This window comes from Eubalaena glacialis, chromosome 4 (assembly GCF_028564815.1).
Source record: "Eubalaena glacialis isolate mEubGla1 chromosome 4, mEubGla1.1.hap2.+ XY, whole genome shotgun sequence".
In the NCBI taxonomy this organism is placed as follows: domain Eukaryota; kingdom Metazoa; phylum Chordata; class Mammalia; order Artiodactyla; family Balaenidae; genus Eubalaena; species Eubalaena glacialis.
Genome location: NC_083719.1, coordinates 66,630,620 through 66,774,798, shown reverse-complemented (window position 1 = coordinate 66,774,798; position 144,179 = coordinate 66,630,620). Strand labels below are relative to the sequence as shown.

General features: G+C 38.0%; 1 protein-coding gene across 1 annotated transcript; it reads left to right on the top strand.

The window, feature by feature from the left end:
* Positions 1-56,444: 56,444 nt before the first annotated feature.
* On the top strand, positions 56,445-124,702 carry HAPLN1 (hyaluronan and proteoglycan link protein 1). The gene is made up of 5 exons (XM_061187977.1): positions 56,445-56,654; positions 95,459-95,584; positions 114,303-114,674; positions 122,074-122,376; positions 124,413-124,702. Exons 2-5 carry the CDS (start codon positions 95,485-95,487, stop codon positions 124,700-124,702), a joined length of 1,065 nt encoding a protein of 354 aa, XP_061043960.1. The 5' UTR covers positions 56,445-56,654; positions 95,459-95,484.
* Positions 124,703-144,179: the final 19,477 nt, after the last annotated feature.

Here is a 144,179-nt window from a genome sequence, read left to right as displayed (position 1 = left end):
TGGAACAGGATAGAAAGCCCAGAGATAAACCAAGGCACCTATGGTCAACTAATCTATGACAAAGGAGGCAAGGATACACAGTGGAGAAAAAACAGCCTCTTCAATAAGTCGTGCTAGGAAAACTGGACAGCTACATGTAAAAGAATGAAATCAGAACACTCCCTAACACCATACACAAAAATAAACTGAAAATGGATTCAAGACCTAAATGTAAGACCAGACACTATAAAACTCTTAGAGGAAAACAGAGGAAGAACACTCTTTGACATAAATCACAGCAAGATCTTTTTTGATCCACCTCCTAGAGTAATGGAAATTAAAACAAAAATAAACAAATGGGACCTAATGAAACTTCAAAGCTTTTGCACAGCAAAGGAAACCATAAACAAGACGAAAAGACAACTCTCAGAACGGGAGACAATATTTGCAAACGAACCAACGGAGAAAGGATTCATCTCCAAAATATATAAACAGCTCATGCAGCTCAATATTAAAGAAACAAACAACCCAATCCAAAAATGGGCAGAAGACCTAAATAGACATTTCTCCAAAGACGACATACAGATGGCCAAGAAGCACATGAAAAGCTGCTCAACATCACTAATTATTAGAGAAATGCAAATCAAAACTACAATGAGGTATCACCTCACACCAGTTAGAATGGGCATCATCAGAAAATCTACAAACAACAAATGCTGGAGAGGGTGTGGAGAAAAGGGAATCCTCTTGCACTGTTGGTGGGAGTGTAAATTGATACAGCCACTATGGAGAACAGTATGGAGGTTCCTTAAAAAACTAAAAATAGAATCACCATATGATCCAGCAGTCCCACTACTGGGCATATACCCGGAGAAAACCATAATTCAAAGACACATGCACCCCAATGTTCACTGCAGCACTATTTACAATAGCCAGGTCATGGAAGCAACCTAAATGCCCATCGACAGACGAATGGATAAAGAAGATGTGGTACATATATACAATGGAATATTACTCAGCCATAAAAAGGAACGAAATTGAGTCATTTGTAGAGACGTGGATGGATCTAGAGACTGTCATACAGAGTGAAGTAAGTCAGAAAGAGAAAAACAAATACCGTATATTAACGCATGTATGTGGAACCTAGAAAAATGGTACAGATGAACCAGTTTGCAGGGCAGAAGTTGAGACACAGATGTAGAGAATAAACGTATGGACACCAAGCAGGGAAAACCGTGGTGGGGTGGGTATGGTGGTGTGCTGAATTGGGCGATTGGGATTGACATGTATACACTGATGTGTATAAAATTGATGACTAATAAGAACCTGCAGTACAAAAAAACAAACAAAGAAACAAAAAAAAGAACAACTAATACTAAACTTTCTTTGGGTTATTTGTATGGAAATACGTTAATATAAATGTTTCAGACATTACATGAAACTTCTAAAAATCTTATATGTTCTGGTATAATGTTATAAGTCATAATTCTAGTTATTACTTTAAAATGTATATCTCAGAAATAACTAAATTTCCTTGTCAATTGCATTATTATGAACTTTCATCAAATCTTTAACCATGGTCATTTTTAAGTCTTTTGCCATTTACAGAAAGTTCTGGGTGTACTCTGAGGCTTTTGCAAAAATGTTCCTATAAAAGGGTTTCATCTTCAAGGAATTCATGGAAAAGACTCTGACAAGTACAGGTTTCTGGTAACTGACTATACTGCTGAACTGAATGAATAAGCATTTTCAGAACTCTAATGGAAAACTGATGAATTCATCAAAGTGCTAACAAAAGATCAAGATGAAAAAAAAATTAATTACATGGGACTGAGTGAACTGATGAGGATGAGTACAATTTTTGTGACTTTCTGTTTAAATAAAAAAAAAAAAATCCCACAAGGACTCAGAGGCAAAAAATATACAAATCAATTTTCACTGCAAAGTAAAGGAGCTGTTACAGTGGAGGATTACTGGACTGAATGTCAATATTATGACATAGTATGAGTGTGTTTCGTGTTTGGTAATTGCAATCATTGTTGCTTTTGTTGTGGTCATCCATTTACAATGCTTGGTGTCAGTTTATTTATCTCTTGTAAAAATAAAATACAGTGTGTGTGTGTGAAAAAAAAAAGAAAAGAAAAGTAGGGTCAGGAATTTGAAGAAACATGCAAGTATTCATTCATTCACTCAATAAATATATTTTGAGTATATATATCACTTGCCAGAAACTCTCCTATGATACATTTCATTCAGAACTAGGGCTTTTCCCAGATGGAAGAAATTAATATTACGTTTTTGCCAATAACAGACAAAAATAAGCCAACTTTACTTTTAGAATAATCTACAACATCGTTTTCACCAACAAATCTGGCAGATATAATGTCTCATAATGTTAAAATACGCAAATGAAATTAAATCTCCCTATGTGTCAATTTAAGTATTATTTCTGCATAAAAACCATGGTATGTGGATGCAAGTTTTCACTTTCTAGGATATACTTAATGCAAAATAAACATATAGCTCACAGCTGACAGCTGACAGTTTTGTACGATTAGTGTTGGAAAAACTCAGTAAAATTAGATCTGTTAGCTCTGTAACTCTAGGTTATGGTAAATTTACACCAAAGTAACTGTAGGCATACAGACAGGAATAGATCTTCTTTGCAAAAATCATTTTACTGCACTCACTATTTTTTACTGGCATATGTGTCAATTACTTGAAATTAAGTTATCAAGCACCAAAAATTGGTATAGTTGTGCATATGTGCCCAAACATACATCTGACTACATGCAAATGTTTTAAACCAAAGTTTGTCGAGGATTGACTGCTGTGTGAAATACAGACTGGTTGTGAGTTCTAGGCCTAACTGTTCCTAGCTAGGCTTTATTTACTAGTAGTAAAACCTTAGTCAAATCAATTAACTTTCACAGATTTAATTTAATGAGGTGAAAAATCACAAAATCAAAATTAGTTTTGAGGGACTTCTGCCGTCTTAGAAGAGAGACTTTCAGAAGAGGGATTAGATTTACTCTCCTGACTAAAACAATCCCCAAAATCAGACAATGTATTTGAAGCAATGAATTTAAGGACCCTCGACATCAGGCAAAGAAAAATAGTGATCCCTGTGGATGGGAAATAAATGAAGTGATCCTTATAATTGCCCAGCTTATTGCCTCAAGAGAGTTTCCAGATGGTATTACGGGGAGGGGGAATCCAGGTGGAGCTTGGTGGACTCCCTGCGGTGAAGAGATAAGGCTGAGAGTCTAAAGAGACCAAGAAGATGTAGTTTCAAGACAGAGTACTGGAGAGAAGTGAGCTACACAGAAAAAGAACACTGGAGATCTGCAGAAGGTTGCTATTGAATATTCATTAGAGTTTAGATCATTGGGCGCATGTGAAGAAACTGCCCACAGACAGAGACAGAACCACCTGTAAGGATAAGACAGAACAGTTCCTGAAACTCAGACATGACAGGGAATAGCGCCTGTTCCCACCAGCCAGACTAGATACCAATGAAACAATAACTGGTTCTTTTATTTTTTTTAAATTTTATTTATTCATTTATTTTTGGCTGCGTTGGGTCTTCGTTGCTGCACGTGGGCTTTCTGGAGTTGTGGCGAGCGGAGGCTACTCTTCGTTGCGGTGCACGGGCTTCTCACTGCGGTGGCTTCTCTTGTTGGGGAGCACGGGCTCTAGGCACGCGGGCTCAGTAGTTGTGGCTTGCGGGCTCTAGAGCACTGGCTCAGTAGTTGTGGCGCAGGGGCTTAGCTGCTCTGCGGCATGAGGGATCTTCCCAGACCAGGGCTTGAACCCGTGTCCCCTGCATTGGCAGGCGGATTCTTAACCACTGCACTACCAGGGAAGTCCCAATAACTGGTTCTTTGAGAGGATCACTAAAAGCAATAAACCTCTAGTTAGACTGATCCCAAAAAAAAGAAGACAAAATTATCAATATCAGAAATTAGAGAGATAACGTCACCAAAGATTCTACATATATTTTAAAAATGACAGGATTATGAACAACTTCATGCAAATAAATATGACAACTTTGATGAACAAATTTCTTTTTTTTTTTTTTTTACATCTTTATTGGAGTATAATTGCTTTACTGAACAAATTTCTTTGAGAGATAAAAGCTACCTAGTTTCAGGGGCTTCCCTGGTGGCGGAATGGTTGAGAATCTGCCTGCCAATGCAAGGGACACGGGTTCGAGCCCTGGTCTGGGAAGATCCCACATGCCGCGGAGCAACTATGCCCATGAGCCACAACTACTGAGCCTGCGCGTCTGGAGCCTGTGCTCCGCAACAAGAGAGGCCGCGATAGTGAGAGGCCCGCGCACCACGATGAAGAGTAGCCCCCGCTTGCCGCAACTAGAGAAAGCCCTCGCACAGAAACAAAGACCCAACACAGCCAAAAATAAATAAATAAATAAATATTAAAAAAAAAAAAAAAGCTACCTAGTTTCACTCAAGAAGAAAAGAAACAGATAACAGGAATAACCCCATATCTAGTCAGGAAATTGAATCTGTAGGTAAAAACCTTCATACACAGAAAACTCCAAGCCCAGATGTCTCCCTGGTGAATTCTACCAAACATGTAGGGAAGAATTCATCCCAATTTCGCTTTAACTCTGAGAAAATTGAAGAGAATGGACTACTCCCTAAATCTTTCTATGAGGCTAGCATTACTCTTTAATCAAACCCAAAGGCATTACAAAAACTAAAACAAAAACAAACAAGCAAAATAGAGCTGACTATCCCTCATGAATAGAGATGCAAACATTTAAACAAAATCTTAGGAAATCAAATCCAGCAATACATTAAAAAATGAAAATACATCATGACAAAGTAGAGTTTATCCTATGAATATAAGGTTGATTAAACAGTCAAAAGTCAATCAAGGTAATTCACCCTAGTTGTTCATATACATATACATGTCAAAATCATGTGACATCCAAATTAATGCAGAAAAAGTATTTGATAAAATCAAACAGTCATTTCTGATAAAAACTCTTAGCAAAATAGGGATATAAGGGAATTCCCTCAACCTGAAAAAGGATATCTATGAAATAACTACAGCTAAATTATACTTAATGGTGAAAGACTAAATGTTTTCCTCTTAAGAACAGGACCAAGACAAGGATGTTCAGCCTCACCACTTCTGTTCAACATTATACTAGATATTCTAACCCTCCAGGTTCATCCATGTTGTTCCAAATGGCAAGATTTCCTTCTTTTTTAAGGTTGAATAATATTCCATTATGTATACATACCACATTTTCTTTATAGAGGGCAAGCCCCTTTGGACATTGGTCTTGGCAATGATTTTTTAAAAACTGACACCAAAAGCAAAGGTAACAAAAGCAAAAATAAACAACTGGGACTACATCAAACTAAAAAGCTTTTGCACATCAAAGGAAGCCATCACCAAAATGAAAAGGCAACCTAATAATGAATATGAGAAGATATTTGCAAACCACAAAACTGATAAAGGGTCAATATGCAAAATATACAAGGAACTCATACAACTCAATAGCAAAAACCACAAATAACTGAATTGAGAAATAGGCAAAGGACCTGAATAGCCAGTTTTCCAAGAAGACTTACAAAAGGCCAACAGTACATGAAAAGGTACTCAGCATCACTAATCATCACGGAAATGCAAATCAAAAGCACAGTGAGAGGCTGCCCCATACCTGCGAGGATTATTATCAAAAAGACAAGAGATAACAAATACTGGCAAGAATGTCCAGGAAAAGGAATCCTTTTGGTAGAAATATAAACTGATACAGCCACTATAGAAAACAGTATGGAGGTTGTTCAAGAAATTAAAAAAAAAAAAGAAAAGAACTACCATGTGATCCAGCAATCCCAGCTCTGAGTATCTGCCCAAAGGAAACAAAATCATTATCTTGAAGAGGTATCTGCACTCCCATGTTCATTGCAGCATTATTCACAATTGCCAAGGTATGGACAATCGATTTTTAACAAAGTTGCAAAGGTGGAGAAAGGATAGTCTTTTCAACAAATAGTGGCAGAAACAATGAAAATCCATATGCAATAACATGAACTTTGATCCCTAACTCACACTATAATAAAAATTAACTCAAGACAGATCACAGAACTAAATGTTAAACCTAAAACTATAGAACTTTTAGAAGAGAATTTAAGAGAAAATCTAAATGACCTTGAGTTAGGAACCAATTCTTTAGACACTAGAAGAATATCCATAAAAGAAAAAATTGATAAAGTAGACTTTATTAAAATTAAAAACTTCCGCTCTCTAAATGACGTTCGTAAGAGTATGAAAAGACAAGCCACAGATGGGGAAAATATCTGCAAGGCATATTTCTGATAAGAGACTTGTATTGAAAAGATATAAAGAACTCACAAACTGCAATTGTAAAAATCCAAATAACAAAATAAAAAATGGAAAAAATATTTTGAACAAACACTTCTCCAAAGAAAATATATAGGTAACAAATAAGCATATGGAAAGATGCTAAACATTGTGAGCTATTAGAGAAATGCAAATTAAAACCACAATGAGATGTATACCTCATGGAATGGCTATGCCTAAAAAGACTGGCCATACCAAGTGTTGACAAGGATGTAGAAAAACTGGCACTCACATACACTGCTAGTGGAATGCATAATGGTCAACCACTTTGGAAAACAGTTTGGCAGGTTCTTAAAAAGTCAAAATAAACTTATAATATGATCTAGCCATTCCATTCCTAGGTATTTACCTAAGATAAATAAAAACATATGCCTATACAAAGACATGTACATGAATGTTCAAAGAAGCTTTATTTGCTATAGCCCCAAACTGGGAAAAACCCAAATGTTCATCTCAAAATAATTATAGTGAGTGAAAGAAGCCCAACAAGGAGTACATACTGTATGATTCCATTTATATAAAGCTCAGAAAAAGCAAACTAATTTATATTACAGAAAGCAGGTCAGTGGCATCTAGGGATGGAAGGGCCAGTGAGGAGGAATGGGGGGGGAGGGTGAGATTACAAGGGACACAAGAAAACTTCTACTGGAATAGATTTATCTTGATTGTGTGATGGTTGTACTGGTATAAACATATATTACAACTTTTCAACTGTACTTTTTAAGTCTGTGCAATGTATCACATGTCCATTTTACTTCAATAAAGTTATTAAAAATTTTTCTTTAAAAACCCATTAACTTGCCCCTAAACTACAATAAACACACATATATTACACACAGACATTCTTATACAGAGCATACTGTGAGACCCACTAAAGTAGACTAAAAAAAGACAAAAGGAAAATATGCACACACTCAAACCATTCTGCTTCTAATCCCAGTGATGAAGAGAAGAGTAGGATGAAAAATTCTAAGGCATCCTTCTTATATGCAGTGCCTACTGCATTGTTACACCATAAACCCGATCATTGGAACGCATATTACTAAATGTGTTTGTCATTGTGCAAGATAATGGAATATCAAATTTTGTTATGTTTCTCAGCATAAATTAAAAGTTTCTATGATGAGGTTCCACTATAATTTCTACCTATTCCATTGCTTTTTGGATGTTTGAATATGAAAATCAGTTTCTACCTTAAAGGTCTGCACAGTCTCGTGGGAAATTCAGCATGTAAACATTTATAATACAATGTTGTTATGGCTATACAGAGGCAATTGATTTCGCGCAGGGACAGAGGGTTGGGCAAAGCTTTATTGAGGATGTGAAATTAGAACTGTGACTTGAATTATATGCTGACATTTTCCTAGAAAGGAGGAAAGAGATTATTTCAGAAAGAAGGGCCTTCCTTTGATTAGAAGCACCTTCAAAAATAATGCAGTAGGGGCTCCAGAAATTCCACCTTTCTAGCTCCTAAAACTTTTAAACTGCCATCTCCAAGCTGTTGATTGACTACCAGTTGCTGGGCTTTTATATAGTTATCCCACTCTGTCTTACATTAGCTTTGCAGAGTGGATATTATTATCCCCACCTTACAGATAAGGAAATGTATAAATCACTTTAGGCTAAGGGGCTGTGTGGTCTTAGTGGTTTACAGCAATAAGAGTTTGTTTTCTGCTCACATCATAGGCCTCCATTGTGGATCCACTGTGTCTGTGCTCCATGTCATCTGTTCTTCTGGACCAAAGCTGAAGGAACGGCCCCTATCTGGGACATACCCATCTTGTGACAGGAGAAAAGACCAATAGTGGAACCACAACATGGCTCCTAAGACTTCTGTTCACATTCTATTGGCTAAAGCAAGATACATGGGCAAGGGTGACATAACGGCTGGAAGTCTAATCCTCTCTTTGGGAGATTGTACCATGAGCCACGTACCGTGGGAAGGGATGTATCATTCTCTCCCTGCAAGAGGTAGCAACTATTTGGACCTTCAGAGAAGGAAGGTTTAGGAAAGTTAGTGTAACTTGCAGGCCATGTAGCTGAGGAGCAGAGCCAGGATTCAAAACTGGTTTTTTACTGTCAAAACCTCAGCTCTTTACACTATTCCACACTGCCTCTACCATGGATCTCAAAAGGGCCAGACAGGTCAAGACTAACTTTAAGTGTGGGGAATGTCCTCGGGATGGAAAAGAGAATCTACATATTGTGTGTGGTGTGTCTGTGTGTGTGTGTGTGTGTATATGTGTGTGTGTGTGTGTGTGTGTGTGTGTGTGAAATAGGGTAAACAGAGACACAGAGATGTGAACTGGAGAGAAGTGAACACACAGGCTGATTGCTTTGTCTTCCCTCAGTTCTAGAACTAGAGGAAAAGAGAAATTCTCTATTTCTCTGTGAATTTATCACACCCTTCCCCCGAATACAGAGAAAAATATTAAATAGCCGTTTGAGGCTATTTAATACAGCCTCGATGTATAGCAATACATCACTTGGCATTTATTAAGTACACCATGGATAAAGCACTAAACTAAGTCCTCTAGAGGAGACACCAATCAGATTGCAACCCATATGAACCAATATTAGAACTCAAATAACTCAAACAACAAATCCTTCAACCCCACAAGGCCTACTTCAGATGCACGGCTAGTTGGGAAGGTACCCCACACACAAGTTAATTTCACCTTATGTCAATTGCTAACAAGAGTCTGCAAACTCTGACACACTGTCCCTCTGTCAAGTCCTTCCACTTCCAATTCTGCCAGGGGCAACTCATCTTGCCCCTGGTTTTCCTTCCTTGGAGTCCTTTAGCACATGAGCATTTCCATATTAAAACTGAGGGAAATGCAACATAGAGGAGCTGGCCTGCTTGCCTGGAGCTTTAGCATAAATCAACAGAAGAGGGAGGACTTCAGTAATCATCTGAGCCCCAGTCATTCTCTTCTGTCCTTGGAACGGTTCTGACTGAACGCCATTTCTTCCCAAGTCAGCGTTAAGTAAATAAATGGAAGAGGCTGTATATAACAAGCCAGAGACAACAATTATGTGGCATTCTACGCATGATAGAACCGATTAATTTTCTGTCCTTTTAAAAGAAATGCTGTCACTTTAAGTCCGCACATTAGGCAAGTTTTAAGGAGCCAGTTGTTACGGGTATCTAGGGAAACCTGGCAAGAACTGTTTGTAAGTAAATCTACGTTGCATCATATAGAATAAGTCAAGTACCAGTTGGCAGAGTTCAGGAAAGAAAAAAGACATAAAAGATTAAATTTTATTTTAAGGTTGTCTGGTGTGATGCTCAGCTTGACCATGGCTGTGTCCACTGCTGAGAGTTCAAATATGTCATGGGCCGCAGCTTGTGAACAACTGGGAAATCTATTTGCATGGAAGCCTCATGGGACTCCTAGGAAATAACTGAACCTGTATGCATTTGTGGGGTTCGGACATCTCAGGTCTGCCTGGAAAACTGGAGGAGCTGACAGAGTGAATGGGGGAGGACAGGAGAGGGTGAGGAATGTGCTGACAGCAAGTGCGTTCCACAGAGGACAGCAGCATTCGCGGTGAACTTGGCTCAGAGAAAACACACCGGAACAGACATTTGCAGTGACGGCAGAAGGGAGTTTTACGTATAAAACGAAGGTGCAGTTTCTCAGTGGCAGGTGCGGTCCACGCCCACTCCGTTTACTGGCAGCCATGGTGGACATTCCCATACAGGCGGCCAGCTCTCTATTTCTCAGTCTTAGGGCTTTCTCCAAAGCCATGGGAGTTTTCCCAGTGCTACAGCATAGCTCAGAAATGCTGGAGATTTAACACCCTCAGGAGCACCCCCCAACGAATGAGAAATGGGAGTCGGCGGATAAATACCCAAGCTTCCTAGATACTCAGCGGACAAGTCTGTGGTGTATTCCGCCCAATATCTCAGACAGCCCCTAGTCAGATGCAGCTCCTGTTTCTCCACATAACCAGCTTATCATAACCTTGATCAGTGCTTCTTCCTTTTCTCTTTCTCTCTCCTCACTCCTTTACTCACGCTTACTGGAATATCTCACAAATTAACAACCTGCTCCCAAATCCTTGTCCTGGAGTTGGCTTTTGAGGAAGCCAAACAGTGATACTCACTGAACTCCATGTATCATTGGGTCCAAATAACTCAGCTCTTGAATTCCATTAAAAAGGTATAATACAAAACCAGGGGAAAGACCCTTTGCCCACTCTGCCAGACTTTCTCAAAGCTCCCAGCGCCATGAAGATTCAAGGTGGTGACAAGTAGAGAAAGACTGATAGAACAGTGAGAGAACAGAGCCCTTGCAAAGCAGTTCCAAAGAGTGGTGGGGTTCAATACGGGGTTCAGAGCAGAGGCAGCATCAACCGCCCCATTGGGGTGACAGATACCACTTAAAGACACCAGCTGAGGGCTGTGAATCAGTGAAGAGATGTGGCAGGGTGGATGTCCCACAGGAAGAGAGTCATCAAGGGCATGTTAATATGCTTGTATGCTTACTGATGTGTTGCTTAGATAATGAACATTTTGGAATTATAAATTGCAATAGGGAAAAATAAAATCTGGCACAGAAATAAAGATATTCTGTATCTCTCTATGGATCAAGGCAGTTTTAGTTATTTCTTCCCTGTTGACAGGTTTTAGGAAATGAACATCCAAGCAGAGCACAGACTGCATAACACAGACGGCTAAGAGAGAATGAAAATGAAGTGGACCAAGGAAGAGAAGAGTCACCAAGGTTATTCTCCAAACTGAGCCCTGGGTGAGGGGTTAACTCCAAAGTTACTGTAAGGAATAGATGCGGAAGGTTAAAGGAGGTCCATGTAATAATTAAAACACCTAAAAGAGCAGTAAGTTGAACTACCAGGATATAGTTTAGAAATTCCAATTTGGGAGAAAAATATTACCTGGCGGAGTTGTTAAATTTTGCTTAACAAAACAAGGACCCAGAAGCTATAAAGGAGATAATAAACACACTTCACTGTATCAAATATAAACATTTGTAGACAAAAAGTCTACACAAAAATAAACCGAAAAATGCACTGGAAATATGTCAATATGCTAGATATATTTGTATATAAAATAACAGTAACATTCAATATAATAGATAAAATTATTTGAATAGAAATATTAAAATATTTGGACATAATAGATATAATTTGAATATAAATAGTTACTATAAATAATATATAAAGAGCGTCTATAAACCAGTAAGTGAAAGAAAAATGGATATAAGATTGGGATTAGCCAGTTCGCAGAAGAAGAAATCTTGGTGCTCAATCAACATAAAAATGTGATCTTTCCCTCCGTGGTCCTTTACCCCTTCTGATCTCCCATCAGCATCTTTCTGCTTCTTTGGCATGGGCTCTGGCCTAGGTTGTCAGTCATTTGGTTACTGATGATTACATCAGGGCCTGCTTGTAGGAGAGGACGTGAAAGAAATTCTACTTTTCCTGGTCCAGCAACAGGGTGAAAGAGCTACAAGGCAAATATCCCTCTACCCCTAAGATTGACAGTATCTTACGGTGTGACTCCAGATACTTCATTAGAGACTTTCTTTTCTCAATCTTACTAAGAATGGTACTGTTGTCTGCATCTGAGCATAATTCCTACAGTATGCTCATGTTTTTTTCTACCTTTTAAAATAATCTATTCTATCATCAGGAAAGTGTATAGGGGAAGGAAGCATCAAAATCCCTAGACCACTAAAAATTTTAATAAATGCATATTCAAATTTTATGAGATAGATTTGTAAATCATTTTAAGGCAGTAAATATATATTAATTCCCTTTTTTCTTTTATTCCTCTATTATTATTGATATCATCATCATTATTCATCTATTTGATGTGACAGAGACAGAAGGGGCTGGGTGTCAAAATCTGCCATACTGACTGTGGTTTTGTCCATTTCCTCTTGAATTTTTAATATCGTTGGTTGTACATATTTAACAATTCAACATTCACGGCTGTGGATATTTTCACTGTGGAAATTTAATGTTCTGTCAATATTTTAAAAAATTTTCCTCCTGTATTATGACTTTTGCATGGTGTTTTCTGATATTAATATCGACAACCCACTGTCCTTCTCTTGGCATTTGCCTGGCATACCTTTCACTCATTCCTTTGTTTGTTTAGCCTTCCAGTTTCCAAGAAACTAGTCTTAATAGTGCCCACACAGTCTCTGCAAATATTTGTAAATCCAAATAATGAATCAAAACAGGTCTCCCTTTTTGAGAATGAGTTGACAAGAGAAAAATACCTTTTTTATTGGACCGGGGATCTAGTTGGTCATAAAAGGGCAGGAGAGTGCTGGGGGGAAGGCAGGGACCTTCTGCTCTGCTGAGTGCAGCACCTGTAGTCCTTGAAATTGTAGGCAGTCTCTTCTTAATTATGTGATTTGGGGCAGTTTCCGCAACCTCCCTGTCTCTCGGGTCTATCTCATCTATAAAATGAAAATGATGACTATACATACTTTCCGGGATAGATGTGAGGATTAAGTAGGTTAATGCATGGAAGACTGACCAGCACCCGGCATGCTGTAAGTGTTCAAAAAATGTGAGGTAACGTCACGGTTCCTAATGTTACTCATGTCACAATATATGCTCCATCCAACTGTTTTCCACTTTCCCTGCACCTCCAGAGCTTCCCTGTGGACATTTAGGGGTACCTGTGACAGGTGAGAGCTGCAGCTGTCAGTAGGAACTTGAGCCCGTGGAACTAGGTTTGCCATTTTGTTTTGAAGATTTAACTGAACAGAGAATGTTGTGTTGGCATCATTTTTTTTCACAAAACAAAAAGATATATGGAAACAGACCACCCCAGTCCTCCTCAAGCCCCCCTTCCCAATGCAAATTTTGTAAATAGTTTCTTATGTAGCTTTTCTGAAGCCTTCCATAAACCCGTAAAAATAAGAAAAAAAAATCAAGGAAGAAAAAAAACCCATGAATGGTAGTGTTTCACCTTTACACACTGTTCTGCACTTAATAATACCTCTTGCCTATGGCATAGACTTTCCCTATCATAAATTTACCAACAGTCTATTGATGGACATTTAAGGTATTCTCTGGTTTATTATTTTATTTGCAAAAAGAAAAGTCACAATGAATATCCTTGTACATGTGGATCTATTTTCTGAAGAAGAATTTTTAGAAGTAGAATTCTAGGCCAAGAGTATGAGAATTTTTAATTATGGTAAATACTGTCAAATCATCCTCAGTGGAGATCATTCCAATTTACATTCCCACCAGTGGTGTGTGAAGGTAGAAAGCTGTCTTCCCCACACTTTTACCCTCGAAGCATACAAGCAAACCTTTTTAACTTTGCCAGTGTGATAGCTGGAAACAGTGTTTCATTACCGTTGTAATTTACTTGTCTCTCATTAAGAATGAAAGTGGGTGTGTCTGCGTTTGCCACCATCATCTAGCAGTTGTGTTAGTGAGAGGATGTATGAGAACGTGTTAGTCCCAGCTTAGCTGTGGGTTTTGAAACACTATGGTTGGCAGCCTGAACCTTAGTTGTTTTTTTTTTTGCTCATCACAGAAATACTTTAAAAATCAAAACTGCAGGTTTCCTTAGCCTCATTTTTTGTTTCTTTTATTTCATACTTATTTATTTATTTATTTTTTACCAATTCAGTAACATTTCTAAATCGCAGTGGCCCAGAAGTTCTCAGGGAGTCTTTTACACTTCTATTAATTTTCTTTTCTGTGAAAATATACTAAGAAAATATAAAGAAGGAAATCCTCTCCTGCGTGCCTGCAGCAATTAAATGATGAATGGTTAGCTGGGAGAGCAAGGCTCTCAAAGCAGGGGAAATCAGATGATTAGGTTCTGTATTTTAAATTAGGAATATGTACACTGAATACACAAGCAATCAGATACCCATTTATGCAGAAGTAAGGAGAGCTCAACATTAATCCATTAATTACAAAGGAATCCAACATAAACATGCAACTTTTCCTCAAAGAACACAACTTTCTTCAAAGAAAATTATAATGTTTAAGTCATTCTGTTCAGGACTAAGTATAAATGAACAGACACATGTTTAGACAAAGAAAGGACAAGGTATTTTCAGTGTGAAAACCTGAACCATGAAATAACAATGAATCTGAATATGGTGTTCATGAGAATCATTTCTCAGTGAGGTGAGTGCCCCTCCAATGAGTATTTATAAGTCGATATTTCTATTTATAATCTAAACGTCACACAGATTTTTCTAAAAGCTCTCTTGCCATACTTTGTTGCTCAGTTACAGGATGTGCAATGATAATTCCTGAATCAATGGGTTGTGCTGGACAATTTTATTGCTACATTAAACTGGTAAACAGTACATTTCCCCCCAGTGTCTTCTGTTTCCTATAGTCATGTCCCTTTCTCTATTGAACAGATTCTGGTTTAATCTAATTTTTCCATAATGATTCATCCCAACCTTTCACTGGAATTTCTACAGAAATCAAAAAGATTTAAACACTTCAGAACATGCCTCTGAAGATGCTGTGTTGGATAAATTTTATTAGTAAAGACAATTAATAGTTCATCAAATTACTGCTTTGACTGCCAGATTTGTATATGGCAAAATGGAAATTGTTAAAAATAATGTTACGCAATATTAATTAAACCTAACAAAGGAACAGGTTAATGTAATGAATAGAGCAGCATTGAACCAGGCTACACGGCTCAGTTTCTTTACCAAATCTCTACATACATACATACATACATGCATGCATACATGCATACATACTCTACATCTCGTACTCTCAACGGTTTTGACCCAACGTGATCTTTTCAATAATCTCTTTCCCAAAGCAATAATAATAAATACCAGTGGAGAAAACACTTGAGGGAGCATCTGTCCAGTGCCTTCACCTTCTTATGGAAACAGCCTTTCTCCTTCACACACAGTTTAAGAGGAGCCGCTATGGTCAACGAAATCCTCCCTAAGCCCTGGCCATAGAGATGGGCACCTGACCCAAGCTGGTTTTGAACTTGGAACCAAAGAAATAATCAAGCAGTCTCACCAAGAGATTGAATTTGTGAGAATGTAAAACTAGGGAGCTATAAGTGGTAACAGAAGATTAGAAGGAAGAAACAGAAAGAAAATCACTTGTGACACCAAAAGGTAAGACCGAGAAGGGCGCAGACAGTACACTTCACTTTCAGATGGATAGGTCAGGGAAGGCTCATGAAAGAAGTGGCATTTGAATCATCAAAAAAGTCTACAAACAATAAATGTTGGAGAGGGTGTGGAGAAAAGGGAACCTTCCTACACTGTTGGTGGGAATGTAAATTGGTACAACCACTATGGAGAACAAACAGTATGGAGGCACCTTAAAAAACTAAAAATAGAATTACCATATGATCCAGCAATCCCACTCCTGGGCATAAATCCAGAGAAAACCATACTTTGAAAAGATACATGCACCCTTATGTTCACTGAAGCACTATTTACAATAGCCAAGACATGGAAGCAACCTAAATGTCCCTCGACAGAGGAATGGATAAAGATGCAGCACATACATACAATGGGATATTACTCAGCCATAAAAAAGAATGAAATAATGCCATTTGCAGCAACATGGATGGACCTAGAGATTATGATACTCAGTGAAGTAAGTCAGACAAAGAAAGACAAGTATCATATGATACCACCTATATGTGGAATCTAAAGGAAAAAAAAAGATACACACGAACTTATTTACAAAACAGAAACAGACTCACAGACTTAGAAAACACATTTATGGTTACCAAAGGGGAAAGGTGGGAGGTATGGATAAATTAGGAGGTTGGGATTAACATACACACTACTATATATAAAACAGATAATCAACAAGGATCTACTGTATAGCACAGGGAACTCTACTCAATATTCTGTAATAACCTATTGGGAAAGGAATCTGAAAAAGAATGGATATATGGATATGTATAATTGAATCACTTTGCTGTACACCTGAAACTAACACAACATTGTAAATCAACTATACTCCAATATAAAATTAAAAATTGAATTAAAAAAATAAATGAATAAAATTATGTTAATCACCAAAAAAAAAAAAAGAAGTGGCACTTCAGCTTGACCTAACACATGGGTAAGAATGAAAATTCATGCTTTATGTGTACCAGAGGGTGCTCTGGTGCGATTTTGGAACTTTCTCTGTTGTTTTCCCTTCTGGAGACCCTCATTTCTAAGTTACAAAATAGTTATTTGGATATATGTATAAGCATGTGTGTGCGCATGTGTATGTGTATATTTATGAATAAAGTTACATGATTAAGGATATTCACTGCAGATTCATTCTCAGTAAAAAGAAATGCGAAAATATATTTATGTGTGTACAATATGTATGTCTATATACACACAGAATCATGACTACATGTTATGACATAGAACAGGGAGGAGGTCCATGAAAATTGTATTCCAAATGCTTATGTATCCTTTGAAACATTTTTCCAGCATGTACCTTCCTTATTGTTATTCTTAATTTGTTTTTTCATTTTTGAAAAGTTATACACGAACACAGTTTAGAGTTAATAGCTTGTTCTAAAAAACAGCACGCCTCTGACCTCCCATGTACCACCACTTCCTGATTTTCAGAGGCAACCACTTTTAAATCATTTAAAAACTTTTAAATTAATTTTTATTCTAATTTACTTAAATTGCTTCTTCTTGATCTTTGAGTTTTAGACACTGTTGACTTCCCACTGTGCAGACAAGGCTCCCATCACATGCATTCATCCTGCCATCTCCCCTTCACTCAAGATAATCAAAACATAATTTTTATTAGATCAATGTTCATTTTTCAGCTGTAGTATACTATTTAGTATATACCATGATTACTTTGCCTTTTCTACACAACATTTTACTGTCTCTATTGTTAATAAGCATCTTATTTTTGTACGCTTTGTTTCTTTAATTTTTTTTTTTTTATTTGTTACATGTGTTTAACCTCCTCCTCCACCACTTTAAATTTATTTATTTATTTATTTATGGCTGTGTTGGGTCTTCGTTTCTGTGTGAGGGCTTTCTCTAGTTGTGGCAAGTGGGGGCCACTCTTCATCGCGGTGTGCAGGCCTCTCACTATCGCGGCCTCTCTTGTTGCGGAGCACAGGCTCCAAACGCGCAGGCTCAGTAATTGTGGCTCACGGGCCCAGCTGCTCCGCGGCATGTGGGATCTTCCCAGACCACAGCTCGAACCCGTGTCCCCTGCACTGGCAGGCAGATTCTCAACCACTGCGCCACCAGGGAAGCCCCTGCTTTGTTTCTTTATAACTTATTATTCATTGATTTCTATACTATTCCCCCACCCATTACTTAAATCTCCTCTAAATTAATTGAAACTTTTTAGGCACTCAAATTTATTTTCTAGAAAAAGTTTTTCCTAGAGCCTGATGATAAGCTTCAATAAAGGCCAATTATTCTTTTGAACTTTTTCCTAGAGATTCCTTTTTCTTCTGTCTTATGTTGGATGTCTTTCCTGGATCCTGTGTCTTCTGATTCTTGGTTTATTTCTTTATTTTAGGCATACACTTCACTAATACCCCTGGAGAAAAACATGGGTTCTAAAATTTTGGGGGCCTTGCATTTCTGAAAATGTCTTTAATCTTGTCCCAACCTTGAGAGTGATAGTTTGGCAGGACACAGATTTCTAGATTAGAAGCCATTTTCCCATCAGAATTTTAAAGTGGTTTTTAGTTTATTCTCTTTGTCTCTAATGTTGTGAAATTTCAAGATAATTTCAAAATAGTGTGTCTAGGTATGAGGCCTTTTTTTTTCATTCCTTCTATCAGATACAGTATACATTTTTAAATCTAGGAACTCATAACTTTCAATGCTCAGAATTTCACTGAATTATTTCTTCTATGATCTTCTCCCACTTCCCCCACCCCAAACTCCTCAGATGTCGAACTTTCTACATTGGTGCTCTAATTTTATCTTTTATTCTTCTTTTTTTTTTTTTTGCTATATTTTCTGGGGGAATTTTTCAACCATTCCAACTCTTCTACAAAGTATTTCAGTTCTGTTCTTTCATATATTTTTAATTTCCAAGAGCTCTGTTATATTCTATGAAAGTGTTTTGTTTTACTGGCGTTCTGTTTTTACTTTTTGGACACAACATATTTTCTTATCTCTGAGTCTTTTGAAGAGAACTGGGTTTGAGTCATTATTGTTTTTCTCCTTGTTTCATGTATCTCTTTCCTCCAAGTTATTGGGTTTTTTTAATTGTTTTGTTTCTTTATTCTGGTTTATGGCTTTCACCTTGGAGGCTTTCTCAAATACTTAGTGATCCTTGACTGTCTGCTCAAATTTATGACTGAGCCATCAACTGTTGATTAGAAGGTTTACATGGAGCTGCCTCCATAGGTATTGATAGGTATTGAATGTGAATTCTTTTCAGTGCTGTCTGCCTAAATTAGTCCACTGGGTGACCAATCAGATCCCTCAGAGACAGCTTCTTCAATTCTTGCTTGAGGATATAAGCCTAACAGCCAAGCTTAGCGGGTCAACGTAGAGTACATAAATCTTCACTTCATTCCCTGTTTACATGGGGCATTCTGTTCTCCATGTGCCTTAGAACGGAAACAGGACAGAGACCTTCTATAGAGAGCAAACCTGCCACATTGGGGAGGAGCAGCGATGAGCCTCACAGAGAGGAGGAAAGAACTGGAGGACTAACTTTCTTAAAAAACTTTCAACCCAAACCCTTGTTTTCAGCGCATTTGCATCTCCACTTCCAGCACTACCCAGCAACAGCAATTCTGGAGCCTTTTGGAGGTCCCATGGTATAAATCAGTTTGCTCTTTGCTTTCTCCACTGTGTGATTGGGACTTAGCTTTCTGGGATCTGCTAAGTCAGTTATAACTCTTCCATCTGTTCTTCAGCTTCCAACATTGCGTTACTGACATCTTCTCGTCTCTTCTCATTGTCCTTGTTTATTTACAACCTTAAAAAAATACCTTTACTGTCATTTTATTGCAGTTTCAGGAAGGAACAGAAGCTAATGCTTGTGCAACTCACTGTGTTTAACTTTCCAATTTGCATTTTATAGTATACTTTTATAGACTTTAATATTGAGGCTAAGCTAGCCATGTCTGCTTATTTATTGTAATCCCAAAACACCAGATTTTCTAACAAGAAAGTTGTAGGCTTTCTTTTTTTTTTTTAACTAAATATGAAGGGATAGCAGGCAATACAAATTCACTTTAGAGTAATTTTGATAAGGTATTTAACTCAGCCTCTGTCCTGGAACTTGGGTAAACTGAGTTTAAAATGTGCACTCTGATAAATATTGAATATTTTAACCCTAGCCTTTGGAATCAATGTATTGAAAGTTTTCTTCATGCTTTGGAGTAAACAAAAGAGTCCAAAAAATAAAACAAAAACCTGAACATCTATGACACCTGAACAATCTACCATTCATAAGTTCTCACTGTATGCACTAAGTCTGAGACACTTAAATTAATTGAATACCTGCAACCTTATCCCCATAAATTATTAAGAGATTTAAATTTCTTTAAATGAAGAAAGAAATGAAATGAAGAAAGAATGAAGGCAATTCTCCTTACAACTAACTACCATCTATCTTAACACTGTCACTTCTTTTCCAACATATTAATTTAAGGAAATTTTAGAATGGGTTTTGAAATCTTGTTTGAAAAGATTTCCTACAGCTGTTTTTATCTCAACCTGAGGGGATATACTTAGTGGTCCATGAATATTTACCAGAGTATGAGGCTTCACAGAATGTCCCAGACATCAGAGAAGCAGCTTCCCCACGTTATAGTTATCCATGCCATCCAAGCAGAGACCTCTTACCAACTGGGTCATCAAAACACAGTGGGGGCCAGAGAGGAGAAACAGCCCTGCTCCACCTATGAAAGTGGGAAGGTCCATCTCAGGAGAGGTTGGTGATCGAAATCCAGGGATTCTCTCAGCAACTCCCATCATTCGGTACCAGATTACATTGACTATTTGTACAACAGTAAACGTCAGGATTTTTAAACAGTGCAAGCCAACTGACAGAGGTAAAGAGGCAATTTCTACAAAACATTCTCACTTGCCAAGGTTAAGATAAGCAAACATCCTGTAAGATTGTCTTAACAAAAATAGATAAGATGTGCGAGAATCTGTGGGGCTACATCCACTCTTCAGAAACTAGTCCCCTTATCATTTGGGGACACACAAAAACCTCTTGGGAAGAAAATGGTTTGCATAATTTGGAATCAGAGTCCAAGGCCATCTTGATGTCTTAAGTAGCTGACTGGTCCCAAGATTCCCCAAGCTACTCTAAGTGTCATTATGTGACAATGGTTCTAGAATCGTAGAGACTTGTATTCAAATCCTGGGCCTGCCACCTACTAGCTGTGTATATATGGCAAAGTTAGGTGACCTTTTTCATGTAACAAAATTGGAAGGGAATATTAGAATTCTTTTGACTGTAAATGTCAGTAACCCTACTAAAATTGGCTTCAGCATTAAACAAACAAAAAAAAGTATTGGTTAACATAGTTTTTTGGCTCTGCTTTCCTCTGGGTTGGCTTCATTTGTAGGAATATTCTTCCCAGGGAGCAGCAAAGATGGTCCCTTGCCATTCCAAGTATACATACTCTCAATATTAGAAACTTCGGACAAAATGGCAAGGTATCTCTCCTCCAAGAACCACATGAATCTCCAACGTGGATTCTGGATGGCTTTTCTTGAGTTCTTTCTCTTGGGACAGTAACTTTGGCTACTGAGATTAGTACAGATTGGCAAATTTCATCTATGTCACACGGAAGTGAAGGCACAATTACCTTACTGCACCACTTGAATTACGTGGAGAGGTAGTTTCCAAAAGAAAAAGATTACAGCAATTCAAAAAGCAGCCGACGTCCACACATGGTCTACTCATCCCTATTTTACAGAGTCACCATGACAAATACATGAGATAACTTCAGCAAATTACCTGACACAGTGACTCTTAGCAATTATATTTTAAGAAGCTTCCTTACATAGATAAGCCAATTCAGTCCAGGCATTTCACCTACTGACTTGAAAGTTAGCTTTTTGTCTTTTGCTCAGCAGTCTCTCAAGCGTCTAATCAGATGTTGTTTCTTTAATTTCTAAGCACATGCTAAACATGATCAGTTAAAGCTAGAACTTTCAAAGAAATAATCAAAAGTCCTTACTTCCAAAACAAAGTCTGAAAACCTTAGCAATCAAAATACAGATTGCAAGCAATACACTGAAGTGCTAAAAAGTCACACACCGCCAAAGAACAGAAAATTGGTCCACTTCAAAATAGGGAGCACCATTGAAGCAGTCAACTTTAACCTCCACTTGAACTGGCTGAGACAGAGGACATAAACAGCCGTTGAAATGACTACAGACTTGGTGTGTTATAAAAATGCTCTATGGAGCCCTGAAAATGAAATCTAGATGTTAAAAACTCTACGTTCTTGCTCTTTCAGCAAGTATCTTAAGATCCAAAAATTAGAGACCGTGATATTTTTCCAAGATCACTGTTCAAACTGCAAGGGTGGTTTATACACCCACTATTTTAACTATTTAGAGATCCTCCCTTTGCTAGATATAAGATGATGTTTATTCAGTAGCTGGAATTGAGTATGTGCTAGATGACTTTGATATAATTTAAGGGTGAACTTGAATCCATATTTGTCTGCTGTTAGAAAGGGTGTGGCTAGTTGTGTCTTAAATGACTTAAGACTGGGTTGCCTATGGACTTCAATCCCCTGGGACTTCTGAGGGAAAGACAGTAAGAGTAGAAATTCAGAGATGGGGAATTATACCAAGTGAGCACTTACTAGTTTAGCTTGCCTGGAAAAGAGAATGCAAAAAAGAGGCTATGGGAAATATGCATGGAATATTTTAATGAATACTTGATGAATGCAGTTTATGGAAAATTGGATTCTAATATTTCTGCTTAGAGATGAAGCAGTAAAAATTATTTTAAAGAGAGGACTCCATAGATCTTTACAACTCCAGCATGGCTGTAACTCAATGCTGCTTTAATATATAAAAAAGTCCAAATTACTTCACATTTGAGAATAAAGGGCTTTCTCGGTCAGCAACTGCATCATTTTCTGGTCATGCTCTCCTACACTTTTTTTGCAAAAGAATAGTGTAAGTACTGCAAATTATGTGAACTGCTTTTTTAGAACATCAATTCCATTTATTTAAAATTTTTGATTTCATGCTGAAATTTAAGCAATGTGCCTTTTTATATTAGGAAATTGCTGTCATTATACTAGTTTTCTTACTTCCAGCTACCAACCCTTGCTTTCAAAAACTGAAAGGGAATCTACTCCTAGCTTAATTATCAACACACACCTTTTTGTGGGGGGGAGAAAAAGATCATGCCCCAGGACAGCGATAACTACAGTGTCTTTCTGGGAAAAGTCTTTTCCTTAGGTTTTTTGGACCCCTGACTTGACTATGTGTTACTTTTAGCCTTGGAAATGTCTTCAAAGCTTTATGGATTTTAACAAAGAAATCTTATGGGGCAGTTCCTGTTCTCAGATAGTTTAAATCTGGCAGTTTTGCATGTGGTTATACAATGAGGAAATTTGTTTTGCTGATTTCCTTTTTTGGATGATGATATTATTTACTATGGATAAATAGAGCCTTAGAGCTCTAAAGACCCTGAGAGTCCCCCAAGAGTTGAATAAAATTAATAATAGAGTAAAACCTACATCAGTATTTAAGTGGGAAAGAAAAACTAAGTACATATGTCATCAAGAAAAATTCAGTTCCTATTATGTAGGTAGCTATTTTGAATAATAACTTTCAGAATCACTCATCATTCATGGAAAGAAAGGAGGTAAGTCGTTTTTATAATAGATGACATAATCCCTAGGTAACAATCAGTAAACTGATATGTTGAACCTTCCTATTAACAGTGGAAAATACAAATAAACTCCTTGCCCTCAAGTAGCTTATAATCTAAAACTAGAGATAAAACGTATTAAAATATACAAAGCAACAAAGCATCATAAAACTGATAATAACAAGAAATGTTATAAAAACTCATCACTGAACTCAAAAGGCAGAATATGTAATTTTATGTTCAGAGAAGCTCATGAAAGGGGGTGAAGTTTAAGTTGGACCTTAAAGAAAGGGTGGGATTTTGCTACAGAAATGTACTGAATATGTCTGGGTAGGGAGAACAGAGTGAGCAAAGACATAGAGGAAAAACAATATTAAAGAAATAGCGATTAGTTAAGCTGGACTGGAATGGAAAGTTTGTGAGAGAAGTAGATTAGCTGCAAAGGTATATAAAAGGTAAATTGTGTGGACTCTCCAATGCAGTATAAAGGGATTTAATCCCAAAGGCAAAGGAGATTAATCTTAGAAAAGACAGATGTATGCAGGGTGAGCTGGACAAGGGAAAGACTGAAAACATAGCGAGCATAAACTAATCTTTGTGTGGTCCTTTCAGATTCGGTGCAATTGATCTCACAGCAAATGGAGCCAGCCTGGTATCAGTGGAAATAGAAAGGAAAGGATGGATGCTGGAGATATGGCAAAGGAATGTCTGATTAGAGGAAAGGATATCGGACTTTCTGCGTCTGGGGGACTGGAAAAGTGCTGATATAGTAGCAAAAATGTGACATCAAAGGAATGGTTTATAAAGGGGAAAGAGAAAGAGTTTGGTTTTAAAAACGAGTTTTAATACTGATGTCCAGTGAGGAGCCCAGAAGCCAGAACTGGAGAAATATATTTGGTGTCTGCCTTCATAGTAGGTGAAACCACAAGTATAAAAAGAGGCCCCAAAGGAAGTGGGTATATGGAAGAAGACTGAACCTCAGGACTATCTGAGCCTAAGGATAATATGGTAAAGGAAAAAGAGGCAGCAGGGAAGAAAGAAGCTTCATCCAAGAGCTAGAGAGAGGGCAGAGAAGAACGGGCTAGTGAGCTGGGACAGAAACTAAGGGTCGAGGGCATTTCCAAAAGGGCAGAGCTCGCCTCTGCAGCCACATGTCCTCAGGTCACACATGACAGGTACTCTGCCCTGCAGGTTCATCTACGTCAGTGGCGAAAATTCATTCGAGGGAGTATTTTAGGCCCATTTGGCTGCCCAAATGAAGCTACAATTTCCCATTGTCCTTATCTATAGTAGCACCAACATTTTGATCCCAATAACTGAGAAAGAAGAAAGAAGGAAAGGAGGGAGAGAGGGAGAAATGATAAAATAATAAATAATGTAAGGTGCTATAGAAGAGTTAAACAGCATAAGGGTTGTCACAAAAAAAAGAACAAAGTCTTCTGAGAGGGCATCTGTGGAAGAGACTCTGTATTCTTTAAGTAAAGTTGTTTTAATAGTTAAGAAGTCTGCATTTTTACTATAATAATTCAGGAAGAGAAGAAATCTGAGAATTTCCTACAGCCCATTATACTGAATTCAACTTTGCAGATTTCGCTGTTATGGTGGCCTTTAATTTACATCACAAAATATGCATCCGTAGCCAAAAGTGTTACAGTTTTTATAGCATTGACTTTAAGTGAAAATTAAGGGAGTTTTAATCAGTGCTTTAAAAAAGTTTTCTCCTTATTAATTTGGAAGTGCTGTAATGACTTGAGTGGCCAAATTTGTGCCCAGTGAAAGCAAAAAAAAAAAATACCAAGAGCTTTCTAATTGAATAGCCACACTGTTGTATTTTTAAATATTCACTGAAAAATTCTCAGGCTTAGAATTGAGCTGTTCAGTGTCTCTCTCCCCATATATCCTGTAATAATTAAAACCTCAATTCCACTTTGAGGAACATTTAACACCATCTTTCTCACTTTCTTCAAATAATAAATGTGGCTGCTAAATCAGCCATAGACTCATAAAGCTAAAAGAAATCTCAGGATCATCAAGTCCTAGAATCAGAATAAAGGATATTACCTAAGCCAGTTTAATCAGAGACATACATTTTGATAGTTTTAAAAATAACTTTAGGCTTTCAAAATCTATTAGCTTTGCAATGCGTAAAGTTATTACCTTGTAGGCTCATTCCTACAATTTCCTTAATAACACAGATTCTGTGCTTATAATAAAGAGATTGAGAGTTTTCCTAAGACACATTTTTATGTATTAAATAAATGCATTCATACATACATAAGCAAGCAAGTATACCTAGGCCAGTTAAAATTAGGTTGGGCTGTAACAAATGAGTCCCCAAAGAATAGTGCCCTACATAAGTATTTTATTTTTCTCATATTAAACTCTAGGGATGTCAGTGTAGATGATTAGGGCAGCTATGATCCCAACCTTCTTCCAACTTTGGTTTCACAGTATAGGGTCTACATTCCCAAGATCTCATGTTCCAAGATGACTGCCTCAAATTACATTTGCCCAGATAAATGTGGTTTCTAATATTCTATATTATAAAAAAACTCTGTAATGAATTCATTTACAGGTAAACCTTTGTTTATAGCTCCCATTTTTCCTCAGAATAAATTCCTAGTGCCAAAATGTCATTCAGGAAAGGCATAACAAATTACAACTTTCCCAGCAGCACCTAACTGTACCTGTTTTGCCAACACACACCCTTGAAAAAATTGAGTATATCATTCCCTCAATTATTTGATAGGTGAAAATATTTTTCGGTAATTTTAATTTTTACTTCTTTGATCTTAAGTAATCTTGAACAACTTTTGTGACTATTAACTACTCATATTTATTCTATTGCAAATTGTTCTGATACTCTGATAATTTGAAGCTGGAATGAGAAAATTACATGAAAACATTTTGCATATTATTTATATGCTCTATAAATATGAGATGCTGATAGTGTCTTATTAATAACAAGAACGTCTTTCCTTTCTACTTTTAGGACTGTTGTTCAGATCAAAAGAAATACTCCATGTGACAATGCTTCGAAAACTTAATATATCTTACATGGAGAATGCATTCGGATATACTCGAAAGTTGCTTAACTTGTTGACTTATTAACACAGATGGAAGATCTGTTCAGGAAGGTAAGAAATCAGTTTTCCCACTGTTATATCTCCACATTGATATGGGTCCAGATGTATGGCAAAAGTAAGTTTTTCTAAGGTCCCCCCCAAAATCACCATTAGCAGGAGGGAAAACAGATTTGGGGGAGAAAACTAAGGTTTGAAAAAGAAATGGGGCTACTTTCTAGACTTCTAAGTAATTATCACTATGGGTTTTTAAACTGACCTCACCTCTCATCTAAGAGAAAACAATATATGACACAGGAATTCTCTTAATAACCCTCTTCTTTCTTTTAAGTTGTCTAACTCTATACACATCATTATTTGCCTTCCTCTGCTCTTAGGATAGATGTTCCTCTATACATTCCCTGTAGAAGCTCCTTTCAGGCCAAGGCTGCAACTAATCTGCAGGATTTTGTCTCTCAAATAGATACCTCCAGCTAAATCTCACTACAGACCAGCTAACCCGCATTCACTTCAAACAAAAACTAAATTCGTCAATATTTTCCTGCATTTCAGTGTCCCTTAAGCAAATACATTGTATACTAACATTTTGCCAAAGGCAGAACATCTTTTTTGTGTGTGACAATAAACAGTTCAAATGCATATAATTCATGTTAACAGGATATGCAGATTTGGGACACGAAGAAAAGAGGTGATGGCAATATCATCTTATTCTATCATTTTTATAAATCTTAATATATTCTGATTATGCTGCTTATTTCAAAGTAGTATTAACTATGTTTAAATTATATGTGATTTTATCAGAATTTGAATTAGTCTATTGGACTTATACTATTATTATTTTTACGCATGGTTTATTTTTTTGTATTACTTGTCATGGTGGCTGGTTATTTCGTGGGCTTGGTAAGATATTAACACAAAAGAAATTAGAGGATAAAAGACACTAAACAATTCCAATATTAAATATGCTTTACAGGAAATGAAATGAATAAGTGTTTCCAAAAATGAATATTCTTCAATAAATCATAATTATTTTTCTGGAGAAAAATCCAGCATACTTTAGTCCTTGGCTACTGAAAGTTGTATGTTCCTGTCTGGGAGCGATGAAATGTTTCCTAAATGGCTTTGGAACTCAAGAATGCAGACCACAGTATCTGCATGAAGGGTGGTTCTTTATGCAGTTGGGAAAAATAAGCACAATGATTCAAGTGCCATCTATAGGCAATGTTAAAGTATGGTAAGAAATTTTACAGCGTTGATTGATAAGTAAACTTTCTTATGCAAAATACGTTAAGACTTTAGGCCTTAATTCTGAAATGATTAAAAACTTCTCATGCAAGGAAAGCTCTGGACTTTAATTCTGACCTCTCCTACTGTTAATGTTGGCTTAGTCTATAGATTTTCTCTACTCCGGGTCCATCACAGTGACTGAATGAGGCTGAACATCTGATGCATCAGTTGCAATCTTTTCATGCTGAGGATGTGTTATGAGTGCTGCCGTTAACAGCTGTGATTGTTGTTTGTAATTATCTCTATTTTCCTCATAGGTGGTCTCTTGCCGCTACAACTTCCAAGCAATCATCTGCAGTGTTGACTTCTCTTAAAGCTGTGATGCTCAGAACTGAACTGCCTTCCACTTTGTCTCCACTAGAAAAAAAAAAAAAAGCTTAATGACTGCAAATGTCAGATATGTATTGCTGAAGCTGCTGCCATACAATATGTGAAATGGGGAATGTTGGTTATTACTTTGATGTTTAAATAAGATAAATGCTTGATATTAAACTGAGGAAGGACTAAGGCTAGGATGACAAGTTATATCTTGACTGAAAATTCTGACTGGTAGTGGCTGCCTTTTGCCACTGAAGATTTGAATCTACATTTAATCCTAGAAGAAAAGCAGTTAATTATTCATTAGTAGTGTCTACCCTCAGTACATGGGTGGTGATTCAAATCTATTCGTTTGGGCTAAGAGATTCTAGACAAATCTGATTGTCATTGAGAGCGTTCTATTATCTGTGTAATAAATTACTTTTAAAATCCAGCTGTAAGCAGTGTCATGTATACAGGTATAGGTTAACTCTAATCCTCAAGGCGGGGCATTCAGTTACCATTTGAAATAGATTAAAGAGGAATCCATACTCTGAAAGTGCACTTAAGCCCTTCTAATATTTTATCAAAATCTTTACGAGAAATTTTACTAATCACAAAGAAATCTTAGCAGTAAGTTTTCATTGCTGACAAGGAACTCTACTCAATACTCTGTAATGACCTATACGGGAATAGAATCTAAAAGAAGAGTGGATATATGTATATGTATAACTGATTCACTTTGCTGTACAGCAGAAACTAACACACCATTGTAAATCAACTACACGCCAATAAAAATTAATTAAAAAAAAGAATGAACAGATGTGATTAATGTAGTAAATCATCTGCAAAAAGCTTGAGATATCTCTTAGGGGTGGGGGCTGTTTTCAGTTTTTATTTCTGGAAGTGTAGCAAACGTAATAACTGTTAAACTTGAAACTGAAGAAAGTAATCTGCTTCTGGTAGAAGGCCTATCCAAAATCCTTTCTGTAATTTCTAACCACATGATTGAAAAATATAGTAGTAAATGTGTATCATCTTAAAAAAAAAAATTTTCATTGCTGAAAAGGTTTCTGAAATATATGACTGGCTAGAAAGGGTATGTGAGACTAAATAAAGAAGGCATAAAAATTCAACAAATCTAAATTGGGAATCGCTGGAGATTTAGGGTTCCAACAGCCTTGGGCCACTCCATTTCAAGGACAGCCCTGTCATTTGACCCCAGTAAGTGTTGGTTGCACTGGCCTCTGGCTGAATGTTTCAGTAAGATGCATGTCAGAGGGGCTGAGGACAGAGAGACGGATGTTCCAGAAGTAACAAGAACGGATTATATGACTGTATTTGTTCCTGTTTGCTAACAGATGTTTGTACATTAGGCAGAACTGGGTTCGAGGTTCAGACTTGCTTTTCTAATAAAACATCACCTGGTAACATGAAGGTGGGAATGCGTAGCCCCTACATATTCCTATTCATCTGAGGTGACATTGTTGGCCAGCTAAATTGACTTAGATTAGTTCACAAAAGGGGTTAGTCTTTTGTTGGAGATGGTTTATCCTATCTCCCTACTTTTCTTTGTTCCTTTTTCTCAGATACATTTTCTGTGTAATGTTCTGTTGGAAATTATCTTCTCCTCCACTATCCTTCTCTGTACTTGTTCCTTGCTACTTTTTATCCATCGCATTTAATGAGGCATTTTAATAGCATGTACGTTTCAAATGGAGTAATGACAAATTCTCTTATGGGTTTAGACTCACAGAATTTACAGTTATTGAAGTCTGCATAAGTGTCTCAATATGCTAAAGACATATCCATTATTTTTTGCAGGCTAAAAGGCCAATAATCTGCCATTTGTCAGGTATCTGAGCCACTTGAAGAAGAACAAAATACAACTTTGGTTCTAGGGCACAGTTTTGAAAGACCAGCTGTGGGCCACTGCCAAGTGCAGAGCACTGCTGGTCACACTAATGAAAAGACAGCTTCTCTTTAGTCTTGCTAGTTAGTAGGCCAACAGTTTGCTGGCAGCAGAATAGACTTTCAGACATTTTTACTTCATTGGTATGACACAAGATATGTATCAATTCTGCATGTAATTTTCCAGCTTTGCCTATGAAAGAAGACATTATTTGTTGTTTGGTAACTATCTGCTGTAGCTTTATTTCCCCAGCCTTCACCTTATATTCAGTGACAGGTTAACAAATCAAGAGCCTCTGATACAAGAGGTCCAGTTCAGGTAATGATAAAGTAGTTGGTATCAGACTAACTCTCCCACAGAAAACAATTAAAATTTTGGACAAATTATGAAAAACAACTATTGGAAAGCAATGGAGAGGGATCAAAAACAGGCAGAAACTGAAGAAGGTACTGCACTGAGAGATATCCATATTTAGATGGCTTTCCTCTAAAGGAACTTCTCAGTAGCACATGACAGCTGGGTAGAACCAAGCAGAAAGCTTCAGTCTTAAGATGAAGTGTCCCAGGATAGAGTTCAATTACAGTTAAACTGCTGTATGTAAATATTAAGAGAATTGAAAGAATTTGTTTGTCACATTAACGGGAAATATTTACTATGCAGAAAGATGATCTTTTAATTTTGAACATGTCTTTTGGACAATTGAAATATTTAAGAAGAATATTGAATATATTTAATTTATAAATTCAGCTAAATATATTTCAAGGTGTTTATTAGTTAACTAAGTTTGAAATGGTACAAAAATGATGGTTAAAAGTTGCTGGACCTAAAAATTATAATCGTTAAGATTTGTAAGCTAAAAACAATAACTTACTCTTATTGAGCTCACAAGTTTTTGAACGTGTGAGTTCAATAAATTGAATTCTAGTTATTAGAACCCAAAACTAACCTCTGAGTAGTTTATCTATGATAAAAAAGAAAAGAAGAATCCTCAAAGATACTAAAGATCTCACACAGTCAGAGACAAGAGCATGACTAATACAGAGGGTGCCGGATGGGAGGTCAAAGTTCAAGCAAATGGGCAACACGGGATCTGAAGAAGCTGAGGAGCCAGAGGGAAGAATGCAGGAAGAGACCAAAGATAGCAAAAACAGGAAGGATCTTTGTCACCCTTTGTTTTAGCCAGGAAATATACACACATATTAGATACAGGTATTTTTAAAAAAAAGAAAATAGGGCAGTAGCAAGCACGGTCTTCCTTTTCATGAAGCCAGAATATGTGGGATACTGCAATCACCCAGCTGCAAGGGAAAGCTAAGGGCCACAAGGAAAAACTGCACCTAAGTGAACTGATGAAACCCTACAGATCCATCATGATTCATTCTTAGAAATCAGCTATTTTTGTTCTACAGCAGAAGGTTAAGCAGAGTTTGGACGATGAAATGTACTGCAAAGTGATACAGCAAGTAATACCAACAAGGAGATCTATGCAAGCTATTAGATTATTCCTTCCTTGAAATACCAAGACTCCCAGAGCCAATTTAATTGCACTTCTGCAGACCATGTTATCCCTGGTGAGCAGAACTACTTTTCCTTTACCATGTGATTCCCTTTTTGTCCTTATCGCGCCCACATACAGCAATATACAGAAGAACTTATCAGTTATGTACATAAGTGTTTTAAAATCCACCTTAAATTATTTTGGAAAGAGCTAAATTTATATTTAAAATAAAATAATACAGATAATTGGACAATAGAGTCCTACCTTAAATTATTTCCATCCAATCTTGAAATATATTTTCTTTATATTAAATTTTTTTCTCCAAGGTATATTAGAATTTGCTCGCCAGCTATGATGGGCACTCACTGAAGACAGATTTTGAATTACTTTTTCTGATTAACTCATACCACCTGGTAATGCTGGATGTTCAAAATAATGTTTTTGCATATGCAGCTGCATGTGTCATCAAGCAGGAAGACATACAGTCATAGGTTGGAGTTGGGGCTTCAGCCTATGAATTTTGGGGGGGACACAATTCAGTCCATAACATATAATCCAGATGTTTACCATTTTTAACCAATGTCCCCACGCAATTCCTCCCTGCTACTTAGCCCACATTGCTTTAGCTGCATTACTCAGTAAAACAATTTAATGGCACTCTGAAAAATTAAATTCCTAATTCCAAATTTCCTCTAAAAATAGCATTTTCAGGTAGAACCAAGTTACTATAATCATAGCTCTAATCCAATATTTGCTTATATCCTACCAAAGTGCTTCTGAAGAGAGAGTGAGTTGGTCAGAGGCGGGGAGCACAGCCTGTAGACAGTTACATAATAATTAAATCAGAATTATCATGGGAAGCTTTCTCAAAATATACCTGTCTTTCTCACTAAGCTCTCCAACTCTGAAAAGTTGTATGTGGATATCTGTAGGTACTGTTAAAAGATCTTCCCAAATTTCTCCTCATGCCTTTACTTTCCTTTCAGAAAATTATACAACGAATATTTCCGTGACAGATGCACTGGCTGCCAGAGTTTTCTAACAATTGAACCAGATACCTCTTTACTCTCCAAGTCTATAAACAAATTATTTTGCAAAGGAGAAAAATTTTTTTAAGACAAATCAGATTGGTATCTGATATATTGGTGCCATTTAGTTTTATAAATACTTCTAAAAAATAACTTTTACTTCATATAGTAGCTGTAGTTCGTTTTCCGCTACTGTTATAAAGTCTCTTTGTTCCTTTTCAAAGCACATTAAGAATATGTAATTCTAGAAAATCACATTGACTGAAAAGTGCACTGGCCACGTTAACATATCAAAGTCATAATGATGCAAAAAGAGCAGCAAAAGGGAAAAAATACGTTGACACACAAATGTTGGCTGGGACTTGGAGAGGAAACTATGTACTGTTCAATATAATAAATAAGTTACAAAGTTCACTTTGAAAAATAGATATAAATATACTAGCATCTGTATAAAATCAGTGGAGCTGGCTGGTAGGCTTGTATTGGTTCATAATAACTGATATTAAAATTTTAGGAAATTTGTTAGCTGGTTGTTAAATCACTGGTAGCTTGAAATGGATGAATCTGGAAGTATTTATACCACAAAAATCAGTAAATTCTACAAATCAGGACTTTTTCCCCAAAGAGCTAGTGCTTCAACATTTACCAGCATACCACCAGAGCACTCAGTGCAATTTACGTACCCACATTTATCACTTCAGTTACAAACATCAGACATTTCTTCCCTTCCTCCTCATCTATCCACTCCCAGTTCATCCATTAAAAAAAAACTCTCTATTTAATTTTTTTTTTAAAGGAGGAAAAACCTAATTGAGAAACATATTGGCTTGGTAGGAGTACTCTTATTTTTAAGTAGCAATATATCTCCGCAGACCTCCCATGAAGAGATACGCGCATACCATGGAATTTCTACATCTTCAAGTTTACTTCTGTAGCTTCTCTGTGTAAACAGACTCCCACAAGGTTGCCTGTTAGGATTGTATACAGCACATAGTATTCTATAAGTCAATGATTCTTAAATGATAGACCCAGGAATTACTCAGGGTCACAAAAAAAACAGCCAGATTCTAAAGTCTCACTCTCAGAGAGATTGATGCCATTAAGCCAGGGTAGGATCCAGGAATCAGACATTTTACAGTATCCCAGGACACTGTGCTCCCAGTGGTCTTCAGCCTACACCTATGAAGCATTGCCATAAGGCTGTGCATAGGGTGATGGCAGGGTGTGCAGACTTTTGGTCACCTTGCCGAAAATTACTTTGCACCTGCCTACTGTAAGGAGCAGTATCTGTTCAACCTCTCTAGGTCATGCTTACATCTCAATACCCACCTCTTCCCTGAGCCCTGATCAAATTAACCCATCGTCCAATTTGCCTAGATAATTCTAGATAATGTCTAGATAATATCCCAGTACTTTTCCTCTCCAAAATGTGTATTTTACTTGCCAATTGATTGCTGCTGAACAACTACTGCTGGTTTTCTTGGCTAGGGATCAGATTTTTGTGTCCAACTTCTAAGTAAAGCAGGACTTTGCTAGATTGGGACTTCCCCAAAGATCACACAACTTCTGTTCAAAGTCATGCTTCCCAGTTTGCAACCTTTCCTTGGAATGCCTCAGAGATACTAAATAAGAAATTCAAAGGCTTCTGAATACACTTAGGGGCCCTCCTTGTGTCTCCCCCAAGGAGTAGAAAAGGAATTTAAACTATTTATCATCATCCTTTATTATCTACAGGGTTAATATTTGCCAAACGACTTCAAAGATAGTCAGGAGCTGACCAAGCACATCTCTTTGCTTACTGGAGTTCTGAAATTGTACTGGGACACTGTTCAGTACCAGTACTAGACCTAGTTCTCAGAGACTGAGTGTACCTGAATGAAGGAGTCATAAAACAAGTGGCTATACGTACTGGCCACTACCCTAGGTAGTCCCTAAAAGTTCTTTTGTGAGTGATTTCCAGCATATACACATGCGGTAATAAATACATTTCTAAATTTTAACCTGCTTTTTCCTTCCATCCACGCCTTCCCTGAACTTAGTGAATTCTTCCATCCCCCACCCAGGGGACCTCTTCCATTTCCCAGGCTTGCACAGGAACAGGTAGATATGATCACCTACTGCAAAAAGATAAACAAAGCCTGAGAACAATGCAAGAGAAAGCGATTTGGAGGCTTATGGCAGAGGAAGTTTTCCACTGGCAGAGTCTATAGAAGCAACCAGTTGGGAGGAAAGAATAAAAAGATAGGGAAGCACCATGTAGAAATGAGAAGATAGCGGAGAAAATTCGAGCCGCTGGGAGCTCACTTTTCTGGAAGCTAACTCAGTGTGCAGTTGTTCCCTTTTGAGATACACTCCCTGAGTGGGCAGCCAGTTGTCCACATTTCTTTTGGTTTGTATTGACTTTGATCTAGACCACAGAGAGACAGCCTGGGGTGCAAACAAGCCTCTCCATCTGCTTCTCAATTCGCTAGCTGCTGGCAACCCACAGGTAGAAAACTTAGGACACATGGAAGCTTTCAGAAAAGAGGATGAGGGACTGTTAGAGGCTTAGAAAACTCGTGAGTTAAAGATGGTATGAAGAGCAAGCCTTGCTCTCTGACCAGCAGTACAAGGCTAAAAGTATAACACCTTTGTAAAACTGCAAGAAAACAGGCCCTTCTGAGTGAACAAATCTAAAAAGGCACCTCTGTGGATGGGGGAATTACAGAAGGGTGCCCCCTCTAGGCAGATGAATTACATACCGGCAAAAGAGTACAAGTGAGAGCAGTATGGGCTGAACTCCAATGCACAGCCTGAACAACCGCACTCGGCACACTGGCCAAGGCAGGACTAGATAAAACCAGGTGGAAACTGCTCCCATCCATTCAGCTGCGTGGACTGGCCTCTATGTGGCTAGCTTTTAAGTTTGAAGACTTGGTTCAGGCATTGCCTTCCTTACCTTACCAGACAGGGTCAATACTCTGTTTCCCAAAATACTTTGAATGCTTCTGCCTGAATACTAATCTAAAACTATTATATTGAGATGGCCTGTTTGTGTGTCTATTTCTCCCTCTAAACTGTAAACTCAAAGACAGAAACCACAGAGCGTTGATCTTAAGACCTCTACCAAGTAGCATAGCGCCCGCTACATAGTAGGATCTCAATAAATGTTCGTTTAACTGTCTATCCCTTGCAAAGCCATGGCATATTTACAATAGTATTTGCTTCTCTGTTAAACACTTCTAAATAGAAGAGGAAAGCCAATGATGTGGAGACGTTAGTAGCATACAGACACGCCACTCCACTCGACAGATTCAGTGAAGAGCCTTATTTAATTAGGCAAGTATGAAAGATAGCATTTTGAATTATTAATGCACACTGCCTCTCCTTTAACCTAAGCACATATTCAGGTAGATTCTTAAAAATAAACTCCTCCAAACTTCATCCATTTTGTGAAGTCATTTTTATTTGGAAATATTATGAAAAGTACTAACTAGCTAACAGTGATTCTTTTAGTCTCTATATTTACAATGCATATGTAGAGCCTCTGACAATGTTTCTCCTTAAGCACACAAAATGTCATCACTAAAATGGGTGGGATTATACTGCAATTGTGGGAACAATAATCTGCATATTAAAATTTTAGATTTAGGGGCTTCCATGACGGCACAGTGGTTAAGAATCTGCCTGCCAATGCAGGGGACACGGGTTCGAGCCCTGGTCCGGGAAGATCCCACATGTCGCGGAGCAACTAAGCCCATACACCACAAACACTGAGCCTGCGCTCTAGAGCCTGCGAGCCACAACTACTGAGCCCGCGCACCTAGAGCCCATGCTCCACAACAAGAGAAGCCACTGCAATGAGAAGCCTGTGCACCACAAGGAAGTGTAGCCCCCACTCACCGCAACTAGAGAAAGCGTGCACGCAGCAATGAAGATTCAACGCAGCCAATAATTAATTAATTTAAAACTAAATAAATAAAAATAGAATTTTAGATTTAGAATTTTTAATACAACAGTCAGTGAAGGAAATATTTGGAAAAGTCATTACCCTGTATTTTTCCAAAAAGATGTGTGTTAGGAATTCTTAATGACAGCACACTTGAAACCTCACAATGCGCTAGAGTCTATAAAGCCAGGGATGTGTAGAAACCAGGACTGTTCTGACATTTTCATTGTGTTTTCAGTTTTTGTAAGTAGTCATTTACATCAAAAGGTAATAAAGCATAAAAGCAGTGCTGTGGGGGCAGTGATTTCATAAAACTGCCTCAACAATGAAATTAGTAACACACTGCACTGTTTGATAGCATACCTTTTTCAGATGTTATCTAAATGCAACTTTCAAAACCCTGGGGAGAAAGACATTACATTTTAATTTTCGGGTGAATTACAGTAGGTTTAGTATACATTAATTGAAACTCCTGTGTGCTTGGTCAACATGATAGCCAATGACTACCCAGACTTATATTTTTAAACTTGCCTTTGTTTTATCTTGATAAACTTAGGAAAGAAAGAATGAAAAAAATTAAACATATGAGCAAAAATTTACCTATAAAAATGATCATCAGAATATTGCTTATATAAGAAAAATGGAAAACCATACATGTCTTATAATAGTACATAGGTTACATAAATTATGGTACAGCCATACAACAGAATATACTATACATCCACAGAACAAATGCTGAAAAATATATTTATCATCTCAAAGGGATGTAGACATTTTGTTGCTTAGTTTTAAAAAGCCAGTTCAAGAATGCGAATACTCTTATAAAAATTAAACAGAAACCTCTATTAAAATAAAATCAGGAGGCTAGAAGGAGAAGCTCTCATACCCTATCATGATAGCAGAGGCCAACAGGAAGAAGAAAGACTTCCTCTTCTTGGCTGGCAAGAGCTCAGCCAATGAGAGACTGTCACTATGCAGCAAATGAAAAGCCACTACATCTCGAAATCTCAATTCCGCCAATGAACACTTTGTCTACTACAAATTTCCCAACTTCCTTTTACCCTCTTTAAAACAGTTCTCTTGTTGCCTGGGGATTTGCATATGGCTCGCCATGGTTGCAGACCCGAATTTCAATTATTTTTTGATCTCGAACACACCCATTTTTGCTGAGGAATTAACTGGCAGTCTATTTATCTTTAGGTCAAGACTATAAACCTCAAAATGTAAAAAATAATAAGCCTGACAAAACAGGACAAAGTTGTTTGACAGGAAGTGGGAAAATGTGTGTGATTGATTTCCTAATCTTTTACAGCACGTATGCAGTAGATGCTGTCTGAAGTTACCGTTTTCTGAATGGCATTGTTTAAATGATACCTCATTTTTATTTTAGAAGCTGTGGGCAAAATTATGCAGGAACAAACTGCATAAAAACTCCTTTTATTAACCCCTGTCTGAAATATTGTTTACTTTTATACTCACACATTTTAAAATTTTGAGCTTTTTCTTTTGATATTTGTAATTCAATCCAAGGTAACATTGTAACGATACACTGGTATACACACCCTACTAAAGCTTTGGTCATGAAGCAATTAAACAAATCAAAAGATAAAATAATTGAGTAAGTTGATTGCAATCACATTCAGAAATGAGCTTCAAACTGGACATGAAAGAAAAGTTAAAGGGGGATGCAGGACTTGAGGGCCTAAATGGTATATAGTATGGGGACAGAGAAAAATTTGAAGGCTGTTTATATAAGAAGTAGGGGACCCAGAAACAGATCTGCTAGCAGAAGCCAAAAGCTTCTGCCTTTCACTCAAATAAGAAATGCCTTGACTCATTGATTCTGCTCTGCTCTGCTCTGCTCTGGTCTGGGCTGGAGGGGAAAAGAATAGTCTGCTGAGTACCAGTGAGAGAACAGAGATAAAGGGAAAGCCAGAGCCAGAAAATAAACAGATAAATACATGAAAACAAATCCCTACATCATCTACAATCCAAGGAGAAGTGAATGAAATAGTTTGGCTGAAGCTAAGCATCAATGCCAAAGTGTAGGGAGGACTATAAATGGAAAGGTAAATTGGGATTAGAATATGGAAGGCACTGAAGATAAGCAGTGAAGTAGATTTTAACAGGTATGGATAATCACTTCTGGTTTTTAAGCTAGACTTTGAAAAGAATTACAGTGTAAAATGAACTAGAAGTACAAAAGAGGAAGGGGGAAACAACCTCTCATAAACAGCCTATTATATTCCAGGCACAGTAGCCAGTAATTTCACATTTAATATCTATAACAACTTGATGAGGCATATATTATAATTTTCACTTTACAGATGAGGAAATTAGGGCTCAGATAGTGATGTTCTCTTTTTACCCTGATTTCACTAATTTGAGCCCTTTCTCTTTTTTTTTTTTTATTGGTCATTCTATAAATGAAAGTTTATAGATTCTGTAGATATTTTCAAAGAACCAACTTCTGGTTTTATTGATTTCCTTTAATGTTTTCTATTCTCTATTTAATTTATTTTCAATCACTGTTATTTCCTTCCTTCTGTTTAGTTTGAGTTTAGTCTAGTTCTTTTGTAGCTTCTTAAGGTTAAAAGGTTAGGTTATTGATCTGAGATTTCTTTTTTTCTTGTTTAATCTATGTGTTTACAGCATTGATTTCCCTCAAAGCACTGTTTTATCTGCCATCACATACATTTTAGCATGTTGTGTTTTTGTTTTCACTCATCTTTAATGAAATTTTGCTTGTGATTTCAACTTTGACCATTGGTTATTTATGACTATTTTAATTCCCACATATTTGTGAATTTTCTAAATTTCATTCTTTTATTGATTTATAATATAATTCTATTGTGGTTTATTCTATCATCGCACCAAAACCAGACAAAGACATGAAAAGGAAACTACAGACCAACGTTCTTTATGAATCACAAAAATCCTCAATGTAGTATTAGCAAACTGAATCCAACAACATATAAAAGGATTATACACTATGACCAAGTGAGATATATCCCAGGAATGAAATAAATAGCCTTTACATCACAAAATCAATTACTGTAATACAACATATCAATAGAGTAAACAACAAAAACACATGATCACCTCAATCAATGCAGAAAAATCATTTCACTAAATCCAACATCATTTCATTGAAAAAAAAAAAAAAAAAAAACCTCAATAAACTAGGAAGAGAAGGGAAATTCCTCAACTGAGAAAGGGCATCTACAAAAAACCCAAAGTTAACATCATACTTAATGGAGAAAGACTAAATAAAGTTTGTCCCCAGACTTCCCTGGTGGTGCAGTGGTTAAGAATCTGCCTGCCAATGCAGGGCACACAGGTTCGAGCCCTCGTCCGGGAAGATCCCACATACCACGGAGCAACTAAGCCCTTGCACCACAACTGCTGAGTCTGTGCTCTAGAGCCCGCGAGCCACAACTACTGAGCCCACATGCCACAACTACTGAAGACCATGAGCCTAGAGCCCATGCTCCGCAACAAGAGAAGCCACCGCAATGAGAAGCCCGCGCACCGCGACGAAGAGTAGCCCCCACTCACCACAGCTAGAGAAAGCCCGCGAGCAGCAACGAAGACCCAATGCAGACAAAAATAAATAAATTTTTTTTAAAAAAGTTTGTCCCACTAAGTTCAGGAACAAGACAAGGATTCCACTCTTGCCACTTCTATTCAATATTGTACTAGAAGTTGTACTTAAGGAAATCAGGCAGAAAAAGAAATAAAATTCATTCAGATTAGAAAGCAGAAAGTGAAACAGATTTTACTCACAGATGGTGTGATCTTGTATTTAAAAATAGATCCAAGCTCATTCTTGTTGGCACAAGGCAGTTCCTTGCCTTTGTAGGACTGAGGTTCCCGTCTCCATGCTGACTTTCAGCCAGGGGCTAGTTTCACCTCCCAGAGGCCTTCCTCAGCCCTTGCCATGGGGCCTCCTCCATCCAAGCCAGTGATAGCACATCCAATCTTTCTCATGCTTTGAATCTCTTGACTTCCTCCTGATGGAAAAAAAAAAACAAAACAACACTCTGCTTTTAAAGGGCTCATGTGATTAGGTCAAGCCCACTAAGACAATCTCCTTATTATAAAGTCAACTGATTTGGTACCCTAGTTACATCTACAAAATCCCTTCATAGCAATACCTAAATTAGTGTCTGTTTGAATAACTGGGAGAAGCTATACGTACACCAAGGGTCAGGAACTGGGGGAGACAGGGCCATCCTGGAATTCTGTCTGGCGCAATACCCTTTTAACAAACTGGCTGAACTATTACAGCATTCGTAACTGTGTGTTTAAGAAATATATCAGTATGAGAACAGAGAAAATGAATGCTGAGCTGCATGGTGGACAAGCAAAGGTTGAGAATACATCATTGCTGTAGGGATTATTGACAGAGTATGGCATCAGGTGAGTGTGGCTAGAACACAGTGTGAAGTGGGAGGTGACAACTGAAGCCATACAGACAGGTAGAGACGGAGCTTTTATGCCCCATTGAAGAGATTAAGCTCTGTTCTTCCGGGCTATGGGCACCAGGCACACAACATAGTTAAATGTCCTTGTGCATCGATTACTCTGATAACAGTGAGGAGGATGGACTCTGGAGCCTGACTGCCTGGGTTTACATCTTGCCTCCACCAGCTCTGTGATCAAGTTATTTAACCTCTATGTGCCTCAGTGATCTTATCTGTAAAAAGCAGATAATAAGAATACCTGCTTTGGGAGCTTATCTTGGGAATTTAATGAGTTAATATAAATAAAGCACTTAGAACAGAGATTGGCAAGTAGTAACTGCTATTTCAGGGTTTGTTATCATCATTATTTAAAAGGTAAGAATGGAGAGCATTTAGAAGGCTACTAAAATAATAAAGATACAGTGACTCACATCAGTAAAGACTCAGGCATTTAGACGGAAATGAGAAATACTGGGAAGTAAATCTGACTGGACTTGGAGACGGGTGAAGATGCAAGAGTAGCTGAGAATGATTCCTAGGCTTTCTGCTGCAGGTGAATGGGTAGATGGTGAGTCCATAAGCCAAGACAAGAAATAAAGAGGAGGGGGCTGGTTTAGGTGCAGATGTTCACTTGGGACAGATGGTCAGCCATACATCTGAAAATTAGAGTCTAAACTCTGGAGATTCAGATTTAGGAGTGATTGACATGTTGATAATACATAAACGAGATTATCGAAGAACAGGTAAAAAGAAAAGAGCAACAGACCAAGAATTAAACCTTGGAAACACTACAGGGATGGCAGAAGAGAAAAGACCTGCAAAACAAAGCAGTAGTTAGAGATTTGTGAGAACAAGGAGAGAATATCATCACCAAAGTGAAAGGAATAAATAATTTGAAAACCATGTAATGTGGGCAACAGTATAAAAGTAGCATATGAGGACTGAATAGTATCCACTGGTTTTAAAGCTGACACTATTGATGCTGTTAGAGCAGCAAAGCGGATGAGGCAGCGGCCAAACTTACAGTTCGTTGGGCATTAAAAGTGAGGGAAAGAAGATACTTTCAGAAGCTTCTCGAGGAAAATTTTGAAACAGTGACAGAGTTTAGACCAAAAAAGAAAAATAAAAGTAGGTCTGTTGTAACGTGCAAGAGGGAAGTTCAAAAGGTTGAGTATTTAAATTAGTCTGCCCAGCATGACTTGTTTGTCAAGTTAATTATCCAGCGTGTAGTATTTTAAATTCTCCGTGATTACAGTTTATTAACATTTCTCTGTTAACTTAGTTATGAGTTAGTATTAATTTCATGTGAAACAAACCACCCGTGATTCAAATCTTCTAGGGAGAAAACTGGCTCAATGAAATGTCACTTTTGTTAGAGATCAAAGGTTTCCTTTTCCCCATATTTGTGACAGTGAGGCAGTTACTTCCTGATGCCATTTGGAGCCCTCAGCGGTTTTTGTTTTTGGATAATTTCCCATATTTGGCTAGAAAGATGTCAAAATTGGAATCTCCAAATACATCAGGCATTTCTGGGTCATCTTTAACTTGGAGATCATTCCAGCCTGGCCAGGCTTGGGGGTTCTTGTCTCCTGAGGAGTAACAGCTGATATTTACCAAGCAGTTTGCGAACACGGCTCGGGTTACGCTCTCTTCATGGTCATTTAACCCTCACATATCCCGGCAATCAGCAGCCATTATGATCTTCATTTTGTAGCGGATAAATTTCAGTTTACAAAGGTTAGATGACCTGCCCGAGGACTCTGCTGGGGAGGGGCAGGGCCCAGATTTGAATATAAATAACCTGTACCGGGTAGTGGCTTCATCCTTTGCTTTTCCTCTACTTGTACACCATTCATTTATTCAGTGGAGGAAAAGCTGGGTTAAGAAAACAAGTAGCAAATGACTCATATTCTTAATGATTCAGGAGCCTGACTATTTATTATGGGAATAAGTCATGAATTACTTCCTTCCTTCTTTCCTGAGCTTGCCTTCTACCCACCACAGAACACAGTATCATCTTTACCAGAGAGAAAGCAGAAAATAGAAAAGGTAAATGTCAAACAAGAGAGTCAATAAATGGGAAAAACACAGTTCCATCTACCTGTGTAGGGGAAACCCAGTCCTTCCCCCTGTGTTTCTCTTTTACTCTCATGCTACTGACACAGCCACACAGAACACTTTACTTCCAGTCACTGAATGTGTGGAGGTTTCTCCCCACACCAACAAACAGCACCCAATTCAGTTGTGGTTTGTGGAGGGGGACGGTCTTCCCCCACATCACCAAGCAAAGCTCAGAACATTAGCAGGGGATCCTGCAATTTAACTCAATTCTGACACCATCTGCCCAGAGAGCGCATCAGATTCCACAAGTTAGGGGTTCAGGCCTATAAGACTGCTCCTCCCCTCCCACATCAGACAGGTGGTTATCTGTGCTTCTGACCCACTGGCTACAGATTGGAGGCTCCCGTGACTCCCTCCTTGTTCGTCATACTCCAAGCGGAAGTCCAGGTTGTTACCTGTATTTCTGACTGCTATAAATCAGAGGTTCCCACAGCCCCTGTCCTTGGGTTCAATTAATTTGCTAGAGCAGGTCACAGAACTCAGAGAAACATTTTGCTTACAGATTACCGGTTTATTCTAAAAGGATATAACTCAGGAACAGCCAGACTGAAGAGATAAATAGGGCAAGTTGTGGGGAAGGGCAGGGAGCTTCCACACCCTCTCAGAATGTGCCACTCTCCCCAAACTCTATGTGTTGGCCAACCTGGAAGCACTCCAAATTCTCTCCTTTGGGGATTTTATGGAGGCTTCATTACAAAGACGTGATTGACTAAATCATTGGCCATTGGCAACTGATTCAACCTTCAGCCCCTTCTCCCTTCCCAGGAGGTCAGGGGATGGGACTGAAAGTCCCAACCCTCTAATCACGTGGTTGGCTCCACTGACAACCGCCCCCATCCCTAGCTGTTGTCCAGAAGTCACCTCATTAACATAACAAAAGACACCTTTGTCTCTCTTATCACTTGGAGAATTCCAAGGGTTTTAGAAATGAGGACCAATATCAAAGATATATTGCTTATTATAAATCACGATATCACAGTCAGCCTTAAGTAAAACAAGTAAAATCTCCCACCTCTCCTTTGTTTCCTGGCTAAGGTAAGTGGGCAAATGGTGATTCCATAAGCCAGGGCATCTCTTCTGAAAAGGTCTCCTTGCCTTGATGGCCTTTGGGTTGCTAAGCAATGCCCCTTCCTCGCCCCTGTATGTGTCCTACCCATCACTGCTCTTCAAACTCTGGCCCTGTCATCCTACCCATTCCATAATCCAAATACATAAATAATACATTGAGTGTCCATATTCAACAGGTTCTTTCATGCTTCAGGAATATTTTTTTCTTTTTTTTCCTTAAATTTTCCACAAATAATCTTGTAGCTAATATTGTTTAATCTCTGCTTACCCTCCATAAAGGAATAGCTTCTAATCCTTACCTGACGCTTAAGAGAACTTCTCAGAGATGTTTTTTTCTCTTTCTCAAATTTTTTTCAGGTAGAAAATCTCTGCCTATCCAACAAAATGATAGCCCATCATATATCATTTTGCTGATCAAAAGTTTATGTTACCTTTCACATAATAACCCCTAATTACAAGTCCTGCCCCAGAAAGGAGGTAGTATGTCATCTTGTTTTCATAATGACCAGAAGATATAAGTTTAAAATGGTCCTCCTAGAGACCCTTTAACAACAACAACAAAACAACTCCAATGATGGGGATTCCAAATACTCTGGCTACCAGGTGGGAGCTATTTTTGAACAGGCCTACTTCTTGCTGTCCCTCAAATTATACCACTAACCACTAACATTATACCACTAACATTGCTTCCCACTCTGTTTATAAGTAAGATCATCCCAGCTCAAAGGAATTTAATACCATTTCTTATTAATAGATCTGGAAGAAGACTTATGAGGAGGAATATATAAATTACGGTAGGGAAACATTTTTCTCTCAAATGTCAATGTCATTCAAAGCTTCAATTAAAGACACCCTGGACATGAAACCTCATTTTAGTTAAGGAGTTTTTGCTCTTTTCTATTTTTATTACTTTTAAAATAAACTTTATTTTTAAAATACTTGTCAAATATTTGTCAATAACTTAACCACATGGTAGGCACTGAAGATAAAGCAGTGAATAAAATGGACTTAGTTTCTGCCCTAGGGTAGCCTAAACTCTACCAAGGAAGACAGATATCAAACAAGTCATAAAAATATGATGTTAAGGGGTTCAGGATGCTAAGGGAGTATATGACAGAGAAGCTAAAGCTGTAATTCTTTAAGACAAAAAATTTAGATAACATTCACTTCCAAATCTATTACATTTTCCATCGTTTATCGTCCCTCATATGAAGAATACCTTAATAATGGGAGCAAAAGAAAATTTAAGTTCTGGCCCTTTTCTGTTTCTTGTTCATATGTAACTGCACTCTTAATTCCTAAAAATGGTTAGACCTCCTCGGTAGGCAGCAATCTTATCTATTATAATGATAACAGCTTAATCCGGTTTAAAATATCACTTTATAGAGCTGAAATTCTAAGACCGCATAAGCAGAGGTCTCTCAGTATTTTGGCAGATTAAATGGATGACTTTTCCCAAAATCTATTCCTCAAGTACCAATAAAAACCAGAAATGATTACAGCCCCTTTTATCAATGTGCTGGTAAACACTTTTTAGGAAGAGAGAATCATGTCTTTGAGAAAAACCAACAAAAATTTACCTATCAAGACAATTAGGATTCCAAAATTACTGTGCAATTAGAATTTTTCCAAGCATCAAAGATTCATAATTATAAACCTTTCCCTGACAGAACATGTGTTCTGTTGGACAGGAGGACGCAAAGACTTTTATGGAGAATCATTTTACCAATATATAAAGTACAAGTTCAACTAAGCATGTGACCTCGAAACTATTCAGTTACTGTAATGCACACTTTTCCAGTTCCCGCCACAGAATAAAAGCATATATATACATGTATGCTTTTACTCTATTATTATTTCATTGTCTCATGATGACTGAACAAATGAAAATAGCCTGAACAATTGTTGATGAATATTTTGATACAAGAACACAAACTAAACGATTTAAAGCATTAAGAACAGATTATCTTATTGGTCAATTAACCTTAACTAAAATAGTCATCCCATCAAAACAACAAACATGCATTGCATCAAATTACTTCATTCCTAGAGGTCAAGTAAAGAACGGAAATTACAGTCATGGGTCTGTTATTTTTCTTACTCTTTGATAATATCAGCATACAGAAAGAATACAGGCATTAAAATTAAGTATTTTATTATTTGAGTGCTTTTTTCCTCTAAGGAAAAAGATACCTTTTGACAGCCAGAGCTTTGAAGAATCAGTGAGACAAAATATGGTTCAAGTTTAATTAATAAAAAAAAAAAAGGTGGTAGAAAGAAGTCATTTTCATAGTTAGCTTATAAAAGGGTAGTCACAAATGACATACATATTTTACATTGAAATGAAAATAATGCTGTGAACCTTAATTTCACTTTAAGTTATGTAGTTGATTAAAACAATCCATGATTTTTAATAGCAAAATTACAAAATAGAAAATAATACCATTAATAAAGATTGAAAGAAAGTTAGTTAGTGAATATCAGTAGTAGTAAAGCAGCCTGCATGACAGTCTACTAGGCAGAAATGAAGCTTTACTCTCATTTAAGAGCCAGGAATATACTCCTGATATACTGAATTATTTTACCTCAAAACTTTTATTTTTCCCCTTTTATATAGAACTAGACAATATTAGACATATTTTGAAATAAATAACATGTATTTAAAGCTCCCTAATTTGTGTTTTTTAAGTGGCTTCTAGGACTATAAATTTTCATTCAGTATGGGATCTCACAGAAGCTCACTGTTAGCTTCTTAAATTATCTAGAGGCATTAAAAATGGAAACTCCGTCAGCGGTTGCCAGGGGTTAGGTGGAAGGAAGGATGCATAAGTGGAACACGGAGGATTTTTAGGGTACTGAAAATATTCTATGATACTGAAATGGCAGGTACATGTCATTATATATTTGTCCAGATCCACAGACTATACAACACCTAGCGTGAACACTAATGTAAGCTATGGACTTTGGATGATAAGAATGTGTCCATATAGTTTCATCATTTGTAACAAATATACCACTCTGATGGGGGGTGTGGACAATGGGGGAGGCTCTGTGTGTGTCGGGGCAGTGGGTATTTGGGAAATCTCTATACCTTCCTCTCAATTTTGCTGTGAACGTAAAACTGCTCTAAAAAATTGTCTTTTTAAAAGAAATAGAATCTCAAGAAGGCCATGCGCACCGTTTGTTTGTTTGCTTGTTAGTTTTTTTACAAATATTCCAGTTGAGGGAGGGGGCTTCTGAACTCTCTGCACACAATTCTAATAGTAGTACTCAAATAATAAGTAATACTCAAATAACACAAAGCCTTTTATCCACAAGAAAATCCACAAAGTGATCAAACCATAATACAAAATTATCAAGCATATTTTTTGCTCTACAAATATTTGTCTATTATTTTATGAGCCTAGATATACAGAAATGGAGCATAGTGACTGTCTATGAAATTGGAGTACAAAATTCCATTCAGCAGAGACCTATTTGTTTAAGAAACATTCATGCACAGTAATTTAGTAATGAAAAATATATATTTTAGGAGTTGTCAGAGTCTGATGAACCACTATTGGTATATTCACTCAACTTGATCCAAAGGTAGTTTCTATAGCCTCCAAACAAAGCAGTTAATTCAAAGAGTAAAGAATGCCACTCTCAGGCCAACTACAGTAAAGCAGTGTAGATTTTAATGTATAGGTCACAAAACTAAATACACATCTTAAGTTTTTTTTTTTTTTTTAAAGATTTATCGATTGATTGATTGATTGCTATGTTGGGTCTTCATTTCTGTGCTAGGGCTTTCTCTAGTTGTGGCAAGCGGGGGCCACTCTTCATCGTGGTGCGCGGGCCTCTCACTATCGTGGCCTCTCTTGCTGCGGAGCACAGGCTCCAGACGCACAGGCTCAGTAGTTGTGGCTCACGGGCCCAGTTGCTCCGCGGCACGTGCGATCTTCCCAGACCAGGGCTCGAACCCGTGTCCCCTGCATTAGCAGGCAGATTCTCAACCACTGCGCCACCAGGGAAGCCCCCACATCTTAAGTTTTTAGAACTCAGCTATCCAGCAAGCCTTATCAAAAAGTTTTTGATGAAGGAAGTGCTATGTTCAGAGCTATGGCAGAGGAAAATAGTATTACAGGCATGTAGAAATGGACCCCTGCCAAGGAGAACTGAGTCGGGGAAGGCACCAGGATGCTACTACAGAAGAGTAGGGATCAAATAAGAAAGGCATATTCAAAATGCAAAAGAGGTGACAGGTGTGAGAAACATTTCAGACTTCCCTCCAGAGTCAACAGATTACTGACATGGTAATTTCCAACTAGCAGGAAAGATCAAGCATTTGTGTGGCGAGGCATTAAGATGCTGAAGAGAGAAACTAAGAGGGAAAAAATAAAGGGCATAAAAATCAGTCAAGCTGGGTTTTAAATCAAAACACATGCCTATTTTTTATGAAAGAGAAACCTGAAAAGTTCGACTAGAAATCACTTTCCGATTTCTCCCTGCTAACATGCTTTCTCTATGACGTGATTCAATTCATCAAGCTTTTCTCTACCCCTACGTGGGCAAGACACTGAGCTTGGGATGGGGTGGAGACAACACTGGAAGATTTAAGAATGAATTAGACATGAACAAGCAATGTGCTCACAGTATAATGAGAGATAGATATATACCCAACTGATGAGCTGAGCTGTGCGAAGTTCCATAACAGAGATATAAGGTAATAAATGGAGAGGAAGAAATAATTAATTCTTAGCTATGTTCTAAAAGAAGTACATTGGTCACAACTGCATCCTAAGTACTACTCCGATTCGCAGAAATGGGTGGCTCTGACAATTCACAGACTTAATCAGGATATGTGCATAACTTTGGGGACAATTCCTTAATCTGAGCAGACTCAGTTTACTTATCCAGAAAGTAAAGGATTGAATTAAATCGTTTCAGCTTACTTTTCATTCTAAACACTTTCTATTTCTATTTAAGTGTTACTGGAAGGGGGTCAACAGAGTTTAGAATAGAGAACATTAATAGGGAAAAAATTCCTAGAGATCACCAGATTCTAAAGTTACTGACATTTCTTTCCATGTACAAGATGAGATAATAGGCACCTCAACTTTGCAAATTTTTCATGTTCCCAAATTACCGGCCTTTAAGCTCAAAAGAGATCCAACACCAGGCATTTGCACCAGCAAGCGAATATTCTCTAGTTGACATTAGGGCAGGATTACTGAAGAATTGTGGTGCATTCAGCAACAAGGCCAGTAGCAATTAGACACAAAATGGAGAAATACTTCCTCTTTTTCCTTTCTTTGTTTATTCATAAGAGTCTTCCTTCCAATTTAACCTTTTGTGCCTTAATTTAGCCATATGTTGGAACAACTAGATTGTGGTTAAGGAAGAAGTGCAGATTTCCTATTTACAGTAGAATCAATTGGCTGAGCTAGTCTGTGAAAGGAAGTTTAAGATAAATGCATGTAAGACTATTTCCCCATGTACTGTTCAAAGGCTCCCTCCAAAATCCTTTTACTTCCTCAGTGCTTAAAATAGACCACAAGTGAGCTTCCTAATGAACTTAATGCAAAAAAAAAAAAAAAAAAGGGAGGGTATATATATATGATAGATACATGAATATAAAGATATTGATAGGTATATTAGCTATTTTAAATACTGCCTAGTGCCTGCCTAAAACCTGGATGCAAAGAAAGAATTAATTCTGTATTTCTGGTGATATTAAGAAAAAAAATAGATTTTACCTATCAAGTTTAGCATAGACCGATATAGACAATTTTAAAAACATCCAGATGTTTATTCCAAACCACTTAAGTCAAAATTTACTAAGAGGCGTGCTGTTCTAAGTATTTAGGTTAATATTCTCTTCTCGTCTCTAGTAGAACTGTCTCTAAGCTTGGCACTTAACCAGTCTCTTCCTTTTGAAATTCTTCTCCATAGGTTTCTGATACAATATACTCCTGTCTTTCTCTCCATTTTCCTGACAAGGCTGGACTATTTTCCTTCACTTCCCAATAATCAAAGCCCTACACTTTAGTCTCTCCTGAGTAGTCTTGCCCTATGCCAACCTTGATGCATTAGCTAATTCACCCGTTTTACCCTAAGAAGAACTGTATATAAATCACTTTAGCTCAATTAGACTTGACATCCTTTTCTCTGAAGGTTATAGGGAGCAAGAAAAAAATACAATAAGGACTACATTTATTGATAGTTATAATTGGCCTAAATTTAAAATAACTATAAATACAAGCAAAAAAAATCAATATTCAAGTGGCTGATATTGTAATTCTAAGACAATAACCTTATTTTATGACTAACATCAACCTAGTTTCTTAAGAGTAAAATATTTTACCTTTGTTGATTATCATTTATACAATCACTCATCAGCCAAGCATGGAAGAAAAATATGTATTATGTTTCCTTTAATTCTATGAGACCAATAACAATGATACAAATTATTAATCAACCTCTGATGATTTACTATTTATGCCACTGGCTATTAAATGCAAAATACCCTGAACTAGCTTGTTCAATAACTAGCTTTCCTCATTTGTTCTTATTGTCTCTCCTGAATATAAAAGATGACATTGTCATCTTCAACAACAGCAATAAATATTTTTTGATCAGCTTCTACCAGCAAGGCTGTGTGCTAGAAACTGAAGATGCAAAGATATTATATTGCCCCTCAGAGAGTTTACAGTACACCTGATTTTAAAAAAACTAAATACATGAAAATATAAATAAAATGCAAGGTAGTATAAAATTGGCCAATGAGTGCTCTTAAGAGTAATATGGGATTGTGAGTGGGGGAAGAAGTTTCTTAACAATGAACACAGCACAACAAAGGAGATGGGACTAAATCTGGGCCCTACTGCAAAATGAGTATAACCTAGTTGATAATCAAATAGACATCAATGTACCGAAAAATTAAAGAAAGAGTTTGGGCATTCTGGACAAAAGAAACGCACTGAGGGAACAATAGATTACAGGAAAGATGCTGTGAAACCAAAACCAATCCAACAGACAAGCCAGAGAACATGCAGGCACTTAACTTCTCAGGAGTTGAGGATATTTATCACTTGGTATGATATTCATGTGGCCTCACTAGCTTCTGGAACATCTCTGCTTTTAACATTTGAACAATTTATTGCCTAATTACTTCATTTGCCCTTTGAAGAGTTTCTCTGCAGGATACTTTTTGAGAGTGAGAGTACAAAAAGTGGGCCCTTGGAAAGTCATCCCACCCATTGCATTAAAAGCAAAATAACCTTTTATCAAATGCTTTGTGACCATTTAAAATATTGAATTTGTATCTTAATCATGGAGTTCAACAGGAATATAGCCAGTGGGAATGACTTAATTACAAATTATGTCTTTCTCATGGTTATGCCCATATGCCCAAGGGATGCTTTAATGAAGTTCTGAGCCCTCAGACAGGAAAGGTCAAATGGCTTTCCTCCCCACCCCCATCCCAGTACCTCAGAGTGCACATAGCTGCACCTTTTTCCTAGCAGATGTTCCACCAGGTATGATACTAGTCTGAGGCAAAAATTCCAGGAAACACAAATTCACTGGGAGGGAGTTCTCTGAAATTCAGTAGATAATAGAGCAGCCACTTTCAGAGTTTGAAAAGGAGATGAATTTAGATAATCTCCATTTGAATATAAATGTATATTTCATTAGAAGTGTAATATGCCAGGAGGAATACCACTCTGCTTGCAAATTTATCACACATTAAAGATTCATGATATTTTATACCGATATTTTTTAAATGTTGAAAATGTTCCTGCTATGTTTATACTATGCACATATTTAAGTCTGTGCTAGGTTAAGCCAGATGAATTGCGTTTTTTGGTAGGTCAAAAATGGTTGAATATTCCATTTTATCTGGTTCAACCCAATTACTCAAATTGTCTTACAATTAGCAAAAGAAGGCGAAGTTACATTTTATAACACCATTCTGACCTATTTTTCATTCTTAAAAAATACTTTTGCATTATGCTAAACAAGGTCTTTTCAATATCCATTAGCTCTAAATTGGTATTGGCTTTTCCAGAACCTTGATTTGCCATTTAATTTCTAGGCTCTGTATCTCTAGCACTTAGCCAGGTAATTTAAGGTAAAACATGAATTTGAAGCACATAAGTCATTTTGAAAATTAATTTTGAAGAAAATATTTGGTTTTTTTTTTCCTTGTAATTTAAGAAAGCTGCTCGCCCTGTCTTCTCCAAAACAAAAACAAAATACTTCATTAGGCCATGAAAGACATGTTTCTGAAATTCAGCAGGACCCTTTGGGGCCCTCCCAGGTACAAATCCTTTCCGTGTCCCCAGTTTCTTGTTTGTAGGAAATAGGTTTCATTCAGCCTCCTAGATCTTACCTGAGTTCCAAAGGGCAGATTCAAACAATAGCTAATCAGGGATGTGAGGGAATGCAGAAACAGGGGAGGAACAGTCAAGAAGCAATAGTGCAGCAATGGGTCAGGGTCCCGGTTCCCCGCCCCCCCCCGCTCCCCCCGCCCCCCCCCCCACCCCGCTGAAGGGATATACATAACAGTATCTTTGAGTTCTTCTGCAGGAACTAAGACCCCTACCCTGGTGGAGGATGGGAACTTCAGGCTGAGGACCAGGTTCCGGGAAGCAACACCCTGTCACCTCACCACCAACCAATCAGAAAAAAGTCATACACTTTGCAGCCCCTACTCCACATTTTGCCTATAAAACCTTCTCCGCGAAAACCACGGGGGAGTTTGGGGTTGTGAGCACGAGCCACCTGTTCTCCTGGCTTGGCCCTGCAATAAACCTTTCTCTGCTCCAAACTCCAATGTTTGTTTGGCCTCACCATGCATGGGGCACACAAACTTGCATTCGGGAACATTTCCACATGAATTATTAATGTTAATAATTAGAAGGAATCTTCATACCCAGAATAATCTTTTGATATGCTTTTCCTTGAAAAGATATTTGTCTTCTAATATTTTTCTACAACTTATACCTTTGTAAAATTATTTAGTCATGAAAATAGATTTGTACTAATTTACTTACTTGATTTGATTTTTTTAACCAAAGCTTATTATAATGACTTTGCCCTGATGCATAATTATAATGACTGATCAAAGTAATGTATACCTCTGTAAATAGGTACAAAACTGAACATTAACTAAACACAAAAATCTTTTTTAAAAGACTTAAAGCTAATTCCAGTGTAAATTTTAAATAATTAGTACACCATGTGAACCCCCAAGTGAATCGAAATGTATATAATATCAATACATGCATCCATATCAGTAAAATTAAATATACACTATTGACAGGTTTAAGTACTTGTGATTAAGAACACTGTACTGGGGATCTTTTAACAAAGGCTAGTGTTGGGCTGCACCCCACAGGCCTACAAGCCTGTACGTGCTGAGCCTCAACCTAAGCGAGAGCCTGGAGTCAGTGCCAGAGAAGTCAGGGGTTTAATGCAGCGGTCCCCAACCTTTCTGGCGCCAGGGACCAGTTTCGTGGAAGACAGTTTTTCCACAGACCGGGGCGGAGCGATGGGGAACAGCAGATGAAGCTTTGCTCGCTCGCCTGCCGCTCACCTCCGGCTGCACGGCCCAGTTCCTACCGGTCTGCGGCCCAGGGTTTGGGGGCCCCTGGTTTAATGGAGAGGGGAGGATCTTACATGTCGGAAGCAAGGTCCTGAAGCAGCACCCCATCGAGTGCAGCAGGCATCGAGCAGAACATGGCAACAGTCTTGGCTCCCGGGGGAAGGGGAGGTTACCAATTATAGGGGGAATTGAAGTCAGGTTGGCTCATTAGTTACCAGGGAAACCAGCAGAGGGGCATGCCCCTCCCCACCCCTTTAATAAGCTATCCCGGTGGAGATGTTCTGATCTAAAGATTAGAACAATCACTAGCTGGGGCTAGAGGCAAGTTTGTACGAGGATCTCTCAGGTGAGTAGGATTTAAGTAAAGCAGGGACTGGTCCACCAGGGGATGCACAGAGAGCAAGAGAATAGCCATCTCAGGTGGCCTGACTACACAGCTAGCAACTGGCCTATCTGGGAAGATAGGAAATAGGGGTGGGGAAGGATTGACGAGATGACTCTGGAAGCCTATCTCAATTGGTAGGGTTTTACCTGAAAGAAAAAAAAAAAAAAATTCTGGTACAACTCACTGTGATCTAAAATGCAGAAGAGATGGTTTTATGTGGCTAATAAACAATTTCTGAAGAGAACACATTACATTCTCTTAATGCTCTGCTGGAATAAGTATATGCATGGAGAAGGCCGCAGAATAAGAAACACGTGCCATGATGGATGGACCAGCTAATCTGATTTACTGCCCAGGCAACTCCCAGAGATTAGGTGTTTAAGCTGAGGGAACAAGATCAGTATTCTCACTATATTTATATCATTTCCTAGCCACGTACCACCAGCTTCACCACCTTTGTGGAGCTTTAATGTAAAAAATGTAGGATATTTATTCTTAAGTCCAATTCCTTTATGTTCCTTAAAATACATACCATCCTGAACATTTACAAGAAATAGCATAAAAACTCTTTTCACAGTTGAAAGGCAGAGATGTATCTTATTTTTATTGGCAGTTAATGTGAGGCCTACAGTATAACAGCTGTCTCAATAGCTACGAAATTAACGACATAAAATTGCAAAGCCTAGAGCGGCCTGTTCCCTGTGAGGACAAACAGAAAAAATGAAAAAGAGGCGCCTTGCCCAGGTTTTGAAATTACAAAAAAAGTGTAGAATTGCCTGCTGGAGGATTCGTTTTTAATTATTTCATTTCGAATATAACTGTCTTCATTCAGCCAGACTTTGTGGGTGTTCGGTTTGTCTTTGGAATAAAATCGTTTCAAGAGGCACTTGTAAATTTACCAAAGACTCGAATGGCAAGGGTGAGCCTGGGGGCAGGAACCGGTGAAATACATCAGGGAAAAGCGGGAAAGAAGACTTTTTTTTTTTTTTTTAAAGAACTCTTTCCCGCCTCTCTTCTAAGAGGAAGCTGCCAACACTTCTTAGGTTTTATCTCCAAGACAATAGCGCCGCTCGCCGCCTCCAGCGCAGCTCAGACCGCGCGCACCGCCCTACTCGCGCCCCTGCCTCACCTGTCCCCCTGCCGCACTAGTTCACCAGCCCCACGAGTGACCTGCTCCACCGGCGTCCCTGCCTCACTGGTCCCCGTGCCTCCCACCCCACTAGATCATCTCCCCACGAGTCTCCCTGCCCCGCCAATCCTCTGCTCCATCAGTCCTCTGGCTCTCCAGAACCTCTGCCCCACCGGTTCCCCTGCCCTTCCAGTGCACCAGTTGAGCGGCGGCCGACGTGACGAGCCCGCAGCCCGGCCTGCGCCTCCCAAGCCGGCGGGCGAGAGCCGGGAGCGCAGCCCCGATTCCCTGGACGCCCCTGAGCGCCCTGCGCCCACGGTGCCTGCACCCGTAGGCTCCCAGGCGGACCGGCCTGCGTCTCGCCTCCTCCCTGGTCTGGGGCCTCTCGGGCTTGTTTGCTTGTCCTCATCCCCGGGCCAGCCCTGCTCCCTCCTCCCGGCGGCTGCAACAGCCGTTTGCTTCCTGCGGTGTGTTTCTTTTTTTCCCCTCCTAGGCTCCATCAAAGGTGGCTCTGTTATTGAAATATGAAGCCATTTCCTCTCCAAAACGCTTGGTTACTCAAAGCGGGAATCAATGGACCTATATACTCTCCCAGAAGTTATAAATAAATGTCTATTTGTTCAGGAGGCGTTTTCCCGCGCGTCCCAGCATCTTCCCCAGTGGTTATTTTAGGGGCGCGCGCGCGTGCGCGTGTGCGTGTGTGTGTGTGTGTGTGTGTGCGTGCGCGCGCCCTGTACCCATCTGGTTCTAATCCTGGGTATGGATCCATAAGCCAACCCCACCCATCCTGTCTGCCCCTCGCATTCTTCACTCTAAATAAATCTAGGTTCTCTGAGCTCTGTCATCCAGGGATACGACAGCAGTTGTTTGTTTGTTAACAGAGATTCAAACTCAATATCAATACTGAGTCCAGTAAACAAGAAAGCATACTTCTGGCAATTTGGGTGAAAGGGTACCTCAAGTTTAGGAAGCTTTATCCGCTGTTGTCATAATTACCTTTCTACTTGGTTACCCTGGATCTACTTTGGGGAGAGGGAGGCGGGAAAGCGAGGACCTCTCCTACCTTTGGATTTTCCTTTTAAGCAGAGGCTAAAAAACAAAATGAAAATTCACTGTCCTCGCTTGTCTGCCTCACCCCGCTGCCCCACGATCATTCCACAAGCCCCTTGCCCCATCCCCTCTGGACAGATCCAGGAGGTGTGCTGTGAGTGGGGGGCTTGTGGTTTTAGCTACCGCTTTGCCTGAACCCCAGAGGAGCGAGTTACTCGGGGATCGGAGCAGAGGGCAAAGTCATCTAACAGGCTGCTGTTTCACAAGGTCTGGGCACTGAGCTGCCCCTCCTTTCCTCCCTGAAGTTTGCATGAAGTGCACGTTAGGCTGTAATTAGGGGATCTGGGAGGAGAACTTTCCTGGTGACGCTGCTTTGCTTTTCTTCTGCTCTTGGTGAGAAAGTGCCTCCTTCTTCCCAGGACCAGGACCTCTGCCATCCAGCGCCACAAAGAGACATTCTGCGCGGCGCAGGCACACACACACACACTCACACAAGCACACACACTTACCCAGAGACAAACTTAAGGTGAGAGGAAAGAGCCCTAGCTTCACTTGATCTCCAGGCTCCAACTTCAGCAGGACTTGAGAGCATCTGAACTTCTGGATTTTAGGACAAGGTAAAACTTCCATAATTTTTTTACTCTTTCTGTCAAACCTTGATACCTTTAAGATTTCAGAGAGCAATTCATATCATGATATATGTATACATTAAAATAACTTCTATTTTCTTTAATTTTCTTTTGAGTTTAACATGACATCTCAACTTTTTTTAAGATGCATATTGTCAGATAAAATACTGTACTGCAATAAACAAGCTCAGTCTCGACTGGGGCAAGAATTAAGTCCAGTATCCCAGCTTTTGCTAGTGCTACCGTAAATCTGGTAGATGCATGGTTTCCAAGTGGCAGCTTTTCCATCTGTATTTCAACAAACATTTTTATAACACCTGAAAAAAAGGATAGTATAGACTGAAGAAAATGCTGAGGAATGGGAATGTCCATTCCACATGTATGAGTTTTCTTTTAGAGAATATGTAAGTTTATGTGAAAAAGAAAGTTACTGTAATCATAAGTAATACCTGTTAGATTGATAATCTTTGAGATGTTACCAGTTTTGGTCCACTCTTCTCAACTTAATTGTGAAATTAAGATCATAGAATTATGATGCTTTTCATATATAGAATGACGTTGGTAGATAATATTAATGCACTGAAAAAAAGATGTTTTAAGTCATGGTTGGTAAGATTACTTTTAAAAGTTGCTTAAAGGAATTATTTGTGTTGAGACTGTTTATTTACCATCCTAAGCAAATCTGAACTCTTTTGGGTTGAAATGAAGTTGTTCTCTTCCGTTGACTATGACTGTTGTGTTCCAAATAAGATGGTTTATTATTTTGAAAATAAGTTATTTTATTTTCATTTATCCCTGGAAAAATACACAAAGTAGCCAATACATTTGGGAGTTTTTAGGGTGGAAAGTGTTCCTGTACACGTTCCAGCGTGATGTCATAAAATCAAACATACCTCTTGGAAGTTAATGGTTCTTAAGAAATAAAGCCTGTGAATTAATTTCTGAATGCAATGTAATATTTATTCATTACAAATGTAGTTTCTGGTAACCATTTCGATTTGATTATTTCAGTGTACTAAATTTGCAGTCATTTTATACACCCTTTAGTGACTTAGATATTTTAATGGAATCATAAAATGGGAATATTGTTCCACCGAAAATACATCATAGCAGTTCTCTTTGGATAACTTTTAGTGTGATATTTCTTAATCCTTACATCAGTTTTTAACTTCAGTTCCATATATTTTTATGAATAAAGAAGTTTTTCTTTCATTCAGTAAAATAGAATGTATGCCAAATGCTGGTTGAGCATTTAAGCTTTAGCCTTTAGACACTTTGGGACTATATGTTCTTAATAATTTAATTTTTAAGCTAAGAGAATGACTACATGTTTTGGTAATCTCTTCAGAAAATTGAAAACAGCTTAAAAATGGGAAAACTAGATAAGAAGTAATTTTGTTTAAATGTAACTTAATGATCAAGAGAAACCCAACAACCTGCAGACCACTGGTCTCCAAAGAGAGTGAACCTAGAGGCCAGTATTCCGAAGAGGAGTGTTCAGTGGGCCTGGGCTTTCTGTGAGAAACAAGCAAGAGGAGAACATCATGTTCTTATAAAGTGAGCCATTTATTGTCAGCTAGGCCCTGTCTCTCAGAGGAATGACTGACACTGTAATTTAGAAGAACTGAAGATACTTTCACAGAGAAGAATTGATTCATTATATCCCTAGTGGTTTCACTTCCTTTTCCTTCCTTTGGGAGCTGGTAACACATCCAGGATAAATACATTCGGCGAACTCAGAAAGATGCTTTATGAATAGATGGTCTACTAAACAGTCCTGCCTTTTAGCATCTTGGATGTGGAATGTCGGTATTTTCTGAGTAGTTGAAGAAGTCTTTGAATCTTAAGGTAGCACAGCACTTCATCTTTGTAAAGATGAACAAGAGGCATATTCAGAAAATAACTCCCTTTTTCAGAAATGGTTTTCTTTTCATTTCCTTTTGCCCCATGCATGTTTTATTTTCCAGGTTACATTTTTTAAATAATGGTATTCCACCATTTAAAATTCCAGCAAAATGCAGAGCAAATTTGAAAATAACCTTTACATTATAGTCTTCTGTTACCTTTAGTTAATTTTCTGACCTCCTGTATTCCTTATTAGTAACCCTAGTTCTTAGCCTATGGTATTTAAATGTATTTAGTCTGTTATTTAAAGGTAACGATATATTGTTGGGGAAAAACTGGAATGGAAACCTGAATATTCTTAGGATTTTAATCAATAGTGTTTAAGGAGGATTAGAGGAGACAGCTGGTTAAACAAATATTAGGTGTAGAGTGGACGCAATGGTATAAATTAATAATGCAGCTCTTTATTTACACTATGAATGGGAGAGTCTGTGAAGGTTCCACGTGTGAAGCACGGTCCCTATGTGCCACCTAGTGGACTAGTCAAAGAAAGCTTTCTCACCAGCCTCTTAGTAAAAAATTCTGAGATTTCTATTTTGTTGTCATTGAACAAACTGCAGGCCAGACGTTGGGGTAGGTGCTCAGAGTAGAAAATACAGCAGCTGACTTTTGTATAATTTAAAAATCAAGGCACCACTTAACGGTTGATTAAATTCCCGGTAGTTGCATTTAAAATCAGTTTACTCTTTACTGGGTAATTTACCATCAACTTTCTGCCTCCATGAGGATACAGTTTAATAACCGTAACTCGCTTCTAATACAGGATTGGTTTTTGGCAGAGATGTCATGACCTAGCTTAAAAAAGGGTGGGGAGAGTGAATCTTGAATCACTTTCTCAAATGGAAATAAATTTCTGTAAAGTTTACTGTTACTGATTTTAAGTGGGTAACTAATGATTAGCTTAAAAGGTTAGCACACTGATACTAGCACATATTATTACATATTCTTTAGATTTTTTTTCACTAAATGCAAAAGGATAAGAGTAAAAATTGCTTTTGGGTAGTGAGGTATGCTTTACAGAATACTGCTCTCAGACACTAACGATCAGCATGTAGAACAACTTCATCTATACCTGTTGTTCATATGTAGTTTTGAAGCAGGAACATTGCTTCTAAGTCGACATGATAGAAAAAAATCTTAAGCAAGAACAATTACAAGGAAAGCCACTGTTGGAAAAAAGCATCAGGGGTTTCCCTGGTGGTGCAGTGGTTAAGAATCCGCCTGCCAATGCAGGGGACACGGGCTTGAGCCCTGGTCCTGGAAGATACCACATGCCGCGGAACAACTAAGCCCGTGCGCCACAACTACTGAGCCCACGAACCACAACTACTGAGCCCATGTGTCACAACTACTGAAGCCTGTGCTCCTAGAGCCCGTGCTCCACAACAAGAGAAGCCACAACAATGAGAAGCCCGTGCACCACAACGAAGAGTAGCCCCCGCTCGCGGCAACTAGAGAAAGCCCGCACAGCAACGAAGACCCAACACAGCCAAAAATAAATAAATAAATAAATAAAAAGCATCAGGATATCACAGGAGATTAATCCATCAGAATATTGCACAGAGACTTTTGAAAAACTTTTCTCTGGGAGATATATGAATTATCACTCCAATTGGCTCTTTGCAAGATATATGACTTAATGGCAACAGTGTTCAGCACATCAGCCTTAATCAAGACAAGTTCTGAAATTCAGATTGGAAGGAAAAATGCCTCAGTCGGGGAAAAAAAAAAATGATTAATTTGTTGCTTGCTGAGCTCTGAAGGTGTAATCCACAAATCGAGTTAGGCCTGCTCGTGTGGGATGCAACCTTCCTGTTTAGGGGACTTTGGTTTTGTGTACAACAGCGAGACCTACGCTGTGAAAGGAGAGCTGCTCATTAAGTCTTTCTTCATTAATGCCACAAAATTATAGCCTGACTTGATCGGAGGTAATGGCTGGAATCAACATCAACAATCATGTAAAATAAAGCAAATTATCTTAATTCTTATTTCCAATGAGTTATTATCCACCAGAAACACAGCGTTCTGTTAAAATTTCATCTGATCATCCTTGTGATTTAGCGTGAATCATAGATTCATTTTAGTGAGAGATTGCCTAAAAGTCAGAGGTCCTCAAAGTAGAAATTTAGTCATGAATTGGAAAACCGTTACAAGAAGTTTTAACAACGGTTTCAGGCGACTTGATACTAGAGAAGAACAAAGTCTACAAGAGAGAACCAGCCAAGCTTTCTGAAATGGTCTGACGCTACTGGGTTCTTGGCTGTATTGTAGGAGCTCCGCATAATGGCTTTTTCCAGTGGTGGAGACCTGGAGGGGGCTTTGCTGGGGCTGAAAAGTTCTTAGCTATGTTCAGACAAAACCAGGTTTGTTTAAAATAGCAAATGTTGCTGGACTATTTTGAGCTTCTATTAATTGTTTTATAGCTCAATAGGGGATAGGGGAGTGATATCTGAGATGGGGGTATTGCAAGAAAGCCAGGGGGCTATTTGCAAAACAAAACAAAACAAACAAACTCACAGAGTTTTCTAAATAACCTAGAAAAATTACGGAAGTTCAGGGATAGGTCCTCAGTCTTATAAGGGCAACAGAAATTTCCCCTTTTGGCCAACCTTGCTTAACCCGAAGAGAACACAATTTACTTGATTGGTTCCAAAATTCTGATTACTATATTCCAATTCCATTTACTTATTAAATAAAATCCAATTAAGTTAATAACATTCAATTATTTTTATGATAAATCTGGATTTTCTTCAACTTCTCACAAAGTTTTATGGATAGTGTTTCAGCTTAGTCTCCACCTATATGATGTGAATTTTCCTCACTTTGACTCTCTTATTTGGAATTTGGGGATCACCTCAATCGATCATTCATGCGTTCATCTGTGCATTCAACAAAAATTTATTGAACATTTGCTATTTGCCAGGCACTCTGCTAGCACTGCGTGCTGGGCCCTTCACTTTATACCATGAAAATTGATACTAAAAAAATCAAAAAGCCCACATTGATGATAATGAATGGAAAATGTTGCAAGATCCTGAGCGACAGAAACAACCAAAATGTTCTCGCCTCATAGTTTTTGTATTAGGATTTTGAGCATGCATCCTTAAAATCATCTTCCCTTGTTTGCCATCTCCTAGCTGAGTGAGTAAGAGCTTTGTTTCTTGGTTGTGTGGGCACAGATGGGCCTGAGAGCGCAGCTCTGACACTCCAAAGCCCCAGGAGGTCAAGGGTTCCAATAATCTGTCTATGCGGATGGGCAGGAAAAGCAAAAATTCATTTGCACACAGCTGCTGTCTGCCAGTTGGGAACTAAAATTCAGCCTGAGCACAGAATGATTTCGTGCTTACCATTTGCACCAGGCTCCATGCTAGGTGTTACAGAGTCACTGGCTCAAGGAGTTCACAAGCCAGTGGAGAAGACAGATGGACGCACCTCATAAATCACTAGTAAAATGTGCCAAGTAGGTGAAGCTGGCCTTCCTAGTATCCTGGGTCTCTTTCCGTGGCACTTAGCCAAACTCTCCACCAACCCCCGCCCCACCTCTTAAACTGCGACTCCTGCTCTCCGCTCCCTACCCCAAGAACCTGATACTTCTCTGTTTATTGATTTCTTGACTGACTGATTACACCCAAGTGTGAATGAGTTTCACTCATGCATTTACATTTCAAGCCTTTTATCTCTGTAAAGTAAATGTTTTGTTTTCTGTGAAAAGAATTTCAAGCATCTGGGGGCCTTCCCATCCTTACACCACAGTGTATAATTAAGCCGATTTAGTCCTCCATGGTCTTCAATCTCTGTTATCCCCATTCCCTATGTGAGGCCACAGAGATTCCCTCAAGGCCTGTTTCCCTTGTGCAGGACCTTGGGTCCTGCTAACCCACAGCCTGAACAACCTGTCCTTCCACCCTCCCCACAGGGCTTGGCCCAGACACAATCTCCCTCCCCCACCCCAAGGGGCATCCCAGCCCATCCCTTTGAACCCTCCTGTTCTCTTTGCTTGGGTCCTCTCAGCCCTTTATTACCATGCTTGGGTGGCTGCCCCTGGATAGGTAGAACACCTATAGCTTCTTATGTTCTATTGTTTGAGCCCTTACGTCACCCCAAATAGATGGACGGAGCAGTGAGAATCCACATAGTCAGTCCAGAACTCCTCTAAGTCAAGGTTTTGAAGGAGGAAAAGACAGGGATATGCATAGGACAAGCACAGGAATTGGCCATCATGTTGAAAATATGGGTCAAAGCCAGCATCTTTTTTAAATGTGTGCTCAGGTACTTTCCAATTGGTTTCAGAGAAATTTCAACATCAATGCTGACTACAGATTCTGGAAAACTAACTGGAGGAGAAAAAAAAAAAAACAGTGAAAATTTGCCTTGGCTTTTTAAACAAATGATCAGTCATTTGTTTAAATATTTTCCTATTTTATATTTGACATAGGGCATACGGATAATCACGTTATTAGTTGTTTCAGATTTATTTATGTTTTCTTTGATTATACTCCTTTGATTATGCCACCACTGATGCTCCTGTAAGATGCTCCTGTAATATAAAGATGTGTTCATCACTTTTTAAATTGCTAGGACTAATGACCCAGATTGAGAGACTTGGTTTCCTTCCCCTACGGAATTCCCTGCAGCTTAGAGGATGGTGATCTTTGACCTGCATCAGTCACCTAGCTGGGGGATATGAGTGCCTGACATTCAGCAAGTGCCCTATAAATGCTTCCTGTTGTTTCCATCAGTGCCTAGTACCGTGCCGAACTTGAGGCTTGAGGGGTCTCCCCGCCTTCTCTTCCAAGTGCCTATATTTCAGATGTCTGAACACCTCCCAACCCCAGGCCATTCCCTGACTCTGCCTTTGTTTCCTTATCAGTCGTCTTCTTATCTTTCAATGTCATTAAATTCATAAACTCTTCTCAGATTAAAAAATAATTACTGGGATAAAATTAATGTAAATAAAATTAATGGATAATTTTAATAAATCTCTAAATTTAAGGAAATTGAGACTGGAGGAAGGAAATGAGTTTAGAAAGGACATGGAACAGTATAGGCACGATCTAATAAGGATACACTGGATGGGGGAGAGAATTTGAGGATCGTGTGAATGTTTCAAGGGCAGATGATAACATGAAGAGGGGTGCAATTGACTAAGATTGGGAATAAAGGAAGAATAAAAGTGTCCGGAGAAAACGGTGAGTCTAATATAGGAAGTGCCCATGGGACAGCCGAGAACTCATGTTAGTTAAATGTACATACTTAGGTACAGGGGAGAAGTCATGGCTGGAATAGATATTTGGAAGTCTTTAGTATTAAAATGGTAGTTGCAAATCATACGGAAGAGAAAGGAGCTCATTCCAAGGAAGAACAAAGGGAGAAACAGTTGACCAAGGACTAAAACCCGGGAAAAATTGGTTAAGAATGAGTTTGCCATTATTTATAAATGATTTTAACTTTCATTTTATCAACAATAGATGTCCACCGAGATGAATAACATCAATGTTTTATTAATTCTTATATCTCACAGTCGTAGTCAGTCCTCTGCACATAGAAGGTGCCAGACATGTTTGTTGAATTAAATGAAATTAAAATCGCATTTCCGAGCCTTCAGGCTCTAATGACAGATTTTCATAATGATAACCCTGAGCGTGGGTAAGCCCCCAAAATGTCTGAATTGCAGTTACTTATTCAATTTTGTCCAAAACTGAGCTAGCTTTAAATATATGTTGTTGCATTTTGTTGTTTGAAAATCAGTAATCAATGTGTGGTGGAGATGGTAATTCACCACAGTACTTGATTAATCTTAGCCCACGTTGTTTAGCTTAACATATAAATGAGTTCGCCACAGAATGTAGCCTAGTTCAAGTCCATTTATAATTCTTTTTCTGGTTCCTTGGTCCTGAAGACCTCTAAGTCTTAGGTCAGATTTGGAGCCTAGAATCCCGGATTTCTCTGCAACTTGCTTTTTATTTTCCCCCCTAGTTCTTCTCCCTCCTGTTGCCCCCTACTTGGGTTTCCATGTAAACTATATTGAAGAATTGAGTAATTTTTAGTATAAGTATGTCCCAAATATTGCATGGTACATTCTTATACTAAAGAGATTATTTGCTGTTTATCTGAAGTTCAAATTTAACCGGTATCCTGCATTTTCCATTGGCTAAATCAGATAACCCTACCCACCTCCCACATTTGTGTTACTAAAGCCAAAATATGGCAAACAAGAATTTCTTCATGAGACTTCTGAACACTCTCCTTGTAAAGGCCAACAAATGAAGTTACTGAGTGAATGTTCACGAGTGAGATAAATGCATTAAAAAGATACTGTAAATAAAATTATCTAACTCCAATATACCAATCAAGATGCAAATTTATAAAACATTTATGACTACTGTATGATATACCCTGGATACTAATAGCTATCTTAAGAATGCCATGAGTGTCTATCAGTGATATGTTTTAGTCTATTTAAAATATTTAAAAATAATGTACGTTTCAAAATTAAACTTTTTAATTTTCACATCTTCAAGTTGGCAATAATGATAAAACAAATTAATTGCTTTTAAATGAAAGAGAATACATTTAGAAAATTTTATATAATGTACAATGGCTATAAACTCTTAAATATTCTAACTGCAGAATATCTGAAAAGGATCTTTTCGCTTAATTATATGTCCTATTGTAGTTGTGCTGCCACCTTGTGATGTTTTGAGGTATGACCCAATTTAACTCAGTCCATTAATGTGTTGTACCAGATTGACAATTTGGTCAATGTTACAATGATTCCTCACATGATTAATATTTTCCATTTCACTCAGAAACACCACATATTTTAATACCAAGAAAGGGCCCTCAAGTATTTAATGCAAATATTTTCTAGGAGTTTAACGTATTATCTGCAAATTAGTAAATCCCTCGAGATAATCACTAAATTATAAGTCATTTAGTACTGTATTAATTTATGTTTTATGGGTGAGTATAGGTTGTATCTGCCTGTATGTTTGGTCTACTTAACCTTTTAACCTGAATTTCCTATAAAGTCCTTGAACCCAACATGTCCAAAATTAAACTCATTACCTCCCTTCTACCAAACCTGGTCCATGTCATCTCTATATAGATACCAAGACATTTCATTTATTATCCAAATCAGGACACTTTCGAAAGTGAAATGAAATGGGGTGCCTTACTAATTACTCCAGCAAAACAGGTATAAACCAAGACTGTCTCAAGCAAACCGGTCTTCTTATATATAAGTTAAAAATCATCATAATCCCAATCACCCAAACTAGAAAATGTGGAGTCACAGACTACGTTTCACCGAACAGACCTGGAACCTCCATCTCAGACTTCCTTCTACCTACTTGCTCCCTTTCATCTCCACTGTCCATCACACTGGTCAACATTCTCATTAGCCTTGTCCTGTTGTCTGCAGAGGGACCCAGCAGGCCCAAATCCTTTTTCAGGGTACATCTAACAGTCCCTTTCCTCCACAGCTGCTACAAACTGCTGGCAACTGCTGGGAGAACTCATCACCCTGCAGAACGGGGCCAGTGCACAACTTCATGGTATCTGATTTCAGCTGGATCTTTAATGCTATGTGGCCATTCTACCATATTGCTTGAAAGTTTTTGCTTCTCCAACTTCCTGCAGCAGATATCCAAGCCTCCCTAATCCTGCTAAAAAGAGAAACCATCTGTAAAGAACCCTCTCTTTGTCCTGCCACCAAAACTAGTCCCTAACACAACCTTCTTCTCCCTTCTCTTAGGAAAAACAACAACAGAAAAGGATCTCTCTCCTTTGCCTCTAAGCATCTCAGGCAGACATTGCCCCCTGAGTTCTAGATCCCAAATCCTCCAGTCTTTTCAAAGATATTCGCTATTAATTAGGCTTTTTCTCTCTTGTATTCTTCACCCTGTCCCACTCTGGTAATTTCCTCCTATTGGCATTTGATCATGGTCAAATCTTTTTGTCCTAAAATTATAAAACATTCCCTAACCTCACATACATCCTATCTACTCATCTTTCTCCTCCCCCCTCAGAGCCAGACTTCACTCTGAGGGCAAGGAGCACGCCGCGCTCACTCTCCACCCCTTCACCCATCCACTCCTCAGCCCGCTGGCACCGCGCTTTCTCCTTGCACTCCACTGGAACGCTCCTCACCAGGGTCACCAATGAGTTGTTTACAGTATGTTTGCTGAGTGGTATTTCATGCTGGTGACCACGTTCCCTTCACAACAATCTCTACCCTTGGCTTTTGTGACAGCCACTCCCCTAGTTGCCACAGACTTCTTTGCTGACTCCATCTCGGTCTGTTTCAGGCTTCTAAGAGCCCGCCTGCCCCTTGGCAGCTCTGTACTCTAACAGCTTCCACCCAGGACACCTCACCCTACCTGTGCTCTTGCGTCTACTCCTCTGCATTACACCACTCTCACCTGTGTGCAGATGACTCCCAGCGCTTTATATCTGGCCCAGAATTTTCTCCCGAGTGTCCGGACCACAAACATCTCAAAACTAGGAAGTCACCCTAACATCTCAAACTCCACAGGTCAACTCCAGATCAACTCCTTTTCTTTCTCCTGAATTTGAACTTCCCCCAATTTTATCTAGTTTAGTAAATGGCACCATTTTCTCTTCACTCAGTTTCCAAAAACCAGAAACATGGGAATCATCCTGTAGACTCTAGCTCATAAATATCTCTTAGATATATACACCCTTTTTTATCTCCATTAGCATAAACCTTACCCCTAATTGCCACCCTCTCTTCTCAAATTCCTGTAAACCTTACCCACTGGTCTCTGTGTCTTACTGCTTAGATTAGAAAGTCTTACTGCTTTCTAATGCATTCTCCCACATTCTCTCACACTTTCTGAAGTGTAAACGGAAAAGACTTGCCTGCTTAAATCTCTTTGATGCCTTTCTATTCCTGTGAAAATTAAGTCCAAGTTCTTTAATATGATTGGCAGGGTTCTCAGTGACCGGCTGTAGCTTACCTTTCCAGCCTCATCTCTCATCTAAAGTGACCCCGCATCCCAGCTGACAGGATCAAATGACCAGAAAAATTAAAACAGTAGAAACAGATCAATAGCTCTAAATATTAGAGTTACCAGATGCAGATTTTATGTTTATTTTAAGAAACTGGGTCCTAAGAAATTTAGCAAAGAACTGGAAACTACAAAAATATGATTCAAATGGAAACTCTAGAACTGAGAAAATGTAATAACCAAAATTACGAACTCAGTACATGAGCTTATGAAAAGTTTAGATACACTGAGGAGATGATTAGTAAACTGGAAAACAGTTCTGAAAAAATAACCAGACTGAAACCTGATAGAAAAAGGATGAAAGATACTGGAGGGGAAAAAAAGTAAAAGGTATGTGGGGTATAGACACTGGTGTCCCAGCAGGAGAATCAGCAAGTGGGGCAGAAACAATCTCTTAGAAATAATAGCTTGTGACTGTCCATGTCAGGGATTCAAGGAGCAATACAAAGCCCAACAGGATAAAAACCAGAAAATAAAAAAATGAAAAACTCACAGCCAGGCATGATACAGAAAAACTGCTGACAAAAACAAAGAGAGAATGTTAAAAACTTCCAGAAACAAAAGACTTCAGATAGACTAACAAGTAGCAAAATTAGCTAGTTGGAAATTTTGCTTTTCTTTTCACTTTAGGAAAATGCCAAAAATCAGTGGGTTGGCTTGGTCGTCTTCTGGGTGGATCTTATCGAGTCAGACTACTTTCTCTGAGAGCAAAGTCTTCAAGCCTAGAGGGACAGCAGTGTGGCTGGTTCCCCTAAGGAGCTGCACTGAGATAAATCTTAGTGGTGACTCAGTTCCTGGAATCTGTTCTCAGATGCTGTACAGTCCTATTGCTATCTAGGAAAATTCTGGAAGCAATTTGGGAGTCTCCTATCTATCTTTATCACTATCTAAGATTATTTTAGATTACAAAGAAAAAATAAATATGATTGAGAAGTTGATGATTTATGCCGGCGATATATATATATATATACCTATCTATCTATCTATCTATCTATCTATCTATCTATCTATCTATATATATACAGTAAGTCCCCTACATACAAACAAGTTCCATTCCGAGAGCACGTTCATAAGTCCAATTTGTTCGTAAGTCCAAAAAAGCCTAGGTACCTAACTAACACAATCGTCTATACAGTACTGTACTGTAATAGGTTTATAATACTTTTCACACAAATAATACTTGACAAACACAAAAAATAAAGAAAACATTTTTAATCTTACAATACATTACCTTGAAAAGTACAGTAGTACTAGCTACATCACCACTGCTTTTACGCTTGCTTCCGGGCATCCTGGGCTTAAAATAAAGACACTGTACTACTGTACTCTATACAGTACTGTACAGTAAAGTACACAAAAGCACAACCACTTGTAGAGGATGCACACATGTGACAATGTACACCAGACACGTGAACTAACTTACATGATTGGACATGCAAACGTACGTTCTCATATTTGAAAGTTCACAACTTAAAGGTTCGTATGTAGGGAACTTACTGTATATTACAGCAAAGTGATTCAGTTATACATATATATAGGCTTTTTCATATTCTTTTCCATTATGGTTTATCCCAGGATATTGAATATAGCTCCCTGTGCTACACTGTAGGACCTTGTTGTTTATCCATCCTATATATAATAGTTTGCATCTGCTAATCTCAAACTCCCAGTCCTTCCCTCCCCCACCCCCCTCCCTCCCCGTTGGCAACAACAAGTCTGTTCTCTATGTCTGGGAGTCTGGTTTGTAGATAAGTTCATTTGTGTCATATTTTAGATTCCACATATAAGTGATATCATATGGTATTTGTCTTTCTCTTTCTGACTCACTTAGTATAATCATCTCTAGGTCCATCCATGTTGCTGCAAATGGCATTATTTCATTCATTTTTATGTATGCCAGATATTTTACAATGTTATAACTATTTGTTTAAGGCACTGACATACAGGTCTTGGCAGCCAAAGTAAATACAAATTTATCACAAAGATTCTGATAATTAAAAGCTCCAGAATATTTCTCTTCTCTTACCAGACATTCATGGAGTTCCACTCTTCTAATTCTTTGCTCATGCCCTCCTTTCAGGCGGGCATCCCTTACCACGTTATCCCTCCCACCTGAAATACGACTCCTGCTAGGATCCTTCATATAACACTTCCTCCAAGAAATTTTACATTGTACTGCTAGCTGGAATTCATCACTTTTCTCTCAATTCTTTCTTAATATTTTATTTGTATCACAATTACTTAGCACACTTTTCTATGTGTTATACTGTATTTATTTGTTGAAATGTCTTTCTTGTTAGTAGATTGTTTATCCATCTGATGTCCTAAAGAGTTCTGACCTGAAAGGTTAGATTGGGAATTGGAGTTCAAAGAACCAAATCTGTTCCAATGTTCCACCCACTCTAGCAATCCCTTGTGTAGTATAATTGACAGATGTTTGTTGATCTGCTTCAACACCTGCAGTGGCAGAAAGCACTAGTATTTCACAGGGCAATTCATTTCACTTTTAGAGGACTTACCAAAAAGTTCTTCCCGACATTGTGCAAAACTGGCTTCCTTAACTTCCATCCACGTGTTCTTGTTTTGCCCTGTGAAGTTATATTGAATAAGTTTAATACCTTCCCCAGTTTATATCTGAGCAATTTAATTCTAAATGCAAAACACTGTTATGTTCTGTAAAATTTTGTTATTTGGGGCACATCATTCCAAACTCTGCAGATCATTTTATTTCTTGTAGCTTCTAAGCCACATTTCAACTACTCTTAGTATTAGCTTTATGGCCCTTGCGGGCTTTGAGTCTTGAAACTCTGAAAGGAAAAACTTCATTTATATTAACGTGACTTGAAAGCAAACCTCTTGATTGATAGTGCTCACAGAATTATTGAAATGAGTAAGATAATGTCCTTGTCACTGGAAAGGTCTCCTTTTTATTAAACAAATAGCCAGTGCACCAGAGAAATGGAAAATAAATGTCAATGCAGACTTGAAAACCTTTCTTTTGAAAACAGAAGGCATTGATCATCTGCACTCTTTTATTAACTTCACTTCATTACATATTGTTACTATTTCAAATTAATCTTCAGATAGCAGAATGAAAACAGCATTGTACCGTCATTGAATATCTATATCCTTAAACTGTTAGGATATCAAAAACTGAAACCAAGCTTGTCTAATAGTTATGATTAGTGGTAATGCACTGATTTCCCAAAGATTATATATTTTGAAGAATATGAGATCTAAACATTAAAAGAAAATACCAACTTACTGTAATTGGTATAAAGCAAAATGTGACATTAATTTGTATTACTGTACATTCTTTGAAAAAATGCTTCCCTCCACCCCAATCCTCCTTGCCTGCACCAGTATTGCAGTATCCATGCTAAGGATGAGAAGTGAACAATCTGTGACTCCTGAATAATAATAATAATAATTGTAAATTCTGAAAGGTAATGGATTTGCCATAGGCCAGCAGCTGTCACCTCAGACTGATGGAAGGCAAGAGGGTCATTCAGAGATGAGACATCTGCAACACCTCGAATGCCAGGCCTCCCACTTTTAAAAACCTCTTGGTTTCTACACAGTACAGCAGTAGATTTTAAATAAAGCATTTGTTTCAACCTACCAACAGGAGAATTCCAGTGTTCTGCTCTTGATGTGAAAGTAGGAGTGTAGCCTGAATTATGCTCCTATTATTACCAACATTTTAATCGATTGTTAATTAAACCTATTATCCTAAACTATGGAACAGGATTGATTTAATATTAAATATATTGGGAATTAGTTCTTTCTTTGCTTACACTTTTCATTTATGTAACAGAATGTTTCCATGAATCACAAATCTGAATTTTTGGTGCATGCGTGAACAGTATAGGAAACTTAATTTTGAATGAATTCAAAAACATTTCCCTTCATCTGTGCCCTAACATATAATTGAAAATTACCTAAGCATACACAAAAATTCCTTACAGTGTACTGACTTCCTGTGAAGTTGAGATTTTGATGTAATTGCACTCGTGCTCTGTGTAATGCCTATGAGCCTTTGATTAAGGAAGATTGCTCAGGAGCAGAGCAACTCTCTACACAGCCCATAGGATTTCTCCTTGAAGTAAAAACAAAGGCATCCTGGGCCTTGATAATTTACAATTTCGGACTTCCCTGGTTGCTCAGTGGTTAAGAATCCACCTGCCAATGCAGGGAACACAGGATCAATCCCTGGTCGGGGAAGATCCCACATGCTGCGGAGCAACTAAGCCCACGAGCCACAACTACTGAAGCCCGTGCGCCTAGAGCCCGTGCTCCACAACAAGAGAAGCCACAGCAATGAGAAACCCGCGCACCGCAACAAAAGAGTAGCCCCCTCTGGCCACAACTAGAGAAAAGCCCGCGTGCAGCAATGAAGACCCAATGCAGCCAATCAATCAGTCAATAAATAAATCTTACAATTTGAACTGTACATATGCTCCTTAAGGACAACCAGAAAAGTGCTTGTCATTCAGCATGAACAGGCTCTATCTAAGATGCCCTAATAATAGTCGTCACCATATAAAGTCACCAAAACAGTTTTTGGACACACACACTTGATAAAAAATAATCTCCATCAGGATTATCTGCCCTTGGTGGTTTACTAACTGGTTAAACAGCCAAGTGAAAAGTGGTGAAGGGAGATGCAGACAAACTGCACCTTTATTTATAAAGCCAGATCTTTACATTTGGGTTCTGTAAAACCTTTGCCTGTGGGCTGAGATACAAAGCGTAACAGGGATTAGAAACTTACTTCAAGGGGGAGTATGGAAGGAGATGGAAGACAGAAGGAATCAATTCTATGAAAAAAAAAAAATCACCTTCAAGGGACTTCCCTGATGATCCAGTAGGTAAGACTCTGAGCTCCTAAAGCAGGGGGCCCGGGTTCGATCCCTGGTCGGGGAACTAGATCCCGCGTGCATACTCCAACTAAGAAGTCCCCATGCCACAACTAAGAAGTCGCATGCTGCAACTAAAAAAAAAAAAAAAAATCCCGCATGCGCAACGAAGATCCTGTGTGCCGCAACGAAGATCCGGTGCATACAAAACAAATAAATAAATAAATACTTAAAAAAAAAATTACCTTCAATAGTTTATTGATGGTAAGATACATTGTATTAAATATTTTACATTTGTTTGGCTACTTTATGGTTTTTAAAACCTCAACTTTATTTTATATACTGATAGTTTACTTTTTACTGACTTAGCATTCTCTTTCTTTTTTAAATCATTGATAATTTACACACAACAGTGAATTTGATTTTTCATAGCTAATATATTACATGGGGATTAAAAATTTATTAAACATGTTTAAAATTTTTTGAAATAGCATATTCTACACTAAAAATGTTATAGTTCCCTTAATCAAGAGAGGCTAATCCTTAAATAGAATTGAGTATCATGTATAAGGTTGCCGCATTAGAAAAGTATTGGGGCAACGTTTTATATCCATGCTGATGAAGTTCAAATTTAAGTTATTTCAGTTATTTTGGAGCTTGCACTATGGAGTTAGGTAGACCTGAGCTTAAATCCCAATTCAGCTTTTACTGTGACCACCTATGTACATTGTGCCAATTGTTCCTTGAGTTTCATTATCCATTTTAAAATAGAATGATTGATAGTATTTGCCTCATAGTGTTTGTAGTTCTGAGAATCTACCATGATAATAAAGGTAAAGCACCATATAAAGCTATTTATATTATTTTCATAAACTACTACTAAGGGGAAATATAGGTAAATATTTATCTAATAATGGCAGAAGAAATCATTGAGGAAAATACTAATACATTTAGTTTCATAAATGTTCACAATTTCTATACACAGAAAACACTATTAATCAAAATAGAGGGAAAATGTCTTCAACATACACCAAAGGAGCAGTATCCTTAATATACAAAGAGTTCTTAAAAATTAGTACCATCTTTTCAACAAGAGTGCCGAAACAATTCAATGGAGAAGGTATACTTGTTTTAAAAATTGATGCTGGGACAACTAGGTAGCCACATACAGAAGAATTAAGTTGCACCTCTAGTTCATATCACACACAAAAATTAATTCAATATAGAGCAAAGGCCTAAACATAAAAGCTAAAATTATAGAACTCTTAGAAGAAAACACAGAAATTAATATTCATGAACTTAGAATATGCAATGTTTTCTTAGACATGACACCGAAGGCACAAGCAACCAATAAAAAAATAGATAACTTGGACTTCATCAAAATTAAAACTTTTCTTCAAAGGACAATATCAAGAAAATGTAAAGACAACACACAGATTGGGAGAAATTTTGCAAATCATATATCTAGTAAGGATCTGGTATCTAGAGTATACAAATAACTCTTACAACACTTAAAAAAATTAAAAATGGGTGAAGGATTTGAAGAGACATTTTTTCCAAGAATATATGTAAATGACCAATAAGCACATGAAAGGATGCTCAACATCATTAGTCATTAGGGAAAGGCAAATAAAAAACAAAATGAGATACCACTTCACTCCCACTTAGGGAGGATATAATTAAAAAGACAATAACAGGTGCTAGTGAGGACATGGAGAAGTTGGAACCCTCATGCATCACTGGTAGAAATATAAACTGGTGAACTGCAATTCCACTGCTAGGTGTATAATATGTTCACGTAAAAACTTGTACATGGACGTTTATAGCAGCATTATTCACTAGAGCCAGAAAGTGAAAAAATAACCCAAATATCCATCAACTGCTGAATGGATAAACAACATGTGGTGTATCTATACAATGGATTATTATTCAGCCATAAAAAGAATGAAGTACTGATACATGCTACAGAATGGGTGAACCTTGAAATTATGCTCAGTGAAAGTAGCCAGTCATTAAAGGACCACATACTGTATGATTCCATTTACATGAAATGTCTGGAATAGATAAATCCACATAGACAGAAAGTAGATTAATACTTGCCAGAGAATGGAGGGTGGGTGATGGGGAGTGACTACTCATGAGTACAGGGTTTCTTTTAGGGGTGATGAAATGTTCCAGAATTAGATAGTGGTAATGGCTGCACAACTTTGTGGATATACATCTTAATTTAGTAACCTCACGTTGTAGAATCTAGCTGAAGAAAATATTTACCTAAAGCTATGTAATAATGTTTTTTATTAGTAAAACAATACAAATATACTTAAATATCCAAAAATGGGTAATTATTTAAAATATTTTTGACATACACATACAATAGTGTAACATGCAGGTATTAAAAACTATGTAGGGCTTCCCTGGTGGCACAGTGGTTAAGAATCCGCCTGCCAATGCGGGGGACACGGGTTCGAGCCCTGGTCCCGGAAGATCCCGCATGCCGCGGAGCAGCTGGGCCCGTGAGCCACAATTACTGAGCCTGCGCGTCTGGAGCCTGTGCTCCGCAACAAGAGAGGCCGCGATAGTGAGAGGCCCGCGCACTGCGATGAAGAGTGGCCCCCACTTGCCACAACTGGAGAAAGCCCTCGCACGGGAACTAAGACCCAACACAGCCATAAATAAATAAACAAATAAATAAATAAAAACTATGTAAAAGAGGATTTAATGAAATGAAAAGATGCCCATTATATATTCAATTTTAAAAATCACTTTTAAAAAGGCCATATAATTTTGTTCCATCTCAGCAAAAATAAAAAGCATTTCTATTTGGCTAAAATGTTTGGATAAGTATGCAATAAAATGCAAACAAAATTAATCTTCATTGGAATTACAGATGATTGTATTAACGTATAACATTTATTAAGGTACAATCAACATGCAATAAACAGGACATGTTCAAAGTGCACAAATGATAAGTTTTGCATGTATATATGCCTGTAAAACCAATACTACAATTAAGATAATAAAAGCATTCATCACCCAGAAAGTTTTCAACTATCCAACTATGTTTATTTATTTAATAAACAGCCAATTTCCAAAGTGATCACGTCATTTTACATTCTCTCCAGCAGTGTGACAGTGTTCCAGTTGCTCCACATCCTCTCCAACACTTGGTATGGTTAGTCCTATTAACTGTTTATCTTTCATCAGATTAGCCTGGATAGAGGTTTATCAATTTTATTGATCTTTTCACAGAACCATCTTTTGTTTTCATTGATTTTCTCATTGTTTCTGTTTTCTGCTTAATTGATTTCTGTGCTGATCTTTATTATTCTTTCTTCTGCTTATATCAGGTTTCATATGCTCTTCTTTTTCTAGTTTAAGGTGGGATCTGAAGTCATTGACTTGGGACTTTTCCTCTTTTCTACTGTAGGTGTGTAAAGCTATAAATTTTTCACTACATAATGCTTCAGCTGCATCCCAGAAATTTTGATATGTTGAATCTTCACTTTCATTCAGTTGGAAATAATTTTTAATGTTCCTTTTGATTTTTTTCTATGACCCTTGGGTTATTTAGAGGTTGGTAGTTTAGTTTCTAAATACATGGATATATTCCACATATCTTTTTGTTATTGATTTCCAACTTAATTCTACCATTACCCAACATTTTTCTTATTCTAGGTCCCAATGTATTCATCAAATATTTTTCATAAAGCCTTTTAGTTCCCATTTACAGATGTTTCTCTCATGACCAAACAGCTAATGAGAATTCCATGGCCTAAATGATCCACTTTGAATAACATCTTAATACTTTCCCCAAACTCAGAAACTCATCACACTACTAAAACCTGTTTCTACATCTGTGATTTTGGCTTTTATGATCTCCTTGGGTGGCTCATTTTTTCCCTGGCATTACTAAACCTCAAATTATAAAACAATCTCTCTGAAAAAGGTATCAGAAATTCCTAACTATTTTCTTGCTTTGGGTGTTTTAGGGGCAAAAAGAAAATACCAAGTTCCTTTCAAAATTTAAGATTGTCCTTTGCATTATATCCAGCCCAAACAGATATGACAGAGTACTGGTGCCAGGAATGTGTCCCATGCAGCCTTTCTTTTTAAGTAAGCTGAAGACTGCTTCCTCAATTAGTTGAAACTTCTGGGTGGTCTTTTTAAAAATAGTTCTTTGAAGAAAGTAGTGAACTAATAATACTATAAATGTAAAAAAAAAAACTTTAGTCCTTTAACTTTGAATCTAAGAAAGAATGAAGAGAAATTCAATGTTTTTTGTTTATTCATATAGAATTTTCTATCTCTGACTTTTAAGAGCGAAAAATTCTATACAAATCCAATGGAAGAAATTTTTTTTTAAAAGATGTGTATATATTTGGGCTTAGAATTAGCCAAGTTTAATTAATTAAGAGTGTGTGTGTGTGTGTGTGTGTGTGTGTGTGTAAACTACTTGGTTTGCTTCTTTTTATATGTAAATAGATGCATACACACATTCTGCTGTCTATATTAAAGTCAGTGTATAATAAATTTAAAATATCTGGGACATGTAGTAAATAAAGAACTCTGTGCAATTCTGAGAAAATTGGCTATTACTTAGCCTGCACATTTCATTTCCACTTTTGGGTCTGAAATCACCCCTGTGTGTTCTTTCAATATTATCCCCCCATTACAGCTTGCCCTAGGCAAAATACTAAAGTAGTTGAAGTTGCTTTTATGGGCACTCCATTCTCTTCCAGAGACTCCTTTTTCCTTGTTACTCTTCTTGGCTGGTCAGTGGAAAAAAAATTGTATTTCAGTTGTGAGGCCTTTTATTTCCCTGAAAAATATCCATTTAGGTAGCTATTTCCTCCAGAGAAACACAGGACAGGCTGACAATATTAGTCATCTTCACTACTCAAATGCCTGTAACTCTGATTTTCAGTACTACACTGGATGCGTCAGTCTAACAGTTTGACAGTGAAAATAGTCACCACTTAGCACTCAGAGCACTCAATATTGGTCCTGGCTAAATCCGGCAACCCCAAACCCTCTCCACCCACCCACCCCAAATAGGAAGGATAGTCAAATGAATCCTGTCATGAAAAAAGAAAATCTTCCACAAACAGGGACCTAACAATTGGGGTGGTTGGCTAGTGGACTGAGCAAATTTAAATAAGGTAGACTATTTGCCTATTGTAGACTTTGCAAATCCTTCAGGCAAATTCATTCTAAATGGCATTTTTGGTTGTGTAAATACAATGTCTGTACTAAGAATTGTTCTGAATACAGAACACTGAATTTAAGTTCTCCACGGTGCTGCTGACCTTTATCAGTGATTGGCCAAAGGAGCTTTGGTTGGCAAATGAATATTGTCATGGCCTTCAGCTTAGTTTTCTTGCCTCATTGTTTTATTAGTGGAATTATTAGCAGCTATTTCTCACTGTCCATAAGCAGACGGTTTCCTGCTTCTGTCCACCACTGCCCAGAATGCATCATTTTCTAGGGCTGTTGTCTCCCCAGTCTATATTAATGTCTCCCATTTAAATAAGCTTTCCTGAAGTACCCATTATCACACACACACAAAAAGACTCAAATCTGCATTTGGCAAATACCATCCCAGGAAATTATCCAAAATCATGGATGCCAACAAAAGAGGTCAACAACCATTTGCTTTTCATGTGTGTTTAATTATTGGAGGGAATTTGATTTGCCAATTATGCTAGTATTCTGAAGCAGCTTCATTTTGCTGTTGAGAATGCAAACTTCTTAAAGTGGGACTGTGCCAGTGAGCTTATGCCAGATCCATTGTGGGCACCGAAAAGTTTAATTTGTGAAGAGAACCAAATAAAGAATGGCAGGAGCTATGCTACTGCATAGAGATAAATGGAGCCTGTGCCCCAGAACAGGCAGCCAAGGTGGATGGTGTGATTCAGTGGTCAATGGGATGACTTCTTGGACAAAATATTTCTCCCATTGCCTAATACGCTCACTGTGAAAGATAAACCTTTGAATCAAAAGCATTAGTAGAGAAGCAAGAGTTATCAGAAGACTCAAGACAAAGGAAGTGTTGGTTTCAAGGGAGGAGAGGGTCAGGACAGCAGGTCTGAGGTGGGAGCCTGGAAGTATAGATCCATGAGTAACTAAAATGCCCCAGACACAAGCGTGTTCTAAAGAGAGAAAGAAGAAGATGGAAACAAAGGAAGACATGGAGGGAAGCAGGAGCAAATTTACCTTGTCCCACTTGGCCTGTTTTGTGACTCAGAAATTCTTGTCTAGCTAATATTTGTACTTTAAGAAAACCAAGGGGATAGAAATATTCTTTTGATGTTTCAGTTGAAGAGCACTAACTAGGAATGTTCTATATAAATGCACTTCCAGAATTTAGATATTCTAACACCAAAGAGCACAAAATAAAAGTTTATCAATCCTCCTCATGTTTTCTCTCTTTTTTCTCTTTCCATTATGTAGATTAAAGAATAGGGTGTTCCAAATTATTAGAATTGACAGATATAAATTGCAAGATAGTCATGAGGGTATTCTTCCAGCCTGAAGATTCAAGGACAGATACTACAATGTAGGCATTGCTCTGATCAAGGCAGCTGCATCCTAGTTGGAGAAGTTGAGTGTCTAATCACATCAGTATGACACCAAATGCAATCCAGTGGGATTTAAAGAGGTCCTTCCTGGTTTGGTCTCCATAATGGTGATATAGACTGCATTTTATATACTTGCCTCTAAAATATTATTGAATAAATGTTTTTCACATGATGCCAGTAAGTAGTTATTTATTCTGCCTTTGCATATGATTAAATAGAAATTTATGCTTTTGCTGAAAGGGTTATTTTGCAAAGACCTTCCTAAACTATCACTAAAAATGCAAATCGTAGTCAAGAGGTTCCTAACAGCAGGCCATGCTCTTCTTCTCAATTGGAGAAACAGCAGATGTATCCTTTGGCCATTCACTACATACTGAGAGAATATTTGCCAACTGTGCAGTTCTTAAAAATTGATTTTGCCTAAACCAGATCATAGAAGTTAATGATTCAATGAGATCCTTGTCTCTTCCTCTTTTCCTGTGGGGTTTTTTGTTTGTTTGTTTGCTTTTCAATGACAAGTTGCCCTTTTTCATACCAGTTTTATTGTATACATTTTATTAAATACTTTAAGCATATTTCCCGTCTTGGAAGAGGAAATCTTAATCTTAAATCTTATTCCAAAATACCTGTCACCTTAACTACCTTAGCTGTCAAACAGCCAACTTAACCTATTAACCTGGTTGTTTTTTTTTTTTAAAAGCAATGGCATTTTGACAGAAAGAAATTCTTCCCTTGAAATTCAGGAATGAATGAAAAAACGACACACCCTTCCAGATGTGAAGAAAATAAACATTATCCTGCCCTTGAACTTCCTGAAATTTAAATGACCTTCGGTTTTGTGGTACTTTGCACCCCACCCGTTTACTCTCTTCCACCACCCCTTTGGCCCAGCATCATAGATTCACTGAGCGTTTCTAAGCTCACTTGTAGACTGTTTCTCACATGGCGGGGTGGAGTGGGGACTGCGGCATATGCCCATGTTGGCATTGGATCTGACGCATTTCGGTGTTAGCAGAATGAAGAGGTGACGTGGTTGCCCCTGAACTCATTCATTGCTCGAAATGACCATCTAAAGTCCAACGACATTGAACCTTCTTACTTCATGGCTACTCTTACTATTCACTCTCTTTGTCTCTCCTCTAAGCCCAGGGAGGCTTCCATTAGCCTGGCAGAAAAGGACAGCAGAGTTCAGAGAGCCTCACTAAGGTGATTACATTTGACAGACTGGTCTCGCTCCCTTTTCCACTTTTTCACCACTAGCAATGGCTGCTTCTTTGTTTTACATGTCATGCCTTTCTCTTTTCATGACAGAGGTCGGATAATTGTGTAAGGAGTGCATCAAAAGTCATGATCCTTAAGCAAATTTTAAATTAGGAGGAAATGACATAGATAATTCGGCCTCAGGTCTTGTTCTTTCCCTTTTTTGCCCCTATTTGACTACATTTTACATCTATAGTTTTTGCTTTGAGTCTGCTGTTGGTGGTAGTACAATTTCAAACAATCTCCATAGTACTGGGTGAATAAACCAAATAGGAAATGCTGATGAAAAATCAATTCTACTCATACAAAGCCTTCAATGGCTTGTACTGTGTTTATTTTCTATCAGTGTGAGAATATTCTATCAATAAGATGGGCTGGGGACTAGCAATGGGGGTAGAGGAGGTAGACAGCAATGAGAGTCCATGTAAATGCCTTTAAAGATTTTATGCCTTATGTTGTTCTACAAATGAACTTCAAGAACCTGGGTGGAAACACTTGCAGGAAGGTACAGGCAGTCATATGCTCTTGGCCAAAAGCAGTCCTTTTAAGTCAGATTATGCAGATTATCTTTTCAAATGAGGAGCAAACTTGAAAGATGACAGGTTGAGGTTGAGGCAGGCCAGAAAGGGTCACAGAAATCAACAAAAAAAAATGGAGTAACTAGTAGTGACTCTAGTAATTACTTAGTTAACTCTAGTACACCCTCTATCAGCTGCATTTAGAACCACAGAAATGCCAATCTTTTTAATTCATTCACTGAACACTCACTGAAAACTCACTACGTGCCAGGAGTACAAAGACTAATAAAATACATTTTTTGTCCTCAGGGGGTTTAAACTTTTGTAACATTAGCATGGAATCGAACACTTTTAGGTGCTTCATTTATCATTTGAAAGTTAAATGACTGTTTTCTAAGTTTGTATGAAATGTGATGATTTGTCCAATAGGTAAGTTGTGTGTGTGTGGGGGGGGGGCATATCTAATATCTAGAGAGCTATAGCATATGGTTGTGCAGATTGTGTACTATACAGCACTGGAGGCTGCCATTCATACTACAGCGCACAAAGCAAAACCAGCGTCCCTGATCTCCTACTGTGTGCAGAGGATATTGTGGTGAACACAGTTTCTACCTTCTTGGAGCTTGCATTCCAGCTGTTATGCATCCATGCAATGGGCTGGATTCTGCTCTCAAATCCTATAAAATATATTCCTAGAAGCACTTTAAAGTACATGGCTTGACAGTCTTTTGCTATAACCCAATATGAAAATGTATTAAAATTCGAATGTGTTCCATAATTACACTGATCATTGAATTTATAGCAATATTATGTTAATCTGGCGTTCCTGAAGCGTGAGAATCCAATACTAAAAGTTAACCCGTTACTTTCAAAAATTTTTACATTTTACTTTCATAAAAAATTGGAAATCTTTTTAAAGCATGTTATGTTTGCATCTTGCTTAGTAAACAGAGAATATATGACATGGTTAAGAAAATCCCTCTTGGGGTGTGGAGAAAAGGGAATCCTCCTACACCGTTAGTGGGAATGTAAATTGGTGCAGCCACTGTGGAGAACAGTATGGAGGTTCCTTAAAAAACTAAAAATAGGACTACCATATGATTCAGCAATCCACTCCTGGGCATATATCCAGAAAAGAGGAAAACTCTAATTCGAAAAGATACATGCATCCCAATGTTCACTGTAGCACTATTTACAATAGCCAAGACATGGAAGCAACCTAAATGCCCATCGACAGATGAATGGATAAAGAAGATGTGGTATATATATATACACAATGGAATACTACTTAGCCATAAAAAGAATGAAATAATGCCATTTGCAGCAACATGGATGGACCAAGAGATTATCGTACTAAGTGAAGTGAGTCAGACACACAAATACTATCTATATATGATATCACTTACACGGGGAATCTAAAAAAAAAAATGATACAATTGAACTTACTTACAAAACAGAAATAAACTCACAGATCTAGAAGACAAACTTATGGTTACCAAAGGGGAAAGGGGAGGGGGGAATAAATTAGGAATTTGGGATTAACAGACATACACTACTATACATAAAATAAACTACAAGGACCTACTGTATAGCACAGGGAACTATATTCATTATCTTGTAATAACCTATAATGGAAAAAAATCTGAAGAAGGATATATATACACATGTATAACTGAATCACTTTGCTGTACACCTGAAACATTGTAAATCAACTATACTTAAAGAAAAAGAAAAGAAAATCCCTCTTAGTAATATGCTCTAACAGGGTTGTATTTTGAGAATATTATTGTGAGACGTGTAAAGATAAATAACTCTCGGTGGTTGTGGCACTTTGTTTAGAAGAGCTGACAGCATCAGGGAAAATGCAAACAAGCGTGACATGCAAGGCCTTCTTGCCCCTGCCCCTGCCCGCCTGTCCAGCCTCGTCTCTGGCCAGCCCATTCTGATTATCCTACTCTCCCGTCACAGGGAGCTACGTGTCGTCACACAAGCAGCCCAAGCCTCTCACAGCTCATTTCCTTTGCATGTGCTATTCTAACAGACAGCGGTATCCCTTTCCCTCTTCTCTACCTCCTTCTTATCTTTCAGATCCAGCTGAGCAGTCACCTTCTCTGTGAAATCATTCCTAGCCCCTCCCAGGCACCAGGATTAGGTGCCTGACAAGGCTGCTGCATTTCACAGCTCCAGGGGGTGCCATTCCCTCTGCATACCAGAGAGCTCCTCCTCCTTCTCCAATAGTATCCTACCGAGATGCCTCTATATGCTTAGCATCCTGCTGTCTACCGCTTCGCAGCCTCCCAAAGGGTAACTGCTTTGCCATCTGAAGCTGAACCTTACTTCTACTTGCCTGGCATGAAGTGGCGCTCAATGGATAATTACTTGAATTATGGCTTCACGCGGCACAGTACATATTAGGAGCCCTCAAGATATGTCAGGCTGGTTTTTCCCTCCCTGGATCTGTTCAGATTGTTCACTTGGCCTATCTGGCCATTTTTTCTCTATTGGGGTATCTGTCCTTCAAGTCATTCCTCCCATTGCCAGTGGCTGTGCTGCTGGCTGCCTTTTTCAGGAGTCCATGAGCTCTAAGGACACTGCTCCTTCTCCACGGCCCAGCTGCTGCTGTTTTCTTCTCCCTCCTCCTCCTCCTCTTTTTCTTCTTCTTTCCCATCTCTTTCTCCTCCCCCCAATTCCTCCTTTCCTTCCCGCTCCTCCTCCTCCTCTTCTTGTTCTTTTCTGCTTGCTTCGCAGTGGTAGGAGCTTTTGCCTTTTAAACGCTTGTCTGCAAATGCACACTCTGAATCAGCCATTGACATTTTATTTCCCATGACATTTATACCTTTCGTGGTTCTCTCAGTATTTGCAGTATTGTGTGCACTACAAATGATTTTCAGGTTGCAGTTACCAACACCTGAGGGTGATAACTGACAGCTGAGTTTGTGAGGTTTTGCTACACCTTTTTAATAGCAGTTCATTTTTTGAGGAGTTGCACAGTGTCACCATTTCCCTTGCTTTCTAGGTACTTTATTCTCAGGATTACATTTTATCGCCTAGATACAGATAGATCTGCGTACTGCTGAAGTTAGCAAGATGAAAGAGATTATTCAAAGGTCATTAGTACACAAATAATCCTCAACTGTCATTTACCCGGCATTGATGAGAATTCTGATCTTTATGTAATTGTTCATGAACAGCCATTTCTTTCCATGAAACTTAGTTTTTATGGTTGCTCCTTTCCTCTTAACTCTAACAGCACCCACCCAGGAACTCTGTCACCTTTACACTGCTCTCGCTAGCATGGACTTGAGACTCTCCATAATATCTTACAAAACCATGGTCAAGTTTGAAATGGAAAAGACCTTGGGCAACTTTGTATTGGTAATTCTAGTGGTGGGACTATGGAGGAAGTTTGAAAGTCTGTGGGAGGGTTCGGGGTGGTAATTTTATGGTATTTAGGACATTGAAAAACCTTCGAGATCTATGTGTACCTACTTTCCGTACTTCTGATAGTACTGCCCATATTTTTATGCATTATACTCACAGATGATTATTTACTTCTAAGTCAATGGCAAGACTAATACTTATATTACATAAAAGTTTTAAATGGCATTCTTCTTTATGAAAGTTATAAATTATGTAGATATTTTTAGAGTCTAGAGCTCTGACTGTCTAAGCTTCAGTGCCTATAAAGGTTGATTAAATGATGTTGTTTTCAAAGCAATTACACTCCAATAAAGATGTTTAAAAAAATAAAAATTAAAAAAAAATGATGTTGTTTTCAGAATGAAAAAATTCCTCAGCTAAAGAAGATGTAAATGAGGATTATTTAGTTTTAAAAGCTTAAAAAACACTGAAAGATCACTGTAACTTAAAAATCTATTAAGACATATTCTTGGGTTGTATCTTGTATCACAAAACCAATTTGGAAACTTGATTTAATGAGCTTAGCAGTCAATATTTGCGGAGAATACTGGATTCTCCCTTTTTGTGCTGTGTAGACACAGCCTTTCAGACTGGAACAGGCTTTGTTATTCATAAGCCAATGAACTGAATTCTGATGAGATCATGCTTTGACGTAGGATGTGGACCAATAGTAAACCTGCTTCAGGGTCTTGGAAGATATCTTAAAAGTGACAGCCAAAAGAGGTGGGGGGCTGCATCAAGCAAAGAGGAGAGAAGTTTATGCTCTAAAGATCATTAATGGATTTATTTTTGTTTTTATCATGACTTAGTATGATCAGATGCCTCAGGAAAACACTGATCATAAAACTCTTCATTGTATTCAGTAAAAAATAAGAATTGACATATATTTAAAATCTTTCTACACCTTCTCAGAGTCTGATCATCGTTTAAAATATGTGAGTTGCCTGATTCTTGTTGTTTGCCAGCTAGTTTAGAATTCCATGTAGGATTCAGTGGGGAGCTTAGAGGTGGATTTTGCATTATGTTGAAAACTTGCTACTGTCACCAAAGCTGTGTTGTAGATAATTTGCAGTTGTATTTTTAGATCTAGTGTTAATATAATGTTTAACTGACAGCTGTTGAAATTTTGAACTTTATAAGAAATGCTAACACTTTAAACGAAATGGAGCCTTAAAATACTGTTTTGCTAGCTTAATTAGAAACACTTTCAAAAGCAATTTAGTTGAAATTCATGTTATGATCAGTTTTCTATAGGTATAAACTGTACTTCTAAATAGCTTAAAAAAATTGTTTCAAATTATAAAGTCTACAGCTAAGAGGTTTGGATTTATTTAGTTGTGTGAATATGAGCTAGAGTAACTTGTTTTTATCTAACCTACATTTAAAAGCAGTCCTAACACTTACCATCTTATTCATATTTGCACATTAAAATACAAAGAGGAGAGTTATTTTCCATGGTGTTAAAATGATGTAAAAGATTAATAAAAATGGAAGTTGTTTTATTTTATTCACTTTTGTGTTTTTAGATTTGTTATGTTAGGAAACAATGAGATAGCAATCTAAGCTCTTAATATTCATATAGGTGTATATATATATATATTCATTCTTTTACAGTGTTTCAGGAAAAACTGTTTACTATACATCATTGGTTAAAAGGGGCCTTCCAATCTCTTTAAAATGCCTGTGTTTAAGTTCTATTTGCATTGCAATTCACTAGGGAATATGTTTCCCTTTGTAGAGTTTTTAATTTCATGCCAAATTCCTTGTCAGCATTCAAAAATCATTTAGTATTACTGAGAATGGCAGTAAGTCATTTGATTTTATACATTAAGAAAAATATTTTTAACGTTTAATTTTATATTATTCAGTATAATGCTTTGTTAATGATGCTACTGAGAATTTTGATCATGGACTCAAGGAAGAATGAATCTATAAAATGATGTGTTTCCTATACAAGTATGCCTAGCAAGTATATGCTTTAGAGTAAAAAAACTTTCTTCAGAACAATGCTAACATATGTACAAGTTTTTCTTGTTTGGTTTTTGAGGAGATTATTCTAGTCCAGAAAAAAATTTTAGTGAAATTTTAATTTTAGTCAAAGTTACCTCTAGCATGTGGACTTATTATTCCCATAATTTGATCATGATTATAATGCCAAGACACCATTTAGCATGGCAGCATTTAGCAATCAAACTATAAAAGAAATTGTGAGTGAGCTTGGGAAGTGACAGCACTGCTAATTTATATACCAACTGGTTTAATCATCTTTTAAGAATTGCTCATGAGGCGATTTGATTTTTGAAAATTTTCTTTATGTGTAATGATAGAAAATGAATGTTTTCTGCATTCTATGAAGGATGCATTTTTAATTGCATAGCAATGTAATATTCGTATCAGTTATAGTCTAATTTTTAATGTTCTATGGTAAAATTATGATTTTTTTTTAGGGCAACAAATGTAGGATAAGTTCCCCACAGGTAAACAGAAGGGAAGGTAAAAGATTCATTTTCTTTTAATCTCACCAATATCATCAAAATGTATTTCTTCACATGTATTTATTTATTGACCTCCTTTACTAATAACTCTCTGGTTAAGAAACAAACTATTAATTATGGAAGACATGCCCCAACCCTAAAAACCTAGAAATCTCATGTAACTGAAAGGCTTTTGAGTAGACGTGAGAACCCTGCAGGTGGCGCGCACACAGCTCACGGGAACATGCCCAAGCTGCTGTAGCAACGTCCACTACACTCCAGAGCTTTGAGACCTTAAGTCCTGCCCATATCTTATACTAGTTTTTTCTCCAACAGCTTGTGAAGTATCCACTAGCATTAGAACTAGAATATTGGGGGCTTCCCTGGTGGCGCAGTGGTTGAGAATCTGCCTGCCAATGCAAGGGACACGGTTTCGAGCCCTGGTCTGGGAAGATCCCACATGCCGCGGAGCAGCTAGGCCCGTGAGCCACAACTACTGAGCCTGCGCGTCTGGAGCCTGTGCCCCGCAGCAAGAGAGGCCGCGATAGTGAGAGGCCCGCGCACCGCGATGAGGAGTGGCCCCCGCTTGCCGCAACTAGAGAAAGCCCTCGCACAGAAAGGAAGACCCAACACGGCCAAAAATAAATAAATAAATATATTTAAAAATCCTTCCCTCTTAAAAAAAAAAAAAAAAGAAAACTAGAATATTGGAATATAATGAGAGCAAGTCTGGAATTTCCTTGGCATGACCTGGGAAGACAGTCTTACTGACTGCCCGTGTAAATGCGCAGGCATTACTATAGTTACAACTTTTTCCGTCTTGTTATATGAGTGGACTTTGACATCTACCTGTCCACTGGTATTATCCCACAAGATTGGAGAGGCATAGTTTATGCTGCCTACTCTCCAATACAATTCCAACCAAAGGTATTGCATGTAAATAAACGCTGAATGAAGTGTTCCCAGCTCTTAAGCATCACTATACGGTTAGGGTTTCACATAGTCTATAACCTGGGAGTGTCAGAATCCTGCTGTATATGCCTCATTCATTTATTCGTTCAGCAATGCCAGACTATTAGTTACTCAGAAACAAGAAAAGTCCAAATAAGTCACTGTGCTTATTAGTATGTATATGCACTGCTTTCCCCCATACTCCCTAGGGATTCAATAAAAACTTGCAGGGCTGAACACTATAAACACCAAATATAATATGTGCTTTTATTTATATATGCTTTTTATGTTTGTTTTAGAAAAGCAATCAACAAACAAAACCACTGTGGAACCCTTTCATAAAGCTGGTTTTGGAGAAGTCTAACCCCTATCTCAGGAATTATCTAAAGCAGGTTCAGATGGGTCAATGAGCTGCTGGAGCAAATGTGCTTTGATTAAGTGAAGAGTTGCTGAGTTTGTCCCAAACTCTATCAATATTCCTCCAAGAGACAGCTGGCAAAGAATAACCAGCCAAAAAGCAAGAAGTGAATCAAAATGCTACTTAAACAAGCATTACTGATATCATCCCTTTAAAAATCCATTAATTTGTTTTTTGAGGTGAACATTCCTAAAATGCAATGTAAGTAGAATGGAGGGCCTGATATCTCCGTTAAGAAAAAGTTGAATAATAATAACAGCAAAGAATGTGTGGAAGGCTTTGCCATTTGTCATCAACTATTCTAATTGATGGATAAAAAAAATCTGACCCTGAAGCAGCTGAATTACTTCTCTTAAGAGTCACACAACTGGAGTGACAGAGCAAAGAATGAAACTAAATTCTGCCTTTCCTCCATCACACTCATAACATATTGCCCATCTCCCTAGGATAGCCCCAATTTACATGGTACTGGTTTCCCATACAGTTATAAATAGTTCTTCTGTTCATTCTCTGCCCTGGTTTGGATGATAAATCATATGATCACATCCAATATCAAATAATGTAATAAATATAATAAATACAGGGAAAAGAGAAGAGAAAAAAATGAAGTTACAATGGATGGGTAAGATTTGTAGGTAACAAATGAAGAAGTAGAAGCAGAAAAGCAAAACAAAAGATAAGAAACATCTTTGAAATGAAAACTTTAGGGGCAAAATGGAAATTAAATAGGCTGATTTCAAAGTATGGAGGAGGAAGGAAAAAAGTCATAAAATTTAAAATGCAGCTTACTTTGAGAGTCGTGAGGACCCTAGGTTCAATTATTCTAAGGCTTTAACATTACCGGACACCCTGGTGACCTCGTAGTCTAGAAACGGTCGGTCTGTTGCTTCCTTGTCCTTGGCGTGATCCTTTCGTAACTCAGCTTTGACTCCCTGAAGCTCAAGCACGAGATGAAGAACGCCTGGTATTCTTAAAGGCTTAGACACGTGGTTCTCCAATCTGAGCCTGCGTCAGACTCACCTGGAGGAGGGGGCAGGGCTTGTGAAACACTGCCAGCTGGGCCCTACCCTCAGTTTCTGATTCAGGAGATCTGTTGTAGGGCCCAGGGAATTCGCTTTTTTAATGAGTTGCCTGGTGCTGTTACTACTGCTGCTTCAGGCGCTCCTCTGTGTTTTGGTTCCTGCACTCATTCCAAATAGTGAACTTCTTTTTTTAATTGAAGTATAGTTGATTTACAATGCTGTGTTAGTTTCAGGTGTACAGCAAAGTGACTCAGATATATATATATATATATATATATACATATATATTCTTTTTCAGATTCTTTTCCCCGATAGGTTATTACAAAATACTGAGTAGAGTTCTCTGTGCTATACAGTAGGTCCTTGATGGTTATCTATTTTATATACAGTAGTGTGTTATGTTAATATGTTAATCCCAAACTCCTAATTTATCCCTCCCCCGCACCTTTCCCCTTTGGTAACCATAAGTTTGTTTTCTGTCTGTGGGTCTGTTTTGTATATAAGTTCATTTGTATCATTTTTAGATTCCACATACAAGCGATAGTGAACTTTTTAGAACTCACCTGCCTCTGAGAAGGAGATATCTTTAGTTTGCTATTTTCTTACATTTATCTATGAAAACTGATCAGGTTTGAGGTGAACCATGCCAGCTTGATAACAACACCTTAGTCTGCACAGTTTTTATACTTTTCAAAAACACTTTTCACCTTGGGGAAAAAAATTATTACTATTTTGTAGGTGAAAAAATTGAGACCTGATGTGTTGATGATGAGACCTGGTATAGAACTCATGGTTTCTTCCTCCTGACCTAGGACTTTTTCCAGCTTCTTAGGTTGCCAAAGGATCACGCCAAGGAACCAGTAGACTGACCATGGCCTGAGAAGGAGGTTACCACAATGTCTGTGGCTAGACATCTAATTCAGGGCATCATAAATTCTCTTCTACTTCTTCAGTAGTTTGCACTTTCATAGAACAATGCAAGATGACAGGGCAGATGTTTTGTTCACTTGGAGTTTATACAGACTCACTCCCTGAGGGTAGTTACTGTTGTATAATTGAACACAGATTTTTTTCATTCATGGCTTCTCTTTTGATCATTGGGTATATTCCAAGCAGTTCTGCATTCTGCCCCATTGTGTGCAGTAAATCCTGGGGCTTAGGTAAACACCCAGGGGTCCCTCCGCACACTGAACAATTCAAATGCATCAGTAGTCTTAGTTCTTTAGCCATCATTTGGGTCAGTGGTCTGACTTCTGGATTTTACACACCTGCAGAGTCGAAACAGAAAACAAAGCCAACCAACAAAAACAAAACAAGTGATGAGTCAGCATAAGATTGTCATTAAAAATATATTGCTAAGTAAGTATAAAATAATCTACAATTTTAAAAAGTCTAAAAGTTATAATTCCATGAAATAAAGGCCATTCTAACAGAAAAATGGTCAGAGAAGTTACTTCAGAAAAAAAGAACAATTTTTAAAAGTTGAATTAATTCAACCTAATGAAAAAGTATACTTTTGCAGTCCCTTGTTTTTTTTTCATTTCACTGCACCACTGATCATGGACCATCTTCTGCCTGTAACTAGATCAGACTTGAAAGATATCAAGGAGGAGAAGATTCAGTCTATTGTAAAATAATTCTGTCCAATCAGATTCTATGGTTTGCTCATTCAGTTTCTAGCAACCTCTGTATTGATTCTCATAACCTGTAAACTAAATTTCAAGTGCTGAATTGAAACCTGGTGTATTTAATTATGCCCTCAATGGAGGGAAAAAAACAACTCTTCACCTGTCCTCTATATAACTACACACGTGATCTTCAAACAGTGTAAAAACTCGCCTCAGTCTTGGCTCCTTTAGTCCTGGTAACTGTTTCTCCCAGGTCCAGTTTTCCATTCGCCCTTCCTCTTGGCACACAGGATTGGGCGTGCAGTGAGGAAAGCATTCCAACTTTGGATGTACACACGTCTTGTGCCAACAGTGCTGTGATCAGTGCTATGCCTACAACCCAGTGAGAGAAGGATGAGGAGAAGCACTCCAGCTTGTGTGAAGCCTTGAAAGAGTTGTGAGAGCTGATGGCATTCCTCAGGGTACACCAGACACCAGTGATGGCGGTGGATTGTTCAGGCTCACATCAGACTGCCCAGATCCCCAGCTTCTCACTTTACATGATGCGGACTTCACCACTCTGACGTGTTTCCAGAGCTGTAAAATGTGTATACTAACATACTTCAATTGAGCTGTTCTGAGAAATAACAATTAAATGGGTGAAGCTACAAGGACAGTACCAGGCATGTACAGTTGTCCCCAGAGTCCTTGTGGGAATTGGTTCCAGGATGCCCTGTGGATACCAAAACCCACAGATGCTCAAGTCCCTTATATAAAATGCTCAAGGGCTTCCCTGGTGGTGCAGCGGTTAAGAATCCTCTTGCCAATGCAGGGGACACGGGTTCGAGCCCTGGTCCGGGAAGATCCCACATGCTGCGGAGCAACTAAGTCCATGCACCGCAACTACTGAAGCCCATGCACCTAGAGCCCATGCTCCACAGCAAGAGAAGCCACCGCAATGAGAAGCCCGCACACCTCAACGAAGAGTAGCCCCCACTCGGTGCAACTAGAGAAAGCCCGCGCACAGCAACGAAGACCCAATGCAGCGAAAAAATAAATGAATTTATTAAAAAAATAAAATAAAATGCTCAAGTCCCTAATATATTTGCATATAACCTAGGCACATCCTCTTGTATACTTTAAATCATCTCCAGATTACTTATAATAACTAATACGATGTAAATGCTATGAAAATATTTGAAATTAAAGTTTTGCTTTTTTGGTACTTTCTGCAATTTTTTCCCCAAATATTTTTGTTCTGAGATCGGTTGACTCCGAGGATGCAGAACCCATGGATACAGAGGGCCCTACTGTAATAGTAGTTCAGGAAATATGTGGCCTTAGCTCTCAAGACACAGAAAATAGCATACATGCCTTCCACTTTATTTCCCCATTGCCTAATACAATAATTTTAACACAGTAGGTGTTTAAGAAATAGCAGTCGGCCACTTTGGTATTAGACTGTTGGTATTGTATATCTTTGTGTCTATCGAACTATTAGACTTTTAAGTTGGGCAGATATCTTGCTTCCAAATAGTGGTTCAATTGTCACCAAAGCAGAACTGTAAAATCACAGTACTATCATGCCTGTGACTGTGAACACAGACATCTTAATCTGAACTCATCTTGAAGCTGGCTGCAGCATCACGGTGGCAAGGTTTGGTAGGCTGTAGAAAGAGACCATCAGTGTGTGAGCTGCAGGTGAATTAAGACTGTTAATTCAAGGCTGGCAATAACTGGTTCTATAAAGGCCCCCAAATTTCCTAAATTCTGCTCTTATCAAAAACTGAAAAATTTTAACCAAAAATACCTGGATATTCAGAGAAGACGTCATTACAAATGCAAATAAACAGGGTTCAGTGTCCTTCTCCTTTGAGGACCAGCACACAGACAGCTGGCACAGCCCTCATCCTCAGGAACCTCAACCTAGTGTGCAGTACCTCGTGTGTACTTGCAGTTTGCTTAAACACCTGAAAATTGTGTCCCTGAGGTTTGCTTTCCTAGTTTCATGTCTTTTGGTGACACAGTTGTTATACTGCCAGGGTAACAAAGACCATTTCCACTTTCTCCTACCTGGACTGCACTGATGCCCGTGTAGGGGTATTTGCACTGAGGATGTGCAATGTCCTCAGCTATTTTAATTAAAGATGGTGTGCGTGTGAATGCACGTGTGTGTGCCCACACGTGAGCCACCGTGGTGGTGCTCATGGCACCAGAGTGGTGCTGTAAACAAGGCAGGGCACGACCTTGCCACGAAAAGTGCCATCTGACTCTCATATGGAAGCCTTGGAAAAAAAAGTTTATACTCACATATAACATAAGTCAAAGTTTTCATATCACCTACGTTCAAGTAAAAGAGCCTAAATAAGAAAGGCAACAAAACAAATAACTTTCTCTTTCAGAAAAATAAGTGCAACTCAGAGTAGGTGTTGCTTTTGCCTAAGGCAAATACAAACATTGTCGCTTTCTTAGATGTGTGACCTCCAACAAGGTAACTGTGTCAGAAAAAATGGAAAGATTTGTCTCACAGGATTATTATAAGGACTGCATGAGCCATTACACGCACAGTGCTTAGCAGAGCACTTGGCAGATAGTAGACATTCAATTAAAAGGAACTGCTGTTATTATTATTATTTATCTCCAGCACTGCCCCCACCCCAGGATGTTTGCATTTTAAAATTGGGTCGTTGGATACTTAATACTGTGACACAATGGAATGAATCCTTAGTGATATAATTTTTAATACTATGATATGGAATTAAAGTAGATAAATTTGTGTGTGATATATTTTAGGTACAAATGAGTAAAAATCAGGGTGACTTCTGTGGTAGGATGCATAACTGTGTGTGTGTGTTTTTAGGGGGGAGTACACAACTCCCTATAAATTATACTGTAGATGTCCACCCTAATGTGCAAGATAATCTAGCAAATTCTCTGCCTCTGCTCATCTTGACCCTTCTTAGAATGTCTCCTTTAACAGTCAAAATTGTATGTTTTTCTCACACCCTCTCTTCCACATTTCCCCCTCTCCTCTGATTCCCGTGGTGAGCAAAGAGCACAGGACACCTCATATACCCGTTGGCCCACTGTCTTATGTGTCTGTCTATAACTGTGTCAATCATATTCCAAATTCCAAAAGGTCACCTCTATTATATCTGTTCACCCAAAGCGTAGTTCGGGGCTGGAAACAGGTAATATTTGTTAACAGTATTCCTATGGACAAAAGTCAGTTGTTTCAAAAAAATAATCATTTCCCAAGAAACCTCAGAGGAGCAAGCAAGTGAACTCCTGAAAACAAGATCAGTAAATCGGAGAGAATTTTGCAGGTGACAGTTTTAGTTTCCTGGGAAAGTAAGTTTCTCAATTTGCTCATCCACCATCTTCTTTCTGTGACATAATGAAGAAAAAGAAAAGGCTTAAAGCAAACATGAGAGACTGAATCCATAAGCATCACAACGATGCCGATTTTTAGAGGGGAGAAGGCAGAGAGGTACTGCTGTCCCAAGAGACTTGGGGGACGTCTGTGAGTAGCGCATTAGGCTCTGGAGAAGAGGCTGGCCTGCAAGGACCTCCAGGAACAGACTCAGAGCTCTTTAATAAGTATTCCAGGGAGTCAGGCTTTCCTGGAAAAAACAAACTAGTGTGAGAAGTCATTACTGTGCAATTTCAGTCTTAAAAATAGCCAAGTATTGTTAAGGCTGCTGTGTGCATGAGAGAAAAAGAAAGCTCTTGTTAATGTCTGCCTCAGCTTCCACATTAAAAGAGGAGCTACACTGAAAATCTTGCCTGGCAAATACTGCAAAGGTCGTCTGGTTTGTATTATTTGGAATCACTTTTTGGTCCTTAGAATGACGAAGTTTTGGGGGGATTGTGTCCCTTTTTGTCAAATCGGTCTTGCAATAAAGGACAGCCAGGCGATGGCTCAGCCTCTTTCACTCAGGACTAGAGCTGCGCCTGGCGGTCTATTTCAGCTCTTTATTTGCCTAATTGCCCTGCGAGGCTGGCAGGGACGGTCCCTGCAGCCGTGGCTCTGCTGACTGCAGAGACCCTACCTGGCACTCCAAGTTGATGTGTCAGCATTTTAGGTAGAAATGAATGAAAAATCAATCAGGATGACTGCAGTGGTAGCATACACAACTCTAACCTAGTTTGTCTATAATTTTCAACTATTCACCATAGACCCAAGCAGTGTTTAAGATGGTGAGTCTGTAACAAATGTGCTGCTTCTGTTTAATCAGGCATGTTTTTGTTTGTCCTCTTTTCTATTTAGAACAAGCAAATCTAACCTGCTTAGGAAGCCATATGTAAAATGAATGGATTCAGTTCTGAATTAAACCTGATGATAAATATTCATATGTAGCTATATCAAACTGTTTTATTAACTTATACTTCAAATTCAGAGGTTTAAATATTTTTGAAAAGTCTGTTTATATCCTTGCCACGTCTTTTTGTAACTTGCTATAACTCTCTACATCGAAACTATACTGTTCTAAATAAATTTCAAGATTTACAATTCTGCAAAGATAGAGTTAAACACTGTTTGGACTCTGGCTACATAAGAGAAATTGGAATTGTTCAAAGCTGCAGTCTTCAGCTCCCAAAGACAGCTACAGTAACTTTCTGAGCACATTGGGTTAAATATTTTTACAGACCCATTCTATGATGATAAGGCAGTAATAAGTTGTGCAGTGCAACACTCCAAAGGGTTCCAAATCTCACAAGCCTCTTTGTATGTGATGCTCTCACAGTGAAGAAGATTCTTTGGGCTACAAAGATGAAGAGTCTACTTCTTCTGGTGCTGATTTCAATCTGCTGGGCCGATCGTCATTCAGACAACTATACTGTAGATCATGACAGAGTTATTCACATCCAAGGTAAGGAAACACAGCTTCTCTTATGAAAGTCAAATTCATTTCAAGTTACTTAGAGTTGAGATGCTTGGTTAGTGCTTCTTAATTTTAGTTCTGCTGCATTGACTTTTCCTTTCAGCGAATTGGTGAACATGCTCCCTGGCTTCTGAATGCTATTGCATTACAGTAGAGTTAAGAATCGGGGACAATTAAAGTGGATTGGCTTAAGAATGTCCAACTGCAGGGAGTTGATGCAATTGTTCAAGGTTTTTCAGTTGCTATCTTCTAGGTAGAATGGAGGGTAGAAAGTTTATTTAGAGGCAAGGCAAAAGGGGGGGAGAAATAGGAAGTAAAACGTGAGATGTAAGGTCATTTTGTTAGAATCATCATTAAGAAAAACAACGTGAAAATGAAAGTCAGACAAGCTAAGGTTCAGGAAAAAGTAACTTACCCTATTAAAATTTCCTTCGGTAAAGCTTTAGTTCCCATAGACCAATGTATTGCCCTGCATATTTCTTTTCAGCTCAGCTGAATCCTAAGCCGGGGAGCTGTAGCAGGATTTGAGGCTGCAGTACAATGCAGCTATTTCCTCAGCCCCAGCTTCAGATGAGGGACATCCTGCATTAAGAAAGCTAAGAGACTTAGCTTTCCATAAGACTTAGCTTTCAATGTTGCATTTCAATGCAATAAGAAAAATATAATTCTAAAGGAGCTGGAGCTTCTCTCTTTGCCCTTGTATGCTGAATAATTAAAATAAGAATTACAGGATTTAACAGTTTAAACATATGATGGTATGAATTTTAGATGAACTCAGTTTGGGGACCAGAGGCATTATAAGTTTGCTAAGAGACATAAAACATCAAGTTATGGCTTCAAGGTCAAAAGTGTAGTCTCAGAAAACTGCATCCACTGTTGAAAAGTATGACTTGTGAAGGTCAAATGATAGTGTAGGTCTGGCTGGAAGTATTTTCCTGCATGTATTACAACTACCCAGATAGAATTCTGAATTCGACAATGTCTAGCTATTTTAGGCATTTCTCTTTCAGTTCTCTTTGTTTCTAACAGCTTTACGATTTTCACTGTTGGACCATAAAAAGGAATTACATAATCATAAGTTTTACTATGCAAGCTGCTGACTCAGCTGTTTCCTTTACTGTATATAGTAGAATCAAAGCTGTTTCCCAGAGACTTAAGATATTTACACATAGAGATTTCTGATGAGGGAGAACATCCTTTTAACATCAAGTCACAGAAGTCAATTCAGCCAGACAGTAATACCTAGTAATTGTTAACAACAGCAGTTTTAAATCCGATGGAGGATAAACTTTAGCAATGGTTTCAAGCCATTACTAGACTAGATACCTGTTATCGATGTATAAATCACTTAGTCTAAGTTTCATGCAGAGTATAAAAATATTATTTTAAAACTATATTAACATTTTAAAAGTTACTCCTGAAGGAAGCCTGTAAGTCAGACTCAAGTTTTCTCAGCAAGGAAAACTTCTGTTGCTCCAGTCTTTCCATTCCCATATACTCTGTTGAAATTTAGCGCAAAGGAATTGCTGACATAAGGTATCAGAATTATCCAGATTATTTGCCTACACTATCCAATTTTTTAAAAAATGACTTGCTAGTCCACTTCATTTTAATTGTAAATTCATGTTCTTAGAAAGTTGCTCTGAGTTTTCAAGTAATAAAACTACAAAAAAAAAAAACAACAACAAAAAAACAAAAACTACAAGACCTACATTTTGCTTGTGGAAATTAACACTGAAATGTGATTTGGGTCAATATTATGATGCTATGTCCATAGTTGAAATTTTTTTTTAAATTGCTCCAAATACCTGTTCTCATTAGTTTTTATCGAACAAAAAGTTTTCTTTTTACTTTATTATAGCATTCAGATTGAACTTTCATGTTCTCAGCCCTTCAGAGAAAACACTTCCAAATGGCCTGCCATAATTTCAGTCGCCTTTTATAACACAAAAATAAACCCACAGCACAGCAGATAATCATTAAAGCAGATAACCTGCATTACTTACTTGAAATACTGGATTATTTTCTCATATTTAAAACTTCTATTTATCAAACACAGCCCTCCAAAAACAAAACAAAAACATGGCCCAGAAGGAATTTAAGGGAGCGGAAGCCTTCATAAAATTTTATAAGAGTTTTGCAATCAAATGATTAAATTAGTAATGTGAATCTCAAATTCCCAAATTGTAGTGGTAAGCAGTATGAGCTTCTCTCAGTGACAGAAAATTATTCAAAATTCGTGTTACTACAAAAACACCTTTTCTATCTCTCATTTTTAATTAATTTTTTATTTTTGTACCTCAAGTTTCCCAGGCTTAAATAATACCAGGGGAATAATGCACATAATCCTCATATTCTCCTTGTCTGCCTTGATAAAGATGCTGACCACTTTGTTAACACGTTCTTAACTCTTATGCATAAGAGTTACCTAATTATTTTTTCTGAAGGCTTCCTCCTTATCTAGTTGTGGGAGATTCTATAGAGATATAGGCAAAAAAAAAATTTTTAATCTGGCTTAAAAAAAAAAGTCAGAATACCAGGGGAAAAAATGGTAAGTATAGATTCCTGTGCAAAGTGTTTCTATTGAAAAGCTTTCGATAAAATTGCACTTGTACTAATTCACTTCCTTTAATTTTTTTAATTGAATCAACTTGGTTATACAAGAAAGTAAACTACACTTGTCCATGGAGTCTGCTAAAAATTTGCAATCAAGATATCAGCTTCTGTATCATATACTGTTCACAGTGTGGGGGATAGTAATTTCCTCAAATACTTCTACAGGAAGAGATAACTGCTGTTGACATTGTCGCTATAACAATCTCAACTAATGGATTATACTCCTCATTTCATGATGTGCCTAGTCAAACAACTTCTCAATCCTTTGAAACTTGAGTTCATTAGGAAGAATTTTACATGGAGTACTAAATCACACAAAAGCACAATTTTTAAAATATTTGGATCTGGTCTAAAAAAACTCTTTGTAGACTTTCAATTACCAGTAGAAGTTCAGAGATGATGAATATACTTTTTAAAATACAACTTTTACGAAGACATTTATATGGACAGCAGAGAAATTTTATGACCATTTGCCTATTAACCAAAATAGCTGCAAAACAATTATAGTTATACTGAATACGTAACCGCCCGATCTTATCCATGGCAGCGATCCCGTGTTTCCTGCCTCTGGCATTCCAAGTGCAGGTCTTCTGATGACAAGTTCAGGAGTTTTTCCCCTAATGCCAGTTACTGGCTTTAGACCTTGGGCAGTTTACTTAATCTCTTCAAGTCTCAGTTATCTCATCTATAGAATTGGGTATAATCACTGTTATTTTATAAAGCTTTGTGAGAATTAAATTAGATAATATATGGAAAAGTGCTTAGTACCCAGAACACAATAAGCTCCAGTAGACGATAGTTGTTATCGCCATGTTGATTATTTCTTCACTGTCACAGAAAACTGATTTTCAAATAGAAAAAGGAGCACAAATACTGGTGGGAAAAGGTCATGCTTTTCAAATTCATTTGCTAGCAGAACCATATCATTACCTTAGTTCTAATGAAGTAAACATTTTATAAGTTGCCTTCTTTGCCCTCCTTAATTCCAGTTTTAAATTTCTCCAATAGTATTAAACATTATCTGATCACTTTTACTTTCCGTGTAGAAAATGAAGCTTTCCAAACTTAAGTAATATTCCCCTTAATATACTTATTAGGTGAACACAAATAAGCTACATTAAACTTTTTAAAAGAATAATAAGAGGAAATCTTAGAGATGAAAACAGTTCCCTTCTTTATAATAAGTAAAACTTATGGTCACTTTTCTCAAAAGATAAAGCAATTAGATTTTTTTAAAGAAAGAGTTGTCAGAAGTTCATCTCTGTGGGTGGCAAAAATAATGTAAATCTAGAATCCCTCACAGAAGTAGACACTCTCCACTCAATGTGGTTGGTTCCCCCTTCTTGTGCCCCAAACCACTCTTCCATCCTAGCTTAGCATCAGACTGTCAGCTTTGTAACACTTCAGCTATACAGTAGTTCCTGGCACATAGTAGGTGCTTAATATATGTGCTGAATACATGAATGAGTGCAATGAGACACTTCTAAATTACCACTATCATAATGAGCACTTCTCAAATCCTGTGGCATCCATGGCATTTAGCAACACATGACACATTGTGTGGGCCTAATGTACATTAATAGATCACTGCTTTCATTCTGTAATGTTGGCATAAAGTAAATCATAGTTTACAGAATTTAAGAACTTAAAAGGACTTTAATATAGATCATTGAGATCAATACGCCATTGTATAAATGAGGAAATCAAGACCCAGCACTTAAATGTTGCTGGCCCAGGTTGCATGGCTGATGAGGAGCAGTTTCTCTTGGCTAACCCCCTTCTTCAAATCTGGGATCATTTTTCACCTTCTTAATGAATGCACCCTGACTACTGTGCTCTTCCCCTCCTGTGGCATCCCGATCTATCTCTGATCTTCTTTTCCTTTTCTCTGTAGTCCTGGATATCTACTTTACTTATTTTTATGCAATTGTTTGTGTCCATCTCTGCCACAAGAACATATATCAGCTCCACAAGGGCAGGGATCTTTGTCTGATGTATCCCAGTCACCTCAACTAATACTGGGCACATAGTATAGGTAATCAATACATTTGTTAAATAAATTCAGGACCAAAATCTAGGAACTTTTCCTAATCAAGTCCTAGTCAGTCTTTCCAAATCTCAGGAAACTTTATGGTTTGTACGATGAGAGGCAGCAGATAAGGAAGAGGATTCTGAGTTTCGATAGCAATTTTTGTTTGGTCATTTTTTATTGCTCCCACACTGCACGTAGCGTCTTACAATCCAGGAGAATCCACCAGAGGCAGGATGCAGCAATCCTCCTAATGTGTGCACGAAGCTTTGAAGAGTATTTGATTTACATTTGGTCACTGCAATGCTATCGTGTTCCTTATGTAATATCTGCAGAGTTGGGATCTGGTGGTGCAGAGAGGATCAAAAGGAGTGAAGTGAATTTAATAATGGATGATCATAAACCATCTACAGAGCCAAAGTTTAATGGGAGAGCTAGATAAGCGTTCTCTCTTCCACTTAAAACTTGTTTGGACTCAGACTCCATGAGTCTGTTATTAAAAGTTAAATGATAATTTATTTTTTTCTTTTCGAGGCAGAGTACACTATCTGCAGCTACAAATGCAAAATCCATGAATATCAACTATATTTTCCAAATTGCATTTGGCTAAATGCATACACTGTTAATAATACTATCTAGAAATTATGAGCTATAAAATATTAGAGAATTTCATCATGAAATTATAAAAATTAGCAACATCCTAATTCTAAAATCTCTTCTTAATTTACTATAGGATGTGACACCAAATATGCTAATAAGAACCTACTGCTTTAAACACAGCCTTATCATTTGATCAGAATAAGAATATCACCATATAAATACAATAAATAAAACCAAAAGAGAAGAAGGAAAATGTATATAGGCATATACATACATATGTAAAAATACTGCACACATACATATATACACTTATTCGGCTTGCTATAACAGAATACCATAGACTGGGTGGCTTATCAACAATAGAAATTGATTTCTCACAGTTCTGGAGGCTGGGAAGTCCCAGATCATGGTGCTGGCACATTTGGTGTCTGGTGAGAGCTGGCTTCCTAGTTCAGAGATGGCCATCTTTTCTCTGTGTCCTCACATGGCAGAAGGGGACAAGGGACCGCTCCTGAGTCCCTTATATAAGGGCACTAATTCCATTCATGAGGGCTCCACCCTCATAACCTAATCACCTCCAAAGGCTGCATCTCCAAATATCATCACACTGGGAATCAGGTTTCAACATATGAATTTTGGTGGGGGGGGGGGCACAAATGTGTCGTCTACAGTAAGCACCTTAATAGGCATTGAGAATAGAATGATGACCAAAACTCACGGTCTTTGTCTTCATCAAGCTTATGGTCTAGTGAAAGGCAGACATTACTATGAATATAGAACTACTAACTGTGATAACTGCCACTCAATAAAGCAGTTTCTCTAAATTATAGGTATAAGTCAAGCATGGCAATAATTTTCCTCAACTATATAGTTGGTACACTAGATACACACACACATATAGTTTATACATTTATACACACATACACAACGGTTATAAATAGAAAAAGCAAGGAATGAAATGCAACTTTGCATTTGCTAGCCCATTGCCCAGTCTTCTTTGCATTTGTGTGTCCTTTTAAAATAATCTACTCATTCGGGCATTTGCTAAACATTGGCCTTCTTTGTGCAAAATACTGAGTTATTCTCTATGGAAGAACAAACCATCTCCTCAATGAGCTTAATGACAATATTATCGGGGCAACAAAGATGACAAGAAACAATAAAATAAGTGTTATAGAGAGGTGGAAATATGAAGAAAAGAATAGTTACCAAACAAAAATATCCTACTATTTAGAATTTTGTATTCATACTCACTTTTTAAACCCATAAAATACACCTTAAGAATATTTCTAAACTTGTTGTTGAGTAGCCTAAAATGCTGAATTCTATGTTATTCTATAATACATCTATTAAAACAATGAATTTTAGAATATTTCCAGGTATAAAAACCTATATTTAATAATATTTTCAGGTAGCAACAAATTCACACTAACAGCCATTGCTTTCTCTGTTCCATCCTGAGTGCTGAAATTGGCAAATTATGCAGGAAGCCAATGACTGTTTGGAAACTTTCCCAAAGCTTTTTTTTTTCCCCCCAGAAAAATCCATTAAATAGAGAAGCCTTTTTCTTTGGTTGCAGCTTTGCTGGAACCAGTGTTGACTCAGCTAAAGCACTGACCTATAGCTGAATGGCTTAATGTTAAAGTAATTTCAACATGCTATATTTCTCTGACTTTCCCAGCTACCAAGAAAGAATAGTTAGATTTCTTTATTGCTTTGGCTCTTTATTTTAAATGGAAAATGGAAACTACTCTTTTAGGAATGTATTTTGGAGTACAAAAATCTACCAAAGTGCTAAGTTAAAATATTTAATTAGGAGGTATCAAAGTGAAAATATCCAGGGGGTGGGAGGGGATCTCTGTTACAGAAATATTTTTATTTCAAAATGAAGACACTGAAAGCATAAGAAATCTAAAAGTTCTATACAAATCACTTCAAAAACATTTTGTGTATTTTGTATTGCTACAATGTAGTAGCAGCACTAAATACATGTGTTCTCAAAAATGATTATCAAGTAGTCAGTACAAATTGGAGCCATTTTAATCTTGTTTTAATTAAACACGTTGGTTGCTTGACTTGAGTGCTTACTCAGTAACTAATTACCACATGTATAAGCTCTGAGTAGTATGTTTTTACATACTCAAGGATTATGCTGTAAAAGGTACTAAAGAATATTATGTTAAACAAGAATTCTACCTACCTTTTCCACACACTGTCCACTCAAACAAGACAAGGACATTAAGGATAAAAACACAGAAAGACCATAGTCCATCAAGTACAAAATTAACAAAGCAAGTTAGAACAGGGAGCATTTACTACAGTCAAGGGTTCAGATTAGGTGAAGGGGGTGGAAAGAAGGGAGAGTCGTTTCTTGTTTCTAAAGAGAGATCGTAAATTTAAAATAGAAACACCACTGAAAACATATCCTTGAAGTGAGGAGATTTCCACTTCTAGAGGATTCTATTTGAAGTGGTGTTTGTTTGCTTCCTTGCTCTGCCTTGTTCCTGGAAAGCATTGGAAATGACGTTTGTCCATTTGGCTCAGAGTTACTGAATGGTAGGGAAGGCGCAGATCAAACAGGTGAAAGGCATGTAAGTTAAAGACAGGTTTCCTTATAAACTACAGTATGTATTACATATACTTTCTCTTTTCTTAGTTATATGGCTACATTTTTTCACAATGGATTTATGATTATCTGTGACCAATAATATTGCTAGTAAAAAATAATGAACACTCACACAAGGGTTTTTTCCTTTTCTGTTTTTTGCTTTTTTCAAGAATAGAGAGGAACATTCTAAAGTTTTCTTCCCTAGAATAATGTGGGTTATGAACAATTCTTATTTTCTCTTGAAAAGTGTCATAAATTATACTGAAAGGTTTTAAATCTCCATAATCTACATATGATTATTTTATGTCCTCACTTTGCCTTGTTTTTTATCACACAATCATTAACGAAGGGTCTTAATTAGCTTAAAATACTGAAAAGCTGATTGGAGGTTAATACTTCATAGAGATGTTTCCATGTAAAAGGAATATCTTATTTTAAAAGATGTATAATATAACAGTTATTTATAGGCTACCCATAATATATTAAAATCAAAGTGTGCTCCAAAACCTAGCTTTGGCCTCTTTTCTTATAACTATTTATTTGGCTTGCATATGTAATTGAATAAATAAAAACAAATGAACATATAAACAATAAATATAAAAGTGTTTTAAGGGGGAAAATCTTGTGAGAGAGCCCCTAGGGGGCTGTAGGATGAACCCCATAGAGGGGCATTAGGAAGGGCTCTGTAGGCTGAGCTCTGAATAGTAAGCAGAAGCCAGTCACATCAAAAGCCAGGGACAGAGCATTCCAGGTAGAAAGAATGGGAAGTGCAAATTCTCTGAGATGGGAATAAACATGGTATTTTCAAACCAGAAAGAAGGTAAAGGGACTACAGCCTGGCAGTGGAGAGGGTGTGGTTTAAGATGAGACTGGAAGAGGAGGCATGAGTGAGACCATTGTACTTTTTATTTGGTTCAGAGTATAGAGTTCAGATTTTATTCTAAAAGTGCTTGAAAATGGCTAAAAGGTTTTGAGCAAGGGGTGATGTAATATGATTTACATGTACAAAAGACCAGGTGACTACTGGATTATGGTGGGTCAAGAGTAAAAGTGAGGAGACCTTTAGGAGGGTCTGGAGGTAGTTTAGGTGAGAAATCATAGTGGTGTGGACCACGATGGTAGCAGTGGAGATGGATGGAGATGAACCAATCTGGAAAAACAAAAAAAAAAATGAGGTAGAGATGGCAGCACTTGCTGATAGACTAGACGTAGGGATTAAGGGAAAGGGGCATATCAAACACACCTGCTAGATTCTGGCTTGAATAAATGGATGGATGATGGAGGCATACAATGAATTGAGGAAGACTGGGAGAAGAACAAGTCTGGGCAGGAGAGGAGGACTCAAGTTATTTGTTTGGCATCCAATATATGACCAGCAGGTCGTTGGATTTACTAGTTCGGAGCTCAGGAAAAAGTACACTGCTAGAAAGTTTTGGAATCACCAGCACATAAATATTTATAGCCATGGGACTAGATGAGATCGCCTGGAGAAGGAGGAAATGCAAGGAGAGACAAGGAGATCGCCCTGGTCTGAAATTTGGAAACCCTCAGCATCAACAGGTGGGATAAAGGAGGATACAAAGGTCACATGTTCACTTCCCAGAGTCTAAATCCTGATCACTGATAAGTGGTAATTTTTTTCCCCAGGTAACTTTTTTTAAAAATCTAAATTAATTGCAAGTGTTTAAAAATAGGAGATAGTCACATTAAAATGTGCATTTCTAGGGAATTCCCTGGTGGTCCAGTGGTTAGGACTCTGCGCTTTCACTGCCAAGAGCGTAAGGGCAGGGGTTTGATCCCTGGTCGGGGAAGTGGGATCCCACAGGCCACGAGGCGCAGCCAAAAAAAAAAAAAAAAAAAAGTGTATTTCTAGCATCTGTTGAAAAATCCAAAGACCTGCTGCTTTTCAGCCTGCATTCCCATCGGACAACATCAGTGGGAAGGAGCACCTGCTCCCCGTTAGCAGGGAGTGCGCGCACCCAGCGATGGTGCGGTGCCTTTCACTCCTTGTGTTCTCAGGACCATGGTGCTCCCCTCATTCTCCCTCAGCCTTTGTTCGACTTACCTTTCGTTTTGTTTCAGCACTAAACTTTTAATACTTGACACATTATAGGCTATCAATTCATGACTGTTGATTAAGAATCAAAAGTTCCCTTTTGCCTCCAGAACTGACTCTGGATAGTACTATCTTGATATCTTTCACACTAAGTGAAGACCCTAACCATACCAAGGTATAAAACCAACAGTGTCCTTTCTGCAAATTATGGATAACTTGAGCTTACGTTTTACCACAAAGTGGAAATAGTCTGAGCAGAGGCAAGTAGATTTGAGCCCTTTACCACATAAAAACACATTTCCAATAATTAGGGCGTGTGTGGTTAGTTACAGCCTAATGAAGAAGAATGACTCATGCTAATGTTTCAGTTTCCCCACACCCTTTGAAAGAAGTCTGCACTACAGTCCTGGAAAGTATGATTCTTCAAAGATTGTCATTTACTATATTAGTGAAACATTCAAATTTTATTTTCTTATAATGTATTCCTTAATTTCTCTATATCTGTGATAACTCTATTTTTTTCCTAAGGCTAAAATAATAGAAATCAAATGCTACTTCTTTACCCATAAATCTTCGATAACATGCATAAATTTAAATTCTGAAAATTATTAGCAAGAGCAGACAACTCCAAGTTGACAAAGCTAGTATGACTGTCTCAAGTTTTGGGACCAGTTATATTGGACTTACCAATGGCAATAATACTGATAAATTAATATTAACATTTAAAACCACTTACTATGTGTGATACACAATAGAAACTTCATTACCTAGGTCATCTCATTTAGCCCTCACCACCACACTGTATAAAGGTGGTTATCCTCACTGAAGCTGAGACAGGGTCTGTAGCTTGCCCCAGGTCGTATGGCTGTTGAGTGGTAAAGCTGAGATTCAAACTCAGGCAGGCTGATTGCTCTGCTCCTGACCCACCAGGAAACATACAGCCTCCATCTAAGCCTTCTCTGAAAAACTTCTGAGTGAAGCAGTGGGTACAAACGGCTCCCATTTTATTCCATTCAATTGATATAATTATGTTCCAGAAGAAATCAAATCACTATGAAAAAAAGATTTGGTCTCAAGCCTTGGAGAAACTTTTCCTCAGGCCACCGTAGTGATTCTGAAGAGCAGTTCAAGGAGCAAGGTGGGGGGCACAGCTACCAGGACACACTTTCCACCTCTACCCCCAAATGAAGACTTTCTGGAACCCCCAAGGAAACTGAGGAGGAAGCAGGAAGAAGCTGGATTAGATACAGGGTTTTTTTTGAAAAGGCTTTAAGGTGGTGGTCCTGAAATGAGCTCCTGTTCTATTAAGAACCACTAGATTAGGAGAATCATCATTAGTTGATGAGATGCGAGTTTTCAGGAATCAGTACTTTCTAGGAACTGTCTTCTGAAAGAGCATAGGAAAGAAGAAGAAGCTGGTTTGCATACCTGGCACACTTTGGACACTCAGGAAATGTTTGTTAGTAACAGCCAACATTTACTGGGCACTCAGGGTACCAGGCACTAGGCTAAGCTCTCAGCGTATCACCTCCTTTAACCCTCACAAGAACCCTGCAAGGAAGGTGGCTTAACTCCATTTTACTGATGAGAAAACTGAGCACATAAAGGTTAGGTGACACCAAGTAAGAGGCACAGTCCATATGCTTAACCAATAAACTACAGCTGCTGAGAAAATAGATGAAACAATAATGAATGTGGAAAGACAAAAGCCACAAAGAATTTAGTAGAACAGAGCTAAACACCCTCCTCACACATTACTTCTTCCTGGTTGAAAAAGATGAAGAAAAAGGAATTAAAAAGAGACAATATTTTTCAAGATAGTAACCCAGTTTCAGGTTTACATCTCAGAACACAGATTTTTGAACTATGTTCAATAGTAGTTCCCCTAGAACTACTTGGAGGCTCTTGATGCCCATTTCCAGCAAAGAAGCTCACCTTTTATATGGCAAAGATCTGTCTAAAGTATCCTTTGGGGAGAAAAATTTCTACTGTCCCTGAAAAAACCTTCAGGCTCTAAAATAGTGATAGCACTTATCCTTATTTTTTACTATGAAACTTGGATATAATAACATGGTACACATTCATGATCAACATCACCCGAAACAACACTATATGTTGGTGTTGGGCTGTCTCCCATCACAGGATCGATTTAGCTCTAAGGCAAGTGTTGGGCTGCACCCCACAGGCCTACAAGCCCTGTGCTTGCCCAGCTTCAAGACTGAAGAAAGAGCCCAGAGTCAGCAACAGAGACATCAACAGTTTAATGGATTGGGGAGCTTACACGTCTGAAGCAAGGTCCTGGAGCGACACCCCACTGTGTGTGGCAGAGGGCAGGCAGGACCTGGCTGCAGTCTTAGCTCCCCAGGGGGAGGGGAGGCTACCATTTATAGGGGGAATTGATGTCAGGTTGGTTCATCAGTTACCAGGGAAACCAGAAGAGGAGCCCACCCCTCACCTCCCCTTTGAGAAGCTATCATGGTGGAGACTTCCTGATCTAAAGCTAGAATAATCATTAGCTGGGGCCTGGGGCAACTGTGTAGGAAGGTCAGTCATGAGAGTAGGGAGTAGGTGAAGCAGGCACTGGTCGAGCAGGGGATGTACAGAAAGCAAGAGAACAGCCATCTTGAGTGGTCTGACCATACAGGAAGGAAGACAGATGTGGTCAATACCTAAGGGAATGCTCCACAGCACAGCACATCAGATAATGCAGGTCACATACCCATTTAAGAAAACTGAAAACACAATTCTAGGTAATGTGGTTCAGCTGCAGATTGATAGGAACTAGCAGGGCACAATGACTATACAGTGCTTAGAGAGCAGGTAGGCCCCGGCAGAGGCTGGAGGGGTGTTGGGAGGAGTATGTTCCTGTAGCCTGTGAGGCCAAAAGACAGGGTCGCGGAGGGTGAGAAACAGCAGTCATCACTCTACAGCAAAGAGCAATCTTCACTCACCTTATTTTCAGCTTTGGACTTTTCCTTTACAGTCAAAACTAGAAGACGGTCAGTACCTTTGTCAGTGGTGTCTTAAAGGAATTGAAAAAACGAGGTAAAATGTCCACGTTTTGAAGACCTGTTTAAATACAACATTATTATTAACAGAACCATAGGTCTTCTACAAAAATATAATCTTGCAATTATAACAATATACTGCAATTCTGGCTACCAGCTTCTTGTGTGTATTTCTAGAGACACTTTAGGGAAAGTTTTTTGTTTATCTTTGTCAATTAAGTTTTCTGTTAATTTTTGTCAACCATTTTTTATATTTTTATTCCATTTCTGCTTAGTGCATGCGCAGGTGATACGTGCACACGGTTCAAAAATTTTTAAATATGGGAGTGTACACAGTGAAAATATCCCAGGAGCTCTCGACCCAGACATCTACCTTTTCTTTCCACAGGCTACCATGGTTATTAGTTTCATGGGTTTCTAGGGATTCCTTCAGATATAGTTTATGTAAGTATACATATTTCTTTCCAAGTTACACAAATGGTAAGAAGCACACACATTCTTATATGTCTTCAGGTCAGCGTTTGAACTCCAGGTGAAAGCAAAGATGGGCCAGGGATAAATACAACAGGATTTCAAACCCAAGTCAAGTAGCAGAGGGCAGAGGGCAGACATGGATCCTCCTTAAAGCTTCTTTCCTGCCCTCTTCAGGTCACCCTTCCTGAAGTGCTGAGTCATAGAGGAGAGACTCAGAGTCCTTACATTGAGAAACAGCTGGGCAAGAAACTAAAGCTCTGTCTCTGATAAATGAAAAGCCCTCTGAAAGAATAGTAAAGACTAGATGCAGAGAGGGAGGGGCAGTGGGGAGGGCCCTTGTAAACGTCTCTGATGCAAAGCTGACAAGACACAGCGGAATCAAGACCGCTCACTGATGGGAGCTTCTGGCTCCCAGTGAGCAACATCGGGAACAATGGGATTTACTCCAGTCGGAAGGAAACAAAATACAGTCGTCCCTCAATGTCCACTGGGGGTTCGTTCCAAGACCCAACTCCAATACCAGAATCCTCAGATGCTCAAGTCCCCTGTATAAAATGTTGCAGTATTTGCACCTAACCTACAGGCATCATCCCTTATAATACCTAAAACAATGTAAATGTTGCTATGTAAATAGCTGTAAATACAATGTAAATGCTATGTAAATACTTAGGCAAGCAGCAAATTGAAGTTTTGCTGTCTGGAATTTCGTTTTCAAATATTTTCCATCTCTGACTGGTTGAATCCCAAATGAGGCACACACAGATATGGAGGGCTGACTGTAATTATAAACAGTTAAAGATTAATGAGTAAGATAATTTTTTCCTAAATTATGTATCCTACTCAAACGTCATGTGTAAGATGAGAGACATGTCTAAATTATGTATTCTTTTTAAATATTGTGTCTTTAATATGTATCTTTATCTGTTTTTATAAAGTGTTTTCATTTAAGAGCAATATGGTATAAAGCAAGGGCAGGGGTCTATGTCCACTGCCATAGCTGAGCACAGCCTCTGGGAGGCATTAGTCTATTTCAGTCACAGACACTTATCACAGGCCAGGCACTATTTTGATGCTGGAGGAACAATATAACAAGACGTGGACTAGGGAGACGGAGTGACTGTTTTCAGTAGACTGTGGTAAGCACAACGATAAGGATACAAAACCATCCTGGTTGCTCATCATCCAGCAGGTTGGCTACCCTAAAGGAAGTAACAGCTTCCAAAGTGCTAGTCTTACACATCTCAACCCACCAAAGTGATAACAAATGCCGCAAAAATAAGGAACCATCAAATGATGTTGGTAGAATTTTTTCTTGGGAGGGGAGTATTTTTTTGTCTTTGTTTAGCCATCTTAAATATATTCCTCAGTTTTGTTTGTTTGGGTTCTTTTTACATTTTATTGGTCTAGGAAATCCAAAAGTCTGGAGGCTCCTTCATTATACACCAGTGAGAAAGTAACCAACACCAAGACTGGTTATTTTATACAATCCAAAAAGTTATTTATTTTTAAAAGACAAACTTTGACCCATAACACCTTTTTTTTTTTCTTTCTGTTACCTCTATTTCTTTGGCAATGAACTGCCCCCCCCAAATGTTTAAACTTTTAATAGAACTAAGAGCAATATTTAATAGTCCAATACCATATTTCTAAATTGTTTTTCTGCAACTAATTGTTTTTGTCCTATTGTTTAAAAGATTTCATCTAAATTACAGAGTGATACAAAGATCAGTTTTTCGGTCATGCCATTGCTTTCATAATTTGGTGAAACTGAATGATGTCCTCTGGATTTCACAGCAGACTGTAAAATAATAATGAAGCCCTGCTGTTTCCCCTGGAGACAACTGTGGTCTTTGAAGTGCATCAAATCCTTCGTCACTGTCACTGACACTCACTAATAAAAATATGAAATTCCTGTAACTTACAGATTGAACTTTTAAAAAATTCAGTCCCCCTAAAATGAGCACATGTGTGCTGCTTGGTTTTCTCTAGTTAATATTTAAAAAAAAAAAAAAAAAAAGGATAAGCAATACTCATTCTGATGATCAAGGTTTATTTTTATCTTTTGCATTTGATTTGCTTTACAACTGCCCTGTTGATTGAACAGTTTTGAGTTAAACATGAATTTCAAACCAATCCACATTTTTAACCCAATGATCAGATTACTCTAGACAAGACTGTGCAAAGTTTGCCATCAGCATTATAGGCTCCCTTTGTTCCCGCCCTCTACCCTCTCCCTCTTAGTGCGTTTCCTGGCTGATCCCTATCATGACAACCTGCCATAGGGAGCCAGATACGAATCTTAAGCTCAATGTTCTCATGATGTAGACCTGTCACTCAAACAGCTAAGCCCTGCTAGAGCCTGCAACAGAACCCAGGGCTCCTGACTCACTGGCCAGTGCTCTTTCCTACATCTTACCTGCTCTGCAACAGGCCACGCCCGCCAGCAATGCTCAATGCTGTATAATCTGCAGTGTTGAGCTTCTAAAAGCAAGCAAACTAATAAAACACATTGTTCTAAAGGCCATGTTGGGGATTTAGGTTAATGAACGTTAATGGCCCTCAGTCACTCAAAGTGTTGCACATTACACAACTTTCTTAGGGTTCTTTGAATTTCAGCCAGGGCCTCGTGGCATCTACTACCTCAACACCCCAGTTGCCCCAAAAATAAGAATGGTGGAAATTTATACATTCTAGCAGGCTTGTTAGAAAAATTATTTTGTGGGAAGCCAATGGATTTTTGGTGTCTGCTTAGTTCTCAACATTATACCACGTAAGTCATCATCTACGCAGAATGCTAGAGTATAAGTAAATAGTACCTAAAAAAAAATCAGAAGCTTATACTTCTAAAATACTACAAGATGATTTACAGTTAACCTCAGAAAAAAATTAGAAGTTTCAGTCTCTTGTACAAGACTTTTGATCTGTGCTTTAACTCTTTAATTTATAAAACACTCAGGCCTTGTATTCATTCTGGAATACCTTATGATTATGCTAAACCACACAATAATGTCCAAGTTTCCTATATAACACAGGTGGCATTGTATGTATTATTTTACTCCACATGGTTAAAAACTTTGTAAGTGGAACCATGGAAGGTTAATATATGTCAAAATTATGCTCAATATTAGGCAGTATCATATAGGAGAAATACAGGGGAAAAACTATGCAGTAGGAACAGTTTGGGCCAGCCATTATTTTAAGTGCTTTATGTGCCTATCAGGTCAACTATACATAGTAGATATTACTCTCCCTAATTCACACGTAAGGAAATTGGGGCTTAGGGCTTGCACACCTTGCTCAAGGATTCAGAGCTAGCAAATTGAAGAGGTGAGGTTAGAACAAGGTCTCTAACACATCAAAGCCCATGTTCCTAACTACCATAACGCCCCTTTAGCCCACTGCATTTGGGCATTAGTTTTGACTTTAAAGTAAAAAGCTTGAGAGAATAATGAAACTGCAACTTTTTGAAGGCCTCATGTCTTGTCTAAACTCAAGTCCCAGCATGGGAAGGCCCAGCTTCAGGCGTCCTCCCAAGGTAGTGGGTAGATCCATGTTCCCTAGGGCCTCAGGCATTGCTGAGCAGAGTTATTAAACAGCACCTTTTCCTCCTCCCAGAAAGAAGATACTAGAAATATTTAGGAAGAACATGGATGCAGTCCCTGGGGATATTGCAGGGGGACTATTATACATAGGGTAGAGTTGGATACATTTACCTTTTATGTCTTATGATTCTATGGGCCTAAATAAGAAGATAAAGAAGAGAATCTAAAGGAAATGCTTAATGAGCTGGATTTGTGATTCATTTTAATTAACCCATTATCCTCTCATTTTATGATCTATTCAAAGTAGGGGCACTGGTGGCTTTAAAAGTGGTTAAGCTGTTCAGTTTCTGAGGACTGGGACTGACATAAATATGTTCATTTTTTAATATGAATTTTGATTGCTCTATGATAAAAATATAACCATTGTCTATTCTTGGACGCTTTATTTTAAAATCTGAATCCTACGTATGCCATTAAATAACTAAGTTTTGAGGTCTGTCTGGAGATGACTGGCTACTCCCCTGATGACCTGTGTACTATCGCTAATGATTCGTGACCAAGGTTTATTCAGAAGCTCCAGCCTAAAGCAGGAAGGGCTGCTTGAAAGACAGCTTTGGCAGCCTTTGAAAGCTGTGTGTGGATGAGGTATGTGTGTCCAGGAATTCTTATATCGCTTTCTCATTTTCAAAGCTTGCACATCCTCAAGAGACCTTGTCAAGGTCAAAAGCGCAATGAGCGAACCAGGGGAAACCCCAGAGAAAGCCAAGATCTGAAAATAACAGCGGGCTCTCCAGAGGCCGGCGGCCGTGCTAACTTGGCAGGCTAGGAATATCATGGGGCTCCCAGGAAGGCAATAAAGTCCTTGGAGGAGGGAGGAGGGAAGCGAAAGGGCAAGGCATGGCAAGGCAGAAGCAAAGCAAGAGGATTCTGTTAACCAAGATACAGCAGAAAGCAGGGGCAGCGGGGGGTGGGGGGGGTAGAAGGAGATTTAAGGGAATAAAGAAACATAATTATCTGGTTAATTAGAAAATAAATATAACTTTGGATACATTTTTAACATCCAAGGTTTGAGGAATATATTTCAAAATCTGGAGTTTTTTAAAAAGCACTCATTAAAAATGCCTTTCTGATGTCTGGCCTTTGTGTGAAAATAATACATACATGTTGCTTGAAATGCTCCAGAACGGCATATCGCAGGTGTATATTTGAATTGAAGCCAGAGGTGGAAGGACAATCTAATTCTTTGGCCAGAACAGTACAATGAAAGTTAATCATGTTGCCGTATACTTTTCCTAGAAATATAATACAGACTTATCCTATTAGAAAGCTCAGCTGGGGAGAGATCAATTTACCTAGCTTGAACGTTTTGGGTTTATATTGATGAAATAGTTATGGTTCCCTGTCACTTCTCTTGGTCTTGTTTCTACGTTTTTGATATTTAACTGTAGAAGAAAAATAAATAGAATTTACGATGACATCTTCAAACTTCAGATGACTATAGAGTATTATAGCCAATATTTCTCATTGATTATAATGCACATCCTTCCTTTTTTCAGTGGCTTAAAAGACATGACTACCTTGTAGATGCCCTCTAGTTACTAAAGGTACCTTTCTATGTGGTTCAAAGGAGATCTCTGCTCAACAATGCAGAGAAGCTTATCGCCAGTGCTACTCTTTGTCAGATACCCTGTGTAGGTAGTATATTTCATATTATAAAAAAGTCTAAAAGCATATTAATGGTTCTTTCCTTTTTTTCTCTCTTTTCAATTATAGCAGAAAATGGTCCCCGTCTAGTCGTGGAAGCAGAACAAGCCAAGGTGTTCTCACACAGAGGTGGCAATGTTACACTGCCATGTAAATTTTACCGAGACCCTACAGCACTTGGCTCAGGAACCCACAAAATCCGAATTAAGTGGACCAAGCTAACTTCAGATTACCTCAAGGAAGTGGATGTTTTTGTTTCCATGGGATACCACAAGAAAACCTATGGAGGCTACCAGGGTAGAGTGTTTCTGAAAGGAGGCAGTGATAATGATGCTTCTCTGGTGATCACAGACCTTACCCTGGAGGATTATGGGAGATATAAGTGCGAGGTGATTGAAGGATTAGAAGATGATACCGCTGTGGTAGCATTAGATTTACAAGGTAAGTATCTATAAATCATGTTAAACTTAGGAATGATAATTAATCATTGTTTTTTTTCATGACAAGTAATGTCTAATGGTTACCACAGTGCTGATGTGAGAAATCAAAAGTCCATGTAAAGAATGTTTTTCTGTTCTTTTGTAATCTGCAATCTGTCTATGATTCCAGCTTTCATATTTGAAATGTACACACAATGGTTATATGCAAATTTGAAGCTATTTGCAAGTAGGAGAAACATGCAGTGGAACTGAATTAACAACATTCAGAAACTGCCTTATGCCATTCAAAATTTAAATCTCATTACATAGTTATTAAGAAATTCAGAGTGGAGGCTTTTTTATTATGCTTCTAAAATTAACTCAGTTTCAAAATAATGGCAAGTTTTGTGAAGGACATCTGCTAACTAAAATACATTTAATTGTATTCTGTAAAATAACTGTCAAAACTTAATTTAACAAAAAAGTAAACTCTGGATTTATTTAAATATTCTTGTAAAGAAGTAATTTTTTTTAATGGTCCAGAGTCTCTTAGACACTGAATACCAAATGGTCAAGGCATTTTGTGGGGGGAGTTTTATTTCTTAAATATGTAATACATTCAGTAGGTTCAAAGATCAAAATGTATACAAAGCTAAACAATAAAATGTATCCATGCCATCCTGTCTCCCCTCTGCCCAAAGCCCTTTAGGCCTCTCCTTAGTTTCTCATGTATCTCAAGACACCCTTTATTCATGAATTTCAGTGTTTCTTTACAAGGAAGGATGAACTTTGGCTGCATTAATAGAAGACTTTCCTTCCTTATATAAACTATAGGTGTGTGTTTGCTAGAAGCTCCTTTCACATTCTAGGCCAGATTTGTGGCTTTTGGAAAAATATGTTTGGCCCACTAGCACTTCATTGAAGATGTGACCTTCTGAATCCCACAGAGTGCCATCACATGCATGCAGATTTATTAGCTTTATGTATCTGATACATTGCTTGATGTTGTAAAGTTCATTTTTGTTACCTTCTCTTGTCTCTCTTAGTTGTAATTCTTGGCTCCTGATTGCATGCCACCTTATACTTTGAGTTTTTATTGATTCACTTTCATATTCATGAACATTGGCATTATTCAGGATGAAAGAAGTAATTGGCTTAGAGAAGACAGTCAATCATCAAATATTAATTGAGGGTCACTTTCTTTTATCAAAGAGGCATCAGGCACTGGACGCTAGTAGTATCAAGATGCTTATGGTAGCCCCAGCTTTGTCAGTATATGCTTTGTAACCAGAGCAAGTTACTTATCCTTATTGTACCTTGGCTTCCAATCTATGAATAATAGGTTGAACTGTATTATCTGTTAAGTTACTTTTTCTTAAACTTAAGTAATTCACATGCCATATTTATTATCTCCCTACACTTACTTGGAAATACATTTTAAATAAATAGAAACCAGTATAACTTGCCAGAAATAGAAGGAAACCATAAAAATAAGTACAGTGAACATAAGATATTTCTAATTATAAATGGATACATGCTTGCTGATGGCTTTGAGCATGAAGCCAGCTCTCCCTTTTCTTGAAAAGCAGATTTAACACGTGTTAGAAGATAATACACTCTATGGTCAAACTGAGACTTCCTTTAAGACACAATTAGAGGTGTTGAAGGGAAATTGTAAGAAGAGTAATTTTGCCTGTATAGGCCCTGCACTCTCCCAAATCTCCATGTTTTCCATGCTTTCATAACACTTCTCTACCATATAGCACATACGTATATGACCTAAGTAAATGTGTCCAAGAAACCTATTTAATTGATAAATACTTTTACAAGTGCTGTTTTGGTACCATGAGAAACAAAAAAATTACAAATCATGGTTCCTTTCATTCAACAATCTTACAGTCCATTAAAGATTCTAAGATACTTTCAAAAGTAAGTACTTTAAAATAAGGTAGAATTTGGTAAAGTAAGTAGGTAAAACAAATTGCTCTAATCATATGCATATTTATTTTGCTCATTTTCAGTAATGTCCCTTGACAGCTGAAACTTAGGGAAAGCTCCTTTTCTAAGGTAACATGTCTAGGAGTAAGAGCTAGGGCTAGAATTTGATACCTAGGGCACTGAATGAAGTCTATGCTTTTATCTACTATGATCTGGGAGTTTGCAGGAAGGAGAAAGTTTCTGTTGGCGGGGGGGGGGGGGCGGGAAATGGAGGTTTCAGAGAGGCAGTGGTGTTTGACAGCCTCAGTTCTTCTGAAGTTTTCTCAAGATTCTAAAAGGCCCCAAAGTTATTTGGGAGATGACCTAGGGACTGTCCTTTGGTCATACTTCATTAATTGGTGTGCCCATTCTCACTGCAGAGAATGTTTTTCCATCTTTCTTGTGTACTATAAAAAGGGCAGAAGCAGTCATTACCCAGAGGCTCTGCCTTGAAATAACTGACATTTCCATATTTAACATTATATACATGAATTCATTTCTGAACTGGAGAAAATATAATCCTTCGAGAATAAGATCAAAGGGACTTCCCTGGTGGCGCAGTGGTTAAGAATCCGCCTGCCAATGCAGGGGACACTGGTTCGAGCCCTGGTCTGGGAAGATCCCACATGCCGCGGAGCAACTAAGCCCGTGCGCCACAACTACTGAGCCTGCGCTCTAGAGCCCACGAGCCACAACTACTGAGCCCATACACTGCAACTACTGAAGCCTGTGCGCTCAGAGCCTGTACTCCGCAAAAAGAGAAGCCACCGCAATGAGAAGCCCTCGCACCGCAACGAAGAGTAGCCCCGGCTCGCCACAACTAGAGAAAGCCCGCACGCAACAACAAAGACCCAACTCAGCCAAAAATAAATAAATAAATAAATTTATTTTTTAAAAAAAGATCAAAGATCAACTCTGCCCTGAGCCGTCCCCTTCCACCCCCAGCTATGATGTTCTCAGAGCACTGTATACAGATTTCCATTGTAATTCTAATCACATTTTGTTTTGTAAATATTTGCAAATTGTCCGTCTTCACCTGCTAAATAGGATCTACTTGAGGCAGTCAAGTGCCAAAACAAAGTCAGTGCTCAGTAAATAGTTTATAGGTGAGTGAAAGTTTGATACAATGGGTTTATACTTTCAAATACAAAAAAGCCTGCATGCAATGGAAGGCGGTGGAAAGGAAGAGACATTTGATTTGGACCATGAAAGGTGAACCTGGTTCTTTCAAGGGGTAGAGAGCATGACAAAGCGGGAAAGAGGGCATCACAGGTGTGAGGGAGAAACTCTTCAAAGGCCAAAATGTGAATAACAGATGCCACAGACAGTCAGCATCCACCTTGACTGGTTTAAGGCTCGTCATGGCAACAGGGTGGGATAAACATTTTTAACTTTTTATTATAGCCAATTTCAAACATTTGGAAAAGTAGAAAGACTAGTAAAATGAATCTCTATATATCATCAGCTTCAAAAAATGTCATGATATAGCCAATCTTATTTTATCTTGCTTTATTTATTCCCACCCCCAATGAATAATTTTCAAGAAAATCTCAAGACATTATTTTATCTATATATACTTCAACATGAGAAAAGAACTCATTTTAAAATAAAATTACAACATTTTAATTATAGAATAAGATCTGAGGAACCTTGATTGCTACCTGAGGATGGACACTGTGAGGGACTTGACAATTTCCACCTAGTCTGGGGTAGATGGTCAAGGTGCAGCAATTATATACATAAGAGTTTGAAGGCTATGATAAACCACATGTAGCACAAGAGATACCTTGTGGTTATCATTTACTAGCTCTTATTCCAGGTCCTGACCTTTTTCCATTACCAATTACATCCTTATAGAGGACCATCTACCAATCAGCAAGTTTCACTCAAGCTCCTTGTCAATCTTCTAACATGCATAAATAAGACCAGGGAAGCGTATCATTTTGAATATCATAATTAAGCTGCCTTTCCAACTGTAATTGTACAATGCCTTTAATCATATTGGCCCTTTAATACCAGATTAAATGGTATGTGCTTCAAAGAATTTTCCCGATTAGAAAAATATCGTTCTTCTTCAAGATGCCCAAATTGTATGGTTTGTATTTATAAGATTTTATTCTGTCTTGGATTCAAATTTATATATCCATAGTATATATATCAAATCATGGACTCTTTGCAGAAAGAGGCCACACTCCACAAACTCAAGGTACCCTAGAGTACTGAGTGCAATGCCTTGCTCTTAGTTGTGTTTTAAGATCTGTTTTTCAAATCATACTGATTAAAAAAAAAAGTAAACCCTTTTGAAAAACTGACCTACCTATGAGTTGGAATTAGCTGTGGAAACACAATTTTTTTTCATATAGAATCTTGGATAGGGTAAAGCCCTCTGATTACTACCAAATTACCCACACTGCTAGAAACAAGCCTTATATGAATATAACAAGGAGAGTGTCACTAGACATTCATGAGTAGCCCAATACAGAATTCACTTGCGCAATCAATAAACATATAGATAATGATATGAAAACATATTTGTGCTTCCAATCTTCCACTGTATTGGTCTTCCATTGATGAAAATGGGGCCAAATACACAAAAATATAGTCTGAGAACTTTTAGAAATAGAAAGCTAATTTCAGATATGTACATAGCACTGAAAGGTACTCTGAGAGGCACTGAAGAAGGTAAAATTGTTCTGCATGGTCTCTACCTTTTTATTACTAAAAATATTTACTTTGTGGAGTTACTGAAATTTCCTTAAGCTTTTATATGTACCATGGCATGAAAACCTTTCATATATCCAACAAATTGATATTTGCCAACCACTAGGATGAACTGGTCTGTGCAATTATAAGTCTTAAAGAACGTGTTTTTAAAACATTTCAGTTGACTAAACTACCCACATCATTTGATATTATTCTTTTCCATGTGAGGTATCTTCCTTATTAATCCCCTTTTTAGTGATGCATACCAGCCCTTCATGGAAAAGAGCTTTTGATTATATTTTGACACATAAGTATAAAATAACCATACTTGGAAAATAATCGTATACCCTTCTTTCTCACCCATGAAAGTTTAACTTTTCTTATTTTTGTAATACCGGATGAAAGCAATCACCATTTGCTCCATAATTCAGCTGTAGGAATTGCACTTTTTTCCACAGAGCCAAGAAGGTTTCTGTAATTATAGTCTTAGATGTTGACATCTTAACTAGCTGAAAGTAAAATGAGCAAATAAATAAAATACTAACAAACATGCAGTTCCAGAAATGCCCACACTTGCACAAAACATTTGATTGTTGAAATGTATGCACCAAATGTGTACAATACAGTGAAACTTTTAAAATGTTGGTGGGGACACAGAAATTGACCTTGATTTACTTGGAATGTGTTCTTTCCAGCATCACCAACCATTAATTAAAATCTGCTAAGTAAATCTTCTGAGTTACTATAAGTTGATCATTTATTCTTACAATTGAAAAATAGTAAAATTTTAATATAGGGTTTCACTTTGACTTTGAGCAATGATTGCATGAAATTATGTTCAGTTTGAAAGGAACTCAGAAATATATTACAATGGATTTGGAACTGAATCAAACATAACTCAGTCATTAATCAAGGACAAATTACTAAAGAAAAAATTTTCACAATGCCTATGGGAGTCCACCAAACACAGTCTGGTGAATTTAAACTGAGAGGTTGTCTAGGTCTTTAAAATTATTATAAATTAAAATAGTCTGCATTCTCCACTGTTACCATCTTGAGCTATTTGAGAAATGGAATTCAACCTAAATGGTTGAATTTAGGTTTAGATAGTTTGAGATTTTCTCTCACTTAAGGTCTAGCTGCCAAGGAAACCTCTACTGGATAAATTAAATATTTTCCTTTTCATTGGCATTCCTGGGGTTGCTGAGAAAGAGGATGGAAGGCATGAGGGGGCAGGGAGCACTAAAGCAGCCCTTCCCAGTGCTGACTGAGTCTTAGCTGGATGCTGGGCACAGCCCTTCTTAGAAGGAGTCATCTTCAGGCCTTCCCCACCTCCATTCCGCCCACTGCTGCAGGGGGCAAAGGCAATGAAGGGAGTCTTTTCCTCCTTACTTTTGGCTCCGATTCAGCTTACAGATCCTTCAGCCAAGAACCTGAGAAGGCAGGATGAGATCAGGAAGCCTTCCTGGATCTCTGCCTCTAGTGGATGGTGCCAGCGGGACTGCCCTACAGGGACAAACGTGTCCAGCAGAGAGACCTTCAGTGGATGTGACTCGATTTAGGCTACTGAAATTTCTTCTTGTAGAGTCTTCCAGGACAATTTCTAAAAGAATACATTTCCTGTGTACTGGTTACACCATTAGTGGATTGTGCATCCATCTTGTATAGGGCCTGCAGTAAAATAGCACGTTTGGTATAATCCACCAAATTACTGCGTCAGCAGACAGTTTTTTACATTCCACACACTAAAATATGAATTATTTTTAATTATATTTAAAAATTCAAGGCAAAGCCTTGAATAATCACTCGAAATTAATTGTCTTTTAGCAACCATGGGGGAGACATTTTGATACAGTGGTCCTCCATAAAGTCCAACAAATGATGCAACTTTGCTTTCTTATGATGCAATCCTTATCCTCTAAAGAAACTGTGCAGAAAGTTGTGAAACAGCTCAGTCACCTCCCATGATTATCTGACGGAAAGAAATGCTTTTGGAAAGCTGTTGCATCTTCCCAAAGTCAAGTGCCAAGTCACAGTGTTTACATATACTAAGGGTTTTTGTCCTCTAAAATATTTAATCCTTTGGCAATAACTTTGACAGATGTCTATTTTGTAGGACAAGCTTCTGGAAGCTTTTTTTTTTTCTATTTGCAATAAAAATGTTTTTAAAAGCTTAGTTTCAGTTTGCAATACATGAATACGGAAACTGAAAAATAGTAATGGAAACATTTTAAAAATGAAAGCTCTTATTTTAGTCGCATTGTTCAAGGACAGAATAAAGTAAGATTAAGAACTACACTAAAAGTTGAAACAGATAAGAGAGCCACGATGTTTTTTACAGAAGTGCCTCACTGTAAAATGTTACCTTATTAATATGAAATAAGACCGCTTAATTGTGTTGTTGTTAGATATGCAATAGGTAAGTTCTCAGGGAGCGCTATTTGGAAACTATAATCTGCAGACGAATCGTTTCGGAAAGGAGAATTGTCAGGACTGAGCTGAACTCTTAGCAAAAGAGGTAAATCACTGAAGTTACCGGACCAAAGAGCTAACTGTGAGATGCTCAGAGCTGAGAGGCTGTTTGAAGGGAAATGGGACCATGAGAAAACACTGCAAGTGGAACAAAAACTGCTTCTTCATCTGATGGAGATTCTATTATGTTTTTCCCCACTCAAGTGGGATTTGCTCATAGTTCTTACTATTTGTGCCACTAACGATTCCTTGCCTCCTCCTTTGGACAGGTGTGGTATTTCCTTATTTTCCACGACTGGGGCGCTACAATCTCAATTTTCACGAGGCACAGCAGGCTTGTCTGGACCAGGATGCTGCGATCGCCTCGTTTGACCAGCTGTACGATGCCTGGAGGGGTGGGCTGGACTGGTGCAATGCTGGCTGGCTCAGTGATGGGTCTGTACAGTATCCCATCACAAAACCCAGAGAACCCTGCGGAGGCCAGAACACAGTGCCCGGAGTCAGGAACTACGGGTTTTGGGACAAAGATAAAAGCAGATACGATGTCTTCTGTTTTACATCCAACTTCAATGGTAAGATATTAACCATACTGCCTTGTTTCCTATCCCAGAGACCAATACATACTGTGATGTGACATTAAACTTTTAATCTTATCTACTTAAAAAAAAACAAAAAAAGCTTTGAAGTGTTGCTCCAGATATAAGAAATTCTGAAATGTCATAATTTTTTAAAATCCACAGACATCAAGCAAAAGTACATATTTCCATGATTCTTTGGTTTTATTGCATCCAACTGTTATTATGAAATAGTTTAACTGTCACGTTGTATGGAGTCCTTTTCTTACTGCCAAAGGTGATGCTGCCACTGGGTGCCCTCCATGGGATAGAGACCTCTCCACTGAAGTAAGGATGGCATCTGTGTCATGGTCTTCTTCTCTAAATTACAATGTCAATTTATTCATAGATGATCAGCAAAGCTTAGGATAAAGAGAGAGCATTATCTCTCTGATAAAGAGAGGGCTCAGGATAAAGAGACCTTTGCAAGAAAATTAAGTAGAAATAACATTGGAGGTGAAAGCGGAAGTGAGAGATCCAGGTTGTATCAGTGCTGATGACTGACTCATTGAATGCGACACAGCTCCCAACCCTATCTTGCTCCTTCCAGAACCAGCGACGTAACATGTAGGGCCCAGTTCAAAATCAAAATGCGGGCTCCTTGTTAAACAATTATTAAGAATTTTAAGATGACACAGTAAAGCATTAAATCACGCGTGCGGCCCAGTGTAACTGTACAGGTCGCAAACCCACGAGGCTGGCCCTGGCCCCATTATTTTATATTTCAGGTGCCTGGTGACATGCTTTGGCGAAAACAGCAAGGGATCAGGGATCAACAAACTTTCTGTAAAGGGTCAGACAGTAAATATTTTTGGCTTTGTGGGCCATATGGTCTCTGTTGCAACTACTCCATGTAGCTTTGTATGTTATAACACAAAAGCCGCCATGAACAATATTAAACAGATGGGTGTGGCTGTGTTCTAATAAAACCTCACTGGACCCATGCGCTGTAGTTTGCCGGCCTCAGCTACAGATGATAGAACTAACCCTCTTATTAATGTTTCCGTGACGGCTGCCCTTTCTCCAAATCATATCCTCTTAGTCTAGAAAGAACTGGCAAGCATTAATTTAGACTTCAATAATCTGTATTTAAAGAGAGGCAGGAGGGTATCACATTACAATGTGTAATCAGGTTAGACAGTCTGATTCTATTCTGCCTGAAACTAAAAGTCTGAGAAAATCTTGCACTGATGGGTATCACTTTAGTCAGTTGATGTCACATTTTATACATTTCATGCATATTTGATACAAATTGAAGGAATCTCAGTAATTAACACAATTGAATTAGTGGTTGAGACTAACTTGCTCTTTCTTGTAAAATCAAGCAATGGTTAGGTGTCAGAGCTCCCACAGAGGGAAATTGAAAAAAATAACTAACTTCATCCTCTTTGCCAGTGAGTGAACAGACTGAGTTCACATTCTGAGTCCATATTATTTATGGCAAGTGACTTCCTGTACGTTTTGCATTTTCATACTGTAGTCTTTGAATAAGAATAATGTCTTATTGATACCTGTAATGAAAAGGACTTGAGGGCTTTTGATTATTTTTAAATGGACTTTTCTGTCAGGAATGTTTTTTGATCCTTTCACATTCAAATTTTGCCTCTCTAGAAACTTGTGCTGGGCTTCAGTCTTGCTACAGCTAGAATTTAAATAGCTCTTGCTTTTAACATGGAATTCTGTCTTCTCTAGTGCCACAGAAGGGCCCTTTTTGCCACTAATTAGCTAAAAGAGACCTATCTGTCATTTCCCTTTTCTTTTTTACAGCTCTAAAAGGGCCATGTCTGAACACACATTAAGGGGCAAGGAAAAAACTAATTTAATGGAGAGCAACCTAGGGGCACTACATTTAACTGACAATCCTGTGTTTCAGAACCTTTACAGACACTGCTCTATATCCCTTCATTGAGAAACACTTCCATTTAGGGCTCCTTCCACCTCTGTGGGGCTGAGCCACAGACAGGCCCACTGACCCTCTCTCCTTTTCTCCGCAGGCCGATTCTACTACCTGATCCACCCCACCAAGCTGACCTACGACGAAGCGGTGCAGGCTTGTCTCAACGATGGTGCTCAGATTGCTAAAGTGGGCCAGATATTCGCTGCCTGGAAACTTCTGGGATATGACCGTTGCGATGCAGGCTGGTTGGCGGATGGCAGTGTCCGCTACCCCATCTCTAGGCCAAGAAGGCGCTGCAGTCCTACTGAGGCTGCGGTGCGCTTCGTGGGTTTCCCAGATAAAAAGCATAAGCTGTATGGTGTCTACTGCTTCAGAGCATACAACTGAGCGTGCCCCTAGAGCACGTCAGTTTTAAAGTCATTAAGAACATGTGAAAGGTTTTTTTTTTCAATATGAACTCATGCAAATTACCAAAACTGTGATAACCCTTTTTTACTTACTGTAAAGTCATTTTCATAAAGACCAATTCATTAATTTGTTTTTGTAAAGCTATCATTCAATATATATTATAAATTAATATAATTTTAAGGGAAGCACTACATAAGGAGGCTTTAGAGCCAAACCGTTTAGGCTACATCATCCCAACGAAGTATCCTTTCAAGATCGGGGCATGCAATAGCGTAAGGATTGCTAGGATTAAATTAAGGAAAGTAAAGCTACTCAGAGTAGCAGCTGCCACAAGCACAAATTTTACACATTTGTACAATTTTGAAATGCACTACAATAAACAGATTAGAGCAACAGATTTGAAATACAGGCTTCTTTACATAAACTGAGATTCTGAGAGGCTGCACAAAACTTAGTTTCACAAGGGAACAATCTACACTTTTCTAAAATATTTCAAAGCTCCAAAAGACAGAATTATTTTACTCTTTAAAATCCTGCCTTTTTGACCAAAAAAAAAAAAAAAAAATTCATATGGACTCCAATGTATAATAACAAGCACAGTTAAAACCCCTTAATGATCCCATTTATATGAAGTATGAAACTAAAATAAGCAGGTAATATTTAACCAATGAGACTCCTACCTTCTTCTAATTAAAATTACACATGCCTGAGAAGAATTGTTTTATCTTTTGAGTAGCTTTACTGAGTTATATTTAAATTCTAAGGGCCGTTTGCTAAGCAGCATTTAGCATCTACTCAGGGCAGTTATATAGATAAACTGCTGGACAGAAAAATTGTAAAATTTAGCAGCTTGATTTTATGTTAGCCTATGAAATGTTATTGTCCTATAAAAATAACTTTAAAATATTTAATATTTCTTTATTTACATGACATGACAAAAATTTAAATCATAAAAGGAATGAATTACTATACTTGTCTAACCAAGAAATAAGAACCCAACTTTGAAAATTCTTATTATTCCTATTTGTATATATACTAGAAAGCCCAAATGGTGCCTGTGTTTGGGGAAAAAAGTCAACAAAGTAGTTTTAAACCTTTCTCCATATAGAAAATGTGGTCAGTGATGTCACTTTTCTTGCTGATCATCATTAGGCTTAAATGAAATGCTGAAGCTGTCATCAAAGAGTTTACACTAAAATCTTCAGGGCTTTAAATGAAAGGGTAAGAACAGCTTCAGGAAAATAATTTTCCCTGTTAGCAGCTCCAATCTTAAATAAAGCTCGGTTTTCCTATATTTTTATGACTGTTGAGACCCCACAGGGACCAATATTTGTATTCAAATTACATTTCATGGTTTCCCATTGTTTCACAGTGAGTTCTAATAAATGGGATTTAGTATAATAATCCAAGTATGACATAGCTCGTATGCTTTCATGAATGTTTTTATGTAGATTTTCCTCCCATGAACATGAGTAAATAAATCTGTTTCCTGAATTGATTGTGGTTGCATTCAAAGCTCTGTAATAATTCTAATAAATTTACTCTATAAATGTAGAATTATGTGTGTGGAAGGTATAGAACAATTGGAATTCCATGAAATCATAACTATATGCATACATTATCTAGGCAGAACATTATAAATAAAAGTAGATCATTTCTTCCACCAAAAGCATATCTGGAAATTTTCAGATGCTTTCATATTAAAAGATGAGAATGTATGCATGCACAGTTTTACATTAGGTTGGATATGCAAATTGTACAAAAAATATAAGTCCAAAGAGATTGTGAGGTTTAACGCAAACACTGCTAATACAAATAGAACTCAAACTTCTAAATTAAAAATACCTGAATGGTCTAGGAGAAGATGAATATATTATTCAAAGAGGGACTATCTCCAAAATAGTGACTCTAGTACCTCAAATATGGGGGTTAGCTCATTGGAGGAAACCCATACTTGAGTGATTATTACCCACGTTACAAGAATCTTATTGGAATTGCAAGTGGAAACAAATTTCTATTGAAGCAGATATATAATTTTCAGTTATTGCTGCAGAACTCTACCTTTATAATATTAAGCATAGTAGCATTTCTTAACTTTTGAATACTTACTAGTACAGGAATTGGTGCTGATCAAAACCTCTGGAGTGACTGTTAGCTGATTAAAATCTATACTGACTCCACACCATTTTTCCATGCTTGTAAAAAATATATATATATATGTCTTAAAAGAATGAATACTGCTGGGCAGAATTTTTATCTTCTTCTGACTTCCCCCAAAGGATCAGAGTTCCCATACCTTTTTGGACTCCTCCTTGAATAAGAGTTTCTTTTTAATGTTCTTATTTTGCCATTTTCCACCAAATGTCTATTTTCCTACTTCATTCCTCAAGATATCTCACTGAGAATGTCTGAAAAAGAAAGGTTATCCTAACACAATTCCTAACAGAAAGTCGGTACAACACTGGTTAATTCAGAAAATTGCTCCTCAGACTTGGGTACCAAGAGTATCAGAGGGATGAGATGGGAGTCTGGGTTAGGAAATCTTTTGATCATTTTGTCTATAATTAACACTTGGTCCATTTAAGGAACAAAGTATATCTGCACATTTCACTGACTCACCTACATTGGAAAACCTAAACAAAAAGAAATGATTCATATAAAAGACAGTACAAGAATAAAAACAAGTTAGTCATGTTAACACTGGAAGCCATCTTTTAATGACTGCTGCCATATTTTATCACAGTAATTTCTAGTCAAATATGGTATTTGTAAATTTAAACTTTCTCTCATAGAAAGGGGGCCGGTACCTGTTAAAGTTTTATTTTATGCAATAATATAGTCACTTATTATTTTGGCAATTAGAAGTAGTCTCAAAGGAGATTCCAATTTGGTTGCTGGCAGCCATACTGGGTTTCTTGATTTCAATGCTCCAAAGAATATGGTGGTCTCAAGAAGTAGCTGACCACTAAAGAGGGAAGGATGAAAAGGGAATTACCCATCCATTCTCAGCATAGAATGCATCAAGAATGATCGATGGATAACTGACACAGTTGTGTTGAGAAGTTAACTGTATCATAGCTCACTACTGCCAGCACAGCAATGACGTACAACGAGAGAAATGAAAAATACAAAAGTCATTAAGCCACCTGATTAAAAGGAAGTCAGTATTTCAAGGCATTTAATACCTACCGAGTACAAATCTGAGGAGAAGAACCAATCTGTATTACAAAAAAACAAAAATGTTTTCATTTTCTGTAAGATACAATGAACTGGTAAACAAACATTAAAAGTCAATTTTGTGTTACTGCAGTATCTCTTGATTCTTCTGAGTTATAGAATCTTAGCTATTTTTCTTTGTGTCAAACTCTATAAATACAGTATTTCAAGAAAAGACATTTAACTCATCCTTGTTCTGATACATTTGAGTTCAAATTGTAAACACAATTGAATTCCCATTTCCTATATTTTGTAAAGTTAACAACAACAACAAAAAGGAGTATACCTGTGTTGTTGTTAAATCAGCAATAGTACTATCCCCAAATCTACTGGCTTTTTATATGAGTCAAAGTACAATTTATTTTGTTCACCAGGTCAGCAATCCCAGGAATCTGTGGTGTCATTGATTAGATTTACATACTTGAGATACTGTATGACTTTAATTAGTAGTACTGAATTAAAAAGAAAGGTTTTAATTTTCTTACTAAAGTCCTTCTCTCTAGCACTTTACACTCTAATAACAAGGAACATATTTTTCAATATTTCCATTCCTTCCTGAATTTTCAACGTGGAAAACAGTTTCTGGATATTCCTCGTATTTAAAAATGGTTTCTTGGGTGCAAGAGTCTCTTGCTGATGCAATGACTTGAATGCAAGCACACCTAAAACAATTTGTGTCACTGACATTCAAACAGAAAAATGTACTTTAAAATGTTGCCCATACTTATTTGGAATACACTGAACAACCTTGGAGAAGAAAGTCCAAGGATAACATGAAATTAAATCATCTTCTTTTAGTGTTTAAGTTCTCACACAGATGAAAGATATCACCTTCACTTTTCCAGCAAATCTCTTGTATTATTAAGGCTAGGTCATATACAAACCTGCTTGGTACTAATATTGAAGGGTCCTATGGGTTTTCATAGTGCTTAAATAAAAACAAGTTCACTGTTCAGATGTGATGGCCTTGGTTCCCTACCAAGTGACGAGGCTTAATGCTAAGACTATTCTTGAGTAGAAGCGACCCTGTCCAGGATGGTCAGATATGCAAGGATAGTTTAAAAAAAAAAAACCTCAAGCGTTACATTAAAGCATTATTGGGTAGTATGATTTCTTGGGCCCTTCATTTAGGATTATTTAGGGGCAGAGCTTAAGATGGCTGTGAAGTCTTTGCTTCTCTATAGGTGATATATTTAGGAAACTGACAGCAGGCTACTCGCTCCAATCTTAAGGAGGAAATTCACTGCACACACATTTTTTTTTTCACTAAGAGCAAACAAAGCTTATTTATTTTCTCTATATTTCTTTCAGGCCAATAAAGTTTTGTCACCTCCATAGCCACTCATCATCTGAGACAACTTGGGTCAGCCCAGAGGGTAACTCCATGTCTTTTCTGAAATCAAACAATTTTCCTTCTCAGCTTATCTCTGTTCACTGGGGTTGTCCAGTTTCACATGCCTCAGCTATAAAAAGATGGCTCTTTCATTCAGTTGGTATCTGACTACAGCCTGAGGTCCGTTTATTCAGGAGAGTATTCCCAAGGTGGAGAGAAAGCTTAGATTCTTCATTTTCTAACAATGAAACTATTGGTTTGATCAACAAATGCAAGATTCTTGGATGGGGATAGAATTCTAAGAATACCGTGTTCCCATATTTTTCTTTCTAAGGAAGGAGCCCGCTTGCCAGCTCTTCATCCTGCTTGAAATATCTGGGATTCTTCTGTTGTTGTTTTAAAATTTTTTTAATGTTTCTCCCTTTGATTTTAGTCAATGAAAATCCTGCCTGCCAAAACTCATATATATGTAGAGAGCAGAAAAAGATAAAAAGCAAGGGAGTTTGAGGTTTTAGTCTTTGAAATGCCCTTCTTTGAAGATACTGAGAATCTTGCATGTGAATCTGAAACAGAACTGCAGAACCACTCATTTATTATTCTGATAAATAAACATATTTGCGTGTAATGACTGCTGTGAGCTCAGGGGAAAGATAAATACAGTCCTTTGTGGCTCTCCCTGTACTTGAGGTCTGCCAAATTGAACATCCTTGCTCCATGGGAAGATACTTATTCCTGTGATAGGAGCCAAATTTCAAGCAGCTGAGAAGCAAATTCTGCTTTTCTAATTGAAAAAAATGTTTTTTAAAAGCCAATCTTTCAGTTCAATATACATAAAAATTCAATAATCTATCAAAGCAGTTGTAAGCATATTAGAATCAGCTAGGGAGTTTTAGGAAAACTTTGAGGCCTGGGTCTCTTCTCCATAGATCATGCTCAACGGTACAACCTGGACATCAGGATTGTTTAAACCTTCCCCCACAGACCCCTGGTTAATTCTAATAAGTAGCCAGGGTTGAGAAACACTGGTCTTAACAGACTTAGGAGGAAAAATCAAAGCCATCCCACTGATATATGATTGGATTGATATTTATAGTTCACAATTAAAAATAATTTTTAAAAATAGTATAATTGGTTTGAATTTGATCAAACTTAGAAATTCTTCAAATGTAAACATTTAATTCATTTGATTTGCTCTTTTTCTTCTAGTAATAGTTCCCATTATATTAGCAAATGTGTTGTAATAAGCTATTTATCTGCCTGCCTGCTCTACTATTGTCACTTCTGTAAAAACTACTTTAAACCACATGTATCCTAATATCAAATTCTTTCCCATCTAAAGTACCAAAATCCCAAGGCTATAACAATAATTGTGTAAAACATTTTGGGGACAAGAATTCAAACTCCACACTGAAGCCAGTGGCTTCTGAGATTTAGTTATCTCAGGAAAAAAGACCTATGCTCACGGTGAGCTTTACATTACAACATGGGCCCTCAGACCCAAAACAAAACAAAACAAAACAAAAAACAAGCTAACACAATGCTGGTAAAATAGGGAAGAAAGATAATGAAAATTACTCAAAATCCAAACATTCAGGGAAAAAATACTGTTAAATTTTATAATATCATATTTTCCATTATGTATGTGAAAAGGTCATGCATGGTTTTTGATAAAAATTAAGTCATCATTACAGATTTTAATTAAACACTTGCTAAATCAATTAATTAATTGATTCATCAATTCTAGTAAATATAAGATGTATGAACTATGTCATTAATAAAGCTATAAGTGATTTCCTAACTGGCCTATGAATCTGACAGAGCTATCTGAGTCAGCTGCAACTCACCTTGAGGCAAGTGAAAGACTTGAACAACACGATTCAATAATAAATTAGCTTGAAATGTCCTTTAGCCATTCTTCAGCTTCCTTAGTTTCCTGGCCCCTCCAGAGAGCACAGAGGCCAATGGTCTAGAATTCACAGAGGGAGTGGGACCTGGCCCTTCCTTCCCTGGCTTTAGACTAACAAAGGAAAGACTAGTGGCTCAAGGCATGGAGGCTTCCTATCAGAATACTGCCTGTGCAAAAAGAAAGCATAAAGTTCTGTTTTGTATCCTCCCCACCAAGAAGAAAAATTTTAAATTCTAAAGAAAAAAACAAATTAACTAACAGTTAATAACAAATTAACTGCACTAAGGTGCACTAACAATATAACAGTTACCTGCCACCAAAAAGATAGAAGAAATTGTTGAAGTATGACAAATCCCTTGAGAACTGGCTCCCTATTAAAGGGTCATTGGAGGAAAGTTCAGGCATCAGGGTCTGGAGGGTTTGATAGGAGAGCACTGCTCAGGATGAACTTTGGAAACTTAGAAATTCTCAAAGCAATAGACAGAATAACAGTATCTAGAGACTGCTGCCTAATGCCTTAGAGAGTCTGTGGGAGAAAGTTATCCCTGTGACAGTGGTCTGCGGAAGTGCCCTTATCTTACTGACCAAAGCACTACTTCACAAGTCAATTTTGACATGTAATGTAAATGAACCACTTCCAATTTTGTTTGGAATAAAGCGAAGATAAATAAAACACTGAAAATATCACTAAAGCTTACTGCTACTTGAAATGTAAATATTTATGTCTCTTCACATATAGAATTTTTTAAAAACATCAAAAATTTACAAGCATATAGTATTTATCTGAGGCTATAAAACTTATTCCCTTCCATGCAAATACTCAAAAATGGCAATTAAAGAAGTTGTGTGTTGTCTTTATGATCTCATCTTTGTGCAGTCAATTTATTAATACGCATAGTAAAGCCTGGAAGGATATACACTAACATACTCATAACATAAAAGATATATACTAACAAACTCATAACATAAAGGGGTTATCCTTTTTCTTTCTACTTCTGAAGTTTCCACAGCAAAGGTGCATTATGCAAAAATTGTTTAACAAACTCATCTGCCATAATATTAGTATATTCTCACTGGAGTCTAACAATTTCCAAAAAACTTGGAAAAAGGTATTCCAGATTTGATTCTAAGAATTCCTGCCCACTGTACCATCCTCGATTCCAGGTCTGCCACTATAAAGCCATCCTGGCTATCTCTTGGTGCGGACCTGAATCACCTGCACTGCATTTCAAGAAGTGCCGTGCGCATTTTGGATAAAATGATTCTTTACTGTGTGGGATTATCTCACCTTTCAGGGCACTTAACATCCCTCACTCTTCCAGCCACCCACTGCCAGAGATTACTCCCTTCCAATCAATCTAATAACTCAAAACACACCACACAAGTTTCCATACATACTCAAGATAGGCAATACTGCCTTTTTGGGGAACAGCCTGAGTTTTCTATTATAAGGTAGATGATCAGAGTAAAAGGAGAACTAAAGAAACAGTGGAACTCAAGCCCCAGTGGAGCTTTGCTACATCTGCTATAAGGTGGGCACAACCAAGCTCCTGCCTTAATACCCACCCAAGCTAGATGAGTGTGCTTTTCCCGAAAAACCAGCCACCTCTCAGGTGTTCAGTCAAGGTTGACCTTCTCCAAAAAGCCCTGGAATATTTTATCCAACTCTAATATCTTATCGGCAGTGGTCCATTTATGAATGCCTGAGATAAGGAGGGAAATAAACTCATCTCAGCATTTATCCCACTGGTTAAGGTTATTTGCTGATTAAATGCGTTAAGTGCTTCTAAGGGTGCCTGGCGCTAGTAGGTGCTCAGCAAATGCTATATTCATCATTAGTCATCATTACCATCATCATCATAATCATTATTTGTGATTTCCTTTTCAAGCACAGTATATCAAATAGCAACTTTATAATGACTGCCCTCTAGTCTACTATATACCATGCTCTGCACAAAGCAAGTTATTCCTTCTTCAATCTGGTGATGATCAATTTAAGACCTAAACAGTTCTTGCCCCACAGTCAAAATTTGGGCCTCATAAATTGTACCCATATTTCTAATAGACACAATGATTCTGTCCTTGACAATGTAGTTTTCAAAAGAATTACCAAAATTCTTCACAAACGTATATTTTTACAAACATTTATTTATTTTATAAAATTTTTATTGGGGTATAGTTGATTTACAATGTTGTGTTAGTTTCAGGTGTACAACAAAGTGACTCTGTTATATATATACATATATCCACTCTTTTTTAGATTCTTTTCCTATGTAGGCCATTACAAAGTATTGAGTAGAGTTCCCTGTGCTATACAGTAGGTTCTTATTAGTTTTCTATTTTATATATAGTAGTATGTATGGGTCAATCCCAGTCTTCCAATTTATCCCTCCCCCCCTTACCCCCAGTAACCATAAGTTTATTTTCTACATCTGTAACTCTATTTCTGTTTTGTAGATAAGTTCATTTGCAGCTTTCTTTTTAGATTCCACATATAAGCAGTATCATATGATATTTGTCTTTCTCTGTCTGACTTACTTCACTCAACCATGTTGCTGCAAATGGCATTATTTTGTTCTTTTTTATGGATGAGTAATATTCCATTGTATATATGTACCACACCTTCTTTATCCATTCCTCTGTTCATGGACATTTAGGTTGCTTCCATGTCTTGGCTATTGTAAATGGTGCTGCAATGAACATTGGGTACATGTATCTTTTTGAACTATGGTTTTCTCTGGATATATGCCCAGGAGTGGGATTACTGGATCATAGAGTAGCTCTATTTTTAGTTTTTTAAGGAACCTCCATACTGTTCTCCATAGTGGCTGCACCAGTTTGCATTCCCACCAACAGTGTAGGAGGATTCCCTTTTTTCCACACTCTCTCCAGCATTTGTTTGTAGATTTTTTGATGATGGCCATTCTGACCAGTGTGAGGTGATAGCTCATTATAGTTTTGATTTGCATTTCTCTAATAATTAGTGATGTTGAGCATCTTTTCATGTGCTTTTTAACCATCAGTATGTCTTCTTTGGAGAAATGTCTATTTAGATCTTCCGCACCTTTTCGGATTGGGTTGTTTCTTTTGATACTGAGCTGCATGAGCTGTTTGTATATTTTGGAGATTAATCCCTTGTTGGTTGCTGCATTTGCAAATATTTTCTCCCATTCTGTGGGTTGTCTTTTCATTTTTTTTTTTTTATGGTTTCCTTTGCTGTGCAAAAACTTTTAAGTTTAATGAGGTCCCATTTGTTTATTTTTGTTTTTATTTTCATTATTCTAGGAAGTGGATCAAAAAAGATCTTGCTGCAATTTATGTCAGAGAGTGTTCTACCTATGTTTTCTTCTAAGAGTTTTATTGCATTGGCCTTACATTTAGGTCTTTAATCCATTTTGAGTTTTTGTGTATGGTGTTAGGGTGTGTTCTAATTTCGTTCTTTTACATGTGGCTGTCCAGTTTTCCCAGCACCACTTACTGAAGAGACTGTTTTTTCTCCATTGTACATTCTTGCCTCCTTTGTCATAGATTAGGTAACCATAAGTGTGTGGGTTTATCTCTGGACTTTCTATCCTGTTCCATTGATCTATATTTCTGTTTTCATGTCAGTACCATACTGTTTTGATGACTGTAGCTTTGTAGTATAGTCTGAAGTCAGGGAGCCTATTACTCCAGCTCCATTTTTCTTTCTCAAGATTGCTTTGGCTATTCGTGGTCTTTTGTGTTTACAAACACCTACTGAATTGTAAAATCAAATACAATGTAAGATTTATGCCGTACATGTTCCTTTGGAAGTTTTCTGCATGGGCTGAACTCCTTGAATTTTCTTAATATATAATTCTAGCGACATTTGAATGAAAAAATTTTTTTCCTGGCTTGGCATATCTTCCTGTAGCAAGTGAAGTTTTTTTCCATTGATCAGAGCTCATCCCTCTAGGATTCAAAATCAGAGTCAACTGTCTCAAAATCACTGTCAATTACATGCATGAAAAGTCTGAGACATCTTTAAATGATCATCCTGGAACATCTGTTGTCTAGGCCTGTGTTGGCACAGACTGCAGTCCCTTAGTGGAGGTAAATGCAATTTTGGTAGTTAATGGGGGATTGTGGCAGGCCGTGGAGGCAATGTCCTTATTAATGATTTTTAAAAGATCTAAAATTGGTGTTTGCCAGACAAACTACAAAGTCAGCTGTGTTCTGACATAGGACTTGGTCACCTGTGTTCTGACATGTGACATTTTTGATAAAGAAAAACTGCAAGTTTGTTGAGATCAAACACCCTGCACACTTCTCCACTTCCTACACGGTCCAGCAGTCTGTGCTCTCATATACTGCTCACTGCAGATCTCAAAAATGGTGCAGCTTGACTGAGGGAGAGACAGATGAAGAGGTGTCTGATGTGAAAATGAAAATAATCCTTTCCTAGATCTTATTTTATTCTCACCACAAAAAATGAAATGATAATTATGTAATGTGATAGTGGTATTATTACTACAATGACAATCATATTACAATACATAAATATATCAAATCAACATGTTGTACACCTTAAATTTATACAATGCTATATATCAAATACATTTCAATTAAAAGAATAAAAAAAAAGTCTACAATGAAAATGAGATTTGTTACTTTACAGTCTTTAGACTAATCTATATAACACTTTGGATTTTCTTTACAGAATTTTCCTTATATAAGAATTTAACTACTGATAATGTGTTTCCCTGCAAACTGGCAAATGAGAAAGGTCACTCAGAGCAAAAGACTTTTTGGAATAATTTAAAATATATAGATGTGGTACATATATACAATGGAATATTACTCAGCCATAAAAAGAACAAAATAATGTCATTTGCAGCAACATGTATGGATCTAGAGATTGTCATACTGAGTGAAGTAAGTCAGACACAGAAAGACAAATATCATATGATATTGCCTATATGTGGAATCTAAAAAAAGGGTACAAATAAACTTATTCACAAAACAGAAGTAGAGTCACAGATGTAGAAAACAAACTTACAGTTACCAGGGGATAAGGGGCAGGGTGAGGGATAAACTGGGAGATTGGGATTGACATACACACACTACTATATATAGAATAGATAACTAATAAGGACCTACTGTATAGCACAGGGAACTCTACTCATACTCTGTAATGGCCTATATGGGAAAAGTATCTAAAAAAAGAGTGGATAAATGTACATGTATAACTGATTCACTTTGTTGTACACCTGAAACTAATACAACATTGTAAATCAACTATACTCCAATAAAAATTAAAATATATCTTTATCTATCTGTCTATCTGTCTATCTATCTATATGTATATCTTATAGGTATGGTTTAATTTTAGGGAAAGAGTTTTTATTCAATTATTAAAAAGTGTCTGAATCCCTTTTAGTTCTCTCTGAAGAAAACATCATGGAGCACAAACCTCAAAATTGGTAGTCCTTAGTCCTTGCTAAGTATCTGTTCATAGTCTGGGTTACCACATTTTATGTCCCAATTTAAAAGTCATTCAGGTTCAAATTCTTTTCAGTTGCAAGCATGTTCCGGATCCCTAGGGAGCCTGTGACAGAACCAGATGGCTGGCAAATCTGCAGAGTTCCACCTAATCTAACTACTTATCTTAAAATAATTGAGTTTCTCCTCTTCATGTAGCCTTTAATGAAAAGCAAATTGTGTAACAGGAAAATATTATTGATGCTTGTTCAGGTTTTGTTGGGCAATTTAATATGAGTTGGTCTTGGTAAATATGGGAAGAAATTAGGGTCATGAGACAAATTTCCAAGTCTGCAGGTGCTCGTCTGCTTGCTAAATAGAGGAGTGGAAATGCATGTAACTTGTCCCATAGGAACTTGTGAAAGCCTACCAGTTTTAAAAGCAGACCAACTTCCAGGTTTGACTGAAATGTTTCTTAATTGGTCGAGTCATACAATGTTATGTATTTCAGCAGTTCTCAAGCTATGCCACCTCACATATAACAAACAATACAGACGTTCGTGATGTAGTGCAATATTTTGAAGTATCAGCTGGCATCTTTCTTCCCAAATACTGAATTTGTTCACACACACCCTGAGGGCTTCCTCTCTCTCCCCAATGCTCAGGTAAACAGTTTCCCTATAAGCACTGAAGAGAAACTTAAAAATCTTTTTTTTCACATATATACATTTTTTTATAGTGCTGAGAGCAGGGAAACATCCTGAAATTTCAAAGCAAATTCTAAACTTTCGGTATTGGCGACAACCTCATGATAATATAAGGACAACTGCTGAGCAGAATGCTGGAGAAATGGGATTAAGGTTAGCAGTCAGAGAGTCAAAACAAACATGCTAAGTAACTCCAGATGAGGCTATGGATGAAGAGAGAATTTTTTTAAATGATATGTACCCAGATGCATTGATTTAACTGCATTTAAAATTATGACCATTTGAATAATTTTTATTTATTAGATTCATGCCATCTTTATGTAAAAAGTGTTTAGGCATTGCATGCCACACACCAGCTGTTAAACGGATCCTTCTGAGCTAGCATTGATGGCATCTTTGTCTTTAGGAGAAAAACCTTTCTAAACAAGATACTGGGTTGGTTTTTGGGGGGTTTTTTGTTTGTTTTTTTAACACACAGGGCAATAGCATTGCTGATACTAAATTTTGTTAGGAGAAGGTGGTAATATTTTGAAGTATACAGTATTTACAATTTTATGTGACTAGGTTTATCCACAGTTTAAAAATTTTAAATAACTGTGTTCAAGTTAAGTGGTTCCTAGATAAAAGTGTAAGCTGTGGTTTCGTATTTAAAGAAGAGACACTTTTGGAAAGAATTAAATTGCCAGATGGTGAAATTTTTCGACAAAATGCTTTTAGCTAACAATGTAAATGCAAAGGATATGTAAAGCTTTAAAAATCAATGTAGCAGATCAGCATCTAAGTTAAGTGGTAATGACAAGATGTCAAATCAGACTACTAAACTGCTTTTTAAATACCTTTCAGTCATTACTAACAACCAACTATGGAGAAACACCTTTTAGTCATTATTAACACAGTTCAGTTTTTCTGGAAAAAGTGTGCATACAGAAATGTCCAGAGCCCTGCAGGGCCAGACTCTAAGAGGTTCACTGTCTGCTACCTCCCATCTGCAAATGTGTCCTCCTGGGGATGCCTAGGAGGACTCAGGAAGGGGGTCTTCTCTCTGACTGTACTGGTCACCATTTCCACAGACTGCTGTAGCTCTGAGAGGAGGAAAGCAACTTCCAGGTGGCTGTTTCTTCCTTCCCCCCACTTCTAACAAATCCTATAATCTGTGACTATATCCTGTAAAACATTATCACACTTCCTCCTGCCTGCAAGACCCTGGGGTTTCTTGATTTAAAGGTATACACTGGCAACATGCTTAGACAAAATCATCAAGGGTAACAATGGAAGAAACAAGACCTGTGTCATCAAAAAAGATAACTAGTAAATATTACTTGATGGAGGAAAAACAAACAAACAAACACCAGCTTATAAACTTTTCTATCTTTATCATGGAAAAGGGCTTAGATAAAAGCTATTTTCAGAGCAAACTCTTTCCATACTCTGCCCACTAAATTTAATTCAAATATATTATCTCGGCACACCTTAAAAATATTCTTCTGCAAACTGGCCCCTTTAGCAGTGATAACAGCCAAATTTAGCTTCGTCCATAAGCCAGTTCTCAAATACTCACAACATTATCCTCAGGTTCAGATATATACAGTAAATTAAAAGGCCATTTAGTAGCTATGTGACAGCTAAACTGTCTCTAAGCAGCCCTAGGCAAAGGATACAAACGTCTGGTTCTTTCACAGAGAGCCATAACGTACAAACAACTTTACAATGTTTAGTCTTGCTTTTTGTGGTCTATAGGCTCTGCCATCGGTAATGTGTTTATCAGTGAAAATATTATGTGGCCCTATTTGCCAAGGCACCAAAGACATGCTCAGGATAAAGTATCTATGAAAATGCTGTTTATTAAAATGCAAAGGAATTATGTGTGAGTCACCTTTTCAGAAATAGTCATTTTGTATTTGACCTTTACCAGTGAATAACAGGGTTTCATTTGGAACATAACTGCATGACCTAAACCACTGCACTCTGCACAATACTCTTCACAAAACCCAAGATACTTCTTGATAAAATAACCTGAAAGCTCCCAATTTAAACAATCAGACTGAAGTGTTTAAGGGTCTATATTCATTGTTGCGTTTTGAAGTGCTCATAGACTCAGTGTATATAGCAGTGTTGGCTTCTTTCCCCTCTGGCAGCTTCGGGTCCTCTTTCACGTCTCAGGGAACTGTCCCCGTGTCTCTACCTCAGACCTGGGCATGCCTTTCTAGATCCTGGACTCCTCAATTCCCATATGGTCTCTGTCTGCTCACCCTCTGTTTTCCCGTATCCCACGCCCTGGAAGTTCTCAACAACTGAGCAGACTTCTCCCAAAGTACATTTTCTCTAGGTAGGCATATATGTAAGGACACACACACACACCCCATATATATGCATAGATGATTTCACCTGAAATCCCAAGTCATCCACCTGGGATCATTCACCTGACTCCAATGTCCCCTACCAGTCACAGGTCCCACCACACTGACCCATTTACCTCAGGCCCCAGATACCCCCAAACTAACTGTTGTCCCCCTTCCTGCCAAGAATGCTCATTCCCACCTGTTCTCCCTATAAAAATTCCTCAAGGCCTTTCAAGATACATCTGAATATCACCTATTTCGACAGGTCCATCCTAACTCTCCCGGATAGCTTTAGGAATTCCTCATCTATCCTTCCCATTATTCCCCATATGATTCCGCATTGCTGTGACTGTTGTTGTTGATGGTCATTTTTTAAAAACTATATATGTCTTCCTGTTTTACTTATAGACTCCTAGACAGCAGGAGCCAAGCTTAATGACCTTTTGCATCACCACACATCCACACTCTTTGAAAAGTTTATTTTAATTGAAATGTCTATTACATAGGCCCTAAACTGGGAGTTAATCCTCTCAAATGATAGTGAATGAGGAAGAAATATTTCTGCTTCGAGATCTAAAATGCCTGTATAGAACTACTAGGGTAAAAAGAAAATATAACTGCAATGAGAGAAGCAGGAACAAAACTGAAATAAATGGAATGAAGTATTTGGATGAAGGATTAAAGTCCTACCAATTGTGATTAATTTTGGAGGGATCTTTGGCATTTTACTAATAGATATGACCCTTTTCCCAGAAAATGGTCTGTTTATACATATGAACACACACAAACACACACACACACACACACACGTCTTTAAGATAGTTATAAAGGGTCTTTTCCCCTTGAAACACTTCCATGGATGATTCCAGTAGAGAGCTTTCATGCTGGTATTCTCAGGCCATAGATTAAGAACACTGAGCCTTTGAAAATGGTATGAGAGGACAGAACCCTGTAATTCAATAATCAAAGAACAAGCTTTAGGAGAAAGTGAAATAAAACCAAGGGAAAGACAGTCCCTTTGGAACACTCTGGCTCAAGGAGCTTTTGCCCCAGTGTTTGCTTGACTTTTAATTTGTATCTGGCTTATAATTACAAGTAGGTGTTGAGGCAGTGTGGTTTTTGTTTTTTATTGTTGTTGCTTCCTTATGAAACAAAAAGAGCTGATACAGCTGATTAAAGGCCTCCTTCCTTTTCACCTCTGAAGGTGAAAGCGCTGAGATCTTGAGGAGCAAGTTGTTCTTAGGAGAAATATCTAAGGGGTGGGGTAGGGAGCAGGAAGGGAAGAAGGCAATGGCTTATAGAGAAGAGAGCTGAGATGATAGGCATATTTTTACCTCAAATTCAAATTTGGAGGAGCTTTGCAATCCTTAAATCCTTCTATTAGAAGTGGGATTGAGTAGGAGAAAGCAAACAAGATGGAATATGGAAGGAAAAAGAAAAACAAACTTAAGCAAATGAGATGTAGAAAAATGTTAAAATTATACGAAAGGCTTAGCATAAGAAACTACTACTTAGAGGAAATCTGACATGTTAGAAGTTAGATATGAAAATATGCTGTGTCTACAGACTACAGGAACCACTGCAAGGCATAGAATGCTTTGATGCCAGTCACTGTAATTCAGCAAGCCCCAGGGTTATTCTTGGTCCCATCTAGCTTGCCAGGACACATAATTTCCTTGTGGAGACTTCCAAGGATTCTGCTTGAGTTTCTCCAGCTAACAACATAAACAGTAACAGGATGTTATCATTCACTGAGCACTCACACGCCGCGAAACACTGAGGAGAGCACTGTAGATGTGCACGATTTCTCTCAATCCTCACAACCATTCCACGAGGCAGGTGCTATTACTACCTTAGTTTGCAGATGAAAACATGGAAATTAAGAGAAGTGTTAACTTCCAAAAGGTCAAACAGCTGATAAATGCGAAGATGAGAGTATTTCTTCTCCCAACATTCATTCACCTGGAAGGCAGCTGCAGACCTTAATTAAACTGAGACGTGAAGTCTGGAATGTAAAATGATTTTTCTAACACTATGGCAGACAAAGAAAACACCATCCGGCAACCAAAAGAAATTTCAGAGTAACTCAGATTCTTTATCTGAGCAATACTTCTTAAAATCCCATTTCTCCCCCATCCAGTTCCCTCCCAACCCACAGCTGCTCCGGTCCTTTCCCACAGTAACCACCCTAAAAACTCCACGTTCAGTCCTAGCCATCCTCTCTCTGGCACCTTTCCTTCTCTTTTCTTGTTCAGCCTTCTCATCGTTTCTCCCAGTTTTGATTCACAAAAGCCAACTCCGCAGGAGTTCTGTGCAAAGAAGATAAACCTGCCACCTGTGGATGGACCGTCATCTCCTGGCACCACTTGGTAGGCTGGGCACACGCCTAAGCTCAGGCCCATTCTCCCTCTTGCCCCTGAACTATACCTAACAACAAGCAGCTGTGCATAGGACACTGGGAGAACTCTCCCCAAAAGAAAAAAGGAAAGAAAAAACTGAGCAGGGGAAAGCCAGACCACTCTTCAGTTGGCAGGGAGAAAAAAAGCCTGAGAGTTCCCATATGTTTGTCATTTTGGTTCTGTGACATTTATTTGTATGTTTTTATCCTTCAACTAGCCTTAAATGTCATGGGGTTTGGGGTGTATTTGGTAGTAATAGGAAACCACTGATGAAATTTGATGAAGAAAGATGACTTAAACTTATATATAGACATTGGAAGATAGTCTGGCCATAAAGTAAAGGATTGATTGGAGAAATGAAGGGTGATGAGTGGCTAGAGAGAATTTTCTTTCTTTTTTTGCCCTCTTCTCCTCACCCTTGGAAGGAGTCTTTGCAAAGACTCATTCATAGTCAGAGACATTGTTATTAAATAATGCATTGAAGTTTCATTATGGGAGGAGGTCACTATTAGCAAGAGAAATGTAAGAGTGTTTAAGTTTCACTCTGTCTGTGATCATGGCTAAGACATCTACTTGGAACTCTCAGACGTAACTGGATGAGATGTCAGAGGTGCTAGCCCAGTGCCTGGCACATGGGAGTCAATATTTATTTACTATATGGATTCTTATCCATTGCACAATTGAATACATGAATAAATAGGGTCTAGTCCTGAGCAGGCAGACGGGGACAAGGGCTAATGACATTTAAGTTATTATTGTTACATAACTTCATCGATTCCAATACGCTGGTGGTACCAGGAAAAGCGGAATTTTGACTTAATAACTGTGGAAAATGAAAAGAAAGTCAAGTTTGAGGGGATCATAATGACATTGATTTAGGACACTGATTGAGCTTTACAGCTAGAAGACTTTATGATCTCTGTAATAACTTGCTACTCCCACATGTAGATGAAGAACTGAATTACTACCCTTTACTCATTCAATTAAATATTACTGGTGACTACTTTGGGCCAGGAATTATAATAGGGATAATCCAGAGATGACAAAGAGGGGGCAAAGATCAGCCATACTTAAATTAGACATAAAGAACTCACAGTCTGGGGTAAACAGTATAATACAAAGTGCCATAATTAAGGTATATACTGAGTCGTAGTTGACCAAGAGGTAGGAAGGAGTGTATGAATTACGGGGGTGGGAGGGCAAGCACTCCTCATTGGAGGAAGGAGTATTTTGTTACTGACATTGTTTAGAATTGCCAATGCCCGGTGATAACAGAAAGCAGGCTGACCCTTAGTCTGTTTTCTTATTGTTCTTAAATTCTCCACAGACAATGTACCCCCTTTGTCCCCTTGATATGACACGGATGTCAAGGGCTGTGTAAGCAAAGTGAAAGAAGAGACAGACCTTTTCTGAGGAAGCTACAGAAAGAATAACAGGACCAGTGACATTTAAACTGAATTTTGAAAAGTACTAGGAGTTCGCCTAATTATCTTGAGTTAGAAAATTATAAAATATGAATTCCTACTGGAATTAGGGAATTAATGCCCATTGTTCTGTGTGGGACACCACTCTTCACTTACGCTTGTGTTCGACATCACCTCCATCCATAACCAGCTAAGAGGTACCACAGCTAGTCTTCAATATTAGTCAATTATTTTGCTCTCTCTGCCTTTTCACACTTGGGAATACCCAGTTTTGCTCCCAGCGGGGAAGGGAACCCTGACTGTGGAGCATGAGCTGTCTCTCCACGCACACAGATGTGGGAGAGGTTCTGCAAGAAGCTGGCTCGGAGTAGAATGTTTATTAGGGAGTGCCCGTGGAGGCGAGGAGAAGGAAGGGGGCTTAGCTGAGGGAGAAGCCAAGCTATGATGCAGGCCTCATAAACAGCTTCAGCTGATGCTGTGGGGAGTTCTGGAGTTAAGATGGCCCTGCAGAGTTGTCCCACATTGCACTGAAATGACGGAGCCTTTATACACCAGTCAGTCATTGGCTGCGGGCGCCCCAGGAAGGTGTGTCCCTGGGCAAGGCGGGACACTGAGCCACAGCCAGCCCCCGTCCTGAAATGCTCGGTCCATTCCCACCTCCTGCCCCATCACCACTCTAGAGAAAAGAGC

Bases quoted from the DNA above. Each gene is read 5' to 3' on its own strand.
- HAPLN1 (XM_061187977.1), top strand. From the start codon at position 95,485: ATGAAGAGTCTACTTCTTCTGGTGCTGATTTCAATCTGCTGGGCCGAT. The intron at 114,675-122,073 runs GTAAGTATCTAT...TCCTTTGGACAG, and splicing joins GGTAGCATTAGATTTACAAG to GTGTGGTATTTCCTTATTTT. The intron at 122,377-124,412 runs GTAAGATATTAA...TTTTCTCCGCAG, and splicing joins TTTTACATCCAACTTCAATG to GCCGATTCTACTACCTGATC.